The following is a 144,179-nucleotide window of genomic DNA, read 5'->3' as shown; positions in this document are numbered from 1 at the left end:
CTTTCTCAAGAATATCAGATCTGGCAGAGGTATAATAGGCTGGTTATGAGTTGGATCTATGCCTCGATCAACGAATTGATGTTGGGGAAAATTGTTGGCTATAGAACTGCATATGAGATCTGGGATGCCCTTGAACGGATTTATGCTGCAACCTCATTCTCTCGTCTCTCTGAGATCCTGACTCAACTTCAGAATCTCAAAAAGGATGGTCTCTCTGCATTTGAGTATATACAGAAGTTCTGTGGCCTTTGCAACACTATGGCCTTCGCAAGTGACCCTATTTCCTACACTGATCAACTGATTTACTTCTTCAATGGTCTTGACAGAGAATGCAACGCATATGTCACCCCTATTCAGTCTAGAGCTGATAAACCATCCATGGAGGAGATATATAGCTTACTGCTTCACTATGATGCTCGCTTGCATCGTCAAAATACTGTGGACACAATCAGCCTTCAAGCCAACTTTGCAAACCTGTATCCTCACAAACCCAAACACCACCTAGAACCATACTACTGCTCCTGGCTCCCAGCCGAGATCCACCTATCGCCCTCCCCACCACTCTCCTCACTAGATCACACAACCCACTCCCTGGTTTGCTTCACCACCATCCACTTTTCCCTCTTCCCGCCCTTACAATCTCACTCGCCCACGTTGTCAGATTTGCTTGAAGGTGGGTCACACTGCTAATATCTACTATCATAGACACAATTTGCAGTATCACCCTGCCCCTTCTGCAACCAAACCATTCAATGCCTTTTTCTCTCAACATACCCCTGGTCCCTCTCATTCTCCTCCCACGGTTATGTACAAATCTTACTCTGACCCCTCTTGGTACATGGATTCAGGTGATTCACACCATTTTACACCAGACCTGAATGTTCTTGAAGGTGCCCAACCATTCAAAGGCCCTGAACAGATTACTGTTGGTACAGGTAACACTACTATGATTTCTCACATTGGTTCTGCACACTTGCCAGCCTATAACTCTATTCTCAAATTGTCCAAAGTTTACCATTCCCCTTTCCTATCCAAAAATCTTCTTAGTGTGTCTAAGCTTTGTGAAGATAATAATGCCTTTGTGGAATTTCACTCCAATTGTTTCTATGTCAAACATCAGGTCAGCAAGAAAGTTCTTCTAACATGTCTTCTTGATCATGGCATTTACAAAGTGTCTCCTTCGTCGTTGTCTACTAGTCTCCTCTTTCCAGCTCTTTCTTATTGACTCTTTGAACCCTAATCTGTGGCACTCACGTTTGGGACATCCAACTCAAGATATGACCACTACTGTTTTATCTCATTGTAATTTTCATGTTCCTAGAAACACTAAGTTGTCCTTTTGTAATTCTTGTCAACAAGCCAAGTCACACAGACTTTCATTTCCTCTTTCTGTATCCTGGGCTTCAAAGCCCTTTGAATTAATACACAGTGACTTATGGGGTGCTTCTCCTGTTTCTTTTATTGTTGGTGATCGTATTTTGTATTGTTTATTGATGATTTTTCCAGATTCACTTGGTTGTATTTACTATCCACTAAGATGAAGTTTTTTTGTCTTTCATACCTTTCAACAAATGGTTTCCACTCAATTTGCAGCCTCTATTAAGAGAGACCGTACTGACTGGGGAGGTGAATATCACTCTCTTTATTCCATCTTTGCTAAACAAGGCATCGTTCATGAACTTTCTTGTCCCTATACGCTACAACAAAATGGCGCGTGGAACGCAAAAATCGCTATGCCGTCAAAACGGGTCTTGCACTTCTTGCCCACGCCTCTATTCCTGTTAGCTACTAGCCTTATGCTTTTAGCAAAGCTACATACCTTATCAATAGGCTTCCAACGAAGGTCCTCCACTTTCAAAGTCCTTATTTTTTCCTTTACCAAAAACAACCTCAATATTCTCATTTTCGTACTTTCAGCTGTGCATGCTTTCCGTTTTTACGTCCCCAAAATGCCCACAAACTTGAATTTCGCTCTCAGTCTTGTTTACTTCTTGGTTACAGTAGTCATCACAAGGGGTATTTGTATCTTAAACTTGCCACTAGTCGTTTGTATGTTACCAGACATGTCGTCTTTAATGAAAAAGTGTTCCCTTTTACTTCTACTTCCCACTCTCCCCCATCAGTGTCTTCCCACTCCGTTGTCACTTCTCTTCCTTTCATACCTCCATCCTCCCATTCCCATCTAGCACCACCTACATCTACCCCCCTTCCTTGTCCATTATGAGTCGTTCCCCACCTCACTTATCTCCTTCGGTATCCTCCTCTCCTATTCATCTTTCTTCTTCCCCAAAAACTCTCACTTTATCCATCACGCCCCCACTAATACTCCTTCCCTTACACCCTCTCCCTTGTCCTCATCCTCCCTATCCCTCCCTTCACTAGCTGGCAGTGTGTCTACACCTTGTGTGCAATCTTGCATACCTCACAACATTCACCCTATGGTTACTTGCGCAAACTCGGGCATCTTTAAGCCTAAGCTGTTTTCTAGTGTTCGTACCAACATTCATATTGAGCCCTCTTGTTTTATAGAGGCCCATAAACATCAAGTCTGGCGAGATGCAATGTCCACTAAGATTTCCGCACTACACTTTCAGGACAAATGGCTGCTTGTGCTTAGACTGCCTGATGCCACTGTTGTGGGCTGCAAATGGGTTTACCGTGTTAAGCTTAATGTTGATGGCACGGTTGGCAGGTATAAAGCGCGGCTCGTCGCAAAAGGCTATCACCAAACACATGGCCTTGATTTTCATGAGACCTTCAGTCCCGTCATCAAGCCCACTATTATCCGTCTTGTGCTTAGCATCGCAGTTTCTCGCAATTGGGCCATTAATCAACTTGACATCCAAAACGCTTTTCTTCACAGTGATCTTGAGGAGACTGTGTATATATGCCAACTACATGGCTTTGTTGATTCCAATCACCCCACCCATGTATGCAGTTGTTGAAATCTTTATATGGTCTCTGCCAGTCCCCTTGGGCCTGGTTTACCAAACTTAGCACTACTCTTTGTCAGTGGGGCTTTATCTCTTCTAAGGCTGATACATCAATGTTCTTTTACCACTCGGGCTTTATCTTTATATGTTCTTTTACGTCGATGATATTATAATTATAGGGTCATGTTCCGACACAATTGCACTTGTTATTCAGTATCTTGGTACTCATTTTGCTGTAAAAGATCTTGGTCCCTTGCACTTTTTCCTTGGCCTTGAAGCTCATTGCACCACTGCTGAGTTGCATCTAAGTCAGACAAAGTATTTTCGTGATCTACTTTCTAAGACTGGAATGCTTGACTCTAAGCCTTTATCGACCCCAATTGCCTTAGGCCAAATCTCTCTTCATGATGGAACTCCTCTGCCCTCTGTTACTAAATATCGTAGCCTTGTTGGTGCATTACAATACTGCACTCTAACCTGACCAGAGTTGGCCTTTCTAGTTAACAAATTATGCCAGTTTATGCATTCTCCTACTGATGTGCATATGTAGGCTTCCAAAAGAGTCCTTCGGTACATACGTGGCACATGTGATCTTGGCTTACTCATTCAACATAATTCTGATCATGTCCTCCATGCATACACTGATGCGGACTGGGCCTCCTGCCCCGATGATCATTGCAGCATGAGTGCTTATTGTGTGTTCCTCGGCCATAACCTCATTTCTTGGTCCTCTTCCAAACATAAAGTGGTCTCCCACTCAAGTACTGAATCAGAGTATCGTTCCATGGGCAATGAAGTTGCTGAAGTTTCTTGGATACAAGCTCTTTTATCAGAATTGGGACTACCTTGATCTCATCCTCCGACTATTTATTGTGATAATATGAGCACTCTACACTTGGCCACAAATCCAATTCTTCAGGCCCACACTAAGCATTGTGGAATTGGATTTCCATTTCATTCGTGAACGGGTGCAAAGCAAGGCTCTTCTTCTCTCTCTCACCTCATCTGCTGATCAATTGGTTGACTGCCTCACCAAAGCATTAGTTACCCACATATTTCAGGAACTTAGAACCAAACTCACAATGCATCCACGCCCAATGAGTTTGTGGGTGCTGTTAAACAAGAAGATTAGAGTGTCATTTAACTGTTAAACTTGCAGTTATCTTTCTGTTATTTTCTCTTCTTTTGTATTGTAGCCACGTGTTCTGCGGTCCTTTCTTTTTGGGACTATAAAAGTCTCAGACCTTTTCTATTCAAAGAATATTAACATCATTTTGAGTCCTTCATTGAATTCTTTTAGATACACATAAATTAATAATTGGTCATGTTTGATAGTTAGGTGACAGTGATACTGAATTTGATACAAAGTTCGAATTGCTTTTCTTTTTATATATGATATAAACTTTTTATGTAATTGTTATATATTATAATTCCTTTATATTGTTTCAGTACTATCATTTTTTTAAAGTAGTTTTGTCATACAGGAGCAATGAACCAAATAACAAAAAATTTGGCCTGTGAATGGGCCAAGGACAACATTCGTGCAAACACAGTTGCTCCAGGATTTATTAGAACCAGCTTGTTGGAGAGTAATTCGGTATGGTGCAGTACTCACTTCACTTTTACCTTTTTTCTTTTAGTTTTAGTTTTTATATTTATTATATTATTTATCAAAATTATATATATCTCTCAATATATATAGTAAGCTCCACTAGGTTTTTATGTTGGGTCCAAATACTTGAATAATATGATATTTTTAGCATACTCATGTTTTCTCATAATGTTATCATATTATTGAAAAAGGGAAATGGGTATGTGGGTCAACTAATTGATCGAACTCCAATGGGACGTGTGGGAGAGCCTAAAGACATTTCTTCTGTGGTGGCTTTTCTTTGTCTACCTGCTGCTTCATATGTCACTGGCCAAGTTCTTTATGTTGATGGTGGATTTACTGTGACCAGCTTTCCGACACCATCTCCAACTAAATAAACACTAGCAAATGAGACACATATGTAATGCACGTGTGACATTCCCTTTGGATAACTTATCATTGTAAAAGAATTTTATTGTTTTTAAGTCTTGTTATTATTATTATTATGAATGAGATGTGTTGAATCACCACTTGATCACCTTCGGCAAAGAACCCCTTCCTACTTACCAAGAACCGAACCAGTTCAACTTGATTGAACTATCTCACATGCAACTCATAGAATGAACACAAAGATCAAATAACTCTAAGGCACATTAAAAAAAAAGAATAGCTTTATTGATCTGAATATCAAGCTTACACAACAAAGATAAAACTGGTACATTTTATAGTTACATTGCCTTATTTATACATATAGGCTATGAACCGAACATAACAGTCATGACTAACTGGACAAAAGAAATGACCACTAGGATAATCAACATGATACACGTGGATAAGTATTAGCAGGCATCTAGACTAACAAATCTCCACCTTGATTACTAATACAAAGCTAAAACATAAAAATATACGACAAACAAAACAGATTAATCACTGATGACAGATATCAGTGATTTTGAGCAATTCAAGACAGTGATCGAACTTGGCTGTAGCAAGTGATTTGGTGAGCATATCAGCTGCATTGTCTTCAGTAGAGACCTTGCAGAGCTTGACCTTTCGTTCACTGATTACATCTTTCATGAAGTGTAATCTAACATCTATGTGCTTGGTCCTTTCATGAAACACTTGGTTTCTGCTGAGGTGAAGGGCACTCTGCCTGTCACAGTATATGTTTACACGTCTTTGATCAATGCCTAGCTCCCTAGTGATTCCTTTAAGCCAGATACCTTCTTTTACAGCTTCTGTACAAGCTATGTATTCTGCCTCTGTGGTAGATAGGGCTACAATGGTTTGAAGATTGGCTTTCCAACTGATTGTACACCCATTTAGCATGAACACATAACTTGATTGTGATCTCCTTGTGTCTAGATCCCCATCATAGTCTGAATCTACATAGCCCAAAACACCTGTATTTCTTGTGTCTGAACTATGTACTAATCCAGTATTGATAGTTCCCTTTAAGTATCTTAGAATCCACTTGACAGCCTTCCAATGCTCTTGTCATGGTTTGCTCATAAATCTGCTCACCACACTAACCCCATGATAGATATCTGGTCGAGTCCAAACCATGATATACATGATACTGCCTACAATTCTTGTGTAGGGAATAGACTCCATATATCTGATTTCTTCTTCAGTGGTTGGTGCTTGTGAGCAGGATAGTTTGAACTGTTGAGATATGGGTGTACTGACTGGTTTCACATCTGCAAACCCGAATCTATCTAGAATTTTGGTAATGTATTCACTCTGAGACAGCTTAAGCCTTCTGTTTCTTCTGTCTCTATCAATATTTATTCCCATAATTCTCTTTGCTGGACCAAGGTCTTTCATATCAAATTCCTTGTTCAGCAACCTCTTTACTTTGTCTATTTCACTCATATTTTTGCTGGCTATGAGCATGTCATCTACATATAGGAGTAGATACACTAGAGCCTTCTCATTTTTGACATACACACAACTATCAAATGAACTCCTTTTGAAACCAGTTTTGATTAAATAATCATCAAATCGTTTATACCACTGCCTAGGTGATTGTTTTAAACCATAGAGTGACCTTTTTAATAGACAAACATGATTCTCTTTTCCTTTTACCTCAAAACCTGTTGGTTGTTTCATGATTATCTGCTCCTCAAGATCACCATGTAGAAAAGCAGTCTTGACATCAAGCTGCTCTAGTTCTAAGTCCTCTACCGCAACAAGGCTTAACAGAATCCTTATTGAAGTGTGTTTCACTACAGGAGAGAATATCTCATTGTAGTCAATACCCTCTCTTTGTGTGAAACCTCTAGCAACTAGTCTGGCCTTATATCTTGCTTTTTCCCCACCTGGTACTCCTTGAAGATCCACTTACTTCCCACAACCTTCTTCCCAACAGGTCTCTCAATCAGGGTTTAGGTCTTGTTTTTATTTAGAGAATCTATTTCATCTTCCATTGCAGCTTTCCACTTTAGATTATCACTTGACTTCATGGTCTCTTCATAGGTTCTAGGTTCGAAGTCACCAACTTCTGCAATGTTTAGTGCATAGTGAACCACATCTGCAAATCCATACCTCACAGGTGCTTTCATAGCCCTCCTCTTACGATCTTTGACCAATTCATAATCTAAAGTAGTATCCTCATCTTGATCAGATTCACTTTCTGCTAGTTCTTGCTCTCCTTTTTCCATAACTTCTTCATCTGTTGCAGCAGGAATTGTAACGCCCTACTACTTTAGAGTCGTTACTAAGTGAGTTTAAAACATGCATTTAACTCGCTAATCGAGATTTAAAGATAATTATGTAACCAAAACATAAACAGAGACATAAACTTTAAAAATAATTCCTTTTATTGAAAATCGTAAAATGTTTAAGATTTGGGATCCCAAAGTACAGTTTAGAAATATTTACAACTCAAAATGTAATTAGAGTCGACTAAATGACAAAATCCAATTTTATACAATCATCACCCAAAAATGCCCCTGACCGTGGCAGTCAGGCTGACCAAACATGTACACGCCGCCTCATGCTCGCCATACTCACGATTGGTAGATTTTCTCCTTGCCCTTACTTGCACCACAGAGCACCCGTGAGCCAAAGCCCAGCAAGAAAACACATAACAGACAACATATGCATATCAAACACTTATCAGTTAAACAGGCCATCAACTGGCTAAACACGTACGACCATGCCGTCCCAGGCGCTTTACCATGCCCTGGATACGCGGTCCATATCGTGAGGATATCCCAGGTATCCTTTAGGGTCTCACCCTGGCAACTCGTACTCCGCGTGCCAAACACTGCTTCCGGCCCTGGCCCCTTGCCGTATTCGGCTTTGCACTCCGCGTGCCTATCGCCGTTCCTGACCCTTTGCCGTTCTCGGCCCTAGCCGGTCCCGGCTCTTTGCCGTTCCCGACCCCTTTGCCGCTCAATCATCTATACTCATATAACATAATTCAATAAACATTCAAACATATAACATTGCAATCAAGGGCTATGCCCAGCATATAATCATCTAGGGCCCTGCCCTGCAACAAAACTATGGGGCCTTGCCCTGCTTTATGGGTGCAACCGTTTTCTTACCTGTGTCCCGAGCTTCTTATGCATCGAAATCACGAGCACGGTCCTCTATCCCGAGCCTCTCCGGAAACCTAGTCACAACACATATAAAACACTCTTTAATACTAATCAATCCCAAAACCATTTCCCGGGGCCAACTCCGTACTCTCGGAACCTCCAATTTCCCAAAACAAAGTAGCGGAAACATTCTCCGAGTCCCCTGGGCAAAAGCCCTAAAATGGAAAATTTCCCCCGCCCAAAACTGGCCTAGCGCCGCGGCGCCCACCAATGAGGGCCGCGGAACCCATAATGCCCGCGTCCCCTACTGCATCCTAGCGCCGCGTCGCAGAAGAACAAGGCCGCGGTGCCCCTTCGCGAACCCAGAATTATGGGTTTCTCCAAGTGTTTTCCCCAAGCCAAAACACTCCCAAACCAACCCCAATACATACCCAAGCCTCAAATTCAATATAAAACCTCAAATAAACCATATAACAGCTTATAAACACTAACAACAAGCCTAAACACATAATAAATCCATAATTCACACTTTGGTTTCAAATTTAAGAAGTTTAAACCAGTAAACCAGAAACTTAAACGATGCTTCAAAATTCTTAAACCATACCAGAAACAAACTTCATAAATGCATAAAATCCTTACCCCAATCAAGAATTCAACCTTAAGCTTCCCTCAATTCCAGCTTCAAATCAATCCCTTTTTATCCCAAGCTGAATTCTCACAAATAATCAGTCACAAATTTAACTTTCAATTTCCGTTCTCACACTCTCAAATCAAGCTTGGAAACTTAAAACAAAATAGAGATGAATTCTTACCTCTGTATCAACCTTGGCCTTAGCTTGATTCTACAGCCTTAAACTCCTCCCCAGCCTCAAAAGAACCCAGCTCTCCTCCTCTTCCACTTTTCCTTCTAGCCCTTAGTTTTCCCTTCTCTTTCAGCCAAAACAGAATTTGCCTAAGTATAAAAACGTGAATGACTTTTTCATCTCAACCAATCTTATCTAAATTCCTGCCAAAAGACCATTTTACCCTTCCTTCTAATTCTCCTTCTTGCTAAACCTCAAGGGTAACTTAGACATTTCCATCCCTTGCAAATATACCATTTTCTCACCTAAAATAACTATCCTTAATGGTTACCAATGGTCACTTAAGCTACTAAAATACCATAAACCATTAACCAAAAATCCCCAAACTCAATTTATAAAATTCCCAAAATACCCCTAAGCTCTTCCCGAGCCGGGTATTTAATCCCGTTGTGACTTTTAATCTAAACAACTCTCTAGGACCGTCTCGGAACGTGCATCACAACTATATCACCACCCACACGTGGTATTAATCATGTTATGCAATTATTAGATTTACGCTCTCAGTGGGCTAAAATTACCAATTTACTCCTAACAATCAAACGGGGCCCACATGCATATTTATTCCACCTACACATGCATTCTAATCACATAATCATTTAAATCCACATATATTAACATATTAAAACATTTATTGCCCTCCAGGCACGCTAATCAAGACCCTAAGCCTTATTAGCAAATTTAAGTCGTTACAACTATCACCTCCTTACAGAAATTTCGTCTCGAAATTATCTGAACAACTCAGGATACCGCTCCCGCATGTCCGATTCCAGTTCCCATGTTGCCTCCTCAATTCTGCTGTTCCTCCACAGCAGTTTCACCAAGGCGATGGTCTTGTTCCGTAAAACCTTATCTTTTCGATCAAGAATCTGAACCGGCTTCTCCTCATAGGACAAATCCTGGTCCAGTTCCAGACTCTCATAACTCAGCACGTGAGTTGAATCTGATACATACTTTTGGAGCATGGACACATGAAAAACATTATGAACCCCTGATAAGGCTGGAGGCATCGCCAACTTGTAAGCTACCTCCCTAACCCGCTCCAGAATCTCGAAGGGCCCAACAAACCTAGTGCTCAGCTTGCCCCAAACACCAAACCGTTTCACTCCTCTCAGAGATGAAACCCTAAGAAATACATGATCACCAACCTGAAATTCTACACTCCTGCGTTTCAGGTCTAAATAACTCTTCTGGCGACTCTGGGAGGCGAGCATTTGCGCTCTGATCTTTTCAATTGCCTCATTGGTCCTCTGAACCATCTCAGGACCCAAATAACTTCTCTCACCCTTCTCGTCCCAATGGATAAGTGATCTACACTTCCTCCCGTATACCATCTCATACGGAGCCACTCCAATAGTCGCTTGATAACTGTTATTATACGAGAACTCAATCAAAGGAAGATACTTACTCCAAGATCCCCCAAAGTCTAATACACAGGCTTGCAACATGTCCTCCAATATCTGAATCGTCCTCTCAGACTGTCCGTCGATCTGAGGATGGTAAGCGGTACTAAACCGTAACTGCGTCCCCATAGCCTTCTGCAAGCTCTCCCAAAACTTGGAGGTAAAGGTGGGGTCTCTGTCAGACACTATCGACCTCGGAGCTCCATGAAGTCGAACAATCTCCTTCACATATAACTCAGCATACTGCTCCACAGTATAAGTCATCCTGACAGGCAGAAAGTGGGCTGACTTGGTATATCTATCCACAATCACCCACACCGAGTCATGCTGTCCTACAGTTCTCAGTAAACCAACCAAAAAATCCATGGTAATGTCTTCCCATTTCCATTCCGGAATCCCTAGAGGTTGCAGTAATTCCGCTGGCCTCTGATGCTCGGCCTTAACCTGCTGACACGTTAAACACCTGGCCACATAATCCACCACATCCCTTTTCATGCCCGTCCACCAGTATAAAGCTCTCAAATCTTGGTACATCTTCGTCGTAACTGGATGTAAAGAGTAGGGAGTGGTATGCGATTCATATAGAATCTCCCGCCGGATAGCAGAGTCCATCAAAACAAAAATCCGACCCTTGTACGTCAGTAACCCCGTCTCTGAAATAGAAAAGTCCTTAGTCACTCCGACTAAGACATTCTCTTTGTGTCCTCTCAACTGGGAATCTTCTCCCTGGGCCTCCTTGATCCTCCCAAGGAGTGTAGACTGAAGAGTAATGTTGGCTAACCGGCCAACCACCAACTCTATTCCCGCTCTAGTCATCTCCTCAGCTAGCTTATCAGATATCTTCCTTGAACTGAACAATTGTCCTGGGCCTCTCTGACTCAATGCATCAGCCACTACATTAGCCTTCCCAGGATGATATAGGATATCACAGTCATAGTCCTTAACCAACTCCAGCCACCGCCTCTGACGCATATTCAGATCCTTCTGAGTAAAGAAATACTTTAGGCTCTTATGGTCGGTGTATATCTCGCACTTCTCACCATAGAGATAATGTCTCCAAATCTTAAGTGCGAATACCAACGCTGCCAACTCCAAATCATGCGTAGGATATCTCTGCTCATAGTCCTTTAACTGTCTCAATGCATAGGATATCACCTTACCAGCTTGCATTAACACGCACCCCAAACCCTGTCTGGATGCATCACAATAAACTACAAACTTCTCATTATTTGTTGGCAGACTCAACATTGGCGCAGTGATCAGTCGTTGCTTCAACTCTTTGAAATTGTTCTCACATCTGTCCATCCAAACATACTTTGTCTTCTTCTTTGTCAGTTCTGTCAAAGGCGTAACTATTCTGGAGAGCCCCTCAACAAATCGCCGATAGTATCCTGCTAAACCCAGAAAACTCCTCACCTCAGGAACATTACTCTGTCTAGGCCAATCTCTAACTGCCTTAATCTTACTTGGGTCAACCAAGATCCCCTCCTTACTGACGATGTGACCCAGAAACGTGACTTGCAGTAGCCAGAATTCACACTTGCTAAACTTAGCATACAACTTGTGCTCCCTCAACCGTTGTAGAACCAATCGCAGATGCTGCTCATGCTCTGCCTCTAACTGAGAATACACAAAGATATCGTCGATGAATACAATCACAAACTTATCCAGATAATCCTTGAAAATCCTATTCATCATATCCATAAAAGCTGCTGGAGCATTGGTTAATCCAAAGGACATAACCAGAAATTCATAATGTCCAAACCTCGTGCGGAAATAGGTCTTTGGTATGTCCTCCTCTTTAATCCTTAGCTGATGGTAACCTGACCGGAGATCGATCTTAGAAAACACTGTACTCCCTTGTAACTGGTCAAATAAATCATCGATCCTAGGTAGTGGATACTTGGTCTTAATGGTTAACTTATTCATCTCCCTGTATGCAATGCACATCCTAAGAGATCCATCCTTCTTCTTAACAAACAACACCGGAGCACCCCATGGTGAAAAAATCAGTCTGATAAACCCCATATCCAGTAGCTCTTGTAACTGAATCTTCAACTCCTTTAACTTTGCTGGAGCCATTCTGTAGGGCGCTCTAGATACCGGCTCCACCCCGGGCGCTAACTCAATAACAAAGTCAATCTCCCGCTACGGCGGCAAGCCTGGCAGATCTGCTGGAAATAAGTCTAGAAATTCACACACCAATCTAGTCTCACCTGGTCCAACCAACTCAACCTTAGAGGTGTCCACAACATTTTATAGGAATCCTATACAACCTTCCTGCATCAGGTCTCTAGCTTTCAATGCTGAAATAATAGGTATTCGCGGTCCACCAGACATCCCCACGAACACAAAGGGTACCTCCCCTTCTGGTTCAAAAGTCACCATCTTGCGCTTACAGTCAATCGATGCCCCATGTTTCGCTAACCAATCCATTCCCAAGATCATATCAAAGTCATTCATCTCAAGCTCAATCAAATCAACAGACAATTCCCTACCATCTACCTCTAGTGGTAATACCCTAATCCATCATCTAGAGACTACTAGTTCCCCAGTTGGCAACAAAGTCTGAAAACCCCTAGCATACACAATACGAGGTCTACACAGCAGATTTATCACCCTAGCAGACACAAATGAGTGGGTAGCTCCCGAATCAAACAACGCAGTATAGAAAGACCCAGCACTAGAAATCTGACTTGTCACAACTGAGGGGCTAGCCTCCGCCTCAGTCCGAGTCAAAGTGAACACTCTAGCAGGAGCAAGACTGTCTCCCTGCTTCGGCTCCTCCTTCCTGATTTGTGGGCAGTCCTTCTTCAAATGATTGGCACTCCCACAGACAAAACAGGCCTTGATCCTGCACTCTCCCTGATGTCTTCGTCTGCACTGAGGACACACTGGGAAACTCCTCCAGTTGTCACCTTCGCCCTGACGGCCGCTAAAAGCACCCCCGTGCTCTCCTATTAGAACTGGGAGGAATGAAGGAATCTGGGGCCTTCCTCTTCTGCTCACTGGGGCCACTACCCCGACTGGATCCAATAAAAGGAGGCACTGTCCTCCTAGCATCGCGCCTAACAACGCTCTCTCTCCATATCTGATCCTCGACCCTCTCAGCTGTAAGAGCTTTATCTACTACTTGTGCATAAGTAGTAGTCATCGGATCCAATGTAATATTCACATCACGGGCGATCATAACATTCAGCCCTCGCACAAATCTGTCTCTCCTTGCCGCATCAGTCGGCACTAAATCTGGCGCAAACTTCGCCAATCTATCAAATCTCACAGCATACTCATTCACATTCAACCGATTCTGAGTCAGGTTGATGAACTCGTAAACCTTTGCAGCTCGGACTGCTACACTGTAATACTTCTCGTTGAAGATATCTTGAATTCTTCCCAGGTCATAATTGCCACGTTCCTTCTCTATACCACAACGTCCCACCAGATGCGGGCATCCTCTCTGAACACATAACTGGCACAAGCAACCCTCTCATTTCCCTCAACCCTCATGAAATCCAGGATAGAGGAAACCATATTCATCCACTGTTCTGCCCGCAGTGGGTCTGGTCCACCCTCAAAGGTGGGAGGATGCTGCTTTCTGAATCTTTCATACAGAGGTTCCCACCTGTTCTCAACCACAGGCTGAACTGGCACTGGCGCCGCACCCTGTTGAATTGGCAGCCCAGTGACCTGTGGAGGGGCCTGCTGCCTCAACTGACATAGTTCTTCCTCTGTTCTCCGCAATCTCGCTTCCATTTCAGCAAACATTTCTTGCCAATTCTGTGGGGCAGGTGGAGGGTCCTGACCCTGATTGTCATCCTTGGTCCGACTGCCGCAGAGTCTAGATGATTGCCAAGGCATCACAACTATATGCCTGCAATCAATGTCGCCGCTCATCAGACATGATAACAACGTCCAATACCACCTCCCAATCAAAACAGCCAACCATGAACAACAATCCAGATATCATATAGATAGCACATAACACACAACAGGCCATGCCCTGGCATCATCCATATGTAAACTCATTCATCATGCTCTATATGAAACAAGCAGGAAAACAAGGCATTCAAGCACATATTCAAACATATTAACCAACCATACCAACCAACCCTGAGTCGTGTTTGCCACTGACAGCGAGCGTACATGTTTGGTCAATCTCCAAAACCAATAACCTTAGCTCGCTCTGATACCAAGTTGTAACGCCCTACTACCTTAGAGCCGTTACTAAGTGAGTTTAAAATGTGCATTTAACTCGCTAATCGAGGTTCAAATATAATTGTGTAACCAAAACATAAACAGAGACATAAACTTTAAAAATAATTCTGTTTACTGAAAATAATAAAATGTTTAAGATTTGGGATCCCAAAGTACAGTTTAGAAATATTTACAAATCAAAATGTAATCACAGTCGACTAAACGACAAAATCCAGTTTTATACAATCATCACCCAAAAATTCCCGTGACCGTGGCAGTCAGGCTGACCAAACATGTACACGCCGCCTCATGCTCGCCATACTCACGATTGGTAGATTTTCTCCTTGCCCTTACCTGCACCACAGAGCACCCATGAGTCGAAGCCCAGCAAGAAAACACATAACAGACAACATATGCATATCAAACACTAATCAGTTAAATAGGCCATCAACTGGCTAAACACGTACGACCATGCTGTCCCAGGTGCTTTACCATGCCCTGGATACGTAGTCCATACCGTGAGGATATCCCAGGTATCCTTTAGGGCCTCACCCTGGCAACTCGCACTCCACGTGCCAAACACTGCTTTTGGCCCTGGCCCCTTGCCGTATTCGGCCTTGCACTCTGCGTGCCTATCGCCGTTCCCGGCCCTTTGCCGTTCTCGGCCCTAGACGGTCCCGACTCTTTTCCGTTCCCGGCCCCTTTGCCGCTCAATCATCTATACTCATATAACATAATTCAATAAAATTTCAAACATATAACATTGCAATCAAGGGCTACGCCCAGCATATAATCATCTAGGGCCCTACCCTGCAACAAAACTATGGGGCCTTGCCCTGCTCTACGGGTGCAACCGTTTTCTTACTTGTGTCCCGAGCTTCTTATGCATCGAAATCACGAGCACTGTCCTCTATCCCAAGCCTCTCCGCTAACCTAGTCACAACACATATAAAACACTCTTTAATACTAACCAATCCCAAAACCATTTCTTGGGGCCAATCCTGTACTCTCGGAACCTCCAATTTCCCAAAACAAAGTAGTGGAAACATTCCCCGAGCCCCCTGGGCAAAGCCCTAAAATGGAAAATTTCCTCTGCCCAAAACTGGCCTAGTGCCGCGGTGCCCACCAATGAGGGCCGCGGCGCCCAGTGTAACATGCCGGCCTTGATGGCACGTTACAAGCTAGGATGGCACTCGGTCAGATGCGCACGCGAGGGTGCAGGCTGGTGAGCATGCTGATGCCTAGTTTGTACGACAGTGGCATTTTTGTAAATATCTTCAATATTGCCCGGAAATGGACGGGACTTGGTAGGTTCCATATTGAAGGGTCAATGAACGCAATGGTATGATCGGATTTGGGAGATTCGGAGAATTGGCGAGCTGGAAGCCAAATATGTCTCCCAAGCGAAAATCATATATGTTCCTGGTAGAAGGCTAAAAGCTCAGAAGGCTCTTTGTAGGGGGAGCCCCTGGTGTCAGCTCTCCACCACCCCCTGGCGCAGGTGCGTCAAGTGAGCTACTACTAGTTGGGAGGACTAGTAGGGCGGGCATATGAGGACCACGAGGGGACTCATACGTCTCCATGAGTAGGAGTACTCATGGACATTACCGGGCCGCCCTGGTAGTGCGTCGAAGTGTGCTGCCAGAGGTTTAAGGGTACGGTTCCCTTGGCTTGCCGGGATGCCGCTTGCATGGAACGTGGCCCAAACCTTCGAGAGATGTCGTGGTGCGCCATGGCCACGAATCTCGACACGAGATGGCATGGGAAGTCATTCGTGGGACTTGTTAGCATGCAAGCATTAGAGGGTGCACTATGCTTGAGTAGGACAGAGGTCCAGTGTATGCTACTAGTCTGGCAGCCAGTCTCGAGGGCCTGCCAACATGCATGATGGTATGGTGCCTTGAGGATTGGACCATGGACGTATGGGAGTCCTTGGTCTGTGACGTGAGCTAATCGGATAGTGTCGAATGGGGCATGATGAGAGGTGTTGGCACGTCAGCTTGGTGTTGGCTCTTGGCCACACATGCTACCTTGACTTGCGAATGTCTGGGTGAGCATCGGTGTTGGGATTTGCCTTGCCATAGTGAGAACCTATGGACAGTGTGAGTGTCTTGGCTAGATAGCCTTGATGCATGATTGCACTCATAGATGCTTGAGAGCATGACTCAGCGAGAGTTGTTCAAGAGACGGAAGTGTGCAGAGGCACACGGTCGCGCGAAAAATGTGCCCATTGTTATTCGAATGGCTGGAAGGCTGACCTTGGCTCAGAGGAGTCAAGGTGCCGCACGGGCATTTCCGCTGTCAAAATGTCAGCCCGTGAGAGTTGGTATCAGAGCCAGGTTCATCTCAAGTTGGGGTGAACCTGGTTGGCCCATCCTAGAAAGGATGTAGGCGTGCTGAAGGACCATAAGGGTCTGGATGCTTGGACAGATGTCGTTGAGCCTTTTAGTCACCTAGAAAAGGATCAGTAGGCTGAGACGGGATGAGACTTGGTTGCTCTTCTTCGTGGGAATACTGGACATCCTAGAGAGGGGAAAAGTTATGGCTGCTTCGAATCAAAGTTCAGAGATGCTAGAAAGACAACAACCACGTGCAATTGTGGAGAAGTGCTACAAAAGAGTTGGAACTCATTGACATGAGACAAGGTTTGATCGAGAGGTCAAGGTTTTATGCTTGGTTCATTAGTTCAGGTTCGCCTGAGTGACAGTGTAAGTCGCGTGGAGCGCTATTGTTGAAAAGGGAACTTGTGCGCAAGAGTGAGTGAGCATAATAGTGGCCGTCAGACGCTTGTCAGTCACGACAATAGTCGAGAGTGGACAGCTTTGGGGAACTAGATAAAGTTGAGCATGGAATGCTTCAGTTGCTACTTGTGTGCCAAATGGCATCACAGGGAGACCAAGGTGGCCGTGGCCGCGATCGTCAGAGGGCAGTCGTACTTGGAAGTGTTGGCATGTTTACTTGTTCTGGTCCGGAAGGGAGGCGCCGAGACAATTGAGTGGGACGTGTTGGCTCACAGAGATGTTAGCTTGTGTGAGCAACACTAAGGCATTGTAAGATATGCTATGTTGTGGAATATATGCATCAAAGGCCAGCAGGGCCGAGTAGACCGCGCGCAGTGGTCAGAATAATACTAGAGTTTCTAGAGCGCTGGAGGGCTACGTCAGGGAAATTTAGTATTGCAAGAAGGCTTAAGGAGGCAGAGATGGTGCTTGAGTTTAAATGTGGGCCGGAAGGCCTTGCTATTGGGACTTAATGACCATAGAAGCCGAGAGAAGCTGCCCGGAGGGGCGAGATGCGAGTATAGAGCAGTTGGATAGCTATGTGGACAGTGCGTGCATAAGGGAATCGACAGTGGTGCTACACGAAGTAGTTGACTTGAGAGTCACATCCTACGGGGGGCACTTCTAGTTTTCTTATGTGCATGAAGACTTGGGGTGGTCAGACGTTCTTGCGTGTGGGCAAGTTGTCGAGGACGCCAACAGTTGAAGTGGGGGAGAGACCTTCACGGTTCAAACATCCAAATAGCAGACCGATGTTCCATTACAAAAGCATCGAGATGAGTTATCATGGAGATCGTTAGTTGTTCAGAATGTAAAGTCAAGGAGACTCAGAGACAAAGACAGAGCCAGTTACCTAGGGTGAACGTCGTCAGGACTCAGGTACTAAGGTAACATCAGTGCAACGTTTGCCTTAAGGTGAAAGTCAACAAGACTCAGGTACTAAGGTAACGTAGATATGTCGAGGGGCGAAGAGTCAGAATGGCCGAGACATTAGTTCAACATAATCTTCAAAAGTGATAAATGGAACGAGGGACCGCACGAGAAAAGCGGTTAGCTTGCGAGCTATACCTTGAGAGGTACACCTCGAGAAAAGAAGTTATTCCCAAGTTGAAGTGGGGGAGCCCACTAATTCATATGTTCGAAGGGTCAGGGTACTTGTTCAGTTTTGGTGTGTGAATCTAGAGAGAAACACAACAACAGATGGGTTGTACAGTGCGAAGACATGCATGACTGATGCGAGTAGGTCAGGTGACCAATTGAAACTGCAGATAGACAATATGCATGGGCGTAGGCTGAGACCAAGATTGGGCAGGTTTTGCAGCATGTTATGGGACATGCTTAGTGTTTTATGGGGACACGTGTTTATGGGAACACAAGCCGAATGATTCAGAGAACATATGCCGAAGGGAGATAGCGGATTGGGACAACTTCAGACCTCAAGAGTGAGGTAAAGTGCAGTCAAGCTTGTCAAGATTCAACAGGTCGTCTAGAGTTAGGCAAGGTTGATTTGGGGGCAGAACTTGAGGCACGATGCTGAGAGTCAGCATGAGCACGAGCCAGAAGGAAATGCAGTGGTTTCGAATGATGTCAGATCATTGACCACATTGTAGAAGCTTAGAGGAGCAGTGATGCTTATGGTCAGGTGTGGCCATTTCACATCAAGCCTTGGGTATGCAGTAAGGCCGGAGGGCCAAAAGTCTGGGAGACTACTTCGCGAAGTCTGTGTGCAAGGATGCACTAGATACTGCATAAGGTTATAGTTGGCATGAGTGCCACGTTGAAGAGAGACATGCCTTCAATGGAAGGATGTTTCGTAGGTGCCGTTGGGAACGGTTGGTTTGCGAACCTCACCTTGAGGGGTGCACCTTAATTTCGTCCTTGTCAATAAGAGAGTAGGCATTGGAAAATTGGCGGGAAAGCAACAATCAAAAGATGTGTTGGCTTTGGGGTCAGTGTTCCAAGGGCTGCTTGGTTGACTGGAGGGACATCGTGATGGACTCGGAGGAGTTCATGTCTGCAAGGAGTATTCGAGTGCAGCGGCACTACTTCATGGGAGCATTCCGAATAGAGAAGGTGGCATGGGGTCCGTGATCGAGTCCAAGGGTGGACGTGGGAGATCATCGCCAAGTTGGTGATTCTACAGTAGTAGAGGGACTAGTGCAGACTCAAGATTCGGAAGAAGCATGGAGTGAGCTTAGGAGTCGAGGCAGGAAGATTGGCCAGCGGTCTGTCGATGAGGGCATCGACAATTGAAGTGTGGGAGAGTGTAACATGCCGGCCTTGATGGCACGTTACAAGCTAGGATGGCACTCGGTCAGATACGCACGCGAGGGTGCAGGCTGGTGAGCATGCTGATGCCTAGTTTGTACGACAGTGGCATTTTCGTAAATATCTTCAATATTGCCCGGAAATGGACGGGACTTGGTAGGTTCCATATTGAAGGGTCAATGAACGCAATGGTATGATCGGATTTGGGAGATTCGGAGAATTGGCGAGCTGGAAGCCAAATATGTCTCCCAAGCGAAAATCATATATGTTCCTGGTAGAAGGCTAAAAGCTCAGAAGGCTCTTTGTAGGGGGAGCCCCTGGTGTCAGCTCTCCACCACCCCCTGGCGCAGGTGCGTCAAGTGAGCTACTACTAGTTGGGAGGACTAGTAGGGCGGGCATATGAGGACCACGAGGGGACTCATACGTCTCCATGAGTAGGAGTACTCATGGACATTACCGGGCCGCCCTGGTAGTGCGTCGAAGTGTGCTGCCAGAGGTTTAAGGGTACGGTTCCCTTGGCTTGCCGGGATGCCGCTTGCATGGAACGTGGCCCAAACCTTCGAGAGATGTCGTGGTGCGCCATGGCCACGAATCTCGACACGAGATGGCATGGGAAGTCATTCGTGGGACTTGTTAGCATGCAAGCATTAGAGGGTGCACTATGCTTGAGTAGGACAGAGGTCCAGTGTATGCTACTAGTCTGGCAGCCAGTCTCGAGGGCCTGCCAACATGCATGATGGTATGGTGCCTTGAGGATTGGACCATGGACGTATGGGAGTCCTTGGTCTGTGACGTGAGCTAATCGGATAGTGTCGAATGGGGCATGATGAGAGGTGTTGGCACGTCAGCTTGGTGTTGGCTCTTGGCCACACATGCTACCTTGACTTGCGAATGTCTGGGTGAGCATCGGTGTTGGGATTTGCCTTGCCATAGTGAGAACCTATGGACAGTGTGAGTGTCTTGGCTAGATAGCCTTGATGCATGATTGCACTTATAGATGCTTGAGAGCATGACTCAGCGAGAGTTGTTCAAGAGACGGAAGTGTGCAGAGGCACACGGTCGCGCGAAAAATGTGCCCATTGTTATTCGAATGGCTAGAAGGCTGACCTTGGCTCAGAGGAGTCAAGGTGCCGCACGGGCATTTCCGCTGTCAAAATGTCAGCCCGTGACACCCAGAATGCCCTCGTCCCCTGCTGCAGCCTAGCGCCGCGGCACCCCTTCGTGAACCCAGAATTCTAGGTTTCTCCAAGTGTTTTCCCCGAGCCAAAACACTCCCAAACCAACCCCAATACATACCCAAGCCTCAAATTCAATATAAAACCTCAAATAAACCATCTAACAGCTTATAAACACTAACAACAAGCCTAAACACATAATAAATCCATAATTCACACTTTGGTTTCAAATTTCAGAAGTTTAAACCAGTAAACCAGAAACTTAAACTATGCTTCAAAATTCTTAAACCATACCAGAAAAAAACTTCATAAATGCATAAAATCCTTACCTCAATCAAGAATTCAACCTTAAGCTTCCCTCAATTCTAGCTTCAAATCAATCCCTTTTTATCCCAAGCTGAATTCTCACAAATAATCAGTCACAAATTTAACTTTCAATTTCCATTCTCACACTCTCAAATCAAGCTTGGAAACTTAAAAAAAAATAGAGATGAATTCTTACCTCTGTATCAATGTAACGCCTGGATAGCAAAGACCGTTACACTGTGTGTTTATAAAAGTGCTAGACTTGCTAATTAAGTCGTTTAATTAAAATCGTGTTATTGAAACTATAGCGGAACTAGGGTTAAAAGATCTTGGTCTCAAAAACTACATTTCCTATAATAAACTGTTTTTTGTTTACATGGGATCCCAAAAAGCAATGGAATTAAAACCATTTACAAAAGATATAAGGTCTAAATAGGATACTAAGCCATATTAAGGCAAAACAGACGGTTAGGCAATCCCTATCCTGATCCACTCCTCGGCCATGGCGACCGAACAACTGGCTATGTACACTTAACCCCGAAGCTCTCCATCTCAGGATTGGCCCAACTTGCCTTTGCCTTTACCTACACCCATGAGCCAAGGCCCAGCAAGAAAACACAACAACAATGCATAAACAACCAACATACAATCCAATATCTCATATTGCATAAACATGTTCTCAACCATATAAACATTAAGGATAACCAAGTATTCAGCATACTACACATATCAACTCATATCATACACCAATTCACAAATGATAACTAGGGTTAGCGCCCTCAGGCAGCACCCTCCGTTATCCCACTGACTCCGGCCTGCTTAAACCGAGCTCAGTGAATATAAAGCTGTCCTCGGCTACCAGTGGCCAAGACGCGCCCTGTGCGCAAATATTATATACGGCACCCTTAGGCTGTCTATCACATGTCCCATGGAATAATACCATCATTGAAATTATACAGATATCGGGAGCTCTTAGTCCCATCACAAACATATAACCGGGAGCAATTTTCTTTCCTTTGGATTTGCTAGCTTTGTTCACTGTGATCCTTGAGCACGATCCCCCTTCAGCCCTAGCGCTCACCTAATCATAACCACAGGTCAAAATCATCACCAAACCTCAAGTCCAAAACCTAGCCTCGGGACCAATCCCGAGCCCTCGGGAAGCTCCAATTCCACCAAACAGGGTGATGGAATCAAACCCCGAACCCCCGGGAAAAAACCCTTGAAAATAACTCAAAATCCCCTTTCTGGAAACAGGGTAGCGCTACAACGCTCTAAGGAGGGCGCTACAGCGCTACAAGCATAACCAAAATACCCTCAGCATGCTTGGTCTAGCGCTACAGCGCCCAAAGGCTAGCGTTGTAGCGCTAGTCACAGACAGGCAACACAACATTTTCCCTTCCTGCGATTTCCCTGAGCCAACCCTTACCAAAACTCTTCCAATCCTCAACCAAACTTAAAAACAAGCTTATTAACATACTCCACTCATACCAAGCATCCCAAATACTCAAAACCCAAGCACATGCATCCCTAATCTTAAAATTCACCATAGCTGATCCTAGACTCAGAAACTCAGCAGAAACCATCAAAACTTCAAAGTTTAAAGCTTAGAATTTTATACCTTTAATGGAAATTCGACTTTTAGTTAGCTTCCAGACCTACTTAGCTTGCTCTTCCTCAATCCTTGGCTTGAATTCCCCTAAAGTTCCCATCAACTCAGCTTAGACACCTTAGTTCAAACAATCCAAACTAGAAACTGAAAACTCCAAAGTTTTACCTTAAGTGGTGGTGAGTTCATGCTAAGCCTCTGCTAATCCTTCAAGCCTAGCTCAGAATTCTTGTTGCTCAGCCTAACCTAACTCCCCTCTGAGCTTTGCTCCAAGAAAACTCAAGAAAATGATGAAGATAAGGACAAACCGACCCTTGGAGAAATGCCCTGCCTTCTTCCCTTTCTTTTTCTTTCTTTTCCCTTCTTTTCTCAGACTTCTACCTTATTCTACAACTTCCACTAAGCATAAAGCCTCAGCAATACCTATCTCTTAAAAGCCAAATGACCATAATGCCCTCCCCATTAATCCTAAGTCTTTTAATTCACATAGGGCCATTTTGGTCATTTTACCCGATTCCCGCTAATTCCTCAAGTGTCTCTAATATTTCCCGCTTACTTCCTATTGACCATGATTTTGGTCAACTGACACGGAGTCAAAATGCTTGATGTGGACAGATATGTTGGAATGAATATAATAACAAAAACAATAAAGCACACAATAATTTATAGTGGTTCGGCCCCAGAAACTGGTAATAACCTACGTCCGCTTGAGCTATTATTGATATGAGATCTCAAAGGAGTGATCAAAGAACTAGGGTTTTATGAGTTTCACCAACCTCTGAAGAATAAACAATATATCGCAATGTACTAGCTCTAATTCTCTCATAAATCTATACTCTCAAGTAATCAAAAAGCCAAAAGTCCCCTCCCTTGAGCTATCCTTTTCTTATTTATAGGCTCAAGGAGGATTACAGGAATCTGTTGCAGATATTATTTCCTAAATAATCGGATACTCAGGAAATCATGGGAGACAATCTCGGATATGATCATAACTGCACAAGATTTTCTCCAAATATAGTGAGTATACGACCAAGCTGGTCGTGCATAACGTTTGAGCGTTGTGCCATAGAAATCTTTCTGGTCGATGGTCGAACAAGACTTCCGCTAGGTGTCAGCCACGTGTACCAAACGCCTGCCATGTCACCCATGCCTGTTCTTTGGATAACATTTTCCCCCAAGTTTGTTTAGTGCGACCAGCAATAAAGAAACTTTAGGGAAACAACCGTTCATGTGCTCCACGAAATCTGTCAGAGTCTTCGTGCGTTTTTTAAAATCGTGACTTAATTATGTCTAATCAAGCCTTTTCGGTTTTCAAGAAACCAATTAGACGACTTATACACTCCCCCACGCTTCGAAAAAGGGAAAGTCATGATTGCCACTTTTTTCTATACTTCAGCCTTTATAAGTAACCTCCTCATCTCTCTTATAATCCTTTACTCACTATTTTCGGCCAAGAACTTTTCCAAGAGCTTTGCTCCGGAGCCCAGAATTTTGAAAAATCCAGACGTCTTGCCGAAGACCTTTCCGACTCAAAGCTTTTATTTTTCTGAACCTCCAACCTTTACCCAGGTAATCTCTTAGTCTTTTAAACTCTTCATGATGCCATGCATGTTGTTACTGTGTTCTGTGATTTCTTGCGTTCTTGAGCAGAAATTTGTGAGAAACTTGTATAAACCGTCTGATGCTTGATAAGAGAGTGTATTTCTGCTTTATATAAGTTAGGAGGTAGTTCGATAGTAAGGATCATAGATTTAGGGTGTAAAATCGACGTAAAAATTCGATCTTTAAGCTAGTCGAAAAACTGGGTTTTTTCCCGCCCTTTAGGAGTTGAAAAAGTTTCTTTTCAGAAAACGTTTTATTTCCTTTTTGATCCACTTTTCAAACTGCTAGCACCAAATTTAGTGTATGGATAGGATGTTGCTGGTCAATAGACGTGAGCAACGTTATCCCAATCTCCCGCATAAATTCCCAGGCTACGTGTCTTATCTCCTCCTTTGTTTGTTTGCAGTTCATATGAAAGACCCTTGGGGAGGAGAAAGACCCATTGAAGACAACCTCCTAGCTCAGTTGCTTGAAGGTGAAGAACAACCTTCTACTTTGATACCGGACATTCCTTTCTCTCGCCTTAGCCCAAATACCTCTCCAGTTCCAACCCAAAGGATGGCTCGTACCAAAACCAAGGCTCGAAAAAGAAAAATCCCTAACACCTCTTGCCAGCCTACTGCTGATGCCCCATCGACCAGTGGTCGAAGCGAAAATGCTCCTGACGCCAATGTGCAAAGGCATGCCCGTCCTTGACACGCTGCTCAGCTGGATGTCGAGTGGCATGTTGTACCTAAGAGTAGAGTAACGATTAGGATGATCGCCAACTACTTAAATAAATATAAGCTGACAGGGGTGACCCTGGTCAAACCTTCCCTCGACCAAAGGGCCAACTCGCCAGGCGGGGCCTACAGCGCCTGGTCGCGGTTTCACATTGAGGCAGGTGCCACTTTGCCTCTTCACTCATTCTTTTAGGGGGTGGCAAATTATTTTGGAGTTGCTCCCTTTCAAATTACCCCAAATGGATATAGAATGCTTGCTGCACAATATGTCCTTTACAAATTAAAAAAATGGTCAGAGCCCACCCCCCACGAGGTCAACTTCCTTTTTGACCTTAAGTCCAACCCAAACCAAGAAGGCACGGGGTTTTTCCATCTTTTCCACCAAGAAACTGGGCGCACCTTCCTGACTGCACTACCCACATCTCCAATGTGGGGAGGTATCACCAGGAATACTTCCTTAAACCCGACTTGGTTGCAGACATCTTGGCCTTCACCTGAGGTGGTAAAAATTCTCACGTCACCAGCTTCTTCACTTGGTGTTTTTCTTCCACAATGTCTTGAATTTTCAATGTGTTTTAGGCCCATGGTTACATCCAATCCCAACTCCAGGGATGGATTCAAGGGTGACACTCTTAGCCAGCATATCGAATGCTGATAAAAGTGTCAAAAATTTAGTTACAAAGGCTAACCTTAGGCTGGCCGGCCTCTGGAATCTCCAACCAGCGACGAGTGAACCTTCGGCAGAAGATGCTCATGCCGAAGTGGAACCCGAGCAGCAGCCCTAAGCGTCTCCTCCGTGGAGGAGATCAACTGGGGTTACGATCAGTGAACCCGTTCTCCCTCACCGAATAGAGAGACCCTTGGCTCCTGTGGGCAAAGGAAAACAAAAGGCTGCTGATCCTACCGAACTCTCTGACGACTCGTCAGATGAAAATGGTATACAAATCTCGCTTTTAAACCATTTGCCAATTCCCTCTCATCTATTTGATGGGGATGGCAACTTTAAGAATGCTCCCTTCTTAAATTCAGATTTCTTCCAGGCAGTAGGTAGTTCAGTAAATAATGTAACGACCAGTAGTTGTAGCGCGAGTACTCTACTTGTAATCCTTTTAGTTTCATTCTTTTACCCTGCGTGACCATTTAGTCTTACTGCTCGCGTTGCTTCCTTTTGTGTATATATGGACTCTGAAGATGTTTTCGAGCACTACTAGGCTGTCGCAGCCTCTTCTGTCCCGAAGAAGGATAGCAAGAGGGCTCGAGGGGAAAGTAGCAAGACTCCCTCGAAGAAGGCTCGAATAAACAATGCTCCAGCCACCGCCCCCTCAAAGGAGAACTCACCACCTCCGCCCTCCCCCGATCAGCCGACTCCCACTCCTGCTGACCCCCAATCTTCTTCTAAGGCTCCTAATAGGGAGGCATTGAACACCCCACCCGAAGGCTCCCTGCCCGGCCTCGTGGTCGGCTCAGCCAGGGAGAGGATATACAAGCTCTCCAAGCACAAACGCAACCAGGCAACCATTACTGAAACTGTCTCCATGGAGGCTGATCAAGTTGTCAACAGAGGGCTGAATGAGATAGTCAGTGTAAGTTAACTCCTTCTGCCCTAGCATTTATTTTTGATTCCTCGTCCTTACTTTATCTTATTCTCTGTCTTCAGGGGCTCCTGACTTTAACTGCTGGCTGGCGCCGTATTGGGGCGTTGGTTTCTCAGGGAAAGAACTTTGACTCCAGGCTTGCCGAGAGTAAGCAAGCACTCGAGGCCGCCAACAACGAGTTGCTCAAGGAGAATAAGGAGCTGTCCAAACAGAAAGAACAACTGTGCGAGGACAAAGCTAATCTGACCCAGGACCTGCTGGCCACTCGGGAGACCTTGAGGAAAGCCAACGACACCAAGGAAAATTTCAAGGAGAGCGCCAAGCTTAACCATCAAGAATGTGTTCAGCTTGAGCTTGACCTGATTGCCAGCAGGCAGGAGGCGGAGGAGCTTGGAAAACGAGTGCGAGAGCTCGAGGAGGCCGGGCCCAAGGATTTGAAGAAGTACAAGGAAGCTACTCACCTCTGCTTCTACGAATTCTGGAAGCATAACCGGGAGGCTAACTTCAACTACCTATCCAAACGTTTGAAGAGGACTCTGATGGCGCAGTGCGCCATTCGGCTGGAAGAAGAAGAAAAGGCCAAAGTGCCTGCCTCCCCAGAGATCTCCCTAGCAGGGGGAATTGATGGTGTGGATGCTGAAGCTGGCCCTTTTGCCGACCAAGGCACTCCTCACAATCCTCCAGCTCCTTAAGAATTTTTTTCTTTTTTATTTCATTTACACAGTCCACGGGTCGTACTGTAAAGACAATTTTTTGTTGTTGCTGCAAAGGCAGTTACTTTTTCTTTTATTTGAACAGTTACATCCGAGCAGTACTGCTCGCGGTGTAAAATAAATCCTTTTGATATTATAATATTTTCTCTTTACTATAATATCTGTTCGCATGATCGAACCTAGCATAGTACTTTGGCTTGATTTAACAAAATATAAAATTTGAAAAATACTCTAAGTACCGTAGCATGCTTTCACTCATTTTGTTCATGTGTTTACATACCTCTTGGTATGCTTTGCTATCGATGTACCTTATATGCCCCCCAAGTGACTGAGGAGCTTTAGGTCCTTGGTCACTTGCCTTGACCACGACCTATACGAACATTACTGCTCGGTAGGAAATGCAACACTTATAATACAGTAAAACAACACACGTAATGAACAAATACTTGTAAAAAATTTACAAAGGTTGGCAAGAATGATTGGCTGCGCACAGTCCCTTATAATTCTCGTATTAAAATGGACTAAACTCCATTGAGTCTTCGTTCATAGTCGGCCAGAAATAACCCTGCCTTAGAATCTTTTTCGATAAGCTCTACCCCCCAGCGTGATCCCCATAGAAGCCTTCATGCACCTCCCTCATTAGTTCTATAGCCTTTTCTGGTGTAATACATTTGAGCAATGGCATGGAGTATCCTCTTCGGTAAAGAACACCATCGACCAGTATATACCTAGCAGCATGTCTCTGAAGAGTTGTGGCTTTGTTTCTATCTGCTGGTAGTACACCATTCTTGAGATACCCCAAATACAGCACCATCCATGTATCTTCTACTCGAATTTCCATATTGGTTTCGTCTACTCGTATGCTCGGCTCGAATAATCTCTCTACTGGCACTATATTTAAAGTGTCAGCGTCTTTTGCACTCGCGAGTTTGGCTAAAGCATCTGCGTTTGAATTCTAATCTCATGGAATTTTCTGGAGGGCATACTTCTTGAATTGCGCCAACAAATCTTTAGTTTTGTTCAAGTAGGCCACCATTTTGAGGCCCCGTGCTTGATACTCCCCTAAAACCTGATTCACTACCAGCTGAGAATCACTGTAAATATCAAGCACTTTTATATTCATGTCTTTGGCCAACCTTAGCCTTGCGAGGAGTGCTTCATATTCGGCCTCATTGTTTGATGCGGTGAAATTGAACCTAATAGCGCAGTGAAATCGATGCCCTTCTGGCGTTATCAATATCACTCCTGCTCCTGTGTGAGATTCGTTGGACGATCTGTCCGTGAATAACTTCCACGAAGGAACTTTGACTTGGGGTTCAGGCACACTAGATTTTTCGCATTGCTCGTCGTTTGGGAGCTTAGTGAATTCAGCGATAAGGTCAGCCAAGACTTGTCCTTTTACTGCTGCTCGCGGTGAATATGTGATATCGAATTGCCCGAGTTCGACTGCCCATTTTAATAAGCGCCCAGCCGCCTCTGGCTTTTGTAGAACTTGCCGAAGGGGCTGATCAGTTAAGACTGTGATGGGATGGGCTTGGAAGTAAGGATGTAACTTCCTCGAGGCCAAGATTAAGCAATAGGCTAATCTTTTGATGGGAGGATACTTCAATTCGTCCCCGATTAACCTCTTGCTTACATAGTAAACTGCCTTTTGTACGCCTTCTTCTTTTCGTACTAGTACCGTACTAGCAGCAAATTCGGTGATCGCCAGGTAAATGAAAAAAGTTTCTCCATCTATGGGTTTTGATAAAACGGGAGGCTGTGCCATGTGGGCTTTTAAGGCTTGGAAAGCTTGTTCGCAGTCTCCGGTCCATTCAAACTTCTTGTTGCCTCTAAGTAGATTAAAGAAAGGGACGCATTTATCCATCGACTTGGAAATGAATCTACTTAGTGCGGCAATTCTTCCAGTTAAACTTTGCACATCTTTGATTTTCATCAGCGATTTCATGTCGATCAGGGCTTTGATCTTGTCGGGGTTGGCCTCGATTCCTCTTGAATTAACAATGAACCCCAAAAATTTCCCTGATCCTACTCCGAAGGAACATTTGAGAGGATTTAACTTCATCTGATATTTGTTCAGAACGTTGAAACACTCTTGTAAATCCTTTACATGTCCTTCTGCCTTTTTTGACTTCACCAGCATGTTGTCCATGTACACCTCCATGTTTATTCCGATCAACTCCTTAAAAATGTGGTTAACCAATCGCTGGTAAGTCGCACGAGCGTTTTTCAGTCCGAAGGGCATTAATTTATAACAGTATAACCCTGTATCGGTCTGAAAGCTAGTGTGATCCTCGTCAGGGGGATGCATACTGATCTAATTATATCCTGAGTATGCGTCCATGAAGGAGAGGATCTCATGTCCTGCAGTTGCATCGACCAACTGGTCGATCCTTGGAGAGTGGGAAGCAATCTTTTGGGCAGGCTTTATTAAGGTCTGTGAAATCCACACAGGTTCGCCATTTGCCATTAGGCTTGGGAACCAGTACTGGATTAGAGACCCACGATGGATAAAATGCCACCCTGATGAACCCATTCTCCTTCAGTCTTTCAACTTATTCTTTTAAGGCTTTCGATCTATCCTTATCGAGCAGCCTTCTTTTCTGTTGCACGGGTGGAAAACTCTTGTCAACGTTCAGGACATGTCTGATAACTGCAGGATCTATCCCAGCCATGTCTTTGTGTGACCAGGCAAAAACTTCCTGGTTCTTTCGCAAAAATTCAACCAGTGCATGCTTCGTTGTTGCTTCTAAATTTTTCCCGACCTTTACAACTCTGGTCGGGTCTTTTTCGTCAAGTTGGACCTCTTCCAGGTCCTCAACGGGTCCAACATCTTCCTCATAATCCCCAAAGCGAGGATCTAAATCCCTATCCTCAATTTGGGCAACACCCTACTTGGTGACTCCATCACTGGATTGGGCTTGTGTATCAATAGCCATCTGCAACCTATTTGGGGGAGTGCTCTTCGGCGTTCCCTTCTTCGCCTTTGTGACTGAGGCATTGTAGCACTCCCTTGCTTCCCTTTGATTTCCCAACACGCATCCTACCCCTGCGTCTGTCGGGAATTTCATGGCCAAGTGCCATACTGAGGTGACGGCCCGAAGGTCAACCAGTATGGGCCTTCCAATGACAGCATTGTATGCCGAAGGACAATCGACTACTATAAAAGTAGCGAGTAATGTCCTAGTAGCAGGCGCTGTACCTGTTGTTACTGGAAGTTTGATTGACCCTGCCGGGGCGAGTCCCTCACCGGAGAAGCCGTAAATCGTTTGGTTGCAGGGCTCCAAATCCTTGACGGACAACTTCATGCGTTCCAGCGAGGATTTGTACAGGATGTTCACTGAACTTCCTGTATCGACTAGCACTTTCTTCACCATCATGTTGGCGATTTGAACGTCCATGACCAGCGGATCGGAATGTGGGAACCGGACATGCTGGGCGTCGCTATCAGAGAAGGTTATTTCTCCATCCTCTACTCGAGCCCTCTTTGATGCCTTGTCCTCCACATTCATCATCTCGATGTCCTGGTCGTGATGTAGGGTCCGAGCATATCGTTCCCTCGCATTTCCACTGCTTCCCGCGAGGTGCGGGCCTCCACAGATGGTGAGTAAAGTACCAGCTACGGGGTCAGGCTGCAAAGGTGGTGAGTGTTGGCGTGCGGGCACATGCTCGTTGCCACCTGGAGCCTCTCGTTGGGAGTTTCCCGAGGCCCGTACGTATCTTCTCAAGTGTCCTTGTCTAATAAGGAACTCGATTTCATCCTTCAGCTGGTTGCATTCATTTGTATCATGCCCGTAGTCGTTATGATAACGACAGAACTTGGTAGTGTCTCTCTTCGAAATATCCTTTCGAATGGGAGCGGGTTTTTCATAAGGAACACTAGAACTCGTGGCCTAATACACCTCTCCTTGAGACTCGACAAGGGCAGTGTAGTTAGTGAACCGTGGTTCATAACGATTGCCCTTGGCGCGTTTATTCTCAGAGTTGGAAGGCTCATTATGCGGCCGTTTCCCCCCATTCTTGCCATTGCCATTGCAGTTCCCGCTGCCTTTTCCATTGCCGTTGGGTTTTGACCCATTGGCGGCTTTGGCGGGCTCGGCAGTCCCCTTATCCTTGCCTGGGGGTTTTCCTTCACTGGCGATGGCATCTTCGAGCTTGATGTACCGATCAGCTCTATCCAAAAATTCTTGAGTAGTTTTAATTCCATGCTTTCTGAGGCTACTCAACAAAGGCGTGCGACGCCTAACTCCTGTAGTTAGGGCCATCATCTTGCCATCATCACCCACTGTTTTGGCTCCAGCCGCTGCTCGCATGAAGCGCTGGACGTAGTCCTTCAGTGGCTCTCCTTCTTGCTAGCGTATCTCGACCAGCTGATTCGCCTCAGTTGGGTGCACACGACCCACATAGAATTGCCCATAAATTCTTTTATGAACATCTCCCAAGAAACAATACTTTCAGGAGGGAATTTGAAAAGCCACTCCTGTGCTGCATCAGAAAGTATTGCAGGAAAGATCCTGCATCGAGCGTCTTCGGACACTTTCTGAATGTCCATCTGTATCTCAAACTTGTTGCATGAGATACCAGGTCACCATACCCGTCAAAGTTTGGAAGCGTGGGCATCTTAAACTTGCTAGGGGTTTATGCCATAGCTATCCTTTGAACGAAAGGAGTGCCTCTTCTCCTGTCGTACTCGATATGAGACGTCCTTCCCCCAACCAGCTGTTGTACTGCCTGGTTCAAGGTATCTATTTGGGCTTGCATGGCTTCGGGAATTGCCGGGGCCTCTGGTGCTGGGGGAACGTACTCGTCGTGCCGTTCCTGGCGATCGTTGAGTACGACTCTTAAATCCTCGTCTCTTCGCCGCTGCTCGCTTGCTCCGAGCCGATTAAAGATGTTATTTTGCCTGGGTTGCCCCCCAGCGTCACGTCTCTCGGGTTGGTCGACTCTAGGTGGTGGGCTTCTGCCCTCACCTCTATCTTCATTTCTCCGACCGACATTTCCTCTGCCTGAGTCGGCCTCATTGTAGCCATGGCCATCTCTGAACCTCGACTGGCTATGGTGGGATCAACTGTTCCCTCGTTTGCCCCCTCGGGCTGGAACTTCCCAAGCGTTAGAGGGTGGCCTACGATGGTCTACAGGTCCCCATGCATTATCATGCCATGGGGGGCCCAGGATCGCAGAGCTTATCTCCGAGTTCTTTCTGTTGCCAGAAGGACACTGCCCTCTGCTCGGGGGGTTTGGTTCTTCGCCCCTATGGCGTCTAGGACTGCGGGGCTGCTGCCCGGTCCTATTGTGCCTTGGCTGTGGGGGAATGTCACGACCAGCCTGGGATGGAGGTTGCGCTTCAGGATCCCTTGGTGGGACATCCTCCTGAGGCATTGGTGGCTGCTCGGGCCTCTGGGGGCTCGAGGGCTGGATTGGCGGGCTAGGATTGGGACCGGGGGCTCGAGGGCTCAAGAAAAAACAGTATTCATAACACTTAAAAACTGCTAACCGGGACTATTGATAGCACTTCTGAAAATGCTAACATAGCCCCTGTTATTAAAAGTCCAGTCTTTTCTATAACAGTTTTTGAATGTTATGTTCGGTGTTATCTTAAACTATTCAATAACACATTTTTAGGGGCTATAATATTCAAATAATAACATTTAGATAGAGTTTTTGGTTATAAATTTCAAGTTTAATCTTGTACTTTTTTCATAACACTTTTCAACTGTTACATTTGATTATTTTGATAACATTTTTAGTTTGTTATATTATATAAACCATAACGATTTTTTACGCTTATAATATGTTTTTAAATCATAACATATAGTAATAAAATTTTAAATTTTATTTTGATAAGTATACTTATATGGTTTTTTTTTAATTAAAAGATTTTCATTATTGTATTTTGATAAAAAAAATTCAAAATTAATCATAAAATGTAATTCTCAATAGATTGATAAACCATAAGTATTACATTAAACAATAACTAATTCAAACCATGAATGTGTCTACTTCATGAGATCTTAGTTCTAACTTAAGTTTGAAAGCATAACATAATAAAGTTTTATAATCTTGAACAATTTTTACTTCAAAAATGAAAATTAGAAACATTACAAGATACACAAAAGTAAACCATGCGTGAAACTTGCTCCATCCTTCAATTCATCATCCTTTGTGCACTTGTCTTTGTTGTGAGTCCATTTGTTTAGCTACAACAAAATTTAAATAAGTAATGTTTCAAATTAAAGTTATAGTAAACTAAAAGAGTACATTAAAAAAGTTAATTACCTAATTATAGTTTTATCAGCTGGCCATGCAATTATACTACCTACAGCATCTTCTATAGTAGACATAATTGTCGAAGGCCTCCACAGAAATGCATCATTCTTTCTCACAAGATCTATCCCCACTTTCATAGCACTAGGCCCAAGAGGAACATGGTGAACCTCATCCTTTGGGTCACTTGAGATAAAATAACCTTCTGCAATAATTTCTCCAGATCCAATCCAATCTAATATTTTGCATTTTAAGCCAAATGTGTGGTTCTTGACACTCTAACAATATATCAATATAACAAATTCAGCAGCAGTAAATGATTTTATATTGAATATTATATGTTTTAGATTTTATCATTTTCATATAATTAGTATCATAATTACCTGAGTGGAATGAACATGAGAATTTGATTGAACATTGACATTTGATTGCTCCTCACTCTGAGTAGATGTATTCTATTTACAAGTAAGATAGAAAGACATGAATTCAACATCAAAATTAAAAAAAAAATACAAAAGTAAAGACTAACCAAAAAATTAAACATGAATCTTAGTTATTATTGCAATTCAGCCACATGAAAATATAGTTTCAGCATCAAAATACTTACTTGATTTTTCATTAAAGAAACAATGAGTTGCTCCATGTGTTGCATTTTGTCTTTCAAATATAGTACCATAAGTGGGCCAGTAAACAATTAAAAATGATAAATAGTGTTAGAACATATATCACTTTTTGAATTATATGATTTTTTTTTCTAACAAGTACTAATACGTATACAATAGTACAATAACACCTACTTTGTTATTTTAACCTTTAAAACAATTTTTTTTTTTGTCAACCAATAAATCGTTAAACAAATTTAGAACGAGTAGAATTTGCCTATTTTGATGCTAATTATTACAAGTCAAATTACACTTATTACTCTTTAGAAATATTTTGTTAAGAAAAGTATTTTATGTGTTTTATGATCAACTATTAAAGCTAAAGTGGCAATATAAACAGTGTTGAAAAAAATATAAAAAATAGTGAGAAAAAAAATAATGAAATCTTCTACGGAAGAGGTTTTCTCCAAACTCATTTATTTAGTCATTAAAAATTGGGAGGAAAATTAAAAAAAGAAAAACTGACAAAGAAAAGTCAAGAAACACTCTGTTTTCCTCTTCTCTTTTCTTCTCTTCTACATCAAAAAGAAGACAGAATTCAGTTTTCACTAGGCCGAGGGATTCATTCGATAGTTGAGGTTGTTTGTGACCAGTTTAGCTTTACTGGGTGTGTTTAAGAGTTTAGAAGAAGTACTCATCTTAGTTCGTTAATTCTGTTACATAATCACTCCATTTTCAACCAAAAAGTGTAAATAAATCTTAGAATTTTTAAATTAATTCATTTTTTTTCCAAAAACATCAAACAGTGCATATTACATTTTTTTTCCTCCAAAAAATGCTTAGAATTTTTAAATTAATTCATTGAATCTTTGAAGCGTTGCATGTATTAGGAAATGTTAGTTCTATCGAATACATTTTAGCGCCCCCTACTGTTTAAAAGGTTCACTTTCATGAAGAATAATAATAGTAGGTTATTTTTTTAGCTTCAACTATCCACTGATGTTTTTATTTTCATGTCATTTTATAGAAAGAACTAAATCAATAGTTTATTGGCAATAGGGATGGAGGAACTATCAATTTTTTTTAACAAGAGAAGGTAATATTCTGGTAGGAAACTAATTTACTATCATGAGATATTGTTTCTTTTTTTTTATTGTTTTGAAAGCAGATTTTTTAAATGGATTTGGTTAAGAATTAGCCTTAATATTAGTACTAATTGGAATTGTTTTAGTGGGACACTCTAAATTCCAATGAATAATCATTCCAAAATCCTTGCTTTAATTTATGCATCACGTGTAGGACAAATCATGATGACTAATTATATATATGCTATAATGATAACCAGATGCTATAGTGAATCAATGATAAGATCATCTCAGTGATTCATTCATTCTAAAGTTTATATATTCTCTTTTTCTTTTTTACCTACTAAAATTCATTCCTTATTGCTCAAATGGTTTTGATTGTTCTAGTGCTGAGATTTTTAATTGTATGTTATAGCAGTTACTTGATTTTCTAGTACCATGATTCTTAGTCCCACTAAAGATTTCTTGGTCTAAATCTATTACTAATTTCTAGTACTTTAGTTTCATTAAGCTTTCAAGAGATTCTAGTGTTGTTTTTAATTTAAAAATCAGATTCTAAAATGGTAGCCACTAACTAATTGGGTTTGGATCGAAGACAAGATTTTAGCTTGGGTTGTGGCAATTAAATCTAATCTATACATATGGAAATAATGAAAATAATATGACTAAATGAAAAATTTAATCTATACATATAATGAAAAATCTAATCTATACATATAAAAGCTTACCTAACCATCTATCAATACCAAGTCAAAAAATTCAAACAACACACAATAAGTTTTCTTCCTTATATCACCGCAGCACACAAACAAATTTTCCAGAACCTGCTTCTCTAATACACACAAGTTTTCAACCTTCCGTTATCACCGCAGCACACAATTTTAATCTCAGAACCTACTTCTCTATGGATGAATATTTAAGATATTCAAACTCCTCTAACATTTTATTGATATTAATAATAAGAGTTAAAAGAACAAATTCCGTACCTCTTGCAAATTACCTTTGCAATGCTCCTTGCCAATTCGATCCCCAACCTAAAGAATATAATCAATACTTAAAAGATTAATACAAAATTAAAATTTGTCAATAGATATTAAACAAGCATGTATGATAAACTAACAAACTAAACAACATGGCAAGCAAGCTCAAACAACCAAAAATAAAAGTTGGAATATGACCAATCAGAATAAGGCTTAACTGTTCAGTGGATGGGTTTAAACTTTACAAGAGTGATATTGCATTGAAATATTGGGCTTTCTATTTTTCTTACTGTTTTCAGAATCTGAAGAGATTTTTCGTACTATTTTTCTTACTGTTTAAACTGTTCAGTGAATGCTTTCTATACGTGTTTAGTGTAAAGCAGACCCAAAGTTGGGTTCCCCTTAAAAAAAAGAAAAAGAAAAAGAAAGACCCAAAGTTGGGTTTAGTCTAGATCAGCATTCCTATAAATTAAGATTAAAGGTACATATTATTTTGTATTAACTTTTCATGACCTTTACCACTTCCTCAGCCTATCAACTCTATTTGGTAAGATTGCTGGTTTTTAGACTTGTCAGTAATAAATTGTAATACTAGATGGAATACACTGTTGCTATAATGAGTTTTAAATTAACAAGTGCTCCTCATTTATTTATTATTGTCAATATATATAGGAAGATCATTTAAAGCCTAAAAATAAATAATTTTTATTTATTCAAGAAGCAAAGGAATATTTTAATCTTAAACATTAGATTATAATTCATGGTTTAGAAACAATGTCGTTACACGATTTTTTTACGATCAAATGACCTATATATAAAAATAAAAATGTGTAATATATTCAAGAAAAATTATAGCAAATAAATAATTTTTCTTGAATATATTAGTAGCTGGCTTCCATGCCATTATATGAGATTAAAATTATAATTTTTTTGGAGTTATCCTTTCTATTTTATTAGTTCTTTGGATGGGGATCTGGGAAAATTAGCAAAATGTTGAGTGTTTGTGCTGAGTGTTGTGTTTTGGGATTCTTGTACAAGTCTGGAAAGACAGGTTTCTAGTTTATGGTGCTATTGAGACTAGGTACTATCTGTGGTATATTATGACTAACCTTTCTTCTATTTCTTCTTAGTGCTATTGATTCATCTAGTTAGTGGTTTTATTTGTTATCTCTAACTTAGTTATAAACATCCTAAATTTATTTGGTTTTAGTCTAACTTAGTTATATACGTATATTCTCTTTTGTGCTGCTACTTAATTATATATTGGTTTCATTGGCTTGCTCTAAGTGTGCTGACTCTAACATTTACTGAATTGTTTTATGCCAATTTATATGGACAAAAACAGTAGACAAAAAATTAAAGTGATGAATTCAATGGTTATATGCTCAGAGTGGCCATGTCATTATGGTTTGCTTATATATATACACACACACACACACAAACATAATGGCCAACTATTGAGCTAAACTATTCGTTTACTCAAAGTGATGTGTATGTGAGATATTTAAGCACCATGGTGTCCATTAATTCTTTTCTTAGTTTTTATGATATTAATTAAAAAAGTTTCTACGTTCTTGGATTATATGTGCTCCGTAATTGCATTATCAACCTGTCATGAAATTAATATAATCCTAATACATATTTAGTTTTAAATAATTAGAATACTATCTTTTTAACATAACTAGGAGGAGCTTTTATATTTATTTGGTACCAAATTATTTCAGAGCTTGTTTGTCTGCTTATTTTACAGTGTAATGTCTTCTTTTAACCACCCATTTTCATTTGTAAAAGTTATGATTAAATGCTTTCAATTTCACCATCCATCATGTCAGTTTCAAATAATGTTTGTTTGAATCAATTTGATAGCTATAAGTTGGTGTGTTGTGAACCTTTCCATATACATGCATTGACAGTATTGTCATTTTTATTGGGTTATTTAAAAAATTCTATCATTATTTGATCACTTGCCTGATTAAAAAAGACTAGAGTTTTTCTTCTCTTTCTTTTTTTTTAATGACATAAAAGAGTTTCCCTAACAATAGCCTTGGTAGAACATTAGAGTGTAAGCTCTTTCATTCAAGCTGTTGATATTTAATTTTGTTTATTCGTATTTTGCTGAATATTCTTCTTATTTTAAAATATAATACTTAATATTCTTCAATAGTGTGTTACTTTATTTTAGTACCAGTTTTTTGTTGGTTCCTTGATCTGTAATGGAAGTGAAACAAGCACTTTTGTTAGGAAAGGTCATAAAACAGTAGACATGCCTCTTGACAGTGATGTTTTCCAAGTTTTTCTTGGCTACAATGATCCTTAACAGGTATATGCATTTGTCTATATGTATATTTTTTTTTAAAAATGAGTTTCAATTCTTAGTTATAAATTTTGCTTGTATAGATAGCTATTGGTTTATTCTACATGGTTCCTGAGATCTGAAGCAATCATGATGTTGGGTTTTCTATTTGGTGGAATTAAGTTAAAGAATCTGACTTGAAATTTATGAAATTGTTCAAATGGTTTCATTGTTTGATGGCCTGAAATTAAGGTTCATATTGCACTAGGATACCAACTTGGGAAGACATAAATAGTGTTCATGGGTTACAATGGCCTAACCAGGTTCAAGTAAAGTGTTTTACTGCATGTAAGTTAGCAAGAAACAAAAGGTTGTCGAGAGAAAATTAGTAACTTATAAATTCATCAACTGTACTTCTGGTTTATAAGATAAACATGTGTCAAGTAGACTTCTGTAACTTATTATATTTTAATTGCCTGGTTATTATTTATGTATACATTTGTTATCATTATGTGGTCATTAATACATGAGATATACAAATACCACTATCCTTATTCTAGACATAATAGTAACTTACAAAAACTACAATATTATAGAGTTCCAATTCTAGTGAAAAACAAGATTAGCTGTACCAAATTGCAGAAGAATAATGAAACAACTACCTGATTATATGCATATTATTCATATGTTTTTCACAATTTAAACACTATACTTTCATGAAGTCTCAATTATATTCTCTTAGAAGAACTGTATTCTCGTCACATTTTTAACGCCTAGAATCAAGACATAAAGCATTTCTAGACATCTTTTTCGATGAATTATATGGTAGAAGTTTTAATATCCTTGCAGCACACACACACACACTCACATGCATCCACACAGTTGGAACTTTCCTGACAGTGCTCGTGAAGCAATAAATATTATAAGTTCCAGAACTTACACTCCTGCCATTCGTGGCTGGAATAATATTTCTCCTGTTTGAAACCGCTCTTTTGAAAGAGTGAACTGACCTTCTCCTGCTGCGTCAGATGATGCTCGTGTATCTTTGAGTAGCTCAGCCTCATAATCATAGGCAACATAACAGAGATTCTGTATAGAAATAAGGTCATAAATAGAACTCAGCTTCAGCAAGGTCTCCTTACAAAAATGAGAGAGAAGAGCAGTAGAAAACAAAATTGAAACGTTCCACTAAAACACAGGATACTAATGGTATTAGTAGTTTAATGTACCATGAGCAAAATATTTTCTTTGAGGGTGCAAAGCTGATAGTATTAAAACAGAATAACTACAGTCAGGAAAAACAAGGATAAATATTCAACAACAATATTCTGCACTCAAGAAACAAGCAAGACTTGTACCTCTTTCAAAGTGCAAACGGTGTACAGTGATTCAAAACTAATATTGTTCTACTGCATCAACTCCTTAAGAAACCCGGTAAGTTTTAGTGCTCCCAGTCCCACAACCTCCACACCCACTTTGCGCATTACTTTACCATGTAAAACTAGAAGCCGAAAAAGAAAAGAGTATATTTCAGATCCCCAAACATTGAATGCAACCAAGATATGATATAAAAGAAAGCACTGGAAAATCCATAGAATGAAAATGAAAAAAGAAGAATAAAAGCAGCAAGGCTGCATGGAAAGTTAAAACTGTAACTTATACTGCAGGGCTAATCAGTATATATCATAGGTAAATGAAACCTTGTTGATAGTTTAAGGAAACATAAAGCATATAAAAGATAAAAGAGAAACTATCACTCCTTACTTGGAACAACTGATGTGACTTGAGACCCAATATTTACAACAATTCCTGAAGTTCTTCTAGCAGCATACAAAGCTAAAGTTGCCTACATTTTCAAAAACAGAAATTGGATAAGATCTTACAAATAAAAAACATCTATCAAAGAATCAATCGAACATTTTAAGCCAAAAGCAAAAGGTCCAAATTACTCATAAACAAGCATAAGTACATAAAGCATCTCAGCTTATAGTGTTAATAAGTAAATTTGGTGCCAGTTCAGGATTGTCAACCACTCAAGTCACAGAAGCTTGCTTTACGAAAGGAAAATGAAGAATGAAAATTGGATCAAGGCCTCGAAATCTATATCCGATGGTAAATGTCATTTTTGCATGAAACAAACTAATCTTAATTCTTTACCAAAGAGGGGTAGCTCAAATGATAAGGAATATGGCTTGCTATATCACAAGGTATGAGGTTTAAGTTTCTCTTGGATACCTACATAGCAATTGTTAGCGGAATCCTAGTTTTAAAAAAATAAAAAATAAAAAATTACTCTTATTTCTTTTAGTATTAAATATTTTAGAATATTAAACAACAGCGGCAAGTTAAGGCTTAGCGAAATTTACCTGATTAATTGCACAAACAGCAGGAATATTCATGTTAAATAGTGCTGTATATATAGCTTCCTTGAGTTGCCGTCTTGATGCTTTTGCAGATTCAGTATCTGCAATAAAAAGACAGAAACCACATCATAAGGACAGAAAGTGTGTTAAACAAGAAAAACACACAATTCTCAAGTGTCTCACTAAGGAATTACACGACCAAACTTCAAAAAAATTGAACTATCTAAATTACAGAAAAGGCAATAAATATATAGAAGCGGACCATCATAATGCAATATTGGTATAGACACAACCACTGGCTGTGATGGTGCTCTTACCTGCATCCTGTAAAAGACATATCAAATATACATATGTGAGTAAAGAAGCTCATTTCATGAAAGCCAAAGCAAAGAAAAAGAGAGGAGCTACCTGCTATAAATAGTGGAAAAAAACTGTCTAAGTCTGGTATACATTGGAGACTCAATGTTACCAAATTCCTGCATATGAGAAAGTGACAATTGGGATTACACACAGTTGTGGTTAATGTATGAATGAATGATGAAACTTTGAAGTTGGTAGTTAAAAGGTGACCAAGAAAGTAGCAGAGCGCACAGATGGAGCAGCATACTTGCTCAAACCGTATTTGCAATAGCCAGAGCCACCTGGTCAAAGGACAGAGAAGAACATAATAATAGAAAACAAGAAATGGGTATTGACTAGTGTTCCTTCCTATATAATAACACCACAAGTAGCATGTAGTTATATTTTAATTGCCTGGTTATTATTTATGTATACATTTGTTGGCATTATGTGGTCATTAATATTATTGATTAGTTGTAGATATCAGACTTAAAGGAAACCAAGAACCCGTGCACACGTGCCTTACACTAGAATATCATGTATACATTTATGAGGTGCATGTACCAACACAGATTTAATACATACTTTAAGCATAAACCTTCCCCTGTTTTAGCAAAAGACTGATTTGTTCGATCACATCTTAATATTTTATTAGGATCTGGAAATGAAAAGAGACCATTTTTCATCTAGACCAGATTTAAAAAGGTCAAACAAGAAAAACCTAATTTAAGAATACCATCATATGATCAGTCATCAGATAGCAAAGCAAGTACGACACGCTACTAAATTCTGAGACCACCTGATTCATTTACAAGAGTGCAATTTTCTTTTTCCATTCAAGTAAGACTGTATTCTATCATATACAAGATTTACAACACCAAAGAAAAATGTGAACAAAGTAAAAAAAAAACATAAAAGAAGTTAATTAAGCAAAAGAAACATGAAAACAGTAAAGGTGCCTAATTTGTGTACCTGAGAATGAGTGAAACAGCTGGTGGGTTTGAGGTATTTCTCAGAACAGAAGAGGCTCCTCCATTGATAGAGCAAAGGAGAACTTGGTACAAAGAGAGGGCTGACCTGCAAGAGCAAGCTACGGGATCTGGAAGATTGCAAGTTCAAATGACTCGATCTCTACATCTTTTTTATCTCTTGACTTATAATCTTCATAGCTGTTTCTCTTGAACATTGAACATAACAATATCTAAAATTGCATATCAATCTAGTTTCTATCAAAGATGGGTTTTCTATCATATCAATCTACAACATTCAGCCAACAATTTGTATTATCAGGGATGAGAGAAACGAACCTGAGATAGTGGGCGTGAGGCAGAGAAGCTCCACTCTGGAGCGTGACTTCGTGAGGCAGAGAAAGAGCTCCACTTTGGAGCGAGTCTTCGTGAGGCAGAGATGAGTTGAGGGCAGAGAGACTTCATGAGGGCGGTGAGGGCGGAGAGACTTCGTGAGGGCGGAGTGAGTCTTCGTGAGGGCGGAGAGGGCAGAGAGGGTGGAGTGAGTCTTCGTGAGTGAGAGATGGAGGCTGAGAGAAAGGGTAACTTAGAGAAAGGCTGAGAGAAAGGCTGAGAGAAAGGGAATTTGGCAGAAATTCATTTTGGCGCCTGAGTTTTAGTCATATGGCGCCAAAATATGTCTTATTCAGATCCGTGTGTTTTTAATCCCCCACTTAATAATAGCACTTCTAAATATATGCTATTCTTTAATGTAATATATACTAAATATTGTTGTAGTGTAATCCACAATTCCTTCTGTGTTGTGTTGACCTGCTCCAAATTTCACCCTAGTGGATTTCCCGAGCACATAGTGTTCACAGAATTCGAATTCTTGGATATTGTCTTTGCCGAAAACTCCTTTCTAGTGTAAAACCTTTAAGCCTTTGTGACTTATATGTCCAAGTCTCTTATGCCAAGTCATTGCTACATTCTTGTTGTCTTTGATTGCAACATTGATTTGATTCTTCATGGTACTTCCTTTCAGCACATAAATGCCATTCATTGATGATCCTTTCATAATAACCATGGATCCTTTTATTACTTTCATCATACCATTCTCTACCTTTACTGAGCATCCCTCATGATCCAACATAGCAACAGAAATCAAGTTCCGTTTGATCTCAGGAACATGTCTAACCTGTTTCAATTCAACCTCCAAGCCTCCATTTAATAGTAACTTGACTGTCCCAATTCCAACTATAGAGCAGGATCTATTGTCCCCAAGCTTCACAAAACCTGCTTTAATCTTTTGATAATCATGAAATTGGTTTCTGTCTGGGCATACATGAAATGAACAGCCTAAATCCAGAATCCACCCTAGCTCCGATTGTCCATTTGAAATAACTAGTACCCCTGCACTCTCATAGTCATCACTGTGTGCACAATCAGATACAATATATGCATTTCCATGCTTGTTCTTGTTGTAGCTTCTGTAAATTAGACAATGTTTCTTTAAATGGGAGGTTTGATTGCAAATGAAACATCTTATCTTTGGTTTTGGATTTGCCTTTCCCTTATTTGAATCTTGTTTCCTATTGTTCTCCTTCTTGAAGGGTTTTCTTCGAACCACCAATCCTTCTCCTCAACTTTCTTCCTTCAGTTCTGATCTCCTTTTGATCTCCTTAGACATCAGTGCATTCTGCACTTCTTCAAATGTTAAGGAATCCTTACCATACATCATGGTATACGCAAAATGCTCATAGCTTTCTGTGGGAAGAGAATTGAGAATTATGATTGCTTGGTCCTCATCTTCAATCTTGATCCCTATATTTTCCAGATCAAGAATGATCTTGTTGAAATCATCCAAGTGATCTTCAACATTCTTCCCTGCTGTCATCTTAAATGAATAAAGTTTTTACTTCAAGAACAGTCTATTGGCCAAGGATTTTACCATGTAAATATTTTCCAATTTGAGCCAAAGTCCATCTGCTGTGGTCTCCTTTGAAACTTCTCGAAGTACCTTATCTCCAAGACTGAGAATAATGGTACTGTGAGCTTTCACCATGATATCCGATTTCTCCTTCTTTGTCAATTCAGCAGATAACTTGTCCTCCCTAAGCAATGCATCTTGCAAAAGACAAAAATCATTCTTAGCATTAAATTTTTCAAGATTGAATTCGGCATTCCCCATCTCTTTCGATTGATCACCAGAATCTTGAGACTTGAATCAAGAACCTTCTTCGAATAATCAACCTGGCTCTGATACCAGTTGTTGAATCACCACTTGATCACCTTCAGCAAAGAACCCCTTCCTACTTACAAAGAACAGACCAATTCAACTTGATTGCACTATCTCACACGCAACTCATAGAATAAACACAAAGATCAAATAAATCTAAGGCACATTAAAGAAAAAGAATAGCTTTATTGATCAGTATATCAAGCTTACACAACAAAGATAAAACTAGTACATTTTATAGTTACATTGCCTTCTTTATACATATAGGCTATGAACCGAACATAACAATCATGGCTGACTGGAAAAAAGGAATGACCACTAGGATAATCAACATGATACACGTGGATAAGTATTAGCAGGCATCTAGACTAACAAGATGGAAATAAGTTGTGGTAGATATTCCATCTTTATTTCAGGTTAATAATATATAGTTGGTGGTTAAATCTTATTGGCATCACTCATATAGTGATACATCTGAAGATTTAGATTGATGCAAGTTTTTATGATTTCATAGGTCTTCTTTTTATTATTATTTAGTAACTTATTTGTTTTCCCTCTTCAAATATATATTTACGCACCTCAGACGATTTTGACTACCAACAAACATGTTTATATATATAAAAGGAGTGTTTGTTGTTAAGGTTGCACATGGGTTGGGTTGGCCGGGTGAAAGGTATTTGAATAACCCAACTCAATTACATCAGCCTTGAGAATTATATTCCATTCAAAATATTTTTAATGTATAACTCTACCATACTAATTACATTAAGGGTTGGGTTATAACCCATTAATTTAAAAAAATCTATCAAGTTTTTCAAAATCGATAATGCAATATAAAATAAAGAAAATCATATCTTAATAGTTACTTCTATAAGTTAGTACTTAATAACCCAAATCTTACAATTATCCAAATTTCAAACATAAGTCATAAAATTATTACATTCATCCATTATAGCAACTAGATAGTTCATAAAAATTCAAACAAAATAAAAAACATGAATCCATCAATAAACAATGTCAATGGTTGTCTTGGTCTTGTCCTTTGTTGCTACCTTGCCCTTGAGTTTATTATTGTCTACAATTCAAAAACCAAAGATAAACAACTTATTGAAAATAAAAAGCATTAAAGAAAGAACAATATTAACAAGTCATTTTATTTAATTTCTTCAAGAAACTCATAAGCTTGTATATCATCCAAATACTCCCTCGATTAAATCCTTTCATGACTCCCCTTCAACCAATTTTGAGTGCAAACTAGTGCCTCCACTATTTTTGGACTCAAAGAACTCATAAATGAGTATAAAATACGCCCACTAGTACTAAATGCATATTCAGAAGCCACGGTAGACACATGTTGAACAAGAACATCTTTAGCAATCATAGACATAATCTTAAACCATTGAGAATTATCCTTCCACCGAAGTAGGATATTAAATGAAGAAGTCTCTAGATTGACAGTTTTTTCAGCCAAATACTTATCAACGTCATTCATTTTCTCAATCACAAACATCTGTTGTTGCTACAAATAATTTTCCAATAATCTCTTCCTCAAAGTTTCTTTGACACCACCTTTTGGTGGTTAGTCACTTTTGCTGGCCTAAACATATTGCCAAAAAGAAACACAAACTTATAGGGTTAGAAAACAATATCATATGAAAACAAATCATAATAAATAAAATAAAAAACCAACAACTAACCTTATCACTATTACTCTCACCCTCATCATTATAGGAATTGTACAATCATTGAAGGATTTGTTCCACCTTGACAACAATCTTGGCGAAAATTTCATTATCATTAAAAGTTTCAAAACAATACTTCAAATACTTCAACTTGTACATTGGATCAAGCACATCTGCGAAAACAACATGGGATTGATGTTCTCTATATTGCCGCAATATTTTTCATATTTCATTTCCATACTAGCAACCATGGTGGATAACAAATGATCATTGCTAGTAGCCAAATCACTCAATTGATTATGAATCTTGCAAATCCCATGATAGAAATTGTTGGATGTTACATGCAATGTGCCACTAAACTTTAGAGTAACTTCCTAAAAAATGGAGAGAAATTTGACAAAAATAGTAGCACTCCCCCAATCACTAGAAGTAGGTGGCCCAACCATCTTCTTCCCATTTTCATTCTCCATGAAGAAACTCACAAATATGTCATCTTCCTCCTCGCTACAAGAAAAAGACTCTACAGCGACGACATCTATTGCGACGACTCTAAAGTCGTCGCTGTATGTAGGAAAAATCCACGAAAAATTATTTTCTCTTAATTTATTAAAAATAAGATACAGCGACTACATGTCGTCACTGTAGGGTCGTCAACAACACATGATCTGGCCCTCCAAATTTCTGGAATCCTACAGCGGCGACTAGTCGCGCTGTAGGGTATCAGGAATTTAGAGGGAACACGTGGCGGGAACTGACTATACAGCGACGACATGTCGTCGCTGTAGGGTATTTGTAGGAAAAAAAGGGAGAAATATGTTTGTCTATAGTGATGACATGTCGTCGATGGAGGAAGCTCAGGGAACTCAACCGCCCATAGTTGGTTGCCTATTTGCACACTCTATAGCGACGACATGTCGTCGCTATAAAATCCAATATAATCCACTAATAAGTTATTTTGTACTCTACAGTGATGACATGTCGTCGCTATAGGGTTAAACATAAAATGTGGGAACGTGAACCGCCAAAAAATTTAAATCAAATTTTACTGCCTATAGCGACGACATGTCGTCGCTAGAGAGTAGACGCGTCGCACATGAAGGGATTCGTGTACTATTCACTATCCTACAGCAACGACATGTTGTCGCTGTAGGGTCTCACCGTTTGAGTGAAACAATGCATTCAACAGTTATGACATACGACATTGTATTCCCTATATCGACGACATGTTGTCGCGATAGGTCCCAGCGATATAACCCACCAGGCAGAGCCTTTCTTCCTCATTTCTGTTGTAATTTTCCAAAACAGAGACACTTTCTCTGTTTTCCTCCGCCTCCCAACGCCACCATGCCCCTCCCAGCGCCGCCTCTAGCCATTTTTGGCCCCCTTTTGTTAAGGTTAGTATTATTGAACCTTAATGCTTTAGTTTTTTCTTTTAAATTTAGTGTTTTTATGATTTTTTTGTGTATTTTTTATGAGTTAATTAAATTTTCTATTGTTTTTTGTTTGTTTTCAGATTGTATTGGAGCATCTAGAGCATCTCAAGCTTTTGGGTATTGTTTTTAATTTTTAATATATTTTTTTTTGTTTTGTGATTAATAGTGTGTAGAATTTTTTTTAAATTAAATTAAATTCTAGTAGTTTTTAAAATAAATTTTTATGTGTACGCCCTAATTTTCCACGGGCTATTAGCGAGCTGGGATATGGCGTAATAATATCTCAGCTCCGTGGATGCCACGTGGCCGGAGCTGCTGTTGTCAGGTCCTACCTCTTTAGCTCGAGGTAACCAAAGGTCTATCAAGACTAGTTAAGGGCCGAGTCAGGACTATGAAGGCCGCAGGTCAAGTAGACATCCAACTCGGGATACGAGCTGGAGTTGGAAGCTATGACCTTTTATAAAGTCAACCACGCAATGTAAACGTGCATATATCAGACATCACATGTCTGATATATCCCTGAATTCTCGGACACGCAGCAGGAACGTACGTGTTCAGGCACCCACGACTGGGTTGGGCCATGCGACCCATTATCCCCATTTCCCATTGATTAGACCACACTTCATGTGTCAGGTTTTAGGAATTAATCATGAATGTCACAGGAGTGACATGATGGGTAATGAGGTCACGGGATGACCCCCCTTTGCCAACCCCCAGGTGCCCTCTCCTATAAATATGGAGATCCTGGGAGTTGCAAATGGTTGGATTCTATGGTATAACAAAATACTTTGTAAAGAATACCAGAAATATAGCAATAATAGTGGCTAGTGGAGTAAAAGGGTTATAACCTTTGAACCACCTAAAAAAAGGGTTGGCATTACCATTTTACATTGAGATCACTCATCCATTTCGGTTCAACTTTTAGCACTAATCCCATTCTCTTATTTTCTTAATTACCTGTTGGCGAAGAACTGCGTCAACAATATGTTTTGTTAATTTTATTATATTTGAGATTTTTAATGTTTTTTATGTTAATTTAATTTAATTAAATGTTATGTAATAAAAAAATGTATGATAGGTTAAATATATGTATTAGTATATGTATATAAATGTGAATATGTTGATATGTATATAAATGTGAATGTGAAATTTAATTTTAAATTGTGTGGTAGGTTAGATTGATATGATTAGATGTTTATTATAATTTTTTGTTTTCAATTAAATATTAGATGATATAAAATATTAGATGTTATAAAAATGCATATGATAGGTTTAGATATTAGATGATATAATTTTATTTATTAATATATGTATGTTTATTTTTTTATGTGTATATGAATGTATGATATAAAATATTAGATGATATAAAATATTAGATGTTATAAAAATGCATATGATAGGTTTAGATATTAGATGATATAATTTTATTTATTAATATATGTATGTTTATTTTTTTACGTGTATATGAATGTATGTATAAAAAGTGTGAATATATTTTTATGATTTAATGTGGATGTGAATATTAGAATTTAAATAATAATTAGATTATTATGTTAGATAAATATAATTAAATCTTTATAATGAGATTTATGTTGTTGATATGAGATATAAATCTTTAAAATCAATTATATGTATGTTCTGGGACTGGTTTTGTAGTTTTTAAGCATGTTTTAAATTTTGGGATAGGTTAGATTATAGCTGTTATGCTGCCGAAATTTTAGTAGTTTTAGAAATATTAAAGATTACAATTTAATTTTTAATTAATTTTAAAATAATTAATTATAAATAAAAAGTACAATTTTAACATTAATATTAAAATTAGTGTTATTAGAAATTTTATGATTGTAAATTTTAAATCAATTAATTAAAAAATTATAAAGTGTAAATCAAAATAATAATATTAAACAGAAAATTATAAATATATAATTAAAAATAAAAAGTACAAATTTTAACAATGTAATTTTAAAATTAGTGTTATTAGAATTTTTATGATTGTAAATTTTAAATCAATTAATTAAAAAATTATGAAGTGTAAATCAAAATAATAATATTAAATAGAAATTATAAATATATAATTAAAAATAAAAAGTAAAAATTTTACAATGTAATTTTAAAATTAGTGTTATTAGAATTTTTATGATGGTGAATTTTAAATCAATTAATTAAAAAATTATAAAGCGTAAATTAAAATAATAATATTAAATAGTAAATTAATAAATATATAATTAAAAATAAGAAATGAAAATTTTAACAAAGTAATTTTAAAATTTGATAATATATTCATAAAATTTACTAATGTATTCATAAAATTTAATAAGATATCATAAGTTAATCAAAACAAGTTTTCTACTTGGAAGATCCTACAAGAAACAAAAATTGAAAGGTAGTACAAGAAGTCAATCATCGAAAGATGTGGGATCATCCAAGTATCGATGAAGATAACGAGGTTGATGTCATACACGATAGCACTTCTTCAAATTTTGTACTCACTGTGGAATTAGGAGAGTTGGAGATTATGCATTTGGATCGACCTGGTCACACTAGCATAATTGGGGAAACGTCTCGATCTGTTCCGGATGTGGATTATGATTTCATCAATGACGATAAAATTAGTGAAGATGATTTACAAAGTATAGATAATGATGTAGGAATCGACATTGATGAGGAATAATATTTTCTTATGCATATTCGTATTTGTATGTGTAATGTGTATGTTTTAATTTGAAGACTTTTCAATTAATATATGACTTTTTCTCAACAATGTTTGTTTTTAATAGTTTCAACTGCATTACCGAAATTATTTAAGTTATGTAATTAACCTCCAACTATGAATGAGTTTAAGTTAATAATTATTTAAACTGCAAAGATATGTCTGCTACTGTTGCTCGTTCTCACGACAGTGATGGAGTGGATCCTCCTCCTCCTCCATATCCCACGCGAGTTCCTACTTCCTGTGAGACAGGTAATATACTATAATTAGTCCATCTTTTATCATTAAATGACAAATTGTTCTTATTTTATTCAATTTAATTGTATTGTTTAATTAACATATGCAGCGGCTGCCGCAAAAGGAAGAGGTCAGTCTCGTTCCAAAAATTTGCATCAGCTCGTCAACGACAATAAAGGTTCGTTGGCTCTACAATTTGATTTGAAGGAGGGAACCTACAAAGCAGTTGGTGATATTGGGAAGTTGTTCATGAGACTTATTGGTCACCATGTCCCGTTATATTATGAGTCATGGAAGAGTGTTCCGGATGAGCACAAGATTGGATTGATGCAAAAACTTGAGGTAAATTTATCTACTTATTCACGTGTAATGTTTTTTTTAATAATTTAAAAAATCTCACAATTTTTTTTTGAAGGAATTTTTCATTCTTCCCAAAGCTCTCCCTGAGTGGCGACTGATAGAGACTGGGATTGAGTGAGAGTTTTAGGATCGCTACAAGGATAGAAAAGGTCGCAAGAAAAGACACTTCGATGAACATGGAGGGTATAATGATATTGAGACAGCCAGAAAGAATCCACCGATGGACATTGACAATGAGAGTTGGCAAAAGTCAGTTGACCTTTTCACCACTCCACAGTTCATGGCACGCTTAAAGGAAAATGCTGCCAACAGAGCAAAACAGAAGTATCCAAGTCTCCATGGATCGACTTTTTGTGCTTCTGCTCGATTTAAGAAGGTAAATAAAAATATATAGATAATTTGAAATATTTTAAGTTATCTTAATAATAATTTCAATATTTAACTGAGATTTTGTTAAATTTTGTTTTCCAAAGATGAATCTTCAGACCAAGGAACCGCCCATCATTATCGATACCTTCCATGACATGCACAATCATCCGACACGAGGATGGGTGAACACGAATGCTAAGGATGCATATGTAAGTAACTTTCTAAGTTTTGTATCTATGTATATTATTCAATTATATTATGTATTAATTGTTTTGTTTCTAAACTGCAGGATGCCTTGCAGCAAGAAGTCCAGACACAATATCCCAATCTCAGTCTCAATCTGAATCTGAAGCAGGAAGTGCCAATGTCAATGAGACACAAGTCGTCTCAAAGGTACTTGGTCAACATCGTGGCCACAACCGAGGTATTGGACGAAAGTTGAAGGGCACTTGTACATTTGCCTCAAGCGCCGCCGCATCCTCTTCACAATCAGAGGCATCACCGTTTCCGTCCACCACAGTTGGCCCTCCGACGATACCACATGAGGCTTTCCAGTCCATGATTCAACACTTCAGTCAAACCTTTATGACCCAGAACAACAACTTCCAGCAAATGCAACTATATTTGCAAACAAAAAATTCGAGCATCCAACCTCCACAATTTCAGCCTGTCAACTTGGACATGAACATGATACAGTCCATGATAACAAGCTTTCAACCACAACAACCACAGTAGCCACAACCACCACAGCCACCACAACAGCCTGACGATAATGACTTTGGGATTGATTTTGATGACATTTAGTTTTATTAAATTACTATTTTTGAATTATTAATATTTTGTGTTGTTTTTTTTTTTTTGGAGACAATACTTCTTATGTTTTGTTATCTTACATTTTGGAGACTATGAATATTGTTAAATTGGTTTTATTATTTAATTAAATAAGTTAGTTTTATTTATTTATTTAATTAATATTTAATATTGTATTAAATAAATTTTAATCAATTAAATATATATATTTTTAAAATTGTATACCTACAACGACGACATGTCGTCGCCGTAAGGTGACGCTGAACACGAAAATCTGAGTTTTCGTGACACTACAGCGATGCCATGTCATCGCTGAAGGCATATAACCCCACACACTCTTCAGTGACGACATGGTGTCGCTGTAGATGGAGCGGTCGACGTACCTACAGCGACCACATGTCGTCGTTGTAGAAGTTTTTTGAAATTCAAATTTTCAATTCTTGCACCACCAACAGCGTCAACATGTCGTTGCAATATCCCAGTCCAATCAAAAGAAATTATTTCCTACTGCGACCGACATGTTTTCGTTGAAGTAAAACCCTACTGTGACGACTGTGTTTTGTCGTCGCCGTAGATTGCTACACAGACAAAGCTACAACGATGTCGTTGTTGCGACGGCATGTCATCATTGTATACCTACAGCAACAACTTATTGATCTACAGCAACGGCAAAAGTCGTCGCTGTAGAGCCTTTTTCTTGTAGTCCTCATATCTTGCAAAAGCTTTTTAAAATTTAAAAGCCACATCTAACATCATAAAAGCAGAGTTCCACTGTAACGTCCCAAAATTCCTAATGAGGCTTAGCGCCTTGTTTAGCGTGCCGAAAGGGCACATGGAGTAATTACGTGTTAATTAATTGAATAATTATGTGATTATGTGGATTATATGAGTTATATTAGGATATGACTGTTTATGCATGTTTATGTGTATTATATATGCTTAAAGGCTCGTTTTTGTTATAAAAGACTGTTTTTGTAATTTTGACCCGTTGAGGGTATATTTGTGATTTATATGTTATGTGTTTGAGACCACATTATTATGTGGATATATTTGAGATATTTGGCTTGAGTCGGTCATTTTGAGCAAATTAGCAAAAAAGTCACAATGGTGATTAATACCCAGCTCGGGGTGAGCATAGGGGTATTTTGGTGAGTTACCGGAAATTATTGGAATGTGAGATATAATTTGCGGAAGATATGAGTATTTGGAGGATTAGTGGATCAATTGTGAGTCTTAAGTGAAATTTGAGGTTTAGTGGGGGATTTAAGCTAAATGACCAAAACACCCATGGGGTTAATTAAAATATTTTTTAGAGGATGGGGTACTTTGGTCTTTTGACCATTAGGCTGAGTGTACTAGGCTAAGTGTTGAGCACTTTGCCATTCACGTACACTTCTCTCTCTCTCCTCTTTTAGATTTTCTCTAAAAGCTTAACCAAAGTCTAAGGAACCCAACTAGATCAAGGAAGCTTGAAAGGGTTCCTAGATGAATTAAAGCTTGTTGTTGAAGATTAGAGACTACAAGTGACACCATCAAGCTAGGGGATTCGGGTTTGCCGCAAGGAATGAGATTGGTTTGCTATCTCTTTTTAAGTTTTTGGTTTCACAATGTTCTTGGAAAAGAATGGGAATGTTGATGAGTTTTGGGCATGTGCTGGTGTTAATTGTGGTGTTTGTGGGTTGTATGTTTGAACTGTGGTCGGGTTCAGGCTGGAAATTGGTTAAGATATTGTTTAAGGTTAAAAATATTTTAAGAAATGTTTTGTTTGGTTTTAAAAAAAGGTCGCGTGCTTTAAAACAGTCTAAGAAAAGTGTTGATTGATTTTTAAAATAAAAAAAATATTAAAACAAAAAGAAATGTAAGTAGGAAAGTTATCTTGTTGACCCTTGATTTGGTCAACGACACGAGTCAAGTAAAACAATAAAAACCAAATGAAATCAAGATAAAAAGATAAACGAAAACAAAGATTTATAGTGGTTCGGCCCCCAAAAATGGTAATAACCTACATCCACTTAGTGTTCTTATTAATGTAGAATCCCAAAAATTGTGATCAATGAACTAGGGTTTAAAGTTTAACAAGCCTCGAGATGAATACAATTTTGGCGGATAAAAACACAACAATTCTCTCTCAAAATTCTGAAAAGTCCCTCATCTTGAGCCCTTTGAGTCTTATTTATAGGCTCAAGGAGTTCTTCATGGCCCGATGGGCCTTAATTACATTTAATACAAGCGTATCTAAATAAAAATAGAAATCACAATTATTACATAAATGCAAAATTACATATCTGTATGAAATATCTAAAATGCTGCGACCAAACTGGTCGCCCATAAAATATGCCGCCTGTTGAGTGAATTTTCTTCAGGTCGATGGTTGAACAGATCGTACTCACTTAAACGGTCATGTGTATCCCACGTGCTTGTTAATTCTGCCACGTCATCAGGTAAATCTCTTTTGGGTAAACATATATATATATATATATATATACATATATCTTAATATAGAAATTATATTGATAACAAAAATTCTTGGTTTTAATAGTTTTTTTGTTAACTTTAACGGAATATTTTAAATATTTCACGAAATATACATTTAAAACTAATTAAAAATAGATATTTATTAATTATATTAAGATAAATTCAAATATTATAAAATATCATTATTATAATAATATTTAATATAAGACTACATTTTTAATAATGGGAAATTACCATTTTTGCTCTTCTGCATGTTTTTCCCAAATACACAATCGACCCCTATGTTTTGTTGAATGACAATTCGGACCACGTGTTTTACAAAATGGATCAAAATAGTACCCTAGACCCATTTTCGGTCAAAATATTTTCAATTATAAGATCAATTCTCGGTCGTTAGTGATGCGACATGTTTAGAGAAGCGGAGAAAGTAGTCGAAGAGCTAAGAATGAAAGATTATAAATGATTTTATTTTTCCAAAATTGGCTATAACGTACTATTTTGATCAATGTTGTAAAACATAGAGTTTGAATTGTCATTTAACAAAACAAATGGGTCGATCGCGTATTCAGGAAAAATACAGGGGCCAAACTAGTATTTTTAATTTAATAATTATATTAATATATATATTTAAATGTTATAAAATATTATTATGATTGTTGATGATGTTTTTCATCAACTAAAATTAAACAAGAGCAATTAAGCATTTTTGAATAATCAAGGAAGAAAAGAAAAGAAAGAGATTTTTTGCGTGGTTCAGTGGTTAAATCTACCTAGTCCACGAGTCACTTTTATTAATAATATGTGTTAAAGCCTAAAAGCAATTTCACAGAGTTCTTGAGTACAAGTAATTGTGCGTGAAAAGAAATGACTATAATCTAGACTATTTATAGACCTGGTTTACAAATATCTCTTCCCTTAATTTTAGGGAAGTTGCATTAATATCTAATTTGAATTTATAGTTTGTTGACGCGGTTCTTCGCCAACAGGTAATTAAGAAAATAAGAGGAAGGGATAAGTGCTTAACTATGAACCGAAATAGATGAATGATCTTTGTAAATGGACTGGTGACACAATCACATTTTTAAGGTGGTTCGAAGGTTAAAATCCTTCTACTCCACCAGTCGATATTATTGCTATATGCTTGGTATTCTTTTACAGGGCATTTCCTTACACAATAGAACCCAACCCTTTGCAACTCCCAGGGTCACCATATTTATAGGAGAGGGCACCTGAGAATTGGTAAGAAGGTCATCCCGTGACCTTCTTACCTATTATGTCAACTCTGTGACATTCATGATTAATTCCTAAAACCTGACACATGAAGTGTGGTTTAATCAATAGGCAAGGGGGATAATGGGCCGCACGGCCCAACCCAGTCGTGGATGTCTGAATATGCACGTTCATGCTGCGTGTTCGAGAAGTCAGGGATATATCAGACACGTGATGTCTGATATATGCACGTTTATCTTGCGTGGTTGACTTTATAAAAGGTCACAGCCTCCAACTCTAGCTCGTACCACGAGCTAGATGCTTCACTCGACCTGTGGCCTTCAGAGTCCAGAATCAGTCCTTAAGTAATCTTGGTGAACCTTTGGATACCTCGAGCTAACGAGGTAGGACCTGACGACAACAGCTCCGGTCATGGGGGATCCACGTGGCTGATATAATTTAGGCTGTATCTCAGCTCGCTAATAGCTCGTGGGAAAATCAGGGCGTACATTTGCCCCCTAAGCCCCTGCTCGTGGTACATGACGTCGTGTAGGGCCACAGTAGGGGCTTTTAGGCTTCCCCATGAATTCTTCATATTCCACACTTTACGCAGGCGTCGAATACGTGGAACATCGTGGTTGGTGACGGTACGTCTTCTGAGAACCGCATTAAATGGCCTAGCCTATACTCAGCCGTCGTTTCGTCTTTCGAGTGGAGAGCCTTGGATCCCACATCAGGGAAATCCAACGGCCCCTCTCATGTATATAAAAGGGGTGGCCACCTTACGCATGGGCCACCCGTTCATTTGAAAATTTTCAGAATTTTCCTTCTTCTTCATCTTCAAAAGAAAAACCCTCTTCTTTCTGGCTGCCATTCCCAGCGCTCAAGAAGTTCAGGTGTAAGGGCTCCCTTGAAGCTTTGGAACCAACCACTCCGACGAGGCCCCAACCCAGATGACCCCTTCATCCTTTTCTCAACCAGAAAACTCTGTAAGTCCCCTAACTGTGCATGTTTTGAAATTATTTTTCACTGTAGCTTAGGTAAATATTTACTGTAGCCGCATGCAAGGTTTTGTTGGTTTTTTGTGGGCATGAAGGATGAAAGCCTTTTTTAGGTTAGGGTATCACTTGTGGTATAAAACCATTTAGGAACACGGTTTATAGGATGCAATTTCTGGGGAAATTTTCTGGGTAGGATTTTTGGTATGCTTGTTTAAAATATCCAGTATCTTTGGGTGCAAAATTGGGTAGCTTAGGGGACACGCCTCATAGGTGGTTTTGCACCCCTTGCCTACTGAAACTTTCCTTCCAAGGAAAATTTCTATCCTGACCCTCCTGACACACGAATTCCGAGTAATTGGGGATCTGTTGGGAGCATAGGCGCGTGTTCATAGAACCGCGTGGTCTTACTCCCCACAGGCTGAGATTACCTCAGCTCGTGTAAAGAAAACACCCCTTTCTGACTTTCCCTTATGCCTAGGTCGCCTTTTCTGAAATCTTTTCTTTTGTTCGCTAAGCGACCAGATGGCACCCAAGAAGAACGCTCCAAAGAGGATCGCCGGCAGCTCATCCTCCCAACAATCTAAGGGAAAAGAGGTGATGACGGACTCCCCAATTCTTGTCTTCGGGCCGGCCGTGGAGTAAGAGCTCGAGGTGGCGCCCGATGCCTTCTTCGAGGCTGAGAGGATCATCTCGAAGATCACTGACCAGGGGAAAGTGAATAAGATATTCCTTTCCCATGGCATCGAACTGGGGAGGGGCGCCCTGGTCGCCCGACCTCCCACAGAGGGTGAGCGGAGCTGCGCGCCGCTCGACGAGGAATTCGCGGCCTGGAGTGACAAACACTTTAAAGCCGAGGCTTTCCTTCCGCTGGATCAGTACTTCGCCGACTTCCTCAATTATGTGAGGTTGGCCCCTTTTCAGGTCCCCCCCAACTCCTATCGCTTGTTGGCGGGGTTGAGATATCTGTTCTTGAAACAGGAGTGGGAGGTCCCCACTCCGGCAGATATCTTGTACTTTTTCTGCCTCAAAGCCAGCCCGGAGCAGCGGGGGCGAGGCGACAGGTTCTACTACTTAACTCGGTTTCCAAATACGGCTGCGGTCATCGAGCTGCCCAGCCACCCCAACGACTTCAAAGATCAGTTCTTTATGTCAAAGGGGTTTCGCGACTGCGACCTGCACTACTTCAACCGTCCTCGTAAGTACCTTTAATCCTTGGCTCGTAAGTTAAGTATCGGTTAGCTCCCCCCTATATCCACTTCTGACTTAGAATAATTCTACAGCTATCTTCGTAAGGACAGAGAAGTCTGTGATCCTCGGGAGCCAGTACGAGACACTGGCGGGCTTGCCCCCCAGTGAAAAGGACTATCGCCAGCTCGTGACAGACGAGATGATGCTGGCCTACAAGCTGATCTCCCCAGGCCAGACTCTGAACCTGAGGAGGCCTCGGGTGCCTCCTCCAGCTCGCAAGATGAGGCCTATCCCCGAGGAGGAGGCCACTGGGGATGAGGACGAGGAGGACGAGGTACCCCTCGCGAGGACGGGGAAGCGGGCGCTGGAGGTTTCCCAAAGGACGGACGAGGAGAGGAACCGGTCCGGAGCAGCTGCAGGTCCCTCCGGCCAAGGTAACCCATATATGTTTAGGAACTTAGATAGGGCCATTGCAGACCCCCGGCTAGCTAGGTTCAATCCCAAATAGCTCGTCCAATGCCATCGAAGTGACCCAGACTTTGATGTAACCCTGCTCCATTGCGTCGACCAGCTCGTGTTGGATTACAAAAGTAGCCGCCCTAGGGGTACCATAGCTGTAGATAACACCCTAGCCTTTAGGTCGGTCCTATTCGAGGAGTATGGGACTAACCTTCGGTCATGGCCATCACTCCGGGAGGGTACCGTAGCTCCGGGACTTAGGCAATACGTAGAAAAGTCTAGTCCTGAGCAAGCCTCGGATCCAGAACCCGCGCCAGCTCGAGAAGTAATTGTCTTAGATTCCCCCGCAGAAGCTCCGGGGCCGATGGTCGTGACCATAGATTCCTCTTCTAGCTCGGGGGGTAGGATTCCTTTTAGTATATATATATACTTGAGTTTCGCTTTTTTCCCCCTTGCTCTTGTTTTTGCATGACTGCTAACTTGTGTACTAACCATATCTTTGTTTTGACAGAAGAGATGTCCCAGCCCGGGGGAAAAAAATTTGCAAGCTATGTTCACCGGAGGGAACTCCTCAGCTGGGGCCTCTGGGCCCAAAATGAAGAAGCTCCGGGTGGCGAAGAAAGCCACCAGGACCCCAACCAAGTCCCCTGCAAATGGGAAAGAGCCGACCCCAATTGCCCAGGCCGAGGGAACTGCACCTCTTGCTGTAGTGGAGAACATGCCCCCACCCCCTTCGCGAGCTCCGGCCTTTGTCTAGGACATAGAGGCGGAGCTCGGGGCCTCGGCAACCGTGCCCCCCGAGGTGTGTATCCCGGTGGACCTCCAGGACCTGGAGAAGATTCCAGATGTCTTTCGGGGGACGGTGTATGAGACGGCGAGCTACACCGTCAGCCACTTCTACCGCTTCAATGAGAGGGAGCTGCGGGCCATCGAAACAAGGATCCTGGTGGTTGTAATGGAATCTTCATTGGGCATGGCCCTAATGGTAAGCTGACCATACCCTTTTATGATTTTTGAATATCATGCCTTGCCCTGTTTTTCCTATCTTTTTTTTTCTAAGGCAGTTGCCTCTCCGTTTTTGCAGAGCGTCTTGGCCCTTCACCGGAGCATAGCCAGGACCAAGGCCCAGCTTGAGGATATGAGGGGTGAGCATCAGGTGGTTGTGGCCACCCATCAAACTTCCTTGCAGACGGCCCAACAGAAAGAAAAAGAAGACAAGGATGCCCTGGCGGCCTTGCAGACCGAGCTGGAAGAAGCCCGTCCCAAGCTTCAAGAGGCCGAGGCTACCAAAGCTGCCCTTGCTTCCACGCTGGTTGAGCTAGAGTCTGCGAAGGCTGGGGCCGAGGAGGCTAAGGCCGCCTTGGAAACGGAGAAGGCAGCTTCCAGCACCGCCATGGAGGACATGCTCTACCACTGCTGGGCCTATAACCCGGACGGCGACTTCTCCTTCTTAGGAGCGGACGGGGAGGTTTTCCTGGAGGGGTTCAAAGCTCGCCTCCAGCAAAAGGCACCTTCTGAAACCGGGGAGGTATCCGTTGTAGCCGAGCATGAGGGCGAGACAGCGACCTCCACGGGGCAGCCTGGTGGAGCTTAGGGCCTTTCTTTTTCGCACCCATTCCTTTAATATTCTCCTTTTTTTTTGTGTAACTTTGCATGAGGTTTTTCTACCTCGAGACAATCGGTTTCATCAATTTTTACTTTTGATTGGTTTACTTCCTTTTGCCTTTATGCATTTTAGTTACTACTTTAAAAAACTTTGTTCGGGTTAATTTCTATCAATTTCTCGTGCTCTTTAAGAAAAACAACGATCAATCGATTTAAATTAACTTCTAAGTTTTGTGACTTGGTTATGTCCAGGAACTTAGTTTGAAAACTTAGTTCGCGTTAATTTTTATCAATATCTCGTGCTCTTTAAGAAAAACAACGATCAATCGATTTAAATTAACTTCTAAGTTTTGTGACCTGGTTATGTCCAGGAACTTAGTTTGAAAATTTAGTTCGCGTTAATTTTTATCAATATCTCGTGCTCTTTAAGAAAAACAACAATCAATCGATTTAAATTAACTTCTAAGTTTTATGACCTGGTTATGTCCAAGAACTTAGTTTGAAAACTTAGTTCGCGTTAATTTTTATCAACATCTTGTGCTCTTTAAGAAAAACAACGATCAATCGATTTAAATTAACTTCTAAGTTTTGTGACCTGGTTATGTCCAGGAACTTAGTTTGAAAACTTAGTTCACGTTAATTTTTATCAATATCTCGCGCTCTTTAAGAAAAACAACGATCAATTGATTTAAATTAACTTCTAAGTTTTGTGACCTGGTTATATCAAGGGTAGAGCTTAGTTCGCGTTAATCCTTTATCAATATCTCGCGTTTTTTAAGAAAAACAACGATCAATCAATTTGAATTAAGTTCTAAGCCTTTAAGGCGACCTGGTTATATCCAGGCACCATATGCCCCCCAAGTAACTAGGAAAGGGTATTTCGTGGTTACTTTAGATTACACTTGTAAACATGTACAATCATAAACGAAAAGTTAATTCTCATTGCTCAATACATAAAAAATGGCCTTTTAGGCCTTACAATGGTGTCATTGATAATATCTCTTCAAATGGATGGCGTTCCAAGTTCGTGGGACTACCCCTCCATCAAGCCGAGCTAATTTGTAAGTTCCTTCTTTAATGACCTTGATGATTTGATATGGCCCTTCCCAGTTCGGTCCCAATACTCCATCTTTGGGATCCTTACCGGCAAAGAAAACCCTCCTTAGGATCAGGTCGCCAATGCTAAAGGCGCGCTTTTTGACTTTTGAGTTGAAATAACGAGTGATTTTTTTCTAGTAATGTGCGAGTTGGAGTTGCGAATCTTCTCGTCTTTCATCAACCAAGTCAAGGGAAGCGCAAAGTAGCTCGTGGTTGCGGTCCTGGTCATATGCCTGGACTCTATGCGAAGGTACCTTAATCTCCACAGGGAGGACCGCCTCACTCCCAAAGGTCAGGGAGAAAGGAGTATGACCCGTAGGAGTCCGGTGCGAGGTCCGGTATGCCCAGAGAACCTGGGGGAGCTGCTCTGGCCAGACCCCCTTGGCTTCGTCTAGTCTCTTCTTGAGGCTCGCCTTTGAAGTCTTATTGACGACCTCGACCTGCCCATTCGCCTGAGGATAGGCCACGGAGGAGAAGCTTTTCACGATCCCGTACCTTTCGCAAAATTTGGTGAATAGGTCGCTGTCGAACTGAGTTCCATTGTCGGAAATGATTTTCTTAGGCAGCCCGAATCGACAGATAATGCTCTTAACCACGAAGTCGAGGACTCTTTTGGACGTTATAGTTGCCAAAGGTTCTATCTCTGCCCACTTCGTAAAGTAGTTGATGGCCACCACGGCGTAACGGACCCCACCTTTTCTAGTAGGGTGGGTGCCAACCAAGTCGATTCCCCAAACTGCAAATGGCCATGGGGAAGAGATCATCTTCTGCTCGACTGGGGGAGCTCAGGCAACTGTGGTGAACCGTTGGCACTTGTCACATTTCTTGACATATGAGATCGAGTCCTTAGACAGAGTGGGCCAGTAATATCCTTTCCTTAAGACCTTTAGGGCCAAGCTTTGCCCCCCAGTGTGATCTCCGCAAAAACCCTCATGCAACTCTTGCAGAATGGCCTTTGCTTCGCCTGGAAGAACACATCGTAGGAGAGGTAGGGAGTGCCCATGTCGGTACAGTATCCCATCCACCATCGTATACCTTGGGGCCTGGTACAGTACTCACCACGCTTCATTACGCCCTTCAGGTAGCTTCCCCTCGGTGAGATACTCAAGGATGGGGGTCATCTAGGTCGGCCTAGCATCGATCATCTCGACCTCCATCCTGACTTCTTCTATACTTGGTTTTTCCAAGAACTCTACTGGAACTAACCCCAGAGCCTCCGTCTCCTCGGAGGTGGCGAGCTTGGCAAGAGCGTCTGCGTTAGCGTTATGCTCCCGAGGTATCTGCTCGATTGAGCCTCGCCCAAACGCGGATAGCTCAACTTTTACCTTCGCTAGGTAGGCAGCCATCTTGGGTCCTCGTGCTTGATATTCGCCCAGAACCTGGTTTACCACGAGCTGGGAGTCACTGAAGCACTGGACGGAGCTTACCTTCAGCTCCTGGGCTATTCTCAGTCCGACCAGCAAAGCTTCGTATTCGGCCTCCTTGTTGGAGGCCTTGAATCTGAATCTCAGCGCCGAATGGAATCTATGTCCCCCAGGGGATATCAAAATGATTCCAGCCCCAGAGCTGTTCTCATTGGATGAACCATCCACGACGTCAGGGCCGAGGTGAGCTGGGGTGAGTCTTCTATAGGATCCTCCCGGAATCCTATGCACTCCGCCACAAAATTGGCCAGAGCCTGACTTTTTATAGCAGTTCGTGGGGTGTAAAAAATCTCGAACTGACTCAGTTCGACAACCCACTTTAACAGTCGTTCCGATGCTTCAGCTTTTGCAAAACCTGCCTTAAAGGCTGATCGGTCATAACGTGTATTGAGTGGGACTGGAAGTACGGCCTGAGTTTTCGGGAGGCCGTGATAAGGCAGAATGCCAATTTTTCCATCAAAGGGTATCGGGATTCAGGTCCGAGAAGCCTCTTGCTGATGTAATAGACCAGTTTCTGAACCCGGTCTTCTTCTCGGATCAACACGGCACTAGCTGCTTCCTCTGTGACAGCTAGGTAGAGAAAAAGGGGCTCTCCTGCCTTTGGTTTGGATAATTCGGGTGGCTCGGCCAGATGTGCCTTCAGATCGAGAAAAGCACTTTCGCACTCTTCTGTCCATTCGAACTTCTTATTTCCTCGGAGCAGGTTGTAGAATGGCAGGCACTTATTGGTGGATTTTGAAATAAACCAATTGAGGGCTGCCACCCTTCCTGTCAGGCCTTGGACGTCTTTGCGCGACCTGGGTGAAGGAAGCTCGAGTAATGATCTGATCTTGTCGGGGTTTGCCTCGATTCCTCGGGTATTGCGATGAAACCCAGGAATTTTCCAGATGCGACTCCAAAAGTGCACTTCTGTGGATTAAGCCTCATGCCATACTCCCGTAGTATCTTGAAGCACTCCACCAGGTCGGAAACATGGTTATCGATAGTCTTTGACTTGACTAGCATGTCGTCAACGTACACTTCCATGTTCTTCCAGATCTGGTTGGCGAACATTCTATTTACTAACCTCTCGTATGTAGCACCGGCGTTCTTCAGCCTGAACGACATGACCTTGTAACAATAGACGTTAGTTGGGGTCATGAAGCTGGTGTGCTCCTGGTCTGCCGGATTCATGGTGATCTGATTGTAGCCTGAGTACGCGTTCGTAAAGGACATGAGCTCGTGCCCCGCCGTGGAATCCACCAATTGGTTAATCCTTGGCAAAGGAAAACAATCTTTGGGGCAAGCTTTATTCAGGTCGGAGAAGTCGATGCAGGTCCGCCACTTCCCATTGGGCTTCGGGACCAGCACGGGGTTGGCGACCCAAATCGGAAACTTAGCCTCACGGATAAAGCCTCATTTCTTGAGCTGGGCTACTTCTTCCTCTAAGGCCTCAGACCGGGTTGTTCCCATGCGCCTCTGCTTCTGGGACTTCGCAGGAACGCTCTTGTCCAGATGAAGGGTGTGCATGATGACATTTGGAATGATTCCCACCATGTCCTCGTGTGACCACGCAAACACATCCAGGTTATCCTGCAGAAATCTGATCAGCCCCGCTTTCCTCTTGTTACAGAGGTTTTTTCCGAGCTTAACCATCCGTGAAGGATTCTGTGGATCGATGTTTACTTCCTTGAGCTCTTCAATAGCCTGGAGCTCGGACTTATCCTCACCTATTCAGGGGTCAATATCCCCAATTAAGACGACATTTTCCCCTTTGGCGCTCTAAGGTTTTTCAATCTCAGGATCAACTAAAGATTCCTGAGATTCCTCTCCTTCGCCTTGGATGGCCATTGCTAGCTGCCCGGGTTTCGAATTTCCCTTCATGGAAATGCTGTAGCATTCCCTAGCAGCGAGCAGATCACCACGGATCGTTCATATCCCCTTGGAAGTAAGGAATTTCAGCGCGAGGTGGCGAACAGAGGTGATGGCCTCAAAGGCTATGAGTGTGGGTTGGCCCAAAATTGCATTATACGTAGTGGGACAGTTGATGACCACGAACTCGAGGAGTTTGGAGACTGTCCGAGGCCCTTCTCCTAAGGTTATCACCAGCTCGATAGTCCCTATGGCTGCTGATCCTTCTCCCGAAAAACCATACAGGATCATGGAGGTCGCCTTCAGCTCGGCGATAGTCAAACCCATTTTCTCTAGTGTGGACCGGAATAGAAGGTTTACCGAGCTCCCATTATCGATTAGCACCCTCCTAAACCTCTGATTAGCGAGTTGTAATGCTACGACCGGAGGGTCGTTATGAGGGAACTGGACATGGTTGGTATCATCTTCAGTAAAAATAATCGGCTGTCTCTCCAATCTCTGCTGCTTTGGCAGATGCTGCTCCGGGATGAACTCTACTTCGTTATGCGCCTTGATTTCGTTTACATACCTCTTCTGGACACCCCGGCTCGCGCCAGCTAAATGCGGACCTCCAAAGATTATGGATATCTCTCCTCCTATCACTTGAGGTGCGACATATGGAAACCGGGTGGGTACGCCGTTGCTGCTATGCTGGGGGCGAAGAGCTCCAGCTCGTCCCCCGAATCATATTCGTATTTATCTTTCTCCGACAGGAGTTTCCTTATTAGCTCCTCCATCTGAGCCAGGCGCTCGAGGGTTTTGTCCTGATTTCCTTGGTTATTCCGGGGCTGCTCAACAGCTCCGGATCCATTGTGTACGTTTGGTGGGTTGTTGCCCCTCCTATCTTGAGATAGGTTATTTAGGGCGTTCCCGCCGTTACGCACCTCGGACAGGTCTCCCCTGAGCGAGCATGGCTGCCACCTCCTACTGGTTCCCCTCTATGAGAGTTAAGGCGATCTCGAAGGTCGCCCCTCTGGGTGGCTTGAGGACTTTGCGTCGAGCTTAAGCGTTGACGCAGGTCTCCGCCAGAAAGGTTGCTCCGGCGACTGCCGGTCCAGTAGCTCCCGTTAGAAAAGCTCGGGGTCTGCCTTTGGGGGTGAGGATCCGGGCTCTCTCTCGGCGCCCTGCTACGTCGGGAAGGTCCTGCGGATGGCGGGTTTCTCCTGCTGCTTCCGTAGGCTGGAATATCTCGAATGGGCAGAGGAGGAGACAAATATCTTATTGGAGATGAAGGATGCCTGACCGGAGATGCAATCATGGTTCCATCAGGGCAGATTAAGTTAGGTGTGGGTCTCTCAGCCCTGCCAACCTGCGGGTCCCGCGCCTGGCGATCTGGGCGAGGCGCAGGATGGCTGGTGGGGACGGGCTGATGCTGTGAGCCCTCCCCGGATCTCCTTCTGGAATTCCCTCGAGCTCTCCTGGGTGCGCTCGAGGCTGGTTGGGAGCTGGGAGTTGAAGTTCGGACCGAACGGCTATACTGTTGTTCGGCTCTAGGCATTTCTTCGAAGTTTGCCTCTCGACAGTGCGATGAGGGAATAGAGTTGGATGTCGGAGGTCTGTCCGAGCGGCTAGGCCTGGACCGATTACCCCGGCGCGACTTACGAGTCTCGCCTTGCCTCTTTTCGACGTTAGCGTCGGTTGTAAGAGGGGGTAGTCGGGCCAACACCTCCTTAATCTGCTGATTAGCTTTTGCTAGTTGGCTCCTTAGCTGAGCGTTTTCCATTTCTACCGCAGAGTAAAAATCTGGGTTTGGATTAGGTGGCCGGGGCGCCGAACTTCCAGTGTCATCTTGGCCCACCGGCTGTTTGCCCGGCCGCTGCCGGACCTCAGGAATTTCTTCACCGGAGATGGCGGCATGATGAGCCTCCTGCCCATCACGTTGTTCCGCCTCGTTACCATGTCTTGATCGAGTGGTCACCATAGTTGGATGTTTGCGATAGCACCAATCTAACGCTCTCAATGAAAGCACCAAACTGTTGACGCGGTTCTTCGCTAACAGGTAATTAAGAAAATAAAAGGAAGGATTAGTGCTTAACTATGAACCGAAATAGATGAATGATATTTGTAAATGGATTGGTGACACAATCACGTTTTTTAGGTGGTTCGAAGGTTAAAATCCTTCTACTCCACCAGTCGATATTATTGCTATATGCTTGGTATTCTTTTACAGGGTATTTCCTTACACAATAGAACCCAACCCTTTGCAACTCCCAGGGTCTCCATATTTATATTAGAGGGCTCCTGGGAGTTGGTAAAAAGGTCATCTCGTGACCTTCTTACCTATCATGTCAACTCTGTGACATTCATGATTAATTCCTAAAACCTGACACATGAAGTGTGGTCTAATCAATAGGTAAGGGGGATAATGGGCCGTACGACCCAACCCAGTCGTGGGTGTCTGAATATGCACGTTCATGCTGCGTGTCCGAGAAATCAGGGATATATCAGACACGTGATGTCTGATATATGCACGTTTATCTTGCGTGGTTGACTTTATAAAAGGTCACAGCCTCCAACTCTAGCTCGTACCACGAGCTGGATGCTTCACTCGACCTGTGGCCTTCAGAGTCCAGACTCAGTCCTTAAGTAATCTTGGTGAACCTTTGGATACCCCGAGCTAATGAGGTAGGATCTGACGAAAACAGCTCCGGTCATGGGGGATCCACGTGGCTGATATAATTTAGGCCGTATCTCAGCTCGCTAATAGCCCGTGGGAAAATCAAGGCGTACATAGTTATAAAAGAATAAATCAAAATACAACAAGATATATTAAATATCAAATATCCTCTAATAATAGGGTTGTTTAAAAGCAGCTATAACCAATCCCACAACTATAAGTGTGTTGTAACCACACACTATTTTCCATACTGATGCTTTCGAGCTTACACCATTGTTCGAGCTTACAGTCACATTGTTATCCACATCTTCATCATTCAGGCTTTTCGAGGTTGGCTGTCGAGTCGACTGTCCTGTTCGAGCCTACAACTCATGCTCGAACTGTTCAAGTTACATTACACCTGGGTTCGTGATCATTTGTGCATATGATCACTCACTCGCCTGACTTTATATATTCGCTCCCTATTCTTGCGAGCCTATATTTCGAGATTAATAAATCTATTTCGAAATTTTGGGTGTAATATTTTTCCCTATCAAAAGTATCTATTCGAGCCTTGAGACAAAGAAACTTTTGAACTTCTCTTTCGGAAAACGTGCCCACCTACCCCACTCGAGTGGGTATACATGTCAACATGAGAGTGGTTATTAAAAGTACTCAAGTAATAATCCTTTTGCCCACGTCTTTCCAATTTCCCAATTACGACCACTTCACGAAATCAAACGAGGACCCTTGGATCAAATACCAATTTAATTTTGTAGGCTCAGATCCCTTTGCAAATCACCTCCTTTTTTCCTATTTAAACCCTCTTCTCTTCATTTCATCACCTTCACTTCTACAAAAAAAGAAAAAATCAACTCTTGCATGTTCTCCAAAAGGAAAAAGCCAGGCAGTCTTCAATCTTATGATTCAACAAGATCCTCCCTGCTCTCGATCCTTCAATCATCAATCCTCTCATTTCCTCGATCAACTTTGTGTAAGTTTCTTCATTATTTTTAATAGCATCGTTTGTACATGCCTATGCAATGATTTTTTTTTTTATCTCTGTTCTTGACACATTCTTGAAGTTTTTCATGAAAATTTATGGAAAAGAGGGCTTTTGATCCGTTTGAATGAGGATTTTATAGGAAAAAATGAGTTATTCAAGATAAAAATGACATCTTTCTAATTTGTAAAGTAATAGGTTATAGGTTCTTTCTAGCACAAGAAATGGGGTTTTAGAAGTAAGGTTTAAATGCACACAAACCAATAATATCCACTTTTTAGGTAATTGCCTACTTTTCCTAGAAAAACGGGATAACCCAAATTGGAAATTAACTCCCAACTTTATGTGGAGATAATCTTGATACTTCGAGTCTAAATTGGCCTGAATTACTCAAAACATTCATCTCGTTACTCCGAGCCTATTCAAGCTCGAATTTTCAAGATATTTTCACAATTTAATTATTTTTTAAATAATGGGCCCTCATCCTTTTATTTATTGTTAGATGAGGCAATCTTCCGAGAAGAATTGATGGGGGCCCAAGCTTGCCAATTACCAACCTCCCTCTCCTCGAGTCGAATCTTCATTTTCTCAAAATCAAAGGTTAATATGAGAGCACAAGGAACAAACTGAACGTGAGGACATCAACACTTACTTTTGACGCCAGATTGTCGAGGTTCAAGAAGGTAAAAGAAGAAGACTGTGTCTAGCATTTCACCTCGAGACAAACTTGTATATCTATCCCATTCCTTTGGATCCTACACTCAAAGTAACCATAGCCTTCTAGCTCAACGAACTCTCCTTCGAGATCATGGAGAGTTCTTCAAGCAAAGCTCCAAGGTCTTCAGCCCCTCGGACGCCTTCTCTCCCCTCTTCATTACAAGAGCTCAGTTATCCACCAAGCAGGTTTCAGACTTCTTGTCTTGTCACGATTTACAATTTTCCACAATGCTAGTCTGTCAAGCTCCTGACCCTCATGAGAAAAGCAGCTATGCTTTGGGTGAAGGCAACCAGGAGCAAAAATATAAGCTTCCAGCCAGGAGTCGCGAGCATATGCGAGCTGGGGTTCTTTCGCCCTTGAGATATTACTTCAAGAAGTTTACCTACTGGGTCAGTATAGCTCACTTCCAATTACAGTCCAATTCCTATAGGGTTCTAGTGGCACTAAGGTCGTTGTATCATGTGATGAGGTAGGAACCTTCAGTATATGAGATTCTTTATCTCTTTTGCCTAAAGAATAACCCCATGTGAACCAAAGGTGGAGATTGATTCTATTATCTATTGAGCTGGCCCAGAGAGATGAGGCTCTTTGAGGATATTCCCAATCATCCTCCCAACTTTAAGAATAAATTCTTCTGAACCAATGGTCTCGATCCCTCCAAATTATACTCCTTCCAACAGATACGTAAGTTCCTGCCTTAGTATTTTTAAGACTAAGTTTTATTTTCTTTAGCTCGAACACTTATTAAAACTCCTTTATGTCGTCAATTTTGACCATCCAAAGCTCTCCAAGGAACACATAGGTATATCTACTAAAATCATATATAAAAGTAAGAAAATACCTTTTACCACCTCTAGTTAAAACACCATTTAATTCACAAAGATCACTATGGATTAAATCTAGTAAATTAGATGATCTTTCTACACTAGGAAATAGTATCTTAATCATTTTTTCCTTAACACATGTTTCACATTTACCATAGTTTTTAATATTGCATGCAATCATACCACATTTTACTACTCTTTTCATGGTTGAAAAACCTATATGAGATAGTCTAAGATGCCACAAAAATAAAGAATCATACTAAACTATATAAGCGGAGTTAGCATTTTTATTGATAACATTGAAAGTTACATCATTGGTGCACAATTTAACCATATCCTCACAAGAGTACCCCTTTCCCAAAAATACATTGGAATTGGTAAGAATAAGTTTACCGGACTCAAAAACGGCTTTAATGTCGGGCTTTCCAAGAAAATAACCACTTACCAAGTTTCTACTCATTTTGAGAACATAAAGTATATTCACTAATGTTACTTTCTTGCCGAAGGTGAGAAAGACTTCAATGATACTGTACGCCATGATTTTCCAACGGGATATTAGCGAGCTAAGGTATGGCTTAATTATATTAGCCACGTGGATCCCCCATGACCGGAGATGCTGTCGTCAGGTCCTACCTCGTTAGCTCGGGGTATCCAAAGGTTCGCCAAGATTATTTAAGGACCGAGTCAAGACTATGAAGGCCGCAGGTCGAGGAGGCATCCAGCTTGGGGTACGAGCTGGAGTTGGAAGCTATGACCTTTTATAAAGTCAACCACGCAATGTAAACGTGCATATATCAGACATCACGTGTCTGATATATTTCTGAATTCTCGGACACGCAGCATGAACGTACGTATTCAGGGACCCACGACTGGGTTGGGCCGTGCGGCCCATTATCCCCCTTACCTATTGATTAGACCACACTTCATTTGTCAGGTTTTAGGAATTAATCATGAGTGTCACTGAAGTGACATGATGGGTAAGAGGGTCACGGGATGACCCCTTACCAGCTGTCAAGTGCCCTCTCCTATAAATATGGAGACCCTGGGAGTTGGAAAGGGTTGGATTCTATTGTGTAATGAAATACCCTGTAAAGAATACCAGAAATACACCAATAATATTGGCTAGTGGAGTAGAAGGATTTTAACCTTTGAACCGCCTAAAAACGTAATTGTGTCATCAGTCCATCTAAAGATCATTCATCTGTTTCGGTTCATTATAAGCACTAATCTCTTTCTCTTATTTTCTTAATTACCTGTTGGCGTAGAACCGCGACAACAGTTTGGTGCTTTCATTGAGAGCTTGTTAGATTGGTGCTATCTCGAATATCCCACTATGGTGATCACTCGATCAAGACACGGTAACGAGGCGGAACAACATGATGGGCAGGAGGTTCATCATGCCGCCATCTCCGGTGAGCAAAATCTTGAAGTCCAGCAGCGGTCGGGCAAGCAGCCGATAGGCCAGGATGACACTGGAAGTTCGGCACCCCGGCCACCTAATCCAAACCCGAATTTTTACACTGCGGTAGAGATGGAGAACGCTCAGCTGAGGAGCCAACTGGCGAAAGCTAGTCAGCAGATTAAGGAAGTGTTGGCCCGACTACCCCCTCTTACAACCGACCTAACGTCGGAGAGAAGAAAAGCGAGACTCGTAAGTCCCGCCGGGGTAATCGGTCAAGGCCTAGCCGCTCGGTCAGACCTCCGACGTCCAACTCTACTCCCTCATCGCACCATCGGGAGGCAAACTTCGAAGAAATACCTAGAGTCGAACAACAGTATAGCCGCTCGGTCCGAACTTCAACTCCCAGCTCATTACCAGCCTCGAGCGCGCCCAGGAGGGCTCGAGGGAATTCTAGAAGGAGATCCGGGGAGGGCTCACAGCACCAGCCCGTCCCCGCTAGCCGTCCTGCGCCTCGTCCAGATCGCCAGGCACGGGGCCCGCAGGTTGGCAGAGCCGAAAGGCCCCCACCTAACTTGATCCGCCCTGATGGAACCAGGATTGCATCTCCGGTTAGGCATCCTCCGTCACCAATAAGATATCCGTCTCCTCCTCGGCCTATCCAAGATATTCCAGCTTATGGAAGCAGCAGGAGAAACCAGCCATCTGCATGACCTTCCCGACGTAGCAGGGCGCCCAGAGGGAGCCCGAATCCTCACCCCCAGAGGTGGACTCCAAGCTTATCTAACGGGAGCTACTGGACCGGCAGTCGCCGGAGTGACCTTTCTGGCGGAGACCTGCGTCAACGCTTAAGCTCGGCGCAAAGTCCTCGAGCCACCCCGAGGGGCGACCTTCGAGATCGCCTTAACTCTTATAGGGGGGAACCGGTAGGAGGTGGCAGCCATGCTCGCTCAGGGGGAGACTTGTCTGAGGTACATAACGGCGGGAATGTCCCAAATAACCTATCTCAAGATAGGAGGGGCAATAACCCACCAAACGTATACAATGGATTTGGAGCTGTTGAACAGCCCCGGAGTAACCAAGGAAATCAGAACAAAACCCTTGAGCGACTGGCTCAGATGGAGGAGCTAATGAAGAAGCTCCTGTCGGAGAAAGAGAAAGACGAATATGATTCGGGGGACGAGCTTGAGCTCTTTGCCCCCAGCATAGAAGCAACGGCATACCCACCCGGTTTCCGTATGCCGCACCTGTCCAAATTCAATGGGAACGGAGATCCGTCGGATCATCTGGGGATGTTCAATACCCTGATGATGTCCCACAACATTGGCCCTGAGCTGAGGTGTCTGATATTTCCCTCCACACTGACCGGGCCAGTCAGACAGTGGTTCAAACAAAGCAAGAAACAATCAATCAGCTCCTGGAAAACTTTCTCTGCTGACTTCAAAAGGGCATTCTGAGCCTCCCAGGCTGCCCACGTCAAGGCCGACTCCCTGGCTAACGTGAGGCAAAAACCCGACGAGCCTTTGAAGGCATACCTGAGCAGGTTTGCGAACGTTGCTGCTCGGGCCAGAGACACAGATGATAGCTCCAAGCTCATGGCTTTGAGAACTGGAATCCTCGTCCGGGGGGGGGGGGGGGGGGGACTCTGGAATGAAATACAAAGGAAGGGAGTCAGCTCAGTAAATGAATTCCTAAATAGGGCCCAAGGGTGGATCAACTTGGAGGAGGCCCAAGCCTCAGCTGCAGGAACCAGCCAGGTCCCTGAGCAGCCCGCTGGAGTGGGAACGGAGGTCGTGACAGCGACCTAGAATATTACACAGAATAACTAGTTCGGTGGAGGCAAAAGAAAGGGGAACGGCGAGGGCAACCAGCACGACCCAAAGAAGAATAAGTCCATAGAAAAATTTAAGCCGGTCTACGCGACTTATACAGAGATCACCCACTCTAGGGAGAACATCTTCCTAGCGAACTCTGGTCACCTCCCTTGGAAGAAGCCGGAGTCGTTAAAGCACCAGAAGGGGAAAAGAGACACCTCCAAGTTTTTCCGTTTCCACAACGACGTTGGCCACATTACCGATGATTGTAGGCATTTGAAAGATGAGATCGAAACTCTCATCAGAGCCGGCCCCTTGGCTCAATACGCACGGAACAGGGTCCCGACAGGCCGACCTGCTCCGGAAGTCCCGGTCAGTCAGCCCGGGTCTCGGGTAGATCAAGACGTCCCTCCTCCAGTGATAGGAGGAGAGATATCCAAGATCTCGGGAGGTCCACATTTGGCTGGCACGAGCCGGGGTGCCCAAAAGAGGTACGTAAACGAACTTAAGGCACATAATGGAGTAGAGTTCTTCCTGGAGTAGCATCTGCCAAAGGAACAGCGATTGGAGAGGCAACCAATCATTTTTACGGAAGAAGATGCAGGCCATGTTCAGTTCCCTCATAACGACCCTCTGGTCGTAGCGGTGCAACTCGCTAATTGGAGGTTTAGGAGAGTGCTGATCGATAATGGGAGCTCGGTAAACTTTCTATTCCGGTCCACGCTGGAGAAGATGGGTTTGACTGTCGCCGAGCTGAAGGCGACCTCCATGATGCTGTATGGTTTTTTGGGAGAAGGATCAGCGGCTATAGGGATGATCGAGCTGGTGATCACCTTAGGAGAGGGACCTCGGACAGTCTAAAAAATCCTCGAGTTCGTGGTCATCGACTGCCCCGCTGCATACAATGCTATTTTGGGTCGACCCACACTTATAGCTTTTGAGGCCATCACCTCCGTTCGCCATCTCGCACTGAAATTCCCTTCTTCCACGGGGATGTGTACGGTCCGTGGCGATCAGCTTGCTGCCAGGGAATGCTATAGCATTCCCATGAAGGGAAAATCAAAATCCGGGCCGCTAACGATGGCCATCCAAGGTGGAGGAGAGGAATCTCAGGAGCCTTTGACTAATCCTGAGATTGAAAAACCTCAGGGCGCTGAGGGGGAAAGTATCGTCCTAAGTGAGGATATTGACCCTCGAATAGGCGAGGACAAGTCCGAGCTCCAAGCTATTGAAGAGCTCGAGGAAGTAAACATCGATCCACAAAATCTGTCACGGACGGTCAAGCTCGGGAAAAACCTCTGTGGTAAGAGGAAAGCGGAGCTAATCAAATTTTTGAAGGATAACCTGGATGTGTTTGCATGGTCACACGAGGACATGGTGGGAATCAGTCCAAATGTCATCATGCACACCCTTCATTTGGATAAGAGCGTTCCTGCAAAGTCTCAGAAGCAGAGGCCTGGGAACAACTCGGGCTGAAGCCTTAGAAGAAGTAGTAGCCCGGCCCAAGAAATGCGGCTTTATTCGTGAAGCCAAGTTTCTAGTTTGGGTTGCCAACCCCGTGCTGGTCCCGAAGCCCAACGAGAAGTGGCGGACCTGCATCGACTTCTCTGACCTGAATAAAGCTTGCCCCAAAGATTGTTTTCCCTTGCCAAGGATTGACCAATTGGTGGATGCCACGGCAGGGCACGAGCCCATGTCCTTTATGGACGCGTACTCAGGCTACAATCAGATCGCCATGAATCTGGCGAACTAGGAGCACACCAACTTCATGACCCCGACTAACGTCTATAGTTACAAGGTCATGCCATTCGGGCTGAAGAACGCTGATGCTACATACCAGAGATTAGTGAATAGAATGTTCTCCAACCAGATCGGGAAGAACATGGAAGTGTACATTGTTGACATGCTGGTCAAGTCAAAGACTGCCGATAACCATGCTTCCGACCTGGAAGAATGCTTCAAGATACTAAGAGAATACGGCATGAGGCTTAACCCTCAGAAGTGCACCTTCGGGGCCGTGTCTGGAAAATTCCTGGGTTTCATTGTCAACACTAGAGGAATCTAGTCTAATCCCGATAAGATCAGGTCATTGCTCGAGCTTCCCTCACCCCGGTCACGTAAAGACGTCCAAGGCCTGACAGGAAGGGTGGCAGCCCTAAACCGGTTTATTTCAAAATCCATCGACAAGTGCCTGCCATTCTACAACTTGCTCTAAGGAAATAAGAAGTTCGAGTGGACCAAGGAGTGCGAGGTTGCTTTCCTCGACCTGAAGGCACATCTGGCCGAGCCGCCTGTATTGTCCAATCCAAAGGCAGGAGAGCCCCTTTTCCTCTACCTAGCTGTCACAGAGGATGCAGCTAGTACCGTATTGGTCCGAGAAGAAGATCGGGTTCAGAAATCGGTCTACTACATCAGCAAGAGACTTCTCGGGGAAAAATCCCGATACCCGTTGATGGAAAAATTGGCGTTATGTCTTATCATGGCCTCCCAAAAGGTCAGGCCGTATTTCTAGTCCCACTCAATACACGTCATGACCGATCAGCCTTTAAGGCAGGTTTTGCAAAAACCTGAAGCATCGGGACATCTGTTAAAGTGGGCTATCGAACTCAGTCAGTTCGAAATTCTGTACACCCCCCGAACTGCCATAAAGAGTCAGGCCCTGGCCGATTGTTTGGCAGAATGCACAAGATTCAGGGAGGATCTTGTGGAAGAATTACCCCAGGTCACCTCTCCCCCGGCGTCATGGAAGATCTTCACGGATGGCTCATCTAATGAGAACGGGTCCGGGGCTGGAATTATTTTGATATCCCCTGAAGGACATAGATTCCACTCGGCGTTGAGATTCGGATTCAAGGCCTCTAACAACGTGGCCAAATACGAAGCTTTGCTCGCCGGACTGAGGGTAGCCCAGGAGCTGAAGGCCAGTTCTGTTCAATGCTTCAGCGATTCCCAGCTTGTGGTAAACCAGGTGCTAGGGGAATATCAAGCACGAGGAGCCGGGATGGCTGCTTACCTGGCCAGGGTAAAGGCTGAGCTATCCGCATTTGAAAGAGGCACAATCGAGCAGATACCTCGAGAGCAGAACGCTAACGCCGACGCCCTCGCCAAGCTCGCTACCTCCGGGGAGACGAAAATGCTGGGGTTAGTACTGGTGGCATTCCTAAAAAAACCAAGTATAAAAGAGGTCGGGGCGGAGGTCGAGATGATTGACGCCAGACCGACCTGGATGACTCCCATCCTCGAGTACCTTACCGAGGGAAAGTTACCCGAGGGGCGTAATGACGCACGGCGGGTACTGTACCAGGCTCCAAGGTATATAGTGATAGATGGAATGTTATACCGGCGTGGGCATTCCCTACCTCTCCTACATTGTGTTCTACCAGGCGAAGCAAAGGCCATCCTGTAGGAAGTGCATGAAGGTTTTTGCGGGGATCACACTGGGGGGCAAAGCTTGGCCCTAAAAGTCTTAAGGCAAGGGTATTACTGGCCCACTCTGTCAAAGGACTCGATCTCGTATGTCAAGAAGTGCGATAAGTGCCAGCGTTTCGCCGTAGTTTCCCGAGCTCCCCCAGTCGAGCTGAAGATGATCTCCTCCCCGTGGCCATTTGCAGTTTGGGGAATCGACTTGGTTGGCGCCCTCCCTACTAGAACGGGCGGGGTCCTCTACGCCGTGGTGGTTATCGACTACTTCACAAAGTGGGCTGAGGCAGAGCCTTTGGCAACGATCACATCCAAGAAAGTCCTCGACTTCGTAGTCAAGAGCATCATCTACTGATTCGGGCTGCCGAAGAAAATCGTATCTGACAACGGGACTCAGTTCGACAGCGACCTCTTCACTGAATTTTGTGAAAGGTACGGCATCATGAAAAGTTTCTCCTTCGTGGCCTATCCTCAGGCGAACGGCCAGGTCGAGGCAGTCAATAAGACGCTGAAGGCGAGTCTTAAGAAGAGGTTTGACGAAGCCAAAGGGGTCTGGCCAGAACAGCTCCCTCAGGTATTGTGGGCGTACCGGACCTCGTATCGGACCTCTACGGGGCATACTCCTCTCTCCCTGGCTTTTGGGAGCGAGGCGGTCCTTCCTGTTGAGTTAAAGGTATATTCTCATAGAGTCCAGGCATATGACCAGGATCGCAATCATGAACTGCATTGCTCGTCCCTCGACCTGATTGATGAAAGGCGAGAAGAGTCACAGCTCCAGCTCGCGCATCACCAACAAAAAATTACGCGTTATTTCAACTCAAAGGTTCGAAAACGCGCTTTTAGCATTGGTGACCTGGTCCTCAGGAGATTTTTCTTAGCCAGCAAGGATCCCAATGATGGAGTATTGGGACCAAACTGGGAAGGACCTTAGCAAATAGCCGAGGTCATAAAGGAAGGAACCAACAAGCTTGCACGACTTAATGGAGAAACGGTCCCACGAGCTTGGAACGCCACCCACTTGAAGAAGTATTATCAGTAACACCCTTGTAAGGCTTACTTAGAGAGGCCATTTTTTATATATTGAGCAATGAGAATTAACTTTTCGTTCATGATTGTATATATTTGCAAGTGTAATCTCAAGTAACTACGAAAGACCCTTTCCTACTTACTTGGGGGGCATATGGTACCTGGATAATATAACCAGGTCGCCTTAAAGGCTTAGATGCTGATTCAAATCGATTGATTGATGTTTTTCTTAAAAAAACGTGAGACATTGATTAAGGATCAGTAAGAACTAAGTCTTACCCTGGATGTAACCAGGTCCTAAAACTTAGAATTTAATTCAAATTGATTGATCGGTGTTTTTCTTAAAAAGCACAAACATATTAGTCAAAGAATTAGCGAGAACTAAGTTTTCAAACTAATGTCCTGGATGTAACCAGGTCCTAAAACTTAGAAGTTAATTCAAATTGATTGATCGGTGTTTTTCTTAAAAAGCACAAAGATATTAGTCAAAGAATTAGCGCGAACTAAGTTTTCAAACTAATGTCCTGGATGTAACCAGGTCCTAAAACTTAGAAGTTAATTCAAATTGATTGATCGGTGTTTTTCTTAAAAAGCACAAGGTATTAGTCAAAGAATTAACGCGAACTAGATTTTTAAAGCGAGGTCCGAGATTCAACTAGGACTTGTCTTAGAAGCTTAAAAACTAAGACTATTAAAATACATAGAGGCAAAAAGATGTAAATCAATTAAAAGTAAAGATTGATAAAACCAATTGTCTCGAGGTGAAAAAACCTCATGCAAAGTTACAAAAATAAAATATAATAAAAAAGAAGAGGGGAAAAGGCCCTAGGCACCACCGGGCTGCTCCGTTGAGGTCGCCGTCTCGCCCTCCTGCTCGGCCGCTGCGGAGGCCTCCCCGGTCTCAGAAGGTGCCTCTTGCTGGAGGTGAGCTTTGAACCCTTCCTGGAAGACGTCCCAGTCCGCTCCTAAGAAGGAGAAGTCGCCGTCCGAGTTATAGACCCAGCAGTGGTAGAGCATGTCCTCCATGGCGGAGCTAGAAGCTGCCTTCTCCATTTCCAGGGCGGCCTTAGCCTCCTCGACCCCAGTCTTCGCAGAGTCTAGCTCGACCAGCGCGGCAACAAGGGCGGCCTTGGTGGCCTCGGCCTCTTGAAGCTTAGGACGGGCTTCATTCAGCTCGGCCGCCAAAGCATCCTTGGCATCTTTTTCCTTCTGTTGGGCTGTCTGTAAGGTGACCAAGGCAGTTTGATGGGCGGCCAAAACTGTTTGATGCTCACCCCTCATCTCCTCGAGCCGAGCCCTGGACCTGGATATGCTCCGGTGAAGGGCCAAGTCACTCTACAAAACAAAGAGGCAACTGCCTTAGAAAAAAAAAAGAGAAGCAGGGCAAGGCATGGAAATCAAAGATCATAAAAGGGTATAGTCAGCTTACCGTTAGAGCCATTCCCAGTGAAGAATCCATTACATTCTCCAGGCTCCTTGCTTCGATGGCCCGCAGGTCCCTCTCGGTGGCGCGGTAGAAGTGGTCGACGGCGTAGCTCGCCGTCTCATACACCGTTCCCCGGAAGACGTCAGGAATCTTCTCCAAGGCCTGGGGATCCATGGGAATGCGCACATATGGGACTACGGCCATCAGAGTCCCGGCCTCCACCTCCATGTCCCGAGCAGGGGACAGAGCTCGAGGAGGGGGCGGGGGCATCTTCTCCACTGGCGGGGGAGGAGGTACCTTGGCCAGGGCAGCCGGGCCCTGGTCTTTCCCCTTTGCAGGGGATTTGGATGATGTCCCGACGGCTTTCTTTGCCATCCAGAGTTTCTTCACCATGGGCCTGGAAGCCCCAGCGGAGGAGCTCCCTCCGGCGAACTTAGCCCGCAAATCTTTGTTCCTGGGTTGAGACATCTCCTCTGGCAAAACAAAGACATTGTTAGTACACAAGTTAGCATTTATGCAAAAACAACAAAGATAAGGAGAACAGAATCCAAAAACATGTATCGTAAGGGATCCTACCTCCCGAGCTAGGAGAGGAATCTATGGTCACGACCATCGGCCTTGGAGCTACTGCTGGGAAATCTAAGTCAATGATTACGCGAGCTGGCTCGGGCTCTGGGTCCGAATTTGGCTCAGGACTAGACTCTTCTACATACTGCCTAAGACCTCGAGCTACGGTACCCTCCCGGAGTGATGGCCATGACCGAAGGTTGATCCTGTACTCCTCAAATAAGGCCGACCTAAAGGCTAAGGTGTTGTCTACGAATACAATACCCCTAGGGCGGCTACTTTTGTAATCTAGCACGAGCCGGTCGACACAATGAAGCCGGGTTATGTCAAGGTCAGGGTCGCTTCGGTGGCGCTGGACGGGCTGGTTGGGATTAAACCTAGCTAGCCGGGGATCTGCGGTGGCCCTATCTAAATTCCTAAATAGATATGGGTTACCTTTGTCAGAGGGGTCGGCTGCTGCCCCGGACTGGGCCCTCTCAATGTTGGCTTCTTGGACGACGTCCCACGCCCTCTTCCGCCTCACGAGGGGCACCTCATCCTCCTCGTCCTCGTCTCCTCCCTCGGCCTCCTCCTCGGGAATGGGCCTCATCTCGCGAGCTAGGGGAGGTCCCCGCGGTCTCCTCAGGTTCAAAGTCTGGCCCGGGGAGATCAGTTTGCATCCCAGCATCGTCTCGTCTGTCACGAGCTGGCGATAGTCCTTTTCACTGGGGGGCAAGCCCGCCAGTGTCTCGTACTGACTCCCAAGGATCACAGACTTGTCTGTCCTCGCAAAAATGGCTGCAGAATTATTCTATGTCAGAAATGGATAGAGGGGGGAGCTAACCAATACTTAACTTACGAGTAAAGAGTAAAATGTACTTACGAGGACGGTTGAAGTAGTGCTGTTTGCAGTTGCGAAACCCCTTGGACATAAAGAATTGGTCTTTGAAGTCGTTGGGGTGGCTGGGCAGCTCGATGACCGCAGCTTTATTTGGAAATAGGGTCAATTTGTAGAACCCGTCGCCTTGCCCTCGCTGCTCTGGGCTGGCCTTGAGGCAGAAAAAATAGAGGATATCTACCGGAGTGGGGATCTCCCACTCCTGTCTCAAGAACAGATATCTCAACCCCGCCAACAAACGGTAGAAGTTGGGGGGGAGCTGGAAAGGAGCCAACTTCACGTAGTTGAGGAAGTCAGCGAAGTATTGATCCAGTGGGAGGAAGGCCCCAGCCTTGAAGTGCTCGTCACTCCAAGCTGCGAATTCTTCATCGAGCGGTGCCCAGCTCCGCTCACCTTCCAGGGGAGGTCGGGCAATTAGGGTGCCCCTCCCCAGCTCGATGTTGTGGGAAAGGAATATCTTATTCATTTTCCCCTGGTCGGTGATCTTCGAAACTATCCTCTCAGCCTCGAAGAAGGCATCGGGCGCCACCTTGATCTCCCGCTCCACCGCCGGCCCGAAAGCGGGGATGGGGGAGTCTGTCATCACCTCCTTTCCTTTGGACTGTTGGGAGGACGAGCTGCGTGCGGTCTTCTTGGGAGCGTTCTTCTTGGGTCCCATCTGGTCGCCTAGCGAACAAAAGAAGAAATTTTAGAAAAGGCGACCTGAGCATAAGAAAGAATTTGAAGGTGTTTCATTTACACGGGCTGAGGTAATCTCAGCCCGTGGAGAGTGAGACTACGCGGTTCTATGAACATGCGCCTATGCTCCTAACAGATCCCATATTACTCGGAATTCGTGTGTCAGGAGGGTCAGGATAAAGGTTTGCCTTGGAAGGAAAGTTTTAGGCAAGAAATGCGAAACCGCCTGTGAAGCGTGTCACCTAAGCTACCCGGTTTTGCACCCAAAATGCTGGATATTTTAAACAAGCATACCCAAAAATCCTACCCAAAAAATTTCCCCAGAAAACGCACCCTAAGAGCCAGGTTCCTAAATGGTTTTCTCCTATAATCGATGCCCTAAACTAAAAACCCACAACTCAGTGCATGCCGCTACAGGAACTATTTACCTAAGATACAGTAAGAAAAATAAATTTTTAAAGCATGCACAGTCAGAAAACTTATGACGTATTGTGCTGTGGGAAGGATGAAGGGGTCGTCTGGGTTGGGGTCCTCGACGGAATGATTGGTTCCAAAACCTCAAAGGAACCCTTGCACCTGACCTTCTGGAATGTTGGGAACGGTGGCCGGGAGGAAGAGGGTTTTTCTTTTGAGGATGAGAAGAGAGAAGAAAATGGAAAGTTCAGAAAATTTTCAAAAAAATGGGTGGCCCATGCGTGGGGTGGCCACCCCTTTTATATACGTGAAAGACCATGAGAGGGGGGCCATTGGATCACCCTGATGTGGGATCCGAGGCTCCCCACTCGAAAGGCAAAATGACAGCTGAGCATAGGCTAGGCCATTTAATGTGGTTCTCGGAAGACGTACCGTCACCAACCACGATGCTCCATGTATTCGGCGCCTGCGTAATGGGCGGAATATGGAGGGTCCTTGGAGAAGCCTAAAAGCCCTTACTGTGGTCCCAAGTGGCGTCATGTACCACGAGCAGGGGCTTGAGGGGCAAATGTACGCCCTGATTTTCCAACTGGCTATTAGCGAGCTGAGGTATGGCCTAATTATATCAGCCACGTGGATCCCCCATGACCGGAGCTGCTGGCGTCAGGTCCTACCTTGTTAGCTCGAGGTATCCAAAGGTTCGCCAAGATTACTTAAGGACCGAGTTAGGACTATGAAGGCCGCAGGTCGAGGAGGCATCCAGCTCGGGGTACGAGTTGGAGTTGGATGCTATGAACTTTTATAAAGTCAACCACGCAATGTAAACGTGCATATATCAGACATCACGTGTCTGATATATCCCTGAATTCTCGGACACGCAGCATGAATGTGCGTATTCAGGGACCCACGACTGGGTTAGGCCGTGCGGCCCATTATCCCCCTTACCTATTGATTAGACCACAATTCATTTGTCAGGTTTTAGAAATTAATCATGAGTGTCACAGAAGTGACATGATGGGTAAAAGGGTCACGGGATGACCCCCCTTACCAACTCTCAGGTGCCCTCTCCTATAAATATGAAGACCCTGGGAGTTGGAAAGGGTTGGATTCTATTGTGTAATGAAATACCCTGTAAAGAATACCAGAAATACACCAATAATATTGGCTGGTGGAGTAGAAGGATTTTAACCTTTGAACCACCTAAAAACGTAATTGTGTCATCAGTCCATCTAAAGATCATTCATCTGTTTCGGTTCATTATTAAGCACTAATATCTTTCTCTTATTTTCTTAATTACCTGTTGGCGAAGAACCGCGTCAACAAATACCTTTGCCAAGTACCTTGGATTTTCCCTCATTGCCCATTTGAATCTCATGCTTTCCCTTTGACTCTTCAAAGGTATTGAACAATGATTTGTCATAGGTTACATGGACGGTGTCACATGTATCATACCACCACCCTTTCACCTTGACTTGGACCGCATTCACCTTACTAAGGGTAGCAACTATATTCTCCTCTTGAGTTGCATTTACCTTAGGTCCTTGTTGGTCTTTTCTATGCTTACACTCTCTAGCATAGTGACCATTTTTCCCACACACAAATCAAGGACCTTTCTCGCTCTTGAACTTATTTGGGTTTGTTCTTGGACCCAAGGATGTCTCGTTACCCTTTTTTCCTTTCCCTTTGTTTTTGGAATGTTTTGGTTGTGACACCGCATTTGCTTTGGAAGTCTCTCCATTAGAACCCTCCACAAGTTTATCTCTACATATCGATTCCTCCTCGATTCAAATATGCTTTTGGATTTCCTCCAAAGAATAATCCTCATTTTTATGAAGGATTCTTTTCCTATAGCTCTTCCAAGTTGGTGGTAATTTAGCCACTATAGCACCAACTTGAAAGGCCTCGAGAAGCTCAATCTTCAAAACTTTCAATTTGTTAACAATTATTTGCAATTCTTGTATTTGAGGAAGAATAGGTTTATCACCAAAAAACTTGAAATCAAAATATTGAGATATCAAAAACTTTTGGGTACCTTCCTCTTCTGCCTTGAATTTTGTCTCAAGTGCATCCCATATTTCCTTTGTCGATTTGGTCTTGGTGTAGAGGTCATAGAGCCTATCGAAAAGGGCGTTGAGGATATGACCCCTACAAAGGAGATTGTCCTCCTCCCTCTTCCTTCTTTTCTCCACCTCCCTGGGAGTGTCCTTGTCGGATGCCGTTGGGAGAGGTTCTAGAGTGGACTCTAGGATGTAGGCAATCTTGAGAGTGGTCAAGAGAAATCTCACCTTGTCTTGCCATCTAGTGAAATTGGACCCATCAAATCTATCCAATCTCACTAGGTCTTGATTCATGATCTTGATAATCTCACCTTCCAGTGAAACAAACAAAGGAATGAGCTTTTGAATGTTAGGAAAATGTATGTTGAATCAATGGAAATTGGTAAGAAAATTACAACTCTAGACAAAATATTACAGATAAATAATTATTGATTAAATAGTGTTACAACTCTATGACTGAAAATACAAATAAACAATAGAAGAATTAGAAGAAGAGAATGGAGAAATACAACTCTAAGCAAAATGATACAAATAAAGTAAAAGTGTTTGAAACAAAAGAAATAAAAAGATCACAACTAAACAAAAATACGAGTAAATAGAACAAGAATAATGAGAAGAAAATCAATACAAGAAAAAGTAAGAACAAGAACTAAAACCAAGAAACTCTCACTCACACAACCAAAGTGAAGAGTGTTGGGGATCACCAATGGTTAATTGGATGTTTCTGGAATTAAAAATGAGATTTGAGAGTTATTTGGGTTTTTGGAGGCGTTCAAAAAGGGTGGAAAAACAGAAAGAAAAAAAAAAGTTGGACAGTTAAGCACCAATGGCCGCGGCCAGAAAAATCAGTGACCGCGACCACTGGTCTCTGTTCTCCAGGCCGCCGCCACTGACCAATTGCAGCACACAAAAATGTGTTGTTTTTCCAAACGGTTCCAATACACTCCCAATTGATTTTGTAACCCCCAAAACACATTATTGGGTTAAAATCATATCTCTAACAGCCATTTCACATATGACTTTAAGAAATTCATCTCAATATTATGTAATAACAAATCTACACAATAATGAGCAATATTTGGAAGTTACAAATTTGTGACTAAATTTGTAACACTAAATATGTTACATATTTGGATATTCACATATATCTAAATATTGTAACTCTCTATTATATGTTACAATATGTGGCACTCTTTGTCACATTTATTTAGTCTAAAACATTATATTATAAAATAATATTGATCTCCCTTCAGTTTCCCAATTACACTTGGAGTTGGGAATTTTAGTGCTAAGTGCCTCACAGATGTCGCTGCCCCCAGCCCAATCAGGGTTGGTCTCTTGAGCAAGATGTTGTAGGCCAATATATATAATATATAATTGAGATATACCCAACAACTAATTACTTGATATGGGCGGCAATTCGTGTCATTGTGTTGTGTTCGTGTCGTGTCATGTCGAGTTGGCATGTCTAATTAGTCAACCCTAACCCGACCCGTTTATGTTTCGTGTCAAAAAATCTCAACCCTAACTCGACTCGTCGTGTTCACGTGTCTACCAAACCCATCTCATACTACTTGTAGATTGACATGATTAGTATCACATTTATTTTACATTTATTATTGCATCAATTTGTTTCATTCATTTAACTATTACACTACATAGAAATATATAAAGTTTCTAATAAACAAAATTGTTGAATTAAACAATTTATCACGAAATATCAACACAGTAAACAAATTTTTAATATTAATTAGTTATAAGTGTGTATTAATTATGCTATATTATTTTAAGGACTTTTCTTTCTACTTTAGATTTATTTTTTATGGAAAATAAATAATATTTTAACTATAAACTGAACACAAATGGGTCAATTCTTGATAGTTTCGTGTCACATGAGTTACCTTTAATCCGACTCAGAAAAATGTCATGTCAAACGGGTCTGACCTGTTTTCGATCGTGCACTTAATTTCCCCAATCTAACCTGCAAAAATCATGTCATTTTTTAGCCTTGTTGTCGTGTGAAAACCCAAATCGCCACCCGAACTATTTGAGCTAGTCCCTAGTAAGCAAAAGATTGAAAAAATAAATTGTATGGACGAGATTGAGTGATTTCCTATCCTGTAATTTGATAGTAGAGACAAAAAATGTATGGACTAGATTGACTGATTTCATTTATATATATTTATATTGTCGGCGTGATTTCTTATATTTTGATAAAGAGGGATTCTAGAAATCTCTATCGTACATATTTTGTGGACAACGTGCAGTGACCACAAATACTTAATTATTTTTATTTCTTTTGGACAACTAAATAAATACAAACTGATAATCAGAAAAAGGCAAAGTTAAAAAGACGACAAGATCAATAGATGAACATGGCTGAACCAAAGAACATGTCTACGGACGAGAGATGGAGTCTTCAGGGAAAAACAGCTCTGGTCACCGGTGGATCTCGTGGCATAGGGTATGTAACTTAATATATATATATATATATGATTAATTTGGCTATAGTATATATTATTGCTTAACTAATATAAATACAGAACTTGGTTTTAGGCATGCCATAGTGGAAGAACTAGCAAGATTTGGAGCCATAGTTCACACCTGTTGTCGCAAAGAAAGTGAGATGGAGCAGTGTTTGGAAGAGTGGAAAAAGAAGGGTTTCAAAGTAACTGGTTCAGTGTGTGATGTCTTATACAGAGACCAAAGAGAGAAACTTATGGAAACTGTGTCTTCTATTTTCCAAGGAAAGCTCAACATTCTTGTAAGTTTTATCCCTAATTAATTTTCTTGATTAATTATTTGCCTAATCATACGAAAATGACTTTCAACAGCCATTTAATGAAGTGTCCAACTTTTGTCCTGTGAGACCAGAGCACTGCCAATAATTATGTATAATAACTAATATGTAAAATATAGCTCAAAATCCAAAAAACAACACTTCTAGGAAATGATGTATAATAGCTAAGACAATGTTAAGCTATAGTAACATAAATCTTTCTCCACATATTTAACTAAATACTATTCATTCTATAAACTTATTTAATTATTTTTTTACTATTCTCTCATTATTTTTTATTTAAATAAATAAATAATATCTAATAATATAATATTTAAATGTTATAAAGAGAAATTATAGAGGAACCAATATATGAGGTAATATAAAAATTTGAGATAAAATTAAAAAAAAATAGAATTTTAGTAAGTTATTTTGAAAAATAGAGTAGAGAATCGATTAGAAGTGCTCTTACATTAGTTATTGTATAATAGCTATATAGCTCTCAAAACCTTAAAACTCCACTTCCAATGTTGTAAAATGCAGAAGTATTAGCACAATGTACTAGATTTATAGAATACTATTCTTGCTAAACATATATCATCGCAATAGATTCACCAATTCCTACAAACCTAAAACTTTGTATGTGGAATTCATTCAATTTTTCAAAGTTATTAGCTGCGAAAATTCCTACAACATAAATTTTCTCTTCTTTTTATAATTTTTTTTTGTGGGGTCTTCCTCTTATCAGTGCCATAAACCTAAGATATTGCTGCAAGAATCGCCACTACAACTCTTTTTTCTTGTAGTGAATATGCATGCACGGAGGACAATCACCCTTGCTACTAATACTCACAACTACTAGTTCTAATTATCTATAGGATTGTTGGTATTAATATTAATCAATATTTTGAAATTTTTATATTAGATAATACAATTGAAATTTCATTGTGAGTTCGTCATCTTATACACATATATTCTCATGAGCTTCAGGTAAATAATGCTGGGAGAGTAATAGCAAAGAATTCCACAGAATTATCTGCTGAAGATTTTTCGATTCAAATGGGAACCAATTTTGAGTCTGCTTTTCATTTGTCACAACTAAGTTATCCTCTTTTTAAAGCTTCCGGAAATGGAAGCATTGTCTTCATTTCTTCTATTGGCGCAACTATGGCTTTTTCAGCTTGTACTCTCCATGCTGCAACCAAAGGTATAAATATATATACACATTTATGTATATGTATACATTTATTATGTGAGAGACTATATTTTAGTTAAAAATACATTAGTACATTGTAGGGGAAATATGACTAATATATATTGTTACTGTTAGGAAAACATAATGGAAAGAATGAATTGATTCTCATTGAATTGAATTGAGTGGTAGAAGAGATTATATAGCATTAGCTAGTTATAAGCTTAGCTGTACAGAGTCATAACAACCCTCTAACACAAATAGTTGTAACAGAATACTAACTAGCTAAACTAACTCCTAACATCCCTCTCAAACTTAGAGTAGGTGTACAAACCACTTGAAGTTTGGTTCGAAGAAATAGAAACCTAGCAGCTGCCTTACATTTTGTAAAAATGTCAGCATTTTGATCAACTAAAAGATTGTGCTTGACAATGATCAGTTTGCGAGCCACCTTCTCTCGAACAAAATAAATGTGCAATTCAATATGCTTAGTATGGGCATGTTGAATTGGATTAGCTGCCATGAGTACAGTGCTCAAGTTATCACCCCACAATGTTGGTGTTCTAAACTGAGGAATGTAGAGTGTAGAAAAAAGAGATTGTAACCATGTAACTTCAGTAGTAAGATTGGCCAAACTTCGATATTCAGCTTCTGTGCTTGATCGAAAGACAGTGTGCTACTTCTTCAAAGACCAAGAAACAATGTTGTTGCCAATATACACACAGAATCCAGAGGTTGATCGCCTGTCATATGGGTGCGAAGCCCAGTCTTCATCACAAAAACCAACCATATCAAGGGAAGCACTCTTCTGAAATATCAATCCATTTGCAAATTGCATTTTAGCTCTACATAACAAATCAATGAGATACTTTTTCCGTGACAAATGCAAACCAGCTTCAGTATAGACTAATTCGATGCCCAAAAAATAGTGCGCTACACCAAGATCTTTTAAAGCAAAAGAATTATGAAGGTTGAAAATAAGCTAATCAATCATATCCTTTGAGCTACCAGTAACTAAGATATCATCAACATATACTAATATGAACAAAATATATGTTGATGTTTTTCAAACAAAAAGTGACTGTTCAAACTTAGCACGGATAAACCTCATAGTATATAGTGTGTCCCGAAGCCTTTCAAACCAGACCCTAAGTGTCTGCTTCAAACTGTAAAGGGATTTATGCAACTTACAAACATTTGTTTCTGCTTTAGGCTGAATAAAACCTGGTGGCTGGCACATATACACCTCCTCATGCAACACACAATTGAGAAAGACAGTATTAACATCCAATTGCCTTATTTGCCTATTCTTAAACAAAGCCACAGTGAGTATAACTCTAGTAGTTTTAGGTTTAACAACAGAGCTAAAAGTATTAGTAAGATCAAAGCCATACCGTTGACTAAAACCTTGAGCCACCAGTCGAGCTTTATGCCTCAAAACAGATCCATCTGGGTTTCCCTTTAGCTTGAAAATCCATAGATGCCCTATAACTTTCCTTTTATGTGGGAGATCAACTAAACTTCAAGTCTCACTCCCCACAAGAGCTGAATATTATTCAATCATAGCTATCTTCCATGAACTGTCATTCAAAGCATCTGCCACTGTTAATGGTTCTTTAGTTGAAATGAACACTTTGGGTTTATAAACCCCTGCCTTAGACCTTGTAACCATTCCATGAACATTCGAAGGCCCTGCAGGTTGTGTAGGTAAAAAAAAAAATCTACAAAATCAACATGATTAGTATTATCAATAGGTGAAGTTGGAGAGGAAGGAATTGACTCAAAGGACTGAGGAAGAGAAGGAGATGGTGATGTAGATTTTGAAAATGGTTGAGGCACATAATCTGATAATTGAGTATCAGTGGATAGATTGGATGGCACTTGCAAAGGAGAACTCACACTTGAACCTTTAGCAATGGAAATAGAGGTTGAATTTTGTCTAGCAGCCATTGACAAACAATTAGATGATGAAGTAGAATTGATTTTAGCATAAGGAAAAATATGCTAATTAAAGATTACATCTCTAGAGATGTATATTCGACCCGAGGAGGACATACATTTATATCCCTTATGATTCAAACTATATCCCAAAAATGTACGCTCAATGGAATGATACTCTACTTTGTGAGAGTTGTAAGGTCTAATATTTGGAAAACAAGAACAACCAAATACCTTTAATTGAGAGTAATCTGGAGGTTTCTGAAAAATATTTTGAAAAGGTGATGAACCAGACAACATAGACGATGAGAATCTATTTATAAGATACACAAATGTACGCACAACTTCATCCCAAAAAAACAAAGGCAAAGAAGCATTTGCTAGCAAAGTATGAGACGTTTCAATTAAGTGACGATGTTTGCGTTCTGCAACTCTATTTTGCTGATGAGTTGTAGGACACGATAGACGATGGATCAATTAAAGTGGGGCAGTATATTCAGTGTCAGATATTGGAAAAGGAAACCTGTGAATTTTACCTAGGCAACAAGCAATACAAAATCAACATGAGTTTTATTTGCACAAGAAATATTACAAGATGACAGCACATATTTTATAGTCTTGGCAGCTGCATAGCCCAATCTACTATGCCAAATGTGAATCAGAATGAGAGTTAATGAGCTATGAGTTATTACAAGAGTTAGTATTATTACTAAAAGAGTTAACAAATGATTCTATGACCCTTCGAGGAAGCAGTTGGAATGACACGAAAAGATGGAGGGAATGCATAGAGGCCATTATACTGAGATGACCTCGCATCAAGACCTGTTTGGAAACCTGATCTTTCACAAGACAAAAATTAGGATAGAAGTCAAAAAATGCACCATTATCACGAGCAAACTAAGAAACACTAATAAGATTTTTAGTTAGTGTTGGAACATGAAGAACATTGTTTAGAACAAAATCCCTAGGAGTAGATTGAGATTGTAAAACTGTCTTACCCACATTCTGAACAATCAAACCACTACCATCACCTATATGAAGCTTCTCTGGTCCTTTGTAATCCTACTTGTGACTAAGACCGTGTTGGTCCACTGTCCAGTGATTTGTAGCACCTGAATAAGGGGCCACGCAGGGTCATTAACCATTTTAGCAGTAGCCACAATAGCTGTCATGTTGGATGGCTGTTTATCAACTTGAGTAGCTCACTATCCCGGATATTCTGGATTGAACGTCTGGTAATATTTGGATGCAAAATGACCAACTCTGGAGCATAATTGATATGTAGGCCGATTTGAACCAGAAGAAGTAGGTGATTGACGATTAGATCCAACCGAGACACCATTATTAGGCAAAAATTGTCCATGACCTCCAGTACCATAAGGATTCCAATAAGAACAAAAATTGGAAGTAGATGAACCACCATGGCCCATACTCGGACCACCAGTTGACACCACCAAAGGGCTGAAAGAATTGGTATTACTGAATCTTTTCTTGAAGCCTTGCGTCTGACTAAGACTCACCAAAGGTGGAGCTGAATCAAGAGTCTAACTGTGTTTCTCCAACCTATTTTCTTGAGATAGTAGTAATGATTCAATCTCAACCACAGTATATGGCTGAGATCTTGAATTGATTGAAACAATGAACACATTGTAATCTGATGGTAATCCGTTAAAGTTGGCAACTATGTTTTCCTTCGCCGAGATCGAGTGACGAACCGACTCCAATTATTGACCAACACCTTGATCTTCAGCAAATATTCATTGATCGACAATGAGCCTTTCTTGTCATTACCAAGCTGCGTCTCAAATTGATCAATCTTCGCATTCGACTAAGAGGTATAGTATTCTTCAAGAATCTGCCACACTTTTGCAGAAGTACGACAACTAACCAAACGCGTGAGAATACTTTCTGTCATCAATTAGAGTAACCATGAGTAAAGAAGTTGATCTTGAGTGTGCCAATGAGTATACACTTTGTTCACCTTCTTGGCTTGTCGATCAGCATCGGACAAGAACTTTTTTGGAGGAAAAAAATCTGGATATATGTAGTCATCAAGTTGATGACCAACAATGGCTACTTGGACTTGCAAACGCCATAGAAGGAAATTGTTAAAGTCTAATTTCACAGACAGATTATGAGAGAACACTACCGAAGCCCTTGCTAGAGAAGAAGCTACTGTCGGAGTAGAGGGAAGATATGGATTTGCCATAATGAAACAAGAAAATTGAGGAAGAAGATCAAGAACACTGAAAGCTAAAAAATGAAAGAATGAAAGAGCTGAGGAAAAGCGTGTACGAGCAAAGGAGAGAATCTTATGGTTTTGATACATGTTAGGAAAACATAGTGGAACAAATGAATTGATTCTCATTGAATTGAATTGAGTGATACACGAGATTATATAGCTTAGTTGTACAGACTCATAACAACCCTCTAACAGAAATAGTTGTAACAGAATACTAACTAGCTAAACTAACTCCTGACATTCTTTATACTTTGTAACACTTAGGTCCCAAAAGTTGTTTTTGTACCAGTTAGGTCTCCAACCTTTCAAATCATATCATTTAGGTCCCTAAATATTATTTATTATATTTCATTTTTCTTTTAAAATACATAAAAAAATACAAAATAAATGGTGAATTATTCTTAAAATATTTGGACACTTAATTTATGATATTAACAAACATGACATGAGAAAAAAAATATTTTCATGGTATTTTTAAAAATATCCAATATCTTTATAAATTAAATTAATGTTTAATTAAAAAAATATTCTTACCTACATTGTTGTTTAATAATTAATATTAATAACTATATTATCTCGGTTATCTTGATATATATATATATATATGTTTAGTTATAAGTTACATTATAGAAAAAATTTACAAAATAAAAATAAACATGTGCATGATAAATATTGATAAATTCGTGATAGTTCAATTATTAAAATTAAAAAAATATAGGTAAAAAAAAATTTTTGATGAAAAATTAATTTATTTTATAAAACTATTAACTATTTTTTAAAATGTCATGAATTTTTGTTTTCAATGTCATGTTTGGTATTGTCATAAATTAAGTGTTGACCGCGTTTTTGGCCAACGACGTGTAGACGTCAAAAACGATAAAAACCTTCAAAAGAAAAAAACGACACAAATAATTTTTATAGTGGTTCAGCCCCAATGCGTTGGTAATAGCCTAATCCACTTAGAGTTGTTATTAAAGATCTGCACTCAAGATCAGATGAACCTGAGTCAGCTGAGTTTCTTCAGTGCAGATTACAAGAATACAAGAATTCTATCAAATACAAGTACTCTCTCTTTAGAAAATAAGAATCCCAATCCCCCCAAAAAAAGTCCCATTTATGATGCCATAAGCCTTGTATTTATAGGTTCATGATCGTACAGATGATATCCCCCCATAATCGGGATATTTTGCTATTATCATTATATTTAATTTACAATAATGTTCAAAATATAACAATACACTATATTTGTGGGATAAACTGAGAGATTCCCGCGTACGCCAAGACCGATTCTTATTGAAGCCGTTTATGGGAATCTTGACGTAGCCCCGCTTTATCTAGTCGATCCATATCACATTCAGTCTGGTCGGCTAAACCTTGACTGGGCAGACATGCACTTGACCAGTCGAATATTGCCATGACTGGTCGGCCAAGGTCACGCCTGGGTAGACAAACATGTGACTAGTCGGCCAAGGTCACGCCTGGGTAGACAAACATGTGACTGGTCGGACAAGGTCATGCCTGGGCAGACAAACATGTGACTGGTCGGACAAGGTCATGCCTGGTCGGTCATGACACTTGACTGGGTAGTCAACATTCTTCACTGGTCTACCGGGCCACTCCTAAGCCAAATCACCCAACCATTCCTTGCCATTTGTCATTTCTACTGCCACATCATCGTTTTCAAATTTTGGGGATAACATTAAGTGGTCTAGATTTTTTTAAGATTGATTCACCATTTTTTTAATATTTTTTATGTATTTTGAAAGAAAAAAGAAATAAAATAGTATTTAGGGACCTAAATGATACGATTTGAAAATGTTGGGGACCTAACTATTACAAAATTAACTTTTGGGACCTAAGTGTTACAAAGTGTAAAAAATGAAGATTGTTGCTGAAGTGTAATAAGAATTGAACATTTTAAAAAACAATTATTATAATATTTGCATTCAAAATTAGTTTCATGATTGTTGTATGTACATATGCATGCATGTATCAATATAAAATAATAAGAAAGAAACTAGAGAGAAAAATAATAATCATTGTACATTACGAAAACAATACATATAAGATACATAGAAATTGATAATTGATGTTTCATCTAGGTTAGGGTGATTTGATTCAAAGTGAATTGTTTTATCTATATATAAATATGATAATTTTGCAAAATAGACAAAAGGAGATTTGAGAGAGAATCAAAAGAGAGGCTAGTTTTTCATTATATCGAAAGAGATGAAAACAAGAGTACAAGAGCAACAAAATATATAGCCAAAATAATGAGAGGCTAAAAGACTAAACTACCCTTATGTTTTAATAAAACTTATATTATTAACATCCCCCCTCAAACTCACGATGCATTTGCGGGAAACATTGAGAGTTTGCTAACTAAGAAACGAAAACAAAAATAGTATGAGCCTTCGTAAACAAGTCGGCAATCTGCATAGCGGAAGTGAAAAATGGTAAACTGATGGTCCCATTCTGATAGTGGTGACGAGTAAGATGACAATATATCTCAATATGTTTCGTGTGCTCATGAAAAACAGAGCTGCGAGTAATCTGAATAGCACTAACATTGTCACAATGCATCAGAGTGGGATTTGAGAGAATAACACCCATATCAGCAAGTAACCAAGACAACCAAACAATTTCAGCGGTAGTGAAGGCCATGGAATGATATTCTGCTTCTGTAGACGATCGAGAGACAACAGTTTGTTTTTTACTCTTCCAAGAAATAAGAGAATCTCCAAAAAAATATACAAAAGCCAGTGGTAGATTTGCGATCAGTACAATCACCACCCCAATCTGCATTTGAGTAGGCACGTAACTCTAAAGTAGACGTAGATGGAAAAAGCAGACTCTGAAATTGAGTTTCCCGAAGATATCAAAGAATACGAAGCACAGCTGCCCAATGAACGGTAGTGGGAGATGCAACAAACTGACTGACAATGTGAACTGCATAAGCAATGTCTGGCCTGGTGATAGTAAGGTACACTAAGATACCAACCAGAGTGCGATATAGAGAGGGATTTGATAAGGAACACCATTGGATGAAGAATACCTGACATTAAGCTCAAGAAGGGTATCAACAGTGCGAGCATCAGAGAGACGAGCCTAATTGAGAATATCAACAATGTACTTAGATTGAGAAAGAAGATAGCCATGAGGAGAGTAAGCTACTTCTATCCCTAAAAAGTACTGTAGGGAACCCAAATCTTTCATCTCAAATTCACGAGTCAAGTGCGTTTTCAACTCTGTTATCCCATTCGCATCATCACCGGTGATAATCATATCATCAACATATAAAGAGAGTAAAGTGCGGCCAGAAGAAGTACACCTAATAAAGAGAGCTGAATCATGTGCACTGGGGTGGAAGCCGAGAGAAGTAATCACGATGGAGAATTTTTCAAACCAGGCTCGGGGACCTTGTTTAAGCCCATAAAGAGCCTTCTTCAACTACAAACTTCTCTTGAACTATGAGGAACACCTGGTGGAGGAACCATGTAAACTTCTTCTTGAAGAGTCCCGTTCAAGAAGGCGTTTTTAACGTCCATTTGAGAAATGGACCATTGTCGAGCAGACGCAACAGCAATGAGAGTATGAATAGTGGTATGTTTGGAAACTGGAGCGAAAGTTTCCTCATAATCCATCCCATACTCTTGAGAAAAGCCTTTAGCAACCAAATGAGCTTTGTACTACTCTACTGACCCATCAGACTTAGTCTTGATCTTGTAAATCCAATGGGAACCAATAGCACGCTTCCCCACAGGAAGAGGAACAATATCCCAAGTACCTGTCTTGTACAATGCAGAGAGTTCTTCTGCCATGGCCTGCTGCCAAAGAGGGTCAAGCAAAGCCTCTTTATAGGAAGAGGGCTAAGAGAGTTGGTGAATAGAAGTCAAAAAAGAAGAAAAAGAATCAGAATAAGTGGAGTAGACAAAATTAGGTAACTGTGTGGACTTACAAATTCTTTAAGGGTAGCGAGGAGGAGGAGCAGGATCCATAATCTCAGAAGCATCATGGGCAGTAGTAGGGACAGAAGGGACTTCGACAGGCTGAGAGCCGACATCTGCAGAGTTAAGAGTATCAACAGTACAAGAATCAAAAGGATCAATACGAGTGAGATCAGATTTGTGTAGATTGGGCTGTCCGATGGAATAGAGTAGAAAGGTATATGCTCAAGAAAATCAACATGACGAGAAACATAGAGTTTTTGACTAATAGGATCATAACATCGATATCCTTTTTGACCTTCACCATAACCAAGAAATACACAAAGAGCGGAACGAGAAGTAAGCTTACTACGTTCAACATGAGGACGGAGAACAAAACATGTGGAACCAAAGACTCGCAATGAAGAATAATCAGGAGTGTGATCATAAAGATTTTGAAAGGGAGACAGACCTGAGGTGACAGATGACAGAATTCTATTGATTGAATGAACTGCGGTCAGAATGGCTTCCCCCCAGAAATCACTAGGAACATAAGTAGACAATAAGAGAGAATGAGCAGTTTCAACAATGTGTCTGTGTTTTCTTTCGACAATCCCATTTTGCTCTGGTGTATCGGTACAAGAGGTTTGATGTAAGGTACCACCTAAAGCAAGCAATTCAGAGAAACGATTGGAGGTATATTCACCACCCAGATCACATCGAAAACATTTGATAACAACATTATGTTGAGTTTTAACAAAAGCACGAAACATATGATAAATCGCGAGGAAATCAGAACGATGTTTCATAAGATAGACAAAAAAAAACGAGTATAATCATCAATAAAAGAGACATAGTAACGTGATCCACCTTTTGTTAGAACGGGTGATGGCCCCCACACATCAGAGTGAATCAAATCAAAAGGGGCAAGAGAAACAGAACCACTCTTATAAAAAGGTAAAGCAGAAAATTTTGCCAATTTGCAACCACAAAAATCTGAAATATCATGGGTTTGTAACTTTCCTAATGCTCCTGTGGAAGCTAAGTACTTTAAACGTGAACCAGATACATGTCCAAGATGAGAATGCCATAAGTAAAAACTAGACGAAGACGAACTTAAACGAAATGAAGACAAATCGACACTAGAAACTGCAACATCAGGAACTCTCAACTCATCTAAAATGTAAAGCCCCCCCTGCCTACGGCCTGTCCTAATCAACTTCTTGGAATGAGGATCCTGCACATAACAACAAGAACTAGAGAAAATAACTGAGAAACCAGAGTCACATAATTGGCCAACAGAGACAAGATTCAAAGTAAGATGTGGAATATGATATACATCAGAGGATGACATTTTTGGAGTGCAAATCGAGCCAATCCCTGCTAATGGCATGGGAGTGCCATCAGCGGTCATGACAGATACAGAGGGTGCTGATTTAATGGACATGAAGGAATTGAAATTAGATGACATATGATGTGAAGCTCCAGAATCAAGGACCCATATAGAGGAAGATATACTTGGTGTACTACTAGAAGGCAAACCTATGAGTGAGGAGGCTGACATGACGTGTGGCTGCGAGGCAATGAACTTCTGAAACTGCTCTATGAGTGTATCGATCGAGGTACTAAGAGTGCTTCCAGAATCTACAGGTGGAACAATAGCTGCCATGTTCGAAGACATAGAATGAAGAGGTCGATGAGGTTGGTTGCCAGATTTCCAGTGAGAAGACTGATTCGGTGATTCCGCCCTATTCAACAGTTTGGGACATTGAGCCTTCCAGTGTCCCTTTTGCTTGCAAAAACTGCATTCTTCGTAGCCAACCTTGGCTTGAGTCTTGTGTTGATTGTTGGAGGCTGGCCGATGAGGAGCTGCAAAGACAGAGGAATTCAGAGAAGGAAGAATCCCCTTTTCCGCCACCCCCCCCCCCCCCCCCCCTTTATCAACACGAGACTTCAAGCAAATCTCTTATGCTAACAACTCATTAACCATCGAATCAAAGGACGGAAGAGGACTGTGATGCAGGATTGTTCCAGGAAGACCTTCAAACTCATCTTGAAGAGCCATAAAAAATTGAACCAGACGTTGTGTCTCTCCGAGCAATGTAAGGGGCAAATGCCCGTAACTTCGCTGATTCAGTCAAAGCAAGATGATCCCACAGATTAGACATAGCAGAATAAAAATCCTGAATGTTCATGCTATTCTGTTGAAGGGCCCGAATGTCAATCTCCAACTGATACTGCTTTCCGAAATTAGACTGTGTATACAATCTTTATAAGTACTCCCAAAATTCCTTCGCCGTCTCATATTTTGCCAGTTGGATACCGATTGATTGTTGAACCGAGTTGTTGATCCAAGTGATGATTTTCGAATTGTTGGCATCCCAAAGATCCAACTGTTCTGCAAAGCTCTCATCCTTATCGTCCTTCGGTTTCGTGGAAGTTCCAGAAACATAACCCCACATGTGTTTCCCTTTCATAAATTTTTTCATAACATAATGCCAATACGAATAATTCTGCCCATTCAATTGCACATTAATGGACTGAAGCGAATCATCTTTTGCGCCAGCCATGACGAATAATCGAAATCCAAATAGACAGAACAAAGTGCGAAATCCCCAAGATTGGTGCGAAAACCTCAAAATCAAAGCCAAAGACAGAGCCAAATTCCTAAAAAAAAAATCAAAAGATCACCAAGATTGTAATCCTAGCGCAACCAAATCAAGGATACTCAAGAACATGGCTCTGATACCATGTTAATTTTGCAAAATAGACAAAATGAGATTTGAGAGAGAATCAAAAGGGAGGCTAGTTTTTCATTATATCGAAAGAGATGAAAATAAGAGTACAAGAGCAACAAAATATATAGCCAAAATAATGAGAGGCTAAAAGACTAAACTACCCTTACATGTTAATAAAACTTATATTATTAACAAAATATATGTGTAAGAGTTATATCTGACTAGTTTGTATATTTTAAGTCTGTTATGCATGCACTGTTTTTGTATCATTTTAAAGTAATTTGTTCTAATAACATCCACAGGAGCAATGAACCAAATAACAAAGAATTTAGCATGTGAATGGGCAAAGGACAACATTCGTGCAAACGCAGTTGCTCCAGGGCTTACTAGAACCACCATGTTGGAGAATTACTCGGTAGGGTTTACTCTCTTCTTATATTTTCCTTTTCTTTTCTATGTTAGTTTTAATTAATATTAATTTCATATTTTCAAAATAAATATCTCGTAACATAATGAATATGTATTTCATCATTTCACTACAAATAGTCTGTAGAACCAAACTTTTACTAAAAAAAGTGATCATTTTTTGTAACTAGACTATCTTTTTAGTCTTAATTTGTGTTGACTAAAAGTAAGTTTTTTTTTTGTCAGTGTCACCCCTAAATCTATTATGAGTCTGCAAATATTTATTGTAACTAGATGTTGTTCAATGCTTGCGTGAGAATATTAAGGTTAAAAATTGCAGTGGGTTACATCTCTACTATGTTCAAATATGTAGCCCTCACAAGAACTAGATGTCAATTAATTGTTGGAATATTTGCGACAAAACCCTCTATTTTTTTTTAGTTCACGCACCAATAACCCCAATAAAAAATTTTGACGGAAATATTCTCAACTGTTACGTTTTTCTTGTTGTCGTTCACTTTTAGACGTTATGTGCCAACAAGGATGAATGAGATTCCCTGTAGCGAATTCATTTGTCCACATAGTCCATGTGTCATTTTCTAATGACATGGACTTTTTAAAATACCATAATTAAATTAAAGCAAAAAATATTAAAATATTTCCAATACTTAAACATATAAACATAAATGTAAATAAAATAAGAAATAATTAAAAAAAAAACAAAAATCCTAATTTAAAAAAAAAAAGTAACATAATTTTTCAAAACAAAAAAAGATGAGAAAAAATGTTTTCTCTGAGACAAGTCTAGGGATGTAAATAGGGCGGGTCGGCCCCGCCCCGCTAAAGATCCGCCCTGACCCGCTAAGTTTCTGCCCCAACCCGACCCGATCCGTTAAGACTTTTGATCCGGGTCGGGTCAGACCTGCCCCGGATGTTATGGAGTGGATCAGACCCGATCCGGTAAGGTTTTTTTTTCTTTTTCTTTAATAAAAGAAAGACTAATTTTTTAAAAAAACATATTACAATATATAAATAAATAACAAGAAAATCTGCCATACTAGACATAAATAAATTGCCTAATTTTCTTTTATAAATTATCTTGCATACTAAAATAAAATAAAATTTCATATACGTCATAGCAAAACATCAATTTTCTTCTCTATATCTCTTAAATATACTTTGTTATACATATATATATATATATTTGGATTATAGATCACCCTAAATAGTTGTAGTAATTAGTTTTTAAAAAATATTCTTTATTACAAAAAAAAAAAAAAAAACAATAACCTGGTCGGGTTGTGATCCGACCCGCTTCAATTGCTAGCGGGTCGGTTCCAGATGTCAACCCGCCCCGGTTTTGCCCCACTTATTTTTGGATCATAGGTCGCCCCGATCCACCGGTTTTTTCTGCCATTCCTGGACAAGTCGACCTTGTGAAGATAAGAACCTCAGAGATCAATCTTATGAAGAAAGGCTGGGCAAGTTGATGGGAGAGGCCGGAGTAGAAGAGCGACGGTGGGGGTAGGGCGGAGGCACACCAGGTAGCAGAAACCCAGCGATGGTGCTCTTCAAAGATGGTCGGCAGATGCCATTCTGAAGATCCGCACAGCTCTAAACCCACTCATCTCGACTCTGATGTCGTCCCGCTTGAAATGGAGGTCAGGTCCAATCTGCACAACTCTGAACCCACTCGTCTCGACTCCGATGACGTCCAGTTCGAGCTGCATGTCGGGTCTGATCTGATGATTGGAAAGCAAAGGAGTTCGACGAAGTCTCGATCCAATGGAGGAATGGAGGTCGACGAAGCAATATTCAATCGGTTTCAGATTCATTCATCATCCTCGTTCTATCTACATTTGATGGGTTTATTTCAGATTTGAGTTTTCTTTTGGGATGGTAGAGTTTTGATATAGGTTTTGGGGGAAGAAGAACTTATTTAAGGTTTGTGGTAGAGTTAAAGCTTGTGCGATACAATTCATCATCTGAGAAAAAGGACATTTCAGTTTTTTGACATCAGTCTAACAAGAATAGATCTGGGCATTTGGGTTTCAAGCTCTTCACAATCTGTTCTTGCTCATCTTTGCTGAATTTGTGATTTTGGTTTTGAATTATGAGTTTAATATTAAATAGAGTATTGGTTTTTAATGTTAATTTTGATTCTCATTAGTGTTGTTGAATGATCTTGGTTTTTTTATTTTTTAATATTCATAGTTTTCAAAGATAATGGGTTTGAGATTTTGTTCTTCAACAAATCTATGAGTATTTGAACTAATCTTGGCATTTTAGTTAATATAATATATTAATTATGTTTACATTATTAATTTTTGGGTAAAATTACTAAATTAGTAAAAATTTCATGTCATTAATTAAGTGACATGTTAGCATCCACGTGGACAAATGAATTCCCGCCATATGGACTCTCGTTTGTCCTTATTGGCACTTAACATTCAAAAGTGAACTGCTGCAAGAAAAACGTAACGTCAGAGGTGTTGCCATCAATTTTTTTATTGGAATTATTAGTTCGTGAACTAAAAAAGAATTAGAGAATTTGCTGCAAATATCCTTAATTGTTAGGACATAAATCTCTTATTCAATCACATTAAGCGAGTTACCGAGTTGGGTGATCACTTAAAATTTTGGGAAAAATTATAATAAAACTTCCCTAAAAAATTATAAAAAAAAAAAGCCACTAGCCCATAAGACTTAAATTCTGGCTCTATATATGTACTTAACTTTTTCACCTTTATGGATATATGTGTATTTTGTGTTTACAACACATTTGTGAACAATCATGAAAATAATTTGATTTTTTTTTTTTTTAAATACTCATGTGTTTCTTCGTAATGTTGTCATTGTTATTTTCAACACAGGATAATTTAGAGAAAGGAGCTTCGGGTCAATATATTGACCGAACACCCATCAGACGACTAGGGGAGCCTAATGAAATTTCATCAATGGTAGCTTTTCTTTGTCTACCTGCTGCTTCATTTGTTACAGGTCAAGTTATAACTGTTGATGGTGGATTTACTGTGAATGGTTTCCCCATCTCTAGCTCACCTGGCCAGTAAATTATATATATAAATCTATATACTAAATAAATGTTATGTTATGTTTTGACAATAATCTTTATAAATATTATGTCATACACGTATATTTTATTTTATTTTATTTATACTATTGTAGAACTAGCTACGTAAGTACATTACAAGACAAAATAATCCTAATTGTATCATAATCAGGACATGAATTAGTGAAATTCCATATTTTAATATTATCAAGTGATTTAAAATGAACAAATTAATTAAAAACGGAATATTGATTGAGTTGTTTCGATAGATATCACTTTTGTTAACACTACTTATGAAACTATTACAACAGAAACAAAAAAGACAGAAAAAAATTCAACACACGAAAAATTTTACGTGGTTCAGAAATCATTTTAGATAACCTACATCCATGGGGCCACGCCCAGAGAATAAACCAATTAGTAAAGAAATAATGTGTAAAAAAATATTGACATAAAAAATGTAAGCCTCATTCTTAAGCTATTGCCGCAATCTTGTTGTACCCTTCTCTACAAATCTGATTTTGATGAAACGCTAATTCACATGAACTCCCTTCAAAGAATAGTGAATGCTCACTTCCTCCCGAAGTGAACTTAGATAAAATCATCGCCCAAGATCCTTATGAACACGTTCACAATAATCTCTACCTGTTTACAAGGGACTATATAGATATCTACAAGTACAACCAGCATTCTCACAAAGATTAATGTGAACAAACTTAATCTCTACAAAGAAAACACTTTTCAAAATAGCATAATGTTTACAAATTTCCAAAATGGAAGAGATGAAATTCCAAAGGCCTTGGCAGGGTATTTATAGGTGTAGAAATCGTCAAATGCCAGCTTTCTTTGAGATCTTTATAATCGATTTGCAAATTTATTTGATTTAGGAAATCTACCAGCTAGATGAATTCTGTGTCCACAGAAAAGGAAACTGATGAGACAGCAACAACATCATACTTACCTGGCAAAACGAACATGGTCATTTGTTTTGACCATGTTCATTTTTGAAAACTTCCTTATTCCTGAATGAACATAATCCCTGAAAATATTCTTACAAGATAATTTAAATACAATATTTTACCAATAAAGATTGATTGTGATAAATAAGGTAAAAATTGTATTCGCACTAAATGAGATTTTCACACTAAAAACCAGTTGAATTATGTGATAATTATTTACAGATATGCTCCTGATTTTTCTCAATTTAAAATATTTTGTCTAAAATAAAGTTAGCCAATAAGGGTTTTTACAATCTCCCACTTTGGCAACTTGATAGACAAAAATATTTTAAGACTTTATTTTGAAAGACCCTACAAAGACAAATAGGTTAGAGCAAGATAGTAATGTAATTACTCCCCATGTGATAGTTATCTCAATAACAACAATAAAAATCAATAACAAACAAGATAATCAATATCCCAATGACAAAATAAACATAAAAGAAAAACATTTCTCCCCCTTGTTGTCTATCAATAAGCCAAAGGAGGAAAACAAACACAAACAAAAGAAGTCAAATGAAAAGACACAAAAGCGTTATTTTACAATTTATTTAAACCAAAAATGGTGCAACCAAAACATAAAGAGGGACAGATGGCATCATTTGGAAGGACCACCAGCAAGTTGAGGCATCATGGTGTGCTGAAGTTGCTCTATGGTCAAGAGACAATTCTGGAGACTCCGAACTTCTGTTTGAACAGTTTCCAGAGTGGTCTTGACACCAGCGAGTTTAGTGACGACAAAATCAGCATCGTCAGCCTTGAGATCAATTCCTTTAGTCTTCTTGGCAGATGATGACTCCTTCTTGAGTTTGTAATCTAGACCAGCAGTGGGAGGTGTCACGATTTCATATTCCAATCGGAGAGGCCTTTGAGAATCAAGCAACTTGTAGATCAAATGAGGAAACACCAAATATTGGCCTTTCTTTTTGGCATTTATTAAGGCAGTGATCTGATAAAATATTAGAGCAGCAAGACCAACTTGGAGACCAGTCCCAACTTTAAACAGAAAGAAGGTCATGTCAAAGGTAATGGTGGATGAATGAGTGGCGGGAATCCAGTTGTTGATGGAAAATTTGCGAAGCACAGCGTAGTAATGAGTAAGACGGGTCACTTTGAGAACCGAGTGTTGTTCCTAAACCATATTTTGTCCCACTAAGTCAGATAATACCTTATCTTTGTTGAAATCCACCACATCATTGGTAATAACAGAAGGCACATTGAGTACCTTGGCAATTTCAACACCACTAAACAAATACCAATGACCCCGAACATAAACTTGACCAAATATAAAAGACTTGCTATCAAACAATTCATCATTAAGATTAGCATATAATTCCTGAACAACCTGAGGGACAAAACTACCAAACCCAGTTAAATATCCCAACCACCTTCTATCATCAATATTCTTAATGACCCCAAATACTCTATGTGCAGAGAAAGAATTTTTTTTCTCGAAATAACATCTCTATGCACATAATGTGTAACGCCCTGGGTAGCCAAGACCATTACACTGTGTGTTTATAAAGGTCCAAGACTTGCTAATCAAGTCATTTAGTTAGAAACGTGTTACTGCAACTATAATTGAACTAGGGTTAAAAGGTTTTGGGTCATAAAAGATACATTTCATTTAATTAAACATTTTGTACATGGGATCCCAAAAGAAATAGATTTTCAAAGACTATTTACAAAAAAATTCAGGTTGTAAACAAGTACTGGCCACTCTAAGGAAAAACTGACATTTATGCTTCTCCTGTCCTGTACCACTCCTCGATCGTGACGGCCGATCAGCTGACTATGTACATTCATCCTCAAAGCTCTCCAACTCAGGACTGATCTACCTTGCTCTTGCCTTTTACCTGCACCACGTAGCCCCCATGAGCCATGGCCCAGCCAGAAAACCATAATACAGAGTATAAACAATAAACGACAGCCAGATATCTCATAAATCACCAATCAGATATACAACAAGTCATACAGCTCACATAAATAGTGATATCAAACTACAAGCCTATAATCAGTTATTCAGATAACAAAATCGTCACATTCATTAATTAAACAACATTAAACATATCATGTCAAAATCCAAGGTTGACACCCTTAGGCCGCACCCTCTGATTATCCCACTGACTTTGGCTCGCTTAGGCCAAGCTCAGTGATTATGTACTTAACCTCAGCAACCAGTGGTCGAGCTGCTCCCTGTGTGCAAATATTGATTCCGGCACTTTTACGCCGTTTATCACATGTCCCCATGGTATAATACCATCTCATGACATTACATACAAATATAGGGAGCTCTTTCTCCCAACATACTCATATAATCGGGTGTAGTTTCTTACCTTTGATTCCAATAGCTTTGACTAATGAAATCGACTTTCAAGCGCGATCCCATCCGAGCCCTAGCGTACACCTAGTCACAACCATAAATTAGAACCATCACTAAACTTTAATTCTGTAACCTAACCTCGGGACCAATCCCGAGCCCTCAGGAAGCCCTAATTCCACCAAACGGGGTGGTGGAATCAAACCCTGAGCCCCCGGGCAAAAGCCCTAAGAAATTACCCAAAAATCCACTTTTGAAGGCAGGGTAGTGCTACAAGCAGAGCCAAAAGAGCCAGCATTGTTATATTATTTTATAATATAATGTAATATTATATTATATTATAATATAATGTTTTAGATTAAATAAATGTGACAACGAGTGTCACATATTGTAACATATAATAGAGAGTTACAATATTTAGATATATGAGATATATCCAAATAATGTAACATATTTGGTGTTACAAATTTGTAACTTCCAAATATTACCCTTTATTGTGTAAATTTGTTGTTACACAATATTGAGATGAATTTCATAAAGCCATGTATGAAATGGCTGTTAGAGATATGATTTTAACCCCAACAATATGTTTTCAGAGTTACAAAATCATTTGGGAGGGTTTGGAACCGTTTGGAAAAACAGCACATTTTTAAGTGCTGAAATTGGTCGGTGGCCGCAGCCACTAAATGTTGGTGGCCGCAGCCTGTGGGACAGAGAACAGTGGCCGCGAACACTAATGTCTCTGGTCGTGGCCACAGGCCAAAAACTGACCAATTTTTCAGTTTTTTCAATCTTTGTTGAACGGCTCATGAGGGTTGGTTGAATTTGATTCCAAATAACTCCCAAATCTCTTTTTTAATTCCATATTAAACCAATTAAACATTGGTAACAGCCATGAGGGTTGGTGGAATTTGAAATTCAAATGGTATCTCTAAACTCTATAAATAGGAGCCTATAGCTCACTTGTAAGACACAACATTTCTATCCATTAGAGCACTTGGCTAGAAACACCTTTAGGCTTGATTATTCCAGAAAGCGTTTCTAATATCTGTGAGAGATCCCTTAGTGCTTGAGTTAGGGGGAAATAAGCTTTTGGAAAAAGGTTTCAAACCTTGTTCAAGTTGGTGATCCCCAACACTCTTCACTTTGGCAGTGTGAGTGAGAGTTCTTAGTTCATTGTTCTTATTCTTGTTCTTTTATTCTATTGCTTTTCATTTCTTCTATTATTCTATATTTTCTCTTTTATATGTATCTTTTGTTTTAGAGTTGTAATCTCATCTATATCTTTCATTCTACTACTTCTAGTTTATTTGTATCTTTTTGTCTTAGAGTTGTATCTTCTATTTCTATCATCTTCTACCTCTTTCTCTATATTTACATGTAATTTTTGTCATAGAGTTGTAACACTTTTTAATCAATAATATTTATTTTTAATATTTAGTTTAGAGTTGTAATTATCTTACCTATTTCCATTGAGGCTATACATATTTTCCTAACATTCAAAAGCTTATCCCTTTGTTTGTTTCAATGGAAGGTGAGACCATCAGAATCATGAATCAAGACCTAGTGAGGTTGGATAGGTTTGATGGGTCCAATTTCACTAGGTGGCAAGACAAGGTGAGATTCCTTTTGACCACTCTCAAAATCGCCTACATTCTAGAATCCACTCTAGAACCTCTCCCAATGCCATCCGACAAGGACACTCCCAAGGAGGTGGAGAAAGGAAGGAAGAGAGAGGAGGACAATCTCCTTTGTAGGGGTCATATCCTCAACGCCCTTTCTGATAGGCTCTATGACCTCTACACCGAGACCAAATTGGCCAAGGAGATATGGGATGCACTTGAGAAAAAGTTTAAGGCGGAAGAGGAAGGTACCAAAAAGTTCTTGATATCTCAATACTTCGATTTCAATTTTTTGGTGATAAATCTATTCTTCCTCAAATTCATGAATTGCAAATAATTGTTAACAAACTGAAAGTTTTAAAGATTGAGCTTCCCGAGGCCTTTCAAGTTGGTGCTATAGTGGCTAAATTACCACAAACTTGGAAGAGCTATAGGAAAAGAATCCTTCATAAAAATGAGGATTATTCTTTGGAGGAGATCCAAAAGCATATTTGAATCGAAGAGGAATTGATATGTAGAGATAAAATTGTGGAGGGGTCTAATGGAGAGACTTCCAAAGAAAATGCAGTGTCACAACCAAAACATCCCAAAAACAAAGGGAAAAAGGGTAATGAGAAACCTTTGGGTCCAAAAACCAACCCAAACAAGTTTTAGGGCGAGAAAGGTCCTTGCTTTGTGTGTGGGAAAAAGGGTCACTATGCTAGAGAGTGTAGGCATAGAAAAGACCAACAAGGACCTAAGGTGAACGCAACTCAAGAGGAAAACATAGTTGCTACCCTTACTGAGGTGAATGCGGTCCAAGGCAAGGTGAAAGGGTGGTGGTATGATACATGTGCCACCATCCATGACACCTATGACAAATCATTGTTCAAGACCTTTGAAGAGTCCAAGGGCAACCATGAGATACAAATGGGCAATGAGGGAAAATCCAAGGTACTTGGCAAAGGTACTATTGAAGTCTACTTCACCTCAGGCAATAAAGTTACATAAGTGAATGTACTTTATATTCCCGAAATGAGTAGAAACTTGGTAAGTGGTGATTTGCTTGGCAAGCCCGGCATTAAAGCCGTTTTTGAGTTCGGTAAACTTATACTTACCAAATCAAATGTATTCTTGGGAAAAAGGTACTCTTAAGAGGGAATGTTTAAATTGTGCACCAATGATGTAACTTTCAATGTTATCAATAAAAATGCTAATTCCGCCTATATTGTTGAGTATGATTCTTTATTTTTGTGGCATCTTAGACTATCGCATATAGGTTTTTCAACCATGAAAAGAGTAGTAAATTGTGGTATGATTGTATGCAATATTAAAAACTATGGTAAATGTGACACACGTGTTAAGGCAAAAATGATTAAGAAACCATTTCCTAGTGTAGAAAGATCTTCTAATTTACTAGATTTAATCCATAATGATCTTTGTGAATTAAATGGTGTTTTAACTAGAGGTGGTAAAAAGTATTTTCTTACTTTTATAGATGATTTTAGTAAATATACCTATGTGTTCCTTTTAAAGCATAAAGATGAATTTTTGATGCTTTTAAATTGTATAAATTAGAAGTTGAAAATCAACTAAATAAAAAGATTAAGGTGCTAAGAAATGATAGAGGAGGAGAGTGCTTCTCTAATGAATTCAATACATTTTGTGAAGAAAATGGTATAATTCATGAGTGCACTGGACCTTATACACCATAACACAATGGTGTTGCCGAAAGGAAAAATAGGACTTATCTAGAGATGATCAATTCTATGTTGGTGTTTTCTAAGTTGAACTTCAACTTATGGGTGAAGCGCTTTTAACCGCTTGACACATTCTTAATCGAATACCGATGAAGAAAAATGAGATATCTTTATATGAGTTATGGAAAGGAAGATAACCCAACATATGGTACTTCAAAGTGTGGGGGTGTCTTTCATATTGCAAGAAAAACGAACCTAATAGAACAAAGTTAGGTTCAAGAGCCATAAAGTGTGCTTTTTTTGGTTATGCCAACAATAGTAAAGCTTATAGGCTATTAGACTTAGAGTCTAATATTGTGATTGAATCTAGAGAAGTTGAATTTTTTGAGAATATGTTATGTGACAACAATTCTCAAGCATCAACATCTCTAAAGGAGAATATGTTATATGAGAACAATTCTCAAGCTTCTACATCCAAAGTTGATTCTCAAGAGGAGAATTCTCAAAAGGATGTAAAGCAACCCTTTGAACCTAGAAGAAGTCAAAGGCTTAAAAATCATAAAAGTCTAGTAGTGGATGAGATAGATTCTCAACGAATTTCATTCTACATGGTAGAAGGAGATAGAGAGGAAGTTATTAGGATAATTACTATTGTACTTCTTGCTGAGGATGATCCTAAGACTTATAGAGAAACTATGCAATCAAGAGATAGTGCATTTTGGAAAGAAGTTATCAATGATGAGATGGATTCCATTCTATCCAATAACACTTGGGAATTGGTAAACCTCCCATCGGGGTCTAAGCCAATTGGGTGTAAGTGGGTATTTAGGAGAAAATGCCACACTGACGGCATTATCCAAACCTTCAAAGCTAGATTAGTAGCTAAAGGGTTTAGGCAAAAGGAGGGTATCGATTATTTTGATACTTATGCGCCTGTTGCAAGAACAACTTCTATAAGAATTTTGTTCGCTTTAGCTTCTATACATAACTTGTATGTTCATCAAATGGATGTCAAAACGGCATTCCTTAATGGTGACCTCAACGAGGAGGTCTATATGGAACAATCTGAAGGGTTTGTCCTACCAAAATATGAACATAAAGTTTGTAGACTTGTAAAATCCTTATATGGATTGAAACTGGCTTCTAAACAATGGCATGAGAAATTTGATCAAGCCATCATGTCTAATGGGTTTAGACATAACAATGGAGACAAGTGTTTGTATTCCAAAACTTGTAAGGGATATGTTATCATTGTTTGCTTATATGTGTATGACATGCATATTCTAAGTAATAGCATGAAAGGGATAGAAGAAACGAAGAGGTTTCTATCATCAACCTTCAAGATGAAAGATCTTGTAGAAGTTGATACCATACTCGGTATCAAAGTAAAGAAACATAGTGGGGGTTTTACGTTAGGGCAAGCCCACTATGTTGAGAAAGTATTGAACAAATTTAACCATCTCAAGGTTAAAGATGCCAATACTCCATTCGACCATAGTGTAAAACTAGAGAAGAATGAAGGAAGAGCGGTGGCTCAATTGGAGTACGCTAGTGCTATAGGGAGTATAATGTACGCTGCCCAATGTACTAGACCTGATATAGTATTTACGGTAGAGAAGAATGAAGGAAGAGCGGTGGCTCAATTGGAGTACGCTAGTGCTATAGGGAGTCTAATGTACCCTGCCCAATGTACTAGACCTAATACAGCATTTGCGGTAAGTAAACTTAGTAGGTTTACAAGTAATCCAAGTGTGGATCACTGGAAGGCAATTGGAAGAGTCCTAGGTTATCTCAAAACCAAAGGACTAAGCATTCACTACTCCAAATTTCCTTCAATTTTAGAAGGATATACAGATGCAAGTTGGATATCCAATCTTGGGGACAACTTGTCAACAACTGGTTGGGTATTTACACTTGGTGGAGGTGCAATTTCGTGGGGTTCCAAGAAACAAACCTGTATATCTCATTCCACTATGGAAGCAGAGTTTATAGCTCTAGCTGTTATCGCTAAAGAGGCCGAATGGTTAAGGGATCTGTTGATAGAGATTCCCCTAATAAAAGATAATGTATCTACTATATAGATACATTGTGATAGCCAAGCGGCATTGGCTAGAGCATACAACTGAGTGTATAATGGGAAGTCTGGACATATTAGTCTAAGACATGGATATGTAAGAGAATTGATTCAAAGAGGATTCATCTCAATATCCTATGTGAGAACAAGTGAAAATCTGGCGGATCCTTTCACTAAGCCACTAATGAGGGATTTAGTGGCTGCATCATCTTGAGGGATGGGACTTAAACTCCCTAAAGAGATTCATGATTGATGGTAACCTATCTTAACACTAGTTATTCTACTAGTGTTAGGTTCAATAGGTAACAACAAGTCAATCGAGTAATTATTAGTTGTACTCAAAACAAGTCCCATCTGAGATATTGAGTACTTGTGTGTTACCAAGTGGAGGGTTAAAACCGAAAGGTTTTTTAATAGAATTCAGTCTTTTAAAGACAAGTATTTTTGGTAACAAAATACTGTAAGAATTCTACCTATATGGACCTAGGGGTGGTGCCGCCTCTCATGAGAATTGGGAGTATTCTCAAGAACGTCCATGAATGGAAAGTGCACATGGCCATTAACAGTGCAAAGCGAGACATAGAGGTCTGAAGTGAACATCACAAAGGTGTGTGTGTTATCATTGATTTGTTAATCATGAAAAGATGGTTCAATGCCTAGTGCAACCAAATTTTTGACAAATTTTGTGATAATTACACTATAGTAATGTTCAAGTTGAAAAACACTTTGCTTTATGCACTAATGCAATGACTCTTATAAGAGAGAGTTACAAAATCATTTGGGAGGGTTTGGAACCATTTGGAAAAACAACACATTTTTAAGTGCTGAAATTGGTCGGTGGCCGCGGCCTGTGGGACAGAGACTAGTGGCTGCGGCCACTAATGTCTCTGGTCGCAGCCACAGGCCAAAAACTAACCAATTTTTCAGTTTTTTCAATCTTTGTTGAACGGCTCAAAAAATCCAAATAACTCCCAAATCTCTTTTTTAATTCCATATTAATCCAATTAAACATTGGTAATAGCCATGGGGGTTGGTGGATTTTGAAATTCAAAGGGTGTCTCTAAATTTCTATAAATAGGAGCCTGTAGCTCACTTGTAAGACACAACATTTCTATCCATTAGAGCACTTGGCTAGAAACACCTTCAGGCTTGATTATTCCAGAAAGCATTTCCAATATCTGTGAGAGATCCCTTAGTACTTGAGTTAGGGGGAAATAAGCTTTTGGACAAAGGTTTCGAACCTTGTTCAAGTTGGTGATCCCCAACACTCTTCACTTTGGTTGTGTGAGTGAGAGTTCTTAGTTCATTGTTCTTATTCTTGTTCTTTTATTCTATTGCTTTTCATTTCTTCTATTATTCTATATTTACTCTTTTATATGTATCTTTTGTTTTAGAGTTGTAATCTCTTCTATATCTTTCATTCTACTACTTCTAGTTTATTTGTATCTTGTTGTCTTAGAGTTGTATCTTCTATTTCTATCATCTTCTACCTCTTTCTCTATATTTACATGTAATTTTTGTCATAGAGTTGTAACACTTTTTAATCAATAATATTTATTTGTAATATTTAGTTTAGAGTTGTAATTATCTTACCTATTTCCATTGAGGTAATACATATTTTCCTAACAAGCATAGCACTGTAGCGCTCTAAGGCCAGCGCTACAAGGAGCTGTCTTCAACCTCTGGTTTTCTCTTTTGAATTTCCTCAGGCCAAAACTCCCTAAAAATCCTCCCAACCTCAACCACACAAAAAATTGAGCCTACCATCCCCTACATCTCATCCCACATAACCCAACAATATAAAACTTAATCACATGCACCATCAAACAAAGAAATCAAGAATTGAACTCAAGAACTCATCAGAAAACCAGAAACTACCTAGCAATTCAAAATGACCAAACCCAGAATTCCTCACCTTTAATGGAGAGTCCAAAACTAGGTTGCCTTTAGTATCCTTCCAGTCCTTAGCTCCTCGGTTCCCAACACTCAATACCTTGAATTCCCATCCAAAGTTTAAGATTCAAGGCTCAACACAACAGAGTTCAGCAATCCCAGAAAATAAACTAGAAACCTGACCTTAATTGAACTTAATTCCAATAGAACCTCCTAGCTTCACCAAGGACCCAATTTCCAAGCCTTAGCCTAAGCCTCCTTTGAATTACAGCTCCAAAAATTCTCAAGAAATGGTGCAGGGAGAAGAAACCGAGTAAGAGAGAAAGGGGGTTAGCTTTTGTGTTCTCTTTTTCCTTCTTTCTTCCTTTTTCCCTCAGTTTCCACTATATTCTACAAATCCCACTAAGTGCAAAAAGGAAGATTAATACTTATCCCTTTTTAAACATCAAAAGACCATTTTGCCCTCCCAAACATAACCAAGCCTTTAAGACATTCTAAGGGCATTTTGGTCATTTGTTCCCATTTCCTGCTAACTCCTCGAGTGTCCCTAATAATTACCGCTTACATCCCAACACCTAACGAATGACCAAGTATTTTCCTCAATATCAAACAGTCTCCAATATATTTCCCAAATTCCCAGAAATACCCCCAGGCTTCCCCAAGTCAGGTATAAATCCCCACCGTGACTTTTCTGCTAAACCGCTCACTAGGATTGCCTCGAGTCACAAGCTGCAAATATATCCACATAATAATATGGTCTCACCAATTTATCACAAATAATACATTTATGCCCTGAACGAGCCAAAATTACGAATATGCTCTTATAATCTAATCAGGGTCTACATGCATACTAATACACATAATCATGCATCTCATATATCCAAATGATCATATAAGCATGCTTATCACATGATCATACATTTAATCATTTAAATGACACATAATCCAGTTATGCCCTCCCGGCACACAAATCAAAACCCGTAAGCCCTATTAGTAATTTTGGGTCATTACATAATGCTTCATATTTTTCTCATTTTCATTGAAATATAAATTCAAAGAGTGGGCTTTAAAATATGAACCTGCTATGGCTTTAGGAACCACAGAAGAATTTCTTTGAACCTCGGGAATTTTCACAGCTTTCTTGACTTTTGGAGAAATAGAAGGGTCCTCTGATGGTTCAGATTCAACTTCGGATGCAACATTATCATCAATTGAGGAATCATCTTCAAATGGATCAACATCAGAGGGTACAAATGCTTCAGATGGGTCAGGTTCAGAGGAGGAACATGGTGGAGGAATTTTCTTCACCTTTGTCCAAAACTTTGAGAGAGGAGTGGAACCCATGGGAGAAGATGCCTTTGGAGTGGAATTCGAATGGTGAGAACCTTTGGACCTAGGGATTTTCGAGAAGAGGAAACCTGGAACCACCCTTTGTTTTTCTTCTTGCGTGCAAGAACATCAGGAGATTCGATGGAGTCAGAATGTGTTTTGGCCAAAGCAACTTCATGATCAGAGGCATTGTCAGAGAGAGATGCTCAGACCTTTTTTGAAGATCTAGGGACAGAGGCGAGTGGAGTCGTCGTTGAAGGAGGGCCAAGTAGAGCTTTGGGGGCTTCGAGGTCCAGAATTACCACAGCTTTTCTCGTGGTGGTGGTTGCGTCAATGAGGCTAGGCTGAGATAAGGTACTCTTTCGTGCCTTTTTCTTGGTGAGTGAGGGTGATGCAGACAAAGAGCCAGCCTTCAAGTCCTTGAGAGACCGTGACCCACTTCCCCTAGTTTTCACCATGGCTGCAAGAGAAAGAAAGAAAATTGCAACAAGGAAAAGAGAAACCGTAAACGAAAAAGAGAAGAAGAAGGATGGAGACAGTTGAGAGAATAGGACCCTAATTGTTCGAATATAAAGAATGAGAGAGTTAGGGATTTGATCTTATTCCCTTTATTAGAATATATGTGAATATACACTTTTGCAAAGTGCACGACAATACCCCAAAAAAAATTGTCAACATTAACACAAAAACAAATTGGGAAACATGCCATAAAAGGAAACTTTTGGTCTTAAAAATATTATAAAGACAAAACAAAAAAAATGTTACAACTTGCCCTTTTTGATACGCATGGATTGGGTTCCCCTTTCAATTTTCAATTTTTTTTTTATTATTTTTTGTATATAGTAAATAACCAAAAGTACACAAAATATCTCATTCTGATTGTGCCCAATGTCTTCTTGCCCTGTCCTTGGAGAAAGCAACAAACATTAATTCATAGCATATTTTTGCTACAATGTTAGTAAATATAGATAATATAAATGATCATGATTATTATTATTATTGAAAAAATAACAAAAAATACTTACTCCTATCAAAAAAATATTTTATCTAAATTAATAAGTATGTATGAGTCTTACAAAATTTTCCAACAGTATATCTTAAGCATTTGTGTGTGATTGTGAAAGTAGAGATCATTTCCCTGTATAACAATGTTAGCCTTTTTCAGGGTCACTGCCCTATGTGGCAATTTTTAGCCTTTTTCTCAAAGAGTACCTAGATCAGACGCTTTCACACTACACTGAGGGTAGCCTTTATCAGTGGTAGAGTATCTTCTACATAATTTTTGTTACATAGTTCCAACTTACTCAAAGATAGCAATCACACAACAATGCAGGTAGCTCTATTCTAAAATGGAGCCCGAGAATACCTTTTAAGGATCATATGCTCACACACTATATACATAGATTGATTTGGAAGAATATTAGTTGGAAGGACTATTTATTTTGATTTGTTTTTTTTTTTAAATGTGCATGATATATATTAACTATAAAGTCTAACATGCACTAAAAATACATTTTGTCATAACGTTGAGACTTTCTCTTTCGACAAGAACAAGAAGACATCAAGCAAAATTTTCTAGTATAGGGATATGGCACATCAAAAACAATATTTAATTAGTACAAACCTCCAAGGATTTCCTGAGGGAATCAAACCTAACTGTATCAAGGGATTTTGAGAAAATATCAACAATTTGTTTGTCAATCTTAATATATTCTAAGACGAAAATTTTATTTTCAACAAGTTCTCTGATAAAATGATGACGAATGTCAATATGTTTAGTGCGAGAGTGTTGAACATGATTTTTTGAGATATTAATTTCACTAGTATCATTGCAAAAAATAGTCAAATGTTCAAGATCAAACCCATAATATGTCATCATTTCTTTCATCCATAATAATTGAGTACAGCAGCTTCTTGAAGCTATGTACTCAGCCTCAGTAGTTGACAAGGAGATTGAATTTTGTTTCTTGCAGTGCTAGGAAACCAGATTGTTCCGTAGGTAGAAACATCACCACTTGTACTTTTTCTGTCATCTGCATTGCCTGCCCAATCATCATCACTAAACATAAACAAGGTTAGAGTTTGTTTCCTTTGAGTACCAAATTCCATACTCTTGAGTACTATTCACGTAGTGAATGATTCGCTTTACAGCTGTCACATGAGATTCCAAAAGATTCCCTTGATACCGAGCACACACCCCAACATTGTAGCTGATGTCAGGACGACTAGCTGTGAGATACAGAAGACTTCCAATCATGCTTCTGTATAATGTTGGATCTACCTTTACACCATTTTCATCCTTGGTCAGTTTGACCGTGGTTCCCAATGGTGTTTAGACATGTTTAGCAAACTCCATCGCAAATTTCTTGATCAAATTTTTGGCATACTTACTTTGAGAGAAGAAGGTTCCATCTTCTGTCCGTTTGACTTGCAATCCTCGGAAGTAATTTAACTCCCCTACCATGCTCATCTCAAACTCATCTTTCATTTGCTTTGACAAATTCCTGGACTTGAGTGTTAGAAGTGGAACCAAAAATAATATCATCGACATAAATTTGAGCAATAATAATGTCAGAATCAACATTTTTAATGGAAAAAGTTTTATCAACTCCACCTCTCTTATAACCATTTAAAACAAGAAATTGAGTTAACTGTTCATACCAGGCTCAGGGAGTTCGTTTCAAACCGTAGAGAGCCTTTTGAGTTAAAAAATATTATCTAGAAAATGTGGATCTTCGAAACCCTTTAGTAGTTCAACAAATGCCTCTTCATTTAATATACCATTAAAAAACGTAGATTTGACATCCATTTGGTATAGTTTAAAACCAACAATGCATGCCACGTCTAGTAATAGCCTAATAGACAAGTCTAACAACAGGGGTAAAGGTTTCATCAAAGTATACCCCTTCTACTTGTGTGTAACCTTGTGCCACCAACCTAGCCTTATTTCTAATTATTTTACCAAATTCATCAGTTTTATTTTTAAAAATCCATTTAGTGCCAATAATGTTGGTGTGATTAGGCCTAGGAACAAGAGTCCAGACATCATTTCTAGAAAATTATTCCAACTCTTCTTGCATTGCTTCAATCTTGGATTCATCACACAAAGCCTCTTTCACATTTTTAGGCTCAAATGATGAAGTAAAATACACAAATTGAACAAGATTCACATACCTTCTTCTTGTGACCATACTATCCTCAATGTTACCAAGAATAAGGTTAGTAAGGTGATTCTTTTTAACTCTAGCATAAGCTTTCCTCTGAATTGAATCTGTGATCATTTCTGGATCCTCCTTCACTGTTTGTCCAGAGGTTGTTGCAACAGATTCGGTTTCTGTTACAACTGTTTCTGAAACTGTGGGCACAAAATCACTTCCAGGTACATCAGATGATTATCTTTGAGTATTTTCATCGATGAACCTGACAATTTCTTCTTCACTGGAATATTCAAAAAAAAAAAATCAAATCATTAATGATAACATTTGAAGATTCCATCACATTTTGAGGTCTCATGTTATAAACACGATAAGCTCTACAATTAGTGGAGTAGCCAAGAAAAACACCCACATCACTTTTGGCACCAAATTTTCCAATATTTCCTCGATCCCTAAGGATGTAACACACACAACCAAATACTTGAAAATAACTTACGTTAGTTTTTTTACCTTTCCAAATTTCATATGGAGTTTTGCTAGTACCTGATTGTAAGAATACATGGTTAATTATTTAACAAGCAGCGTTAGTTGCCTCAGCCCATACTCTTTTTGAAAGTTTTTTGCTATTCAACATTACCCTAGCCATTTCCTTTCAACAACTCCATTTTGTTAAGGAGTTTTAGGCATTGAGAACTCATGAGAAATAGCTAGTGATTTACAAAAATCATCATAAACAGTATTCTCAAATTCTTTACCATGATCACTTCTGATTCTTACAATCTTACCTATATTGTAATCCTTTTTAACTCTTAATTTCATGCAGAGTTTTAAAAGCATCAAAAGTATCTGATTTTTCTCTCAAGAAATCAACCTAAGTAAAGCGAGAAAAATCATCAACATAAACAAAAATATACATTTTTCCCTTAATACTTTCAACTTGAATAGGACCTATAAGATCCATATGCAAAAGCTCAATAACTTTTGAAGTATTAATTCTTGTGACACTTTTTTGAGAATTTTTCAATTGTTTCCCCAACTGGCAAGGTTCACATTTACCTATAAATTCTTTACCCAATTTGGGTAACCCACGAACTAACCCTGCACTTGCAATCTTTTCAAACTTTTGAAATTTATATGTCCCAGTTTTTCGTGCCATAAATCTACTGTATTACCTATGACCGAATGACATGTGAGTATGTGAGTGTTGGTGAGAGTGTATAAAAATTATCAATGGATCTATATCCTTTGAAAACACTCATACCAGTTTGATCAACAACATTGCAATAATCATGAGAAAAATTTATCGTGAAGCCTTGGTCACAGATTTGACTTATGCTAATCAAATTAGCCTTAATTCCTTCTACAAGAAAAAAATTTCTCAATTTCGGTAACCCATCAAGATTTAGGGTACCTTTTCCAACAATATTTCCAGCTATACCATCACCAAAAGTTACAGCACCACATTTCGAAGATTTGAAATGAGTGAGTATACTTATATCACCTGTCATGTGTCTAGAACATCCACTATCAAAATACCAAGATTTAGATGCACGAGTTTTATAACAAGTAAATGCAACGTGACAATTTATCTTTTTTCTCCATCGAAACCTTTTTGGATGGTTTTTTCACAATCTGTTTTGTTCTACTATAACGATTGAGATAATTATTTTTGAAAAAAAAATCATCATAGTAAAACATCTAGGCCGAATGTGCCCTCTCACTCCACAGAAATGACAAATGGGAACAAAATGCCCACTTTTATTGCTTCTGAGAACCTCGGTCTGTGTAAGATCTATTGGAACAGACTGTAGTTTTGTAGCATCAGTCAACGGAGATGTTACTGCAGAAACGTTTGTGGTTGAGCCAAAAACAATTTCAGATTTTACAAAATGGTTTTGCCTTTTGATTTAGACCCATTAGATCCTAATCTAGAAAAATTACTTGCTTGTTGACCTGCAACAATTACATCATCCAAAATCCTAGAATTTGGATTAAGCATTTTTACACCTTTAACCATGTGATTAATTTCATTTGATAATCGCTTAATTTCACAGTCTTTAGCAATAACTTTCTTCTCAAGATTCTTTACAGTATTTTCAAGTTCATTATTCCTTTTTTGTAAAGATTTGTTATTGCTTACCATTAAGCGATTGTCAGAACATACTTTTAACCACTGATCGTTCATGTCTTTGTACGACTCTTTCAAAGAATCCTCATCCAGATCGGATTCACTGCATTCACATTCAGAATTTTGTTCATGAACTGTGTTGTTCAGACAAACAAACCTTTTTTTAACTTGTGAATTTAAAGTTAATCCAGAAACAACAGAAGTTAAGACAAGGTTTGAGTTATCTTCTTCATCGTTACTTTCAGAGTCATGATCACTCCAAGTAGCTACCATTACCTTTTTGTTCTTCTTCAGTGTATTGGCACATTCAGATTGAATATGACCAAATCCTTCACATTCCCTCCATTGTATACCTCTTTTATTGCTATTATCAAAATGTTTAGAGAAGTGGTTACCTTTGGAAGATTTGAATGTAGGCTTCTTATTTCCAATTTTTTTAATGTACTTTTGAAAATTTTTGGTCAACAAGGCCATCTCATCTTCTCCATCATTTTCATCTGAGTCTTTCTTCTTTGATGATTTGAGAGCAACTGATTTCTCTTTGAGAGCATTTGGTTTTCCCTTTTGACGGATTTGTTGATTTAGTTCAAAAGTTCGTAGTGAACCCATCAACTCCTCTACTTTCATTGTGTCAAGATTTTTTGCCTCCTCAATAGTCGTGGGCTTAGTTTAAAACCTGTCAGAAAGAACTCTAACAATTTTTCGAACTAACACACTATTTTCCAATTTTCCACCCATGGCAAAATATTCATTAGCAATATTAGATAATCTTTCATAGAATTCGGTGAGAGACTCAGTTTCAGTCATTCTAAGATTTTCAAATCTTGTAGTTAACATTACAAACCCAGAGCGCTTGACATCAGTAGTTCCTTCAAATTGAGTTTGAAGAATTTTCCAAGCCTCTTTGGTGGACTCACATGAAGAAATTAATTTTACATATCCTTCACCAACACCATTAAAGATAACATGAAAGACTTTGTTATTTTAACTAAACAATTTGTCTTCAGCATCAGTCTAGTTGATTTCAGATTTTACCTTTATGAGATCATCAGATTCAATAGGTGGTATTCGACCTGTTAAGATTGATCTCCATGCCTTTTCATCCAATGATTTGATGAAAGCTTTCATTCTAACTTTCCAATAAGGATAGTTAGTGTCATTCAACAAGGGAGGGCGCGTTATTGAACCACCTTCTGCAAAGAAAGACATTTCACAAGACACAAAACAAACGAAAAAAAATACAAGATTGCACTAAGAGTTTAGTGACCCGCTCTGATACCAATTGAAATTCCGTATTTTAATATTACCAAGTGATTTAAAATGAACAACTTAATTAAATGCGGAATACTGATTAAGTTGTTTCAATAGATTTCAGTATTATTAATACTACTCATGCAACTATTACAATAGAAACAGAAAAAACAGGTAAAAAATTTCAGAAATCCTTTCTAATAACCTACATCCATGGGGCCACACCCAGAGAATAAACCAATTAGTAAAGAAATAATGCGTACAAAATTATTGACTTAAATAATGTAAGACTCCCTCTTAAGCTATTGCCGCAATCTTGTTGTACCCTTCTCTACAAATCTGATTTTGATGAAACACTGATTCACTTGAACTCCCTTCAAAGAATAACGAATGCTCACTTCCTCCCGAAGTGAGACTTAGATTAAATCATCTCCCGGAGATCCTTATGAACACATTCACGATAGTCTTGTAGAGTCCAAGAACTTTACTTAGCTAATTGTTAGTAGTATTATAGTATATTTAGTGTTATCCTTGTTACTTTGGATTTTTGGTTCAGACCGGGAGTTATTTGGACACTCATAGTAGTACTTATAGATTTTCTAAGTTTAACCTATAGTTTAAGAATATTAAGTATAACCTAAGGTTTGATTAATGTGACTGATATTAAGGATTATATTATTATATTATAAGGTTTAGACATCAACCAATAGGATTTTAAGCACATGTTTTGAATGGTAATTAAGGATTAAGTATTTTTGAGGATTAAATTAAATAAGGGTAAAGTTTGAATGTATAGGGTCAGTCAGCAGCTTTGAGTACGTTGAGGGCTTAGTCAAGGCTGTTTACTCCATTCAAACTTAGCTAAAAATGTGTAAATTCGTGTTTAAATATTCAGCGTATGCCGATATATCGCAGCTATAGGGGGCGATATATCGCAGCACGTAGATACGGAAAACACGAATCGATGCACGGTCGCCTCGGGAACAAAGGTCCAGGCGATATATCGCCTATAGGGGGCGATATATCGCCTCCACCAGCATGTTTTCAAATACTTTTGAATTCTTTTCCTTTCAGCCATTCAAACTCCTTCAACAGTCCATCATCTTTTGAACGAGTCTCCAGCCTCTGCTGAACGATTATTCAAATGATTTTCACCTAAAAAGCCATTATTTTTATTCAAGTAAAATCAAGATATTTTCATTCCCAAACTCTATAAATAGGACCTAGTACCCAGCCATTATTCACCATTTGCTCTAAGTTCAGAAGCTGCTAGTGTTAAGTGAGTGTGAGAGTGTAAACACTTGGTTTGGGGAAAAACTATAAGCTTAAACATCATAAGCTTATCAAACACTTTGGGAAGTGAGTTCTATAGTATTTCGGTGAAGGTTAGATTGATCTTGCAATCTTTGAGGTAAACCCAAAACTCTAGTTCCTTTCTGTATTTTATGTTATTTCCTTTCTCGAAACCTTCTACTCAGTCCCCTAACCTTATTCTTATTTTGGTTAGGGAATCCAAGCTCTTAAGCACATAAGTCGGTAAGTATGTTTTTTTTTTATGGTTTAGTCTTTCCATCTCTTTCATTTCATCTCCTTTCTTTAGACTCACTCTTTCTTATGGTTTTAGGAGTGTTCCAAAAGTCCCAACTCAGTCCATAATCCCGGTAACTTTGGTAAGGAAAATAGGCTAGAATCAATATGTAATGTGCTTAAGTTATCTATATGTTTTATGTTATTAAAAGTGTTATGATATGTATATGTGTATGTTTGTAGGCTTGGGCATATGACCCATATGACTAACAAGACCCCACATGGGTTATGGGCATATGACCTACTTAGCTAGTAGGACCCCACTAATCCCATGGGCATATGCTTGTTTAGTCTATGGGACCCCCAAGTAATAATGGCCATTATAATAAGTGTATGTTATATGTATTATGTTAAGTCTTTATGTTTTCTTATGAAATTATGTATATGACTTTGTGTTAGATTTTCCTTGCTGGGCATTAGGCTCATTCCTTTCTGTTTTATGTGCAGGAAAATAAGCTTTAGAGGCGGTAAGATTCGTGACGCTTGGAGGATGTGTATCGATGATGAATGGAGTCAAGGGGCCGAGCGTTAATCGATTCGAGGATGTAGTTTCGGTTTTATGTCTTTTTATATGTATTTTCCGCACTAATTATGTAATGTTTTATTATTTTAAATTATGTTTTGTTTTAAGGAAATAGTCTCTACCTGTTTACAAGGGACTAGATAGATATCTACAAGTACACTCAACACTCTCACAAAGATTAAGGTGAGCAAACTTAATATCTACAAAGAAAACATTCTTCAAAATAACATAATGTTTACAAATTTCCAAAGTGGAAGAGATGAAATTTCTAAAGGCCTTGGCAGGGTATTTATAGGTGTAGAAATCGTCCAAGGCCAGCTTTCTCTGAGATCTTTGTAATCAATTTGTAAATTTCTCTGATTTAGGAAATCTACCAACCAGATGAATTTTGTGTCGACAGAAAAAGAAACTGATGAGTTAGCAATGTCATCAGACTTATCCGGCAAAATGAACATGGTCATTTCTTTTGACCATGTTCATTTTCGAAAACTTCTTTATTCCTGAATGAACATAATCCCTGAAAATATTCTCACATGATAATTTAAATACAATATTTTACCAATAAAGATTGATTGTGATAAACAAGGTAAACATTGTATTCACATTAAATGAGATTTTCACACTAAAAACTAGCTGAATTATATGATAATTATTTAAAGATATGCTGCTGATTTTTCTCAATTTAAAATATTTTGTCTAAAATAAAGTTAGCTAATAAAGATTTTTACAATTAGTAAGGCTTATTAAATTTGTGTTGGTCTCTATTTTTGATGGGTTGCATGCCAAGTTGAACTTTATTTTTTTATTTTTTTACAAATCCGTATTTAACCTTTAGTTTTAATTAATACTGTCATGTCTTTAACACTAACTTCGTTAAAAATTTCACTAAAAGAAAAACTCACAACATATATTATTAAATGTAATCTTCTCACTACTACAATTTAAAAAGATTTTTATTGTCAATTTTTAAGTTAGATTTTTGTTGCTTTGCACAATTTTAACGAGCGATATTTATTTAGTCAACAAAACTTTCTCCTGTTTGTTTTTGTTTATTTTTACCGAAATAGCGAGAAAGAATTTTGTCATTTTGTGTGAGAAAAGTGACGAAAATGCTCCTCAAAGAATGAGGAAAACCTTTTATCATTGCTTTCCTCGCAAAAGCCACGAGAAATGATTGTTCTATCAAAAGTTACAAGAAAGATTACCCATTTCTGATTACTTTTTACACAAAAGAGACGTGATGCCCTTTTAAAAAGTGACAAAAATGCCTTGAAACTAGGGCTGACAATTTTCGATACGACACGATGACACGACTCGAAAACGACACGAAATAAATGGGTTTGGGTGACACATTTAATTTTCGTGTCATAATCGTGTCGACTTGTTTAACACGTTTATTAAACGTGTCATTTTCGGGTCAACTCGCTTAACCCGAAAATGACCTGCTTAAGACACGTTTAAGATTATATAAACATTTTAATTTATTTATATTATGTTAATCGTGTCAATTTCGTGTCGTGTCAATTTCGTGTGGTGTCATTACACGTTTAATTGTGTATTAATCGTATCAGTTTTAGATTTGTGTCAAATGACAAATTTATTAAACGTGTTATCGTGTCGTGTCGTGTGACCCGCTAAGATAACCGTGTCGTGTACGGGTTTGGATTTCTGACACGAATAATAATCGTGTCGTGTACGAGTTTACTCTAATCGTGTTGTGTCATAATCATGTCGACACGATTATGACACGATAACACGAATTGCCACTCCTACTTGAAACATAGCATAGGAAGTGACGATAAAGGCGGGTTTTAGAATTTGTTTAAAACCAATTTTGTGAAATGATTATGAAACCGAGAAGAAAGGGTGTGGGACTAGAACTGGTTTTAAATGTTTTTCAATATTATATAGTTCTCAATACATTAAAATTAAAATAATTTGGTTATAGTCATATTACTTATTCAAATATTTGTTCAATATTAATTAATTTTTTTATATGTTCAATAAATCTAAAATTACACTTATTGTAAAACTAAATTTTAAAAAAGTATATTAAAATTACTGAATTACCCTACTTATCCATTCTTGTTGGAGATCAGTTATCTTATCATATATGTCTTATTTTCATCGAACTGCAATGTAATATAGAAGTTAATTCATACTTGCATTTCTACCAAAACAATAAGTTATAAAAAAAAGACTCCTTCAAAATAAAAAGACTCACCTTTTTCTAACGTATGCTATAACTAACATTTAGTTGGCTCCAAAACAATAATTCATGTTAGTTATGATTAATTAAGGGCATTTAGTCATAAATTAACATAATTTTATAATTGAGAATAGTTATAAATTGTTACCGCACTTTCTAAGTAATGAAATGTCCTAACTTATCTATTATCATGAACCAGTTTGCTAATGCTTTTGTTGAACTTTCTACGTCTTGTGGGCTAACAAGCTAGGTTCCCATGTTCTATCATATACGACAACAAATATCAGCGGTTTAAAGTCCCATGACAGTCATGTAATAATGCAACGATTACTATCAGTGGGTGTTCGCAAGTTTCTTTCAAAGAGTATATCGACTACCATTTCTGAGTCATGTAACTTTTTCAGGCAAATTTGTGCAAGAACTATAAAGGTTAGCGATATGGAGGAAGCACAAAAAGATCTTATTTAATATTATGTAAAATGGAACTCATATTTCCTCCAGCCTTTTTTGATATAATGGTGCATTTGATTTTACATTTTCCTGAAGAAGCAATTCTGGGTGGACTGGTATTTATGCGTTGGATGTATCCTTTTGAAAGATACATGAAAAAATTAAAGAATTACGTTGGAAATAAAGCTCGTCCTGAAGGGTCGATAGCCGAGGGTTATGTTGCAGATGAGGCTTTGACATTTTGTTCGATGTATTTCAAAGGTGTTGAAACAAGATTTAATCGTCTTGATCGCAATGAAGATGAGGTGACACCAAGAAATCTTTTTGTATTTCAATCGCAATGTCGACCTATAACAAAAGAAACTCTAAAGCCTCTTGATCGTGCGACTCGTGAACAAGCAGAGTGGTACATATACAACAATTCACCTGAAATTCAGAAATATTTGGAGTAAGTTTTTTCCCAAAAGTTGCTTTTATTTCATTGAAAATGCTTTCAACTGATTCAAATGAACACTTAGAAGAAATCAAACACAAATATCAGGATGGAGATCATAACATTTTACATAAGAAATATTTTCAGCGATGGTTTCACAAGAAGGTGAAAAAAAAAACCTACCCTATATTCTTTCATCCTTTTAAGTATTGTTTTCAATTCTATAATAATTTTATTTATTCTTTTAGATATACGACTTACAAAAGCTTGGATCGTTAGATAATGGTGACGATTTGCTAGCTTTAGCATCTAGATCAGATGATTTAGGAGCTTATTACGAATGTTGTATAGTGAATGGTGTTCGATTTATGTCAACCAAACGAGATTTAAAGAGGAGCACTCAAAACAGTGGAGTATTTGTTGCTGGAACAGAAGATTTTAACTATTATGGAATACTTGAAGAAGTATTAAAGTTAACATTTACTGGCACATATTCTGTGACATTGTTCAAATGTAAGTGGTTTAATACAGATCCAAGAAGGAAAAAAATAATTATAGAGAATAATATTACTAGTATAAACACTAGCGGGGAATGGTACAAGGATGACCCATATACACTTGCAAATCAAGCCAAGCAAGTATTTTATCTCGATGATTTACTTAGAGGAAATCAGTGGAAAGTTGTTGAGGGTGTAAACCATCGACAAATTTGGGACGTCGAGAACTGTGAAGCTAATTCAGACATTGATGTGGTACATGATATTAGCTCATCAAATTTTGTGTTGACTGTGGATCTCGGCGAGTTGGTTATGCTACCTACTCAAAATTCGATTGACATTAGTACATTACAAAATTTAAATGTTAGTCAAGAGGATCACGAGTTAGGCGATGAAGAAGCAGATGAAGAATTAGATGAAGAAGATGATTTATTAATTGATTTTTGTGAAGATGATGTTAATGCTAATTTAGTTAATGATGGAAGTGATAGTGATTATTAGTTTTATGTAATGATTACCTTTGTAACAAACACAAAAATTTGAATTTGATTTGTATTTTCCAATTTATGTTGATATTGATTTTGTTTAATGTTATTTCATTACTTAATTAAATTTGATGATATTAAATCTTAAATTTGATTTCTATTCTTATTATTAAATTTTAAATATTTATGAATACAAGAGACATGTCAGCTGATATAGCATCATATCACGGTGGAGATGGTGGTGGTCAAGACCCCACAGATCCTAGCAGGATACCCTCAACTTGCGAGTCAGGTTAATATCTAAATTTTAGTTATGTGATATATTATAATCACAATCTGTTTAAATGTTTAAGATTTACTAATATTTTTATTTTTATGTATTAAACAAATTAATAGATCGTCCTGCAAGAAGGAGGGGACGTGGCCCTGCCAGTAATGTTAACATTGAAAAACGAAGGCGGGATGCTGGCAAACCACTTGAATTGCAACTTGATCCGGCGACAGACAAAGTGGTTGGTACTGAGCACCAAGCTTTTGTTCGTCAATTGAGTACTGAAGTTACATTACTATTTCCGGGACATTATTTAGATTTTAAAGATGTTCCTCAGCAATATAAAGACCAGGTCGTTCAAAAGATGAAGGTAAAAAAAAATACCTAATTTTTTTATATTATACATTTTAGTCTATAAAAATTTAAACTAACAATTTTTTTTTTAGTATTACTATAATATCGATGGGCATCCAGAACCTGAAAGAGTTATGGGAACTTTGTATACGGAGATGCGCAAAAGATATTCAGAGAGAAAGAATATTAGGCATTCTCATTTCCAAAAATATAATTCTGGAAATCCGAATGATTTGGATAGTGCTCTCAGTGCTATTCCTGACTTGTGCTCGAAGGAGAGCTGGAAAGAAATCGTCGATTTGTTTCTGAGCCCAAAGTTTATAGCGCGATCCACGCAGAACAAGAAAAATAGAAAGGAAATGAAGTATTTGTCGACGCAAGGCTCTAAATCAATGGCAACGATCCGTAACGAATATGTAAGTAAAATACTTAACTTTATTTGATATTATTATATTATTAATTAAACTAACACTATTATTTTGTAGGATGAACCTGATGAGCATGCTATTGATGCTTGGAGAGATACTCATATAAAAAAATCTACGAAGACTTGGGTTAGCGAAACTTGCAAAGAACTACATGTAAGTTAAAGTTTTTTCTTTCTTTATTGATCTTAAATTATACTAATATTGGTTTTTTAACATTTTCTTTTGGCAGGAACAAATGACCTAAGAGATGGAGAGGCAAAATATTGAAAGTAGTCAGTCAGGTTCAGAATCTGCTTCTAGTGAAGGTTCTACTGCTAAATCAATACAGTATCAGGTTATGGATAAAGTCCTTGGCTCGAGGTCTGATTATCAAATAGGAGTGGGATACAGGCCTAGAGGGAAAGGGAAGAAGTCAACATCTAGCTCCACAAGTCGAAGTTCAAGCCAAACTCAGTCACAAGTTCCTACTAATGTGACTCCAGAGATGATGGGAGTTTTGGCTGAGATGTGGGTTAAGATGCGTGATAAAGTCGAGTCAGGAAATTTTCAGACTGATTCTTCCCTCCATGACCCACGCTATGAAAGTTTATTGCAGCAGTTCTTACCTTCTCAACAACAAGGTAGTACATCTAATCAAAGCCCGGGGACGTCGTCGATGCCACAGCAGCCACAACAAAATTCTCCAAACATATCTGGTGGTTCCTCTCAGTCGCCACTTTTTAATTATATGTTTGGACTTTCTTCCCAGTTTCCTCAGACACAACCTATGGGAAGTCAGTTGGAGGATTACCGCAGCAGCAGCAACAACAACCTATGTATGGTCAATTTGGGCCGTTCATGCAGCAGCAGCCGGTATATCGTCATTATGGAGGATCGACACAGCAGCCCATTTATAATCAGCAGTACTACACTTCTCCGAATCAACAACAGCAGCAGTCTCCTTTGATTCGCCCATAGCCTTGGCCATATTATCCTTCGCCACCAGTACCACAGACTCATGAAGGTTTGAGTCGAAGCACGAATATTGAAGATTTTTTAAATGAAACTTTTGATGAAGACAATAATAATTAGTTTAAGTTTTATTATTTATTATTAAATTTAAGTGTATATTTTTTTATTTTGAAAAAACAATTTTAGTATTTTAAAGTTGTATTTTTAATTTGGATATTAATTTAAATAATATTGATTTTATTTCTAAATTTTATTAATGTTTTTTTAATTATAAGTTTAGTTATTTAATATTAATTATATATAATTTATAAAAATTAATTATTTTTTTAAAATATATTTTACCATTACCGGCGGATTATTGCCGGCGGAAACCGCCGGTAATAATTTGTCAGGCGTGATTCTGACCAAATTATTACCGGCGGGCTCCGCCGGTAATTATCCGCCGGTAATAATATTATTACCGGCGGGAGGCTAGTTCCGCCGGCAATAATGGCCTTTATCGACCGGTTTTTACCGACGGATATTTGCCGGTGGAGACCGCCGGGAAAAGTATTACCGGCGGCTTTCCCCACTATTGCCGGCGGTTTTCTCCGCCGGTAATAACTGTTTTTCCTGTAGTGATAGAACATCAAATGTGACTTTTAATTATCATACATCGTCTACAAAATACATCTATACATAATGGGAAAATGTTAAACTATTTTATAATAAGATATATGATACAGCGTGCCCTATAAATATGACTATCTAAACCTATAAACATACAATTCACAACACAGAAGTTCAAAATCAATTTTTAAGTACACATTTAGCTCCAATAAGATATATATTGAGTTAAAGCAATACCTCAATCCAAAATACATAGTTAAAGCTCCGATTATATCCAGACTCACTACTTGTTGTACATCTTCAGAAGTGATATATATTAACACTACAAAAAAGGAGACTTTTGCCGGCGCAAATTTGCGCCGGCAAAAGTATGGTTTTGCGCCGGCAAAAACTATGGAGTTTTTGCCGACGCAATTTTGCGCCGGCAAAGAATTGCGTCGTATCTCCGTCGCTAATGTCACTTTTGCCGACGCAAATATAATGCGCCGGCAATGGACTTTTTTGGCGACGAAAAAATACGCCGGTGAAAATATAAATGCGCCGGTAAAAAAATCTGTCACGATATTGTGGAAAACACTTTTAGCGGCGCAATAATGCGCCGGCAATAGTTTAATTTTTTAGTGGCGCATTTTTGCGCCGGTAAAAGTGTATATGTGAAGGTAAGATTGAAACTCTTTGCCGACGTAATTTTGCGCCGGTAAAAGTATTTTTAAAATAATAATTTTTATTAAATTATTAATATTATTTTCAATATATTAATATTAATTAATAATTTTCAATTTTAATATATTAATAATTATTTAATTTTTTAGTAATATTATTTAATTAGAAATAAAAATAAAATTAAAATTTTATAAATAAATAAACAAAAAATTACAACTATTAATATTTATTGTCTCCACCAAACATTAAAATATAAAAGTAATTTAGTAAAATAAATGTCTCATAAATTAAATTTTAAATAAATAGAAAAAAAGTTCTACAAATGAGTACTGGCCGCCTCATCATTCCCGCCCCCATCAGCATCATCGTCCTCGTCCGAATCTTGGTCTGGTAAGTCAACAGTAAAACCAGGAGCCAATTGACCAACCTGCTTCAACAAAGCACTGAGCAGGAGATCTTGACGCCGTTGACGACTCTCAAGTTTAGTCGTATGCTTCTTTAGGTTCTGATTTTCTAGCATAATGTCCTGATTTTGCTGCAAAATGGTGTCCACTTCAGGTGGCAATTGCCCGGACATTTGAGAAGTTGACGAAGATGCTGCCCTCTTTGCGCCAATTGCCTTCAACCTAGGCAACCCCCCAAACCCTTTCTTATAACGCGAGCGGGGTCCAAGGACATCCGTGACAATATCCATATCAGGCGGGAAATGACCGTCGACATTATCGCCGACACAAGAAGCAGCAGATGATGCAGGGGCCGTACTCTGCGATGCTCGACGTTCGGTCATCTCATTCTGCACAATAAAAAGCACGTATTTCGAATTCCAATATAACATTATTTGAAAACCTAACTTATAAATTTTTAATATAACAACATATAAAATATAACTTTATTATCTATCTGCCAACATCCTATCATTAATGACTGCAGACCAGTGACTGAAAAAGAATGTAATTAATTTTGTTCCCGTATCAGGGAGCAAGTGGGCTAAAGTAAATTTGGTCATGAAAATCCATATCTGAATCAAAATCATGAAGATGTTGTTGATATATACGGTAAGTGCAGTTAATTCCATTAATGAGGAATTTACGTCTCCAAACATATACATCAACTATATTTACATGTTTTTGATTCAGATATGGATTTTCATGACCAAATTTACTTTAGTCCATAAGCTCTCTGATACGGGGACAACATTAATTACATTCTTTTTTTATCTTAGTCCACAATCATTAATCATAAAAATATTGGCACATAGATTATAAAGATTTCATTGTTAAAAATTTAATTAATAATTAATAAATAATTACTAATTGACAACAACAATTAATAATTAATATTTATTAATTATTTACTAAACTTTTTTAAAGTTAAATGATCATAAATTAGTTAAGGTTATGCAACTTACATGTTTTGTCGCCGCTGCATCACTAATCCACTTATCCTTCTTCTTGTGCAGGTGCTCGAATGTGTCGATCATGCTCGGGAGCTGGCCAGTAGATGGGTCCATCTAAAAAAGCAAATTATTTAAACATTGTGACATTTATAATATTTTCGTAAATGTAAGGATATAAGTTATTATAATTTACGTGATCATAAACATGGGCAACGATGGATTTGGAACCGTGTCCTCCTGGTATGGTCATTTTAGCTCGAGCTTCTTTATTTTTCTTCGATATACGCTTCAAAAAGAAAACAGTACTCATTAATCTAAATTGTAATTTTATAATTAAAAATTAATGTAAAATGTACGGCATACCTGGTGAGAATCAGAAACCCAAAAATCACACAGAACTGCCCAATCAGAAGAAGTGATCGACACAAAAGGTTTTGACTTCGCTCTCTCATTGTCCACCTCTCCTCCAACATCTACCCAGTGTTTCTTCATCGTGTGGCGCCAATCAGTCAGATGTTTTTGCATTTGTCTTACCATGGCATCGTTGATTACTGGATTGTCTTCTGGATAAATGAATTTTTCCTAAAATCACAATTAAAATTGGAATTTGTTAAAATATTTTGAAGATAGACAAAATATTTAATAATGAGTTATTAAAGGTTTAAAGAATGCTTACAGATAGTCTCTTTCGAATAACTTCGATATCAGCTGGTTTTACTTGTTCCCAAGCTAGTGTAGTTGGGGGTACGGTGCTACGCAAATAACGAGCCATAGAATTGTTGAACCACTTGCCGTACTTTTGAATAGCTTTTCCAGTTTCTTTATCAAACTCTACTTTCAAATGAGTAACTTTTTTGATGGCCAGCTCCTTCTCGATATTGGCACCGTAATAAGCTCCCCTGCCTCTCTTGGAGCCACCACCTGTGTCATTACTTGTTTCGGCCATTCTACATTAAAATATTCATTAATTAACTAATTCAAATTATGTATGTCTATTGTTTTTTGTTATAAAATTAACATTTATTCATTATGGTATTTCCAAACCTACCCTATTCCGACCTAGTGGATCCCTTGGAGATAGTAAGAAGTCATGTACTTCTCCTCAGTTTTTTAAAATGTTTATCAAACATTTTAAAAAAATGAGGAGCAGTACATGAATACATTGTCTATCCCCAAGACATCCACTAGGTGCATCACTATTATTTTTTGTTATTGAATTAACATTTTATTACTTATTGTCTTTCCTAACCTACCCTATTCCGACCTAGTAGATCCCTTGGAGATAGTAAGCAGACATGTGCGACTACACACTTTTTCAAAATATTTCATCAAACATTTTGAAAAAATGAGTAGCAGTACATGAATACATTGTCTATCCCCAAGGCATCCACTAGGTGCATCACTATTATTTTTTGTTATTGAATTAACATTTTATTACTTATTGTCTTTCCCAACCTACCCTATTCCGACCTAATAGATTCCTTGGAGATAGTAAGCAGACATGTGCGACTACCCATTTTTTCAACATATTTCATCAAATATATTGAAAAAATGAGTACCAGTACATGAATACATTGACTATCCCCAAGGCATCCACTAGGTGCATCGCTATTATTTTTTGTTATTGAATTAACATTTTATTACTTATTGTCTTTCCCAACCTACCATATTCCGACCTAGTAGATCCCTTGGAGATAGTAAGCAGACATGTGCGACTACCCATTTTTTCAACATATTTCATCAAATATATTGAAAAAATGAGTACCAGTACATGAATACATTGTCTATCCCCAAGGCATCCACTAGGTGCATCACTATTATTTTTTGTTATTGAATTAACATTTTATTACTTATTGTCTTTCCCAACCTACCCTATTCCGACCTAATAGATCCCTTGGAGATAGTAAGCAGACATGTGCGACTACCCATTTTTTCAACATATTTCATCAAATATATTGAAAAAATGAGTACCAGTACATGAATACATTGACTATCCCCAAAGCATCCAATAGGTGCATGTGTACCTATATCTAATACTATCATTAATTAATGATAATAAATAAACTTTTCATTGAATTAAATAAAAAGTTACATACACTTGTTTAAATTACATATCACTGTCCTCGTCATCACTAACTACAACATCATTACGAACATCACTATCACTATCACTATCGACTAGAACATTATCGTCATCCTCATCGTCTTCATACTCGACCAACGTGTCGTCTTCAAATTCAACTTCATCATCGACAACAAATTCATCTGAACCTTCGCCAACCAAATCATCAACGTTGTGCACTTCAGTGGCATTGACATCAACCCGATCATACTGAAGATTATCAAAAATTGGAAGTTCTACCCATAACTGAAATGAAGAAGAATTAACTTCTTGCAATATTGGTATATCATTTGTGGTCTCAGTATCATCAACATCGGAATTTGTGAAATCCCATACATTCCTTGGAATGTATTCATTAACGAGCCTCCAATCATCCCCATTTTTCACATCTCGAAGATAATACACCAACTTCGCTTGAGATGCGAGAACGAAAGGATCATCTTTATAACATTCTTCTTTCACATATACGCTCGTAAAATTGGATTCCACTTTAATTCTACTTGTATTGAACCATCTACACTTGAATAGGACAACACTGTAACCCATCAAGTAGGACAATTCAATTACTTCTTCCAAAACTCCATAGTAGTTCACTCCTTCCTCACTTGGCACCATTACACCGCAATTTTGTGTTTTAAGCTTCATATCACGACCACGAGTCACAAATTTCACACCATTCACTATCATCCCTGGATATGAATACACGGTGCCGCTTGATTTGTTTGCGAGAGCATACAATTCATTATTCACTTCAGTAGGTGTTGACTCATGCAAACCGTTCACCTATCAACATTAACATTGAAAGTTAGTTTTGGATTGACTAATTGGGGTTTCAGAAAAGAATTGACTAATATACATACTCTTTCTTTGAACCACTGAGGAAAATCAGTTTTTTGTTGAACTTCAAGATTCAAGCCCCCCCGTCTTCTTAATTCATCCATATGCTCACTACAAATGAACAAAAAAACTATGATTTTGGCATTTACTCGGTATATAAACCAAACATCATTATTGAAAAAATACTAGAAAACACACCTAAGGTACTCCTTAATTTCGGCACAATTGTTCAAGATATACCACTCAGCCTTTTGCTTTAACTGCGGATTGAGGAGCATATTTGATTTCTTACCAAATGGACGACCAACAGCCTTATAAATAGAATATTCCCGATTTGGTTGGGATTCAACGCGATCGTCATTCCTCTCAGGTCGATTGAATCGAGTCTCAACCCCCCGCAGGTACATTGAGCAAAAGGTTAAAGCCTCGTTCACCATGTGAGCTTCTGCGATTGAACCTTCAGGACGTGCACGATTTCTTACATATTGTTTATAAACTCCCATCGAACGTTCAATGGGATACATCCACCTAAAGTGCACGGGACCGCCAAGAATTGCCTCTTTCGGAAGGTGCAAAACCAAATGCACCATAATATCGAAAAATGCTGGAGGAAATATCATTTCCAACTTGCATAAAATGGTGATAATGTCTGTCTCCATCTTCTCAAGGTCTTTCACATTCAAAGTCCATGCACAAAGTTTTTTGACAAAACCGCACAACTCAATAATTGGCTTCCGAACTTCCGGAACCAAAAACGACCTAAGTGCGGCGGGCAACAACTGCTGAAACAACACGTGGCAATCATGTGATTTCAACCCAGTTATCTTGCCATCATTGACATTGACATTCTTCGAAAGGTTTGCAGCAAAACCGTCCGGGAATTCAACTGACTTCACAAATTCACAGAAAACTCGACGCTCCGGGACACTGAGGGTGTAACTGGCGTGCGGTTTCTTCCACTTGTTTCCCTCTTTGCGGAGGTGGAGTTTTTCCCTAATTTTCATGTCTGCTAGATCAAGTCTTGCCTTGTCAGTGTCTTTAGATTTTCCCTCTAAGTTCAACAAAGTTCCCAAGACACTGTCGCAAACATTCTTCTCAATGTGCATTACGTCCAAATTATGCCTCAACAATAACTCCTTCCAATAATCAAGCTCGAAAAATATGCTCTTCTTCGACCAATTAAGTTCAATCGGAGCCCTTTTGCGTTTCACACCACCAAATTCTTTGTGTTTCCCAGGATGTCTAATCAGCAAATTCTCTAATTGCTTCAAAACATCATCACCGGAGTAATGTTTCGGTGGTGGCCTGAGTTCCCTGTTACCGTCGAATAGTGCTCGTTTGCTCCTCCATTCATGATCCATATCAAGAAATCTCCTATGGCCAATGTATGCAATTTTACTTCTAATCCCTACAGAGGGAGTTTCTTCATTGCATGTGGGACACGCCTTGTACCCTTTTGTGCTCCACCCAGACATCATAGCATAAGCTGGGTAGTCGTTAATGGTCCACAAGACTGCTGCACGCATATTGAACAATGTACTATTGTATGCATCTCTTGTCTCGACACCATTCATCCATAACTCCTTCAACTCGTCAACCAAAGGTCTCATATAGACATCGATATCTTTTCCAGGTGAAGAAGGACCTGGAATAAGAATAGACAACATTAATGACTGTGGTTTCATGCACTTCCACGGCGGCAAGTTGTATGGGACAAGTATTACAGGCCACATGCTGTAAGAGTTGCTCATGTTCCCAAAAGGATTGAAACCATCTGTAGCCAACCCAAGCCTAACATTTCGAGGTTCGGCTGCGAAAGATGGGTACAACTCATCAAGGTGCTTCCACGCCTTACTGTCAGCGGGGTGCCTCATCACACCATCTTCCCTTGGCCTTTTAGAATAGTGCCATCTCATATCCTCTGCAGTATATCTGGAACTGTACAGCCTTTTCAATCTCGGCGTCAACGGAAAGTACCGCATGACCTTATGGGCCACTTTCTTCCCGTTCCCACGATTATCTTGCCAGCGACACTCACCACAAACCGGACAGAATTCCAAATTCGCATTCTCCTTCCAAAACAGTGCACAGTCATGCTTGCAAGCATCGATGGACTCATATCCCAATCCAATACTCCGCAACTTTGCCTTCGCCTCATAGTTAGACTTAGGTAAAATTGTTCCGTTAGGCATAGCGTCGACTAACAATTCCAGCAAACCATCAAAGTAATGATTGCTGCACTTGTTAATTACTTTGAGATGCATCAGCTTCACCAAGAAGTTCAACGCGGAATACTTTCGGCAACCCGGGTACAGTTCACTTGACATCTCCTTAAATAAATTGTCATACTTGTCGCGATGTTGAGGATCATCTTGGGGAGGATCATTATAGTTTCCATGGGGAACGTCATCTTCAGCGTAAACATCCTCCAGGATATCCGCTATCTCATCTCTATCATGATCTCGTACCACAGCTGGTGGCGACGGCAGCGCCTCTCCATGGTAATGCCACACTTTGTAGGACTGTACGATGCCATTGTTGAATAAATGCATCGAAATTGCATTTATAGGCTGGAACTTAACATTCCCACATTTCTTGCACGGACAGCGAACCAAACCCCGATCGTTCAACTGATTTTTGGCGATATCGAAGAACTCCTTAACACCATTTCTATACTCCAGAGACCAACGATTCCTCGCACTCATCCAGCTTCTGTCGCTTGCCATCTTTAAGCGAAATAATTAAGAAAATATTAATAATTGTCTTAAAATAAGGGAAATGATAGTCAAAGTATTTCATGACTGTTTGTCTCCCTAATTATCACTAACTGATAATAATATCCTATCTCTGGCAAAAATAATTATTTATAGAGATATTTCCGGCTAAATTACTCAAACTTACAACTTACTAACACTTAAATGACACGTGACACCACATGATTGGTACACATTATTATTATTATTATTTTAAATAATTTTTCATAAAAAAAAACATTTTATATTTTTTATTTTTTTTAAAAAATCCAATTTATTGTTTTCCAATTTAAAGGTAACAAAAAATAATTTTTTTTTTCATTTTTTACAAAAAAAAAAATCAAATTTGCTGCTTTTAATCAATTATTTAGGATTAAGTAAAAAAAATATTTAATCTTAAATTATTGCTTAGATTTTAAACAAAATTACTTAATCTTTAATTGAAAACAAGTAGACAAAATGATAAATATGAAGATTTTAATAATAATAAATTAAAAATTTTGAGGATATTAACAATATAAAATTAAATTTTAAAAAAAATGTATTTTTCATACTTAATCTTAAGTTGAAAAAAATTTTGAATTTTTTTTTAAAAAATGTAAATTTTATTTTTTTGTTAAATTAAAAAATATTTTAAGAATAATAACAAATTTTATCAATCATGTACTACCACGTGTCCGTTGACTAGTCTACTTTAACATTTACTTATTTATTACTTTTAATTTAAAATTAATTTAATTATACATTAATCTCCATTTTGTAATTTTTTATTAAATTCTTTAATTTGTATTGGATTATTTACTTAATCAATAATAATTTTATTATATTTATATTTTATTAAATCATTTATATTTTTAACTTTTTCAATTACAAAACATCTAATATTAATGTTAAAATTAATTATTAATTATTAATTATTATGATTGGTAATTTTATTTTATTTAAATTATAGTTAAAAATTATTTTTTTGATGAATTTTTAATTATACTTAAATATTTATTTAATTAATTATTAAACTTTTATTAATTTTACTAACTCCAACAAAAATTGGGCAGCATAACGACTATATTTCAAACTATCCCAAAAATTTAAAAACCTACAAATTAAACACATATATAACCAGAATAGTCCCAGAGCAATATACAGAACATTCTCATAACATGCACAACATAAACCAAGATTAATAACATATATCAAATCTTTCTATATCAGTAACATCAAAACAATTTATTTAGTAAATATTTATAAACAAATAATATTTAATATAAAAAATATAATATATATTTTTTTAATATACATAATCTAATCTATTTTTTAATATACATATTAAGCATTAAAATTAAAATAATATACATTCTCAAATCAAAATTTTTTTAATAAATACTAAAATTATATTTTCTTTTTCATTATTAATATCATTTTTTTAAAACTACACATTTATTTATTTTATAAACAGAAAAATATAATTATAATAACAAATATCACACACATACATTTATATTAATCAATTTCTACAAAAATTTAACATTAAATAAACATATATACACACCCATTTACAGAAATACATAAACATATATCCATATACAAACATATATACAGATATATAAAAAAAAAAAACAAATTTAAGTATATATATATATTCAGATATAACTAATATATATATATATATATATTCGGATATAACTAATATATATAAATATATACATATATATAAATATATACATATATATATTCGGATATAACTAATATATATAAATATATACATATATATAAATATATACATATATATATTCGGATATAACTAATATATATAAATATATACATATATATATAATCATATATAAATATATATATATAAACCGAAATATATATAAACATATATAAATATATATATAAACTAACCTTTGCATTTGTTTCACCGAGAGAGTTACAACACACCTGTTCATAGGGAGAGAATAACAAAAAAAAAATACAATTACAAAACATAATATTGAGAAAAAAATCCAAAAATGTTAAAAAATTTCTCATTTTACTAACCTTGAGAGATGCTTCAATATATAACTTGAGCCACGGCGTGGGATTATGGGACACCGGTGGTCGGAGACTATCACAGAGGAGAGAGAGAGAGCTTTGCTTTCACAAACACAGAACAGAAATGGGGAAGAAGGAGGCTGCGGCTGAGATATATCGTTAAGACTTTTGCCGGCGCGTTTCGTTGCGCCGGCAAAAGTCTAAAACTGCGCCGGCAAAAGTGTTTAAGTAAACCCTAAAGTAAAACGATGTCGTTTTAATTATCTCGACTTTTGCCGGCGCGTTTGTTCACTTTTGCCGGCGCAATGAAACGCGCCGGCAAAAGTAAGCCCACCTACTTTTTATTTCAAACGTGTAAAAATTTAAAAACACGTTGACTTTTGCCGGCGCGTTAGGTGAAATGCGCCGGCAAAAGTTTGTACGCTTATTTTGAAAAATCTGGCATTACTTTTGCCGGCGCAACCCCGACTTGCGCCGGCAAAAGTCATCTTTTCCGGCGTTAAATTGCACCGGCATAGGGTTTGATTTTTGCCGGCGCAATTCATGAATTGCGCCGGTGAAAGTGATTTTTGCCGGCGCAATTACGAATTACGCCGGCAAAGAACTGGTTTCTTGTAGTGTAATGAGTAACTATGTATAAATTCTGGTTCTCCCATTATTTGAACTATATCTTGTTCTCCCTTAACTCTGATGAATTCCCTCACCATGAATCATAGACTACTGTACGTGTGAGTCATGAAATCTTCATTGATTAACTGCGCTTGAGCTTCTAGTTGAGATACTTCAACAACAAAGGGAGATCTAGTTGATGGCACGTGTAGACTCGGTGTTGACTCACTTTTCTCCTTGGACTTGCTTGTTGTCTTAACTGAAATTTTCTTTTTTGAAGCACGTTATGTTAAAGAATATATATTATTCAATGGAAATTGTAAAATCAAATATACAACTCTATGATAAATAGAAGAACAAAATATAAGAACAACACACTACTACAAAAATATGTTTTTATGACACTTTTTTAGGGCACTCACCTAGATGCGAGCCCTAAAAAGAACTCCTGGACTTTTTATGACACTCATTGAGAGTCCTTAAAGAATTTATTTTAGGACATGTGGTGCGAGCCCTAAAAACTGATGTGTGTCCTAAAAGTTTAAAAAAAATTTAACAAAAGTTCCTGGATTTTTTAAAACAATCATTGAGAGTCCGTAAATAATTTATTTTAGGACACGTAGTGTGAGCCCTAAAAACTTATGTGTGTCCTAAAAGTTTGAATAATTATTTTCAACAAAAGTTTTATTATATATAAAATCATAAAATAAATAAAAAAAAACACTCAGCCCATTCTCTCTCTCTCTTCCTTGGATTCCCTCTCTCTTCCCCCATTTCTCTCTCTCTCTCTCTCTCTCTCTCGCAACTTGCTGGCAAGCCACGAACGACGGCTCTCCGGCCACCCCCTGGCTACACGTGCCGCCCATGCATCTTCGCCGGCCACCAAAACCCCCAGCCTTGCGAGCCCCTAGCCCCACGCGCTCCTAGCCCTCTCGACAGAGCCTCCAAAGTTCGGCGACTATGTGAGTTTTCAAAACATTTTGGGAATTTTCCAACCACCTCGAGCCACCCCGAGCCAAATGACCATAATCATTGCATTCCTTGTAATTTGGGCTTCAGAACCCACTAAAGGATCTGACCGAACCACCACTGTGGGGTGGTGGCATCGCCGTCATCGTCGGAGCTCCGACGGGAGCTTTGGCTACTAATTAATATTTAGAAAATTAAAAGTAAACTTTTCAAAACTCGTAATGCGAGCCCTAAAAAAATTCTTTTAGGGCTCGCAATGGGAGAGTATCAGTGGCCACGACCATTGGCTGTTGTCCCCCAGGCCGCGACTAGGGATGATAGTGGCTGCAGCCATAGTGCATTTTCAGCCTCCAAATTTCAATTTTCCAAAAAACGTCACATTCTCTTCCCACGTGATTTAGTAACCTCCATACACCTAATGAGGGATAAAAATATCTCTTCAACAACTATATTACATAATGTCTCTATGAAATTCAAACATAAATGTGTAACTCTCAATCTATACATTATTGGGCAATATTTGGGAGTTACAAATTTGTAATTGATTTTGTAACTCCAAAATATGTTACATTTAGATACACATATATGTCCAATTTTGTAACTCTCTACAATATGTTACAAGGTGTGAAAAATCACATTTGTCACATTATTTAATCTAACATTATATTATATGAAATAATATAACATGCTACACACCATCAAAATAAATATTAATAGTATCAATGGGAAATAATCAAGCTTTTAGTAATAAATTAACTCTATGTACCTTATCTCAGTTATAATAAATTCTCAGGCTATGGTACAATGTGTTCATTTCCAGTTTATAGTGAGCTATAACACTCAAAAGGACAAATGGACTCTTAATGAGATCATTTCACACTGTGTGCAAGAAGAGGATAGACTGAAGCGTGAAAAGACTGAAAGTGCTCATGTTGCAACCACCTCAAAGAGAAACAACCAAAAGAGGACTCAAGAAAAGAAAAATACAATGGGAACTTCACAACCCAAGAAACAAAAGACTCACGATAAGGGGCATGCCTGCTTCTTTTGCAAGAAACATGGGCATGTGAAGAAGGAATGTTCCAAATACGTTGCATGGCGTATAAAGAAAGGTAGACTTTTCACCTTTGTTTGTTCTACAGTTAATTTAACTTCTGAACCTAGCAATACTTGGTGGGTAGATTCTGGTGCTACCACTCACACATATGTTTCTCTGCAGGTTTGCATTTGGAGCCGACCACCAAGTGATGCTGAAAGGTTCATTTATGTGGGTGACAGCAAAGCAGTTCCAGTTGAAGCCATTGGCACTTTTAGATTATCTTTTGAGATTGTTCATTTTATTGAATTAAGAGAGACTTATGTTGTATCGTCATTTAGACGAAATCTGGTTTCTATTTCTGTTTTGGAAAACTTTGGTTATTCTTGTCCATTTAGGAATAATAAATTTAGTCTTTTTCTTAATTCTACTCTTGTTGTGACTGATTCTTTAATTAATAAACTATATATGCTAAATACAAATGTTTCATCTAATGAAACCTTGCAAACAACATCAAGAGGTACAAAACGCAAATTATCAAATGAGAATTCTACCATCTTATGGCACAAGCGCTTAGGGCGTATCTCCAAAAGTAGGATAAAGAGACTTATGTCAGACAAAATACTTGTGTTGACCCAGATTTTGGTCAACTGCCACGGAGTCAAAATATGCTTGATGTGAAAGAATGCGTTGGAAGAAAAGTAATGAATAAAATAATAAGAACACGATATTTTATAGTGGTTCGGCCCCAGGATCTGGTAATGACCTACGTCCACTTAGATTGTTATTGATGTGAGAATCAAAGGAGTGATCAAAGAACTAGGGTCCAATGAGTTTCACTAACCTCTGAAGAAAAATACAATATTTCAAGTAGAATTACTCTAGTATCAAATAATTTGAAAGCCAAAAGTCCCTTCCTTGAGCTATCTTTCTCTATTTATAGGCTCAAGGGGGGTTACACGAGATTGTTACAGATATTCTCTCCTGAATAATCGGATACTCAGGAGATTGTGTGAGTTAATTTCGGGATTTACAAAGATCTTTATTGGAACATCATGCTGCATGCGAAATCATCGACCAGACTGGTCGCAGGAAAGACTGGACCGCCTACTGCCTATAATGTATCTTCTGGTCGATACACTAGCAGAGTTCCTCTAGATGTCAGCCACGTGTACATGGATCACTTGCCACGTCATCAATGCCAGTTTTTTGGATAACAACTTGAACCCCTTGATTACATGAACCTTGATGTATGTGTTGAATGTATCAAAGGGAAGCAGACAAACATTAGGAAGTTAAGTGCCAAAAGGAGTTCTGGCGTCTTACAATTGATACATACTGATATATGTGGTCCATTTCCTATAGCATCTTGGAATGGCCAATAGTATTTTATCACTTTTATAGATGACTATTCTCGTTATGGGTACTTATACTCAATCCATGAAAATTCACAATCCTTGGACTTTTTTAAGGCCTTCAAAGCTGAAGTTGAAAATCAACTAGGTGAGAAGATTAAAGTTGTCAAATTTGACCGTGGTGGTGAATACTATGGTAGATATGATGACGTCCAGGACCTTTTGCCAAATTCTTAGAGGAATGCAGAATTGTCCCACAATACACAATGCCAGGGCAACCTCGCATGAATGGTGTTGCTGAGAGATGAAACAAAATGCTTACGAACATGGCAAGAAGTATGATTAGCCAATCATTTTTACCAAAATCACTCTGGGGAGAGGCACTTAAGACTATAGCCTACATACTGAACAGAGTACCTAGCAAAGCGGTGGCTAAAACCCTTTTATGAACTATGGAAAGGAAAAAGGCCTATCATTAAACACTTACATATTTAGGGTTGTCCAGCTAAGGCCAGGCCTTATAGGCTGCATGAAAACAAACTGGACTCAAGAAAATTTAGTTGCTATTTTGTTGGGTATCCTGAGCGGTCGAGGGGTTTTAAGTTTATGATCTCTCAAGTAAGTCATTTTTCAAGACGGGAAATGTGAGATTTCTTGAGGATGTTGTGTTTAAGGGGGAGATAAAGTTAGGAATGTTGTCTTTGAATATGAATCTATTCCTTTACCGAATATTGTTATTGACAATGATCAACCTGTTGACATTGTTCAAGACACAACTCAAGACAACAATGAGGAATTACCTATGGAACTCCCTACTCAAAATCAAGAGGTAGATCCAGAAGATCAAACCTAACAACCTCAAGAGGAAGTACCACTTAGGCGATCCACTAGAGAGAAAAGAAGTGTAATTTGAAATTATTCCATTATATTTCTTCAAAAGCATGAGTTTGACATAGGGATAATGGAAGATGATCTAATCAGCTTTCAACAAGTCAAACAAAGTTCTAATTGTCAAAAGTGGATTAATGCCATGAATGATGAGATGAAATCCATGAAAGAAAATGATGTTTAGGATCTTGTCAAGTTGCCTGAAGGTGTGAAGTCTATTGTTTGCAAATGGATATTTAAAACCAAAAGGGATTCTAAAGGAAACATTGAGAGGTATAAAGCGTGTCTAGTCGCCAAGGGTTTTACTCAGAAGGAAGGTATTGACTACAAAGAAACTTTATCTCCAGTATCATCAAAAGACTCTTTCAGGACAATAATGGCACTTGTAGCTCATTTTGACTTAGAGTTGCACCAGATGGATGTTAAGACAAATTTTCTCAATGCTGACAATGAGGAAACCATATATATGTCGCAACAAGAAAACTATGTATTAGGTGATCCAAAGTCTATGGTTTGCAAACTCAAAAGATCCATCTACGGTCTCAAGCAAGCTTCCCGTCAATGGTATCACAAGTTTCATCAAATAATTGTCTCATGCGGTTTTGAGGTCAATGTAGTTGATGATTGTGTATATCACAAGTTCAGTGGGAGTAAATTTATCTTCATAGTGCTTTATGTTGATGACATACTTTTGGCTAGTAGCGATATATGCCTATTGCAAGAAACAAAGATATTTCTAACAAAGCATTTTGAAATGAAAGATCTTGGTGACGCCTCTTTTGTATTAGGAATTAAGATACACCG

General features: G+C 39.4%; 5 protein-coding genes across 9 annotated transcripts in view; 2 read left to right on the top strand and 3 right to left on the bottom strand.

Annotated features, from left to right (window-relative positions):
- Positions 1–4,939, top strand: part of LOC133801353 (tropinone reductase homolog At5g06060-like) — a 13,090-nt gene extending 8,151 nt beyond the window's left edge. Inside the window, exons 4-5 of one of the 3 annotated variants that reach the window (XM_062239538.1) lie at positions 4,418–4,524; positions 4,725–4,939. In XM_062239538.1, the coding sequence (XP_062095522.1) occupies positions 4,418–4,524; positions 4,725–4,922 (305 nt within the window). In that variant the 3' untranslated portion in view covers positions 4,923–4,939. Of the gene's footprint in view, positions 1–4,417; positions 4,531–4,693 lie in introns of all 3 variants that reach the window. The other 2 variants (XM_062239536.1, XM_062239537.1) reach the window with 2 other exon arrangements.
- A 72,758-nt stretch (positions 4,940–77,697) lies between these two features.
- LOC133801350 (uncharacterized) lies at positions 77,698–85,302 on the bottom strand. The gene is made up of 3 exons (XM_062239533.1): positions 85,082–85,302; positions 78,591–79,060; positions 77,698–78,496 (listed from the first exon to the last, which is right to left on the bottom strand). Exons 2-3 carry the CDS (start codon positions 79,053–79,055, stop codon positions 77,987–77,989), a joined length of 975 nt encoding a protein of 324 aa, XP_062095517.1. The 5' UTR covers positions 79,056–79,060; positions 85,082–85,302; the 3' UTR covers positions 77,698–77,986.
- A 129-nt stretch (positions 85,303–85,431) lies between these two features.
- LOC133801351 (tropinone reductase homolog At5g06060-like) lies at positions 85,432–101,575 on the top strand. Of its 3 annotated transcripts, none has more exons than XM_062239534.1 (5): positions 85,444–85,644; positions 85,737–85,944; positions 86,950–87,166; positions 98,298–98,410; positions 101,274–101,575. In XM_062239534.1, the coding sequence occupies exons 1-5, from the start codon at positions 85,550–85,552 to the stop codon at positions 101,469–101,471; spliced, it is 831 nt and encodes a 276-aa protein (XP_062095518.1). In that variant the 5' UTR covers positions 85,444–85,549; the 3' UTR covers positions 101,472–101,575. The 3 variants fall into 3 exon arrangements, 2 of the variants coding, with proteins under 2 accessions (XP_062095518.1, XP_062095519.1); XM_062239535.1 differs by having other exon boundaries at positions 85,505–85,644; positions 85,724–85,944; XR_009876841.1 differs by lacking the exon at positions 86,950–87,166 and having other exon boundaries at positions 85,432–85,644; positions 101,274–101,361.
- A 14,869-nt stretch (positions 101,576–116,444) lies between these two features.
- On the bottom strand, positions 116,445–119,295 carry LOC133800375 (uncharacterized). Its single transcript, XM_062238333.1, has 6 exons — positions 118,482–119,295; positions 118,237–118,380; positions 117,802–118,041; positions 117,051–117,083; positions 116,806–116,823; positions 116,445–116,740 (listed from the first exon to the last, which is right to left on the bottom strand). The coding sequence occupies exons 1-6, from the start codon at positions 119,293–119,295 to the stop codon at positions 116,445–116,447; spliced, it is 1,545 nt and encodes a 514-aa protein (XP_062094317.1).
- A 9,156-nt stretch (positions 119,296–128,451) lies between these two features.
- On the bottom strand, positions 128,452–134,111 carry LOC133800374 (uncharacterized). The gene is made up of 5 exons (XM_062238332.1): positions 133,933–134,111; positions 133,758–133,845; positions 133,477–133,680; positions 128,762–128,766; positions 128,452–128,719 (listed from the first exon to the last, which is right to left on the bottom strand). The coding sequence occupies exons 1-5, from the start codon at positions 134,010–134,012 to the stop codon at positions 128,452–128,454; spliced, it is 645 nt and encodes a 214-aa protein (XP_062094316.1). The 5' UTR covers positions 134,013–134,111.
- Between the last annotated feature and the right edge of the window lie 10,068 nt (positions 134,112–144,179).

The sequence above is a fragment of the Humulus lupulus genome, chromosome 9 (assembly GCF_963169125.1).
Source record: "Humulus lupulus chromosome 9, drHumLupu1.1, whole genome shotgun sequence".
In the NCBI taxonomy this organism is placed as follows: Eukaryota; Viridiplantae; Streptophyta; class Magnoliopsida; order Rosales; family Cannabaceae; genus Humulus; species Humulus lupulus.
Note: the sequence above shows the minus strand (reverse complement) of the source record. Positions and strands in the feature narration are given on the sequence as shown.

Excerpts from the sequence above, each read along its gene's own strand:
- LOC133801350 (XM_062239533.1), bottom strand. The coding sequence starts at position 79,055 with ATGTCTCAACCCAGGAACAAAGATTTGCGGGCTAAGTTCGCCGGAGGG. Across the intron at positions 78,497-78,590 it reads CACTGGGAATGGCTCTAACG|AGTGACTTGGCCCTTCACCG; the intron begins GTAAGCTGACTA and ends TTTGTTTTGTAG.
- LOC133801351 (XM_062239534.1), top strand. The coding sequence starts at position 85,550 with ATGAACATGGCTGAACCAAAGAACATGTCTACGGACGAGAGATGGAGT. Across the intron at positions 87,167-98,297 it reads TCTCCATGCTGCAACCAAAG|GAGCAATGAACCAAATAACA; the intron begins GTATAAATATAT and ends TAACATCCACAG. Across the intron at positions 98,411-101,273 it reads CCATGTTGGAGAATTACTCG|GATAATTTAGAGAAAGGAGC; the intron begins GTAGGGTTTACT and ends TTTTCAACACAG.
- LOC133800375 (XM_062238333.1), bottom strand. The coding sequence starts at position 119,295 with ATGAAAGTAGAGGAGTTGATGGGTTCACTACGAACTTTTGAACTAAAT. Across the intron at positions 118,381-118,481 it reads TGTTGCAGGTCAACAAGCAA|TAACATCTCCGTTGACTGAT; the intron begins GTAATTTTTCTA and ends ACGTTTCTGCAG. Across the intron at positions 118,042-118,236 it reads AGGGCACATTCGGCCTAGAT|GTGATATAAGTATACTCACT; the intron begins GTTTTACTATGA and ends GACACATGACAG.
- LOC133800374 (XM_062238332.1), bottom strand. The coding sequence starts at position 134,012 with ATGCTCCTCAATCCGCAGTTAAAGCAAAAGGCTGAGTGGTATATCTTG. Across the intron at positions 133,846-133,932 it reads GAAATTAAGGAGTACCTTAG|TGAGCATATGGATGAATTAA; the intron begins GTGTGTTTTCTA and ends GTTCATTTGTAG. Across the intron at positions 133,681-133,757 it reads CTCAGTGGTTCAAAGAAAGA|GTGAACGGTTTGCATGAGTC; the intron begins GTATGTATATTA and ends TAATGTTGATAG.